At 41.6% G+C, this 143,236-nt stretch overlaps 9 protein-coding genes across 16 annotated transcripts in view; 2 read left to right on the forward strand and 7 right to left on the reverse strand.

Annotated features, from left to right (window-relative positions):
- Positions 1–417: 417 nt before the first annotated feature.
- LOC139666257 (MAP kinase-interacting serine/threonine-protein kinase 1-like) lies at positions 418–3,746 on the reverse strand (the record flags this gene model as incomplete). Its single annotated transcript, XM_071545397.1, has 10 exons — positions 3,670–3,746; positions 2,749–2,811; positions 2,077–2,179; positions 1,799–1,897; positions 1,578–1,675; positions 1,186–1,265; positions 1,019–1,092; positions 780–884; positions 638–693; positions 418–513 (listed from the first exon to the last, which is right to left on the reverse strand). Coding segments are annotated over exons 1-10 (825 nt in total), but the record flags the coding sequence as incomplete, so codon positions are not given.
- A 138-nt stretch (positions 3,747–3,884) lies between these two features.
- Positions 3,885–9,944, reverse strand: mob3c (MOB kinase activator 3C). Of its 2 annotated transcripts, XM_071545399.1 has the most exons (4): positions 9,657–9,943; positions 6,953–7,559; positions 5,705–5,907; positions 3,885–4,793 (listed from the first exon to the last, which is right to left on the reverse strand). In XM_071545399.1, the coding sequence occupies exons 2-4, from the start codon at positions 7,368–7,370 to the stop codon at positions 4,764–4,766; spliced, it is 651 nt and encodes a 216-aa protein (XP_071401500.1). In that variant the 5' UTR covers positions 7,371–7,559; positions 9,657–9,943; the 3' UTR covers positions 3,885–4,763. The 2 variants fall into 2 exon arrangements, with proteins under 2 accessions (XP_071401500.1, XP_071401501.1); XM_071545400.1 differs by lacking the exon at positions 3,885–4,793 and having other exon boundaries at positions 5,727–5,907; positions 6,957–7,559; positions 9,657–9,944.
- A 4,847-nt stretch (positions 9,945–14,791) lies between these two features.
- Positions 14,792–32,420, forward strand: elovl1b (ELOVL fatty acid elongase 1b). Of its 3 annotated transcripts, XM_071545387.1 has the most exons (10): positions 14,802–14,899; positions 24,715–24,809; positions 26,507–26,647; positions 29,085–29,174; positions 29,289–29,479; positions 29,624–29,704; positions 29,811–29,867; positions 29,981–30,086; positions 30,531–30,667; positions 31,566–32,420. In XM_071545387.1, exons 4-10 carry the CDS (start codon positions 29,114–29,116, stop codon positions 31,902–31,904), a joined length of 972 nt encoding a protein of 323 aa, XP_071401488.1. In that variant the 5' UTR covers positions 14,802–14,899; positions 24,715–24,809; positions 26,507–26,647; positions 29,085–29,113; the 3' UTR covers positions 31,905–32,420. The 3 variants fall into 3 exon arrangements, with proteins under 3 accessions (XP_071401486.1, XP_071401488.1, XP_071401487.1); XM_071545386.1 differs by lacking the exon at positions 26,507–26,647; XM_071545385.1 differs by lacking the exons at positions 24,715–24,809; positions 26,507–26,647 and having other exon boundaries at positions 14,792–14,899.
- Positions 32,421–33,241: 821 nt separating this feature from the next.
- Positions 33,242–43,883, reverse strand: zfyve9b (zinc finger, FYVE domain containing 9b). Its single transcript, XM_071545441.1, has 16 exons — positions 43,820–43,883; positions 40,913–41,763; positions 40,671–40,770; positions 40,378–40,580; positions 39,522–39,645; positions 38,612–38,734; positions 37,962–38,117; positions 37,102–37,326; positions 36,843–36,925; positions 36,650–36,754; positions 36,404–36,554; positions 35,962–36,042; positions 35,510–35,672; positions 34,894–34,999; positions 34,601–34,780; positions 33,242–33,855 (listed from the first exon to the last, which is right to left on the reverse strand). The coding sequence occupies exons 1-16, from the start codon at positions 43,881–43,883 to the stop codon at positions 33,694–33,696; spliced, it is 2,877 nt and encodes a 958-aa protein (XP_071401542.1). The 3' UTR covers positions 33,242–33,693.
- A 1,089-nt stretch (positions 43,884–44,972) lies between these two features.
- btf3l4 (basic transcription factor 3-like 4) lies at positions 44,973–50,319 on the reverse strand. Its single transcript, XM_071545394.1, has 6 exons — positions 50,246–50,319; positions 49,643–49,704; positions 48,799–48,912; positions 47,935–48,136; positions 45,967–46,026; positions 44,973–45,344 (listed from the first exon to the last, which is right to left on the reverse strand). Exons 2-6 carry the CDS (start codon positions 49,694–49,696, stop codon positions 45,298–45,300), a joined length of 477 nt encoding a protein of 158 aa, XP_071401495.1. The 5' UTR covers positions 49,697–49,704; positions 50,246–50,319; the 3' UTR covers positions 44,973–45,297.
- Positions 50,320–52,384: 2,065 nt separating this feature from the next.
- ptgfr (prostaglandin F receptor (FP)) lies at positions 52,385–55,968 on the reverse strand. The gene is made up of 3 exons (XM_071545440.1): positions 55,836–55,968; positions 54,431–55,239; positions 52,385–52,699 (listed from the first exon to the last, which is right to left on the reverse strand). Exons 2-3 carry the CDS (start codon positions 55,223–55,225, stop codon positions 52,385–52,387), a joined length of 1,110 nt encoding a protein of 369 aa, XP_071401541.1. The 5' UTR covers positions 55,226–55,239; positions 55,836–55,968.
- Positions 55,969–73,901: 17,933 nt separating this feature from the next.
- Positions 73,902–87,034, reverse strand: st6galnac5b (ST6 (alpha-N-acetyl-neuraminyl-2,3-beta-galactosyl-1,3)-N-acetylgalactosaminide alpha-2,6-sialyltransferase 5b). 2 transcript variants are annotated; one of them, XM_071545409.1, is made up of 5 exons: positions 87,020–87,034; positions 86,184–86,402; positions 78,174–78,583; positions 75,509–75,616; positions 73,902–74,142 (listed from the first exon to the last, which is right to left on the reverse strand). In XM_071545409.1, the coding sequence occupies exons 1-5, from the start codon at positions 87,032–87,034 to the stop codon at positions 73,902–73,904; spliced, it is 993 nt and encodes a 330-aa protein (XP_071401510.1). The 2 variants fall into 2 exon arrangements, with proteins under 2 accessions (XP_071401510.1, XP_071401509.1); XM_071545408.1 differs by having other exon boundaries at positions 86,184–86,408.
- An 8,256-nt stretch (positions 87,035–95,290) lies between these two features.
- On the forward strand, positions 95,291–138,976 carry slc44a5b (solute carrier family 44 member 5b). The gene is made up of 22 exons (XM_071545383.1): positions 95,291–95,412; positions 109,525–109,573; positions 115,661–115,734; positions 119,979–120,063; positions 120,336–120,420; positions 120,553–120,681; positions 122,568–122,628; positions 122,719–122,842; positions 125,313–125,396; positions 126,039–126,151; positions 127,349–127,480; positions 128,236–128,335; positions 128,448–128,540; positions 129,022–129,109; positions 129,811–130,073; positions 131,342–131,436; positions 131,551–131,654; positions 131,817–131,890; positions 132,351–132,421; positions 132,537–132,625; positions 134,107–134,191; positions 136,090–138,976. Exons 1-22 carry the CDS (start codon positions 95,376–95,378, stop codon positions 136,200–136,202), a joined length of 2,148 nt encoding a protein of 715 aa, XP_071401484.1. The 5' UTR covers positions 95,291–95,375; the 3' UTR covers positions 136,203–138,976.
- A 181-nt stretch (positions 138,977–139,157) lies between these two features.
- The window catches only part of LOC139666259 (LIM/homeobox protein Lhx8), a 7,003-nt gene continuing 2,924 nt past the window's right edge, over positions 139,158–143,236 (reverse strand). For all 4 annotated transcript variants that reach the window (XM_071545402.1, XM_071545401.1, XM_071545404.1 and 1 more), the window contains 4 exons: positions 142,215–142,318; positions 141,400–141,495; positions 140,450–140,639; positions 139,158–139,735 (listed from right to left, as the gene is read on the reverse strand). In XM_071545402.1, the coding sequence (XP_071401503.1) occupies positions 139,656–139,735; positions 140,450–140,639; positions 141,400–141,495; positions 142,215–142,318 (470 nt within the window). In that variant the 3' untranslated portion in view covers positions 139,158–139,655. The remainder of the gene's footprint in view (positions 139,736–140,449; positions 140,640–141,399; positions 141,496–142,214; positions 142,319–143,236) is intronic.

Below are 143,236 nucleotides of genomic sequence, written 5' to 3' on the forward strand. Positions count from 1 at the left end.
TAAATCTTTTACCTTTACTGTATTTTTATTACTCTGTAAAGCACTTTGAATTGCCCCAGTGTATGAAATGTGCTATACAAATAAAGCTTGCCTTCAGCATTAGCATCATAAATATAAAAAGTATGCCTTTATTTTGAAGGTAAACCCACTTTACTTACAGTCTTATTCTGTCCAGCTCTGGCTGGCGAGACACAGCTGATTATACATTAGCTATGCTACTTTGAAGCTTTGTTGAAGTTGGCTACTTGACAAATGTATTTACCAAACATACTGACATGTAGAAAATTTGGTTGGTGAGAGAGTGCCAGTAAAATTTTTGGTAAAATTTCTGGTATATCGCCCAGCCCTAATTCATATATATCTGTTTCCCATGTTGTGTCTCAGCTATAAGTTCAGAACTGGACTGTGGTGCTTTACCGGTGTTGTGAGCTCCGGAGTCGTTATGGGTGTACAGGCACTGCTGAGCTTCACTCCACTTCCCAGGTCAAAGTCACAGATCTTTACTGGAGACACCTGAGGAGGAAGGGGGAGGAAAAACAATTATCATACTATATTTATGCTCTATACCTTTAGGAATAACTAACTTCCTTCTGGGAGCTTTTGGTTCTTTAAAAAAAAAAAAAAAAACATTACTTACCCGATCAGTGTATTCACAAAGGATATTCTCTGGCTTGAGGTCTCTGTGGGCAATGCCTGTACAAAAGCACAGTGTCATGATGATGAAACAAAAAGTTTGTTATTATGCTTCAGTAGGGACGGCTCTTTGGATGGTGACCTACCTTTAGTGTGTAGGAAGTCAAGAGCTTGTGCGATGTCCCTGACCACCTTGCTGGCCTCCAGCTCATCAAAGTGCTTACGGTTCTGGATGTGAGTAAAAATTGAGCCTGAGGGAAGAGGAAAAGACAATCACTTTTAGCATTCAGTGGAGGTGTATATTCACAGTGATATTTTTCGGTTATCTGAGAGTGATATGTGGTAGTGCATGTCATATAACCAATATTTATTATCTGATACTTACCTCCACACAACTTCTCAAATACCAAGTAAAAGCAGGAGCTATCTTCAAAGAACTGGATCAGCTCCAAAATGTTCCTGGATAAAAGGTATTTCCCAAAGATTAAAATCTGTTCCTCATTCCATATTCATTATTAATTAACCTAAATGGCAGATTGCAAATGTGCTCACTTGTTTCCTTGACACTGGTAGAGTGTCTCCACTTCTCTGAAGACTCGGCTGCGACTGTGCCCCGCACTCTTCTCTATGATCTACGAACAAACAAGAACAGACAAAACACTATTAGTTGCCAAAACTAAAAAGTAAATGTTTTGATTTCACAGTGTTAAATCTACACAGTTGGGCTATTATATTAAGCACCTCTTCGTAGCTGTAGCTGTATTGTATGTATTTTTTTAGAACTTATATTAAAAAAAATCAGGTCATGTAGAGCCCCTTCTGGAATGTTTTTGGCATGTAAATCAAGATTACTTGCATGATTTCAATTATTACCTTTTACTTAGAGTATTGCCAATTTTGTATTATAGAACAGTATTGCCTGATGTCTCATCATCCTAACTTACCTTCACAGCAAACTCCTTTCCATTCTGCAGGCTTATGCACCCCTGGACTTTGGCGTACGCCCCCTGACCCAGCACCTCATCTGTCAGCTTGTACAGGTCTGGAAGAACAATGGAACCCATGAGACTGCAGCAGGTGTTTTTCAGGTTGGATGTGAAAACAAAAGATATAATTTTGCCTGTTGTTTTCTTCTTCACGTGTCTGATAATATGAGTTTCATTACCATCAAAAGCGCCTGTGAAGCTGTCTGTTGCCCTCGTTCTTTTCTTCTTCTTTCTTTTAGCTGCGTCTGGGATGCTCATTGGCTGGCTTTTCTCCATCTCTGTAGCAATGAGAGAATACATGTGCACGCAAAATAAGTACAAGCTGCACGTCGCACAAATGCATGCAAAATGAGTAATATCAGTGTGTACTTTGCTAGTTTATTACTTTATTTATTACTTTATGCATTTTAAGCTGTGCTAGCTCTAGAGCAGTTATAATTTATTAAAGCTGCTGTACCTGCTGGGCCTTGGGAGAGGCGCTGTCTCTCCTCCGCGGCGATCCCGTTCTGCTGAATTCCCCCACAGCTCTCCCCAACTTGGCCCACAGCCAGGGAGCTGCCCTGTAATAGAGAACAGGAGACCGTGTGGGTGGGGGAAAGAGGAAGGGAAAGTGCGAGAGAGATCAGGCAGTCGAAAGGTAGAGAAAGGACGAGAAGGAGAACATTATTCTCTCACTTTTGTTCACTGTGGGAACTGCAATATTACAGTATTATTTTTTCTGACCATCCAAACAACTTATACCTTACAGCCCCCACTAGGCTAACGGATATAATAACAGATATGACTATGTTTTGCATTAAATGGCGCTCTGAGTCATTTACTACTACAACTACCTAGCTTATTATCTTTCCTTGAGGCAAACTGCCAGAGTGGCCTGATATGTAAACGAGAATACAGGAAATGCTGTCACAGGCCTCATCTGACCCTGGATATTCCCAAAAGCATTCACACAGCCGGTGATAGTGCATGACTCATGGAGAGTGATGAAACCTCTATATTTCAATACAGATAAGCTCAGTTACTGAGAAGAGAAGCTTGGTTTCTGGCTCAAGCTTATCTGACGCAACAGCTTTCAGGAAGTTACAGGTTTGACACACAAACCTGGCAGTTTTACAGATCACTACTGTACCTGGAGAGAGTGCTGGAAGGCTTGCAGGTCTGTCATCATGCTGTGCCTCACCATATCTGCCAACTGAAAGCACATGACAATTTTTTGTTATCTAGAACAGTAACATAATGTGGGCTGGCAGGCATACAGATACAGAAGTTGTGGTAAAGAATCTGAGCAATGAAGAGCATGCAGGTCTAACGCCATCATTCAAGCTGAAAGGTACAAGTCCCCACTTGTAGGAATGTAACGTCAGCTAGACGAATTGCAAAGAGCAGTTTACATAAGCATTTCCTCCTTCTTGTGCTCTCTATGTATTGGATTATATTGGTGAAGTTGGGTTAGTCGGTGACTGAATGGTCGCAGAACATTCAAGTCCAGTCTGTTAGCTACAGCTCTCTGCCAAGTGAAAGTCATTCACTCCTGAAGTTCATGCTGTAGTCAGCAAATGCACTGTGCTATGTAGCAAGCAAATGTTACTGTACCTTTCAGCTGCCCATGCCAACTCCAAGTGATATTAGGCATTTGACTTACTGTTGATGTCATGTCATTATTATTAAATTCGTTAACTAATCCCAGCTTGTCTATAGTGACAGCCCAGTATGCTAACGCAGCTAACTAACGTTGCTTTTCGTTGCTTTTCAGTGGCAACACTGTTGCAAACATATATGTACCGTTAGCAAGATGGGAACAATGTAGTAAAGCTAACAAATGAAAAGATCGTAAGAGAAGTCAGTGTTGGTTTGCTAACTGACGTTACTAACTAGAATGTAGCCTACTGGCCAACGTTATCCTATACGTTAGCCTTAGCAAGCTAACTATAGCTAACGTTAACGTTAAACACTTCAGTTTGTCCCTCCTATTAACGTTCATTATATCGTTCTTAATTAGACGCCGCCTTGTTAATATTATAGCAAAAATGAAATAATACACGCATCTAACCTGGAATCTGTCTCCAAACTGGCCAAATCCCTCAGTCAAAGCCTCTGCCATCTGATGCAAGCATCCATGAAGAGCAACAGCGGAGCTAACCAGTGACGCACGGGGCGGGAAAATACGTAAACACACATTTCTCCCGCCCCCTTCTACACTCTCCTAACTCCCATTGGTCAAAAATTTGGGAACCGCTGCAACGTCATTTGGATTGACACCTCGCCACACCCCACTCCACGTAGTGGGGATTATTTGTGCATGATGATAACCTTTATTTACACATTCGTTCATAGAAGTCTGACAGGTTATCACTGGAGGAAATACCGCACACATCACATAGTATTTAAAAAAAAAAAAAAAAGGAGGCAGATCTTTACTGGTCCCTGTCTATTTTTAGGTTATTCTGGAAGCATCTGTCAGTCTTGAGTTTGGCCTGTAACAGTCACTTTGTGACTGATACAGGATCAAACCTAAGCAGCAGATATAAATAACTCAGTATCATCAGCATTCATCCTGTAAATATATTCATTTTTCACTGCTGTGAAAAAGAGTTTCCTTATAATGAAAAGAGAATCATGTCCCAATGTTTTTGTGTGGTAGGCCTACATTAAAGTATAAGGCTGCTTGTGCAATAATTTTCTGCATTATTAGCCTGCGTTTTTATGTCCTTAGTATAAGATCAAACTAGAAGAACACTGCTATCAAATAAAATGTTTCATTCATCACAATAAGGCTCAATATATCAAAAAGTATACAAAGGTCCAACATAAACAATGTTCAAAACATGCACAAGAGAAAAGACACACAAAGCCATGTAGAGGGCCAATCTAGTTATTACAGACTAAAACAAAGTCCTGGAATGCTGCTCATCAAAGCACCATAATTAACCAAAAAAAGTCCGTTAAGGTATGGGGCCACAATGTGAAGACGTGTGTCAAGTTTAAGTTAGTGAACATTCCTAGTTACACTTAAAAACCACTCTCACAGCTCAAATCCATAAAAAAATGTTCTTGGTTTTTGAGTGTTTCGGTTTGAAGCTGGTGATTTCTCGCAGGGCTCAGGGAATGTTGAAATGTAAACTCCATTGTCCAAGTGGTTTTCGTTTAATTACATATCTTCTCTGTCATCGCTTTCTGTGGGAAGAGAAGACAAAGGACACATTTAACACATCCTATTAATAACGTGCCATGAGATGAATGATAATTATGAAGTGCAATCTAAATCTTTAATATGAGGGACAGTAACAAGCACACACTTTTTTCTTATCATGAGAAGCAACACTGTTGTCACTCCCGCAACGATGACAATAAAAAAATTGCCTCGGGTGCTAAAAGTAGGACAATAAAATAGAGTCTGTTTACAAGATTTATCTTCCCTGCAGTGTGTTGACATAAATGTCTCATTACTATTTCACTTTGCAAGGGGAATTACATAGCCTTGGCTTCATAATGATGATTACTGAGGCCTTTTATTGATGCTGGGAGCGCCATTCTCCATCTGCTCACAACAAAAGGTAATATACAAATTCTGACTCGTTATATGCCTGAACAAAGCCGCCAATTTCTCCTATGATGGCTGTTACTTCAAACCAACCCAGTTTCTACAAAGCAGTTTAACAAGTTTCTTTTATGATGCAAACTTGGGGGAAAAAATAGTGCATTGTTGATTCCATTCGCCGTGCCAAATGGAGAATCAAAGATGCCATTTCATATAACTATCTTAACAAGAACACGGTTTAGTCTTGTGTTTTATGCCCACAGTTAGACTCAGTAATCATCCGGTTTATGTGGCTTCAGCAGACACACAAACAAATGTTTACTTTGTGTTGTGCACTAGCCGGGAAAACACACTGTTCTGTGATATGAAGACAAAACTACAGCCTCAGTAAAAATGCTGTACAACTAGGTTATAAGTGTCAGGATGATGTTTTTTTGCTAGACGGACAGTTATGCGAGTGATATAGACAACCTCCCACACAAAACATCCATCTAATCCTCTCTCTCCTGACCCCCGTCTTCACCCTTCACCCTCCCTAACTTCTCACCAGCGGCTCCAGTTCAGAGTGTTCAATGAGGCTGAACTCCGAGATGAAGTAGTAGTAGTGCTTGTAGCAGGTGTTGATGTGGGCCTCCGCTCCCATACTGCAGACGCTGTCAAAGTGATGGATGTAAACATGCACAAAGACCCTGAAGAGACGGCTCAGGATCTTCTTGCACACCTGCTGGAAGTTCTTGGGGAAGGGAACGCCTGTAGTGCAAAGAAGGGAAGAGCTGTAACCGAAATGAAGTTCTCCTCACCAGAGAAATGGTTTGATTAGATCTGAGACAAGAATGCCATCATTTTCAATAATTAAAGCCCAATATGGGCCATAATTGTAATTCAACTGATTAAAAAACTGTATGTGATTCCTCTTCTACAGTATTGTTCTTAGAGTACAAAGGATAGTCAGTGTCTTACATGGGATTTGATTCATATGGACAATGTATTTCAGCAAGTGGGAGTAATTATACACTGGTGCTGGGTCGAAAAAAGGGGGCAATAAAGAGGAAAGGTACCACTTTTCTCCACTGCACCTTTATTAAAAAACTTATAACACAGAATAAATGTAAAGCAGAAAAAGTGCTTCAGTGGGAATTAGCATTAAAAAATAAAGTGCTCTTTGGTAAGGGAATTTCAAAATTATACAAAAGAGAAGGAAAAGACCAAGGCAATTCTTCTTTAGTTGAAAAATGTTATTAAGCATTTATTGCATGGCTAATTCATACTGAATTATATACATCGCCAAAACATATTTTTAACAAATTCAATATGAATTAACCATGCAATAAAGGCTTTATAACTTGGTCCTTTCCTTCTTTTTTTACATAAAATATGTTTCAACCACATGAGGCCGTCATCCAGTCAAAGAAATGGTCTCTGGTGTCCTGACAAAGGCCTACTGTGGCTGAAATATTATATTTGATATATTTTTGAATACAGGTGAAGTGGAGCATAGTGTTGCGGGTCCTACTTTTTCTCTTCAGTGTGTCTCAGCCTACTCAATGTACAGATTATGCTTGTAAAAAATAAATTCTCTCCTCTAATAAATGTTGATTGTCAGCTCTAGTGTTGATGAGACACAATAGATCCAAAGTCACCCATCCAATCTCATCTAAATGTCACACTTGTAGTGTAATTAACCTCTGTCTGAACCTCTACCATCCCATTTGAGATCTTAATGAAGGAGAACGGCCCAGGACTCTAGACTGACACTGATGTGTTCTTTTGTACTTCATTTGGACTCCTCACACACCTACTCTGGTGGGGAAGATATCCTCATTATTGATAAGCGACTCTATCCAGTCCATCAGCAGGTTCATGTACTTGAGCGCCGGCAGCTTGGTGGGCTTCTTGTAGTCGTCCCCGTCCTGCCACCTGTACTCGTACCGCAGCCCCCCGGACATGATGGGACAGGTGCGCTCGGTGCAGAACTCGCTCACCGTGCCGTAGATCAGGTTGATCCGGTTGAAGAAGTCCACCACGTGCACGGCGATCCAGTCGTTGATGTTCTCCCCCTCTGGCAGCTGGACCACCTTCCTCAGGTCCAGGCCAGACTTCAGCGAGGCCTGGGCCTTCTTGTAGAGTTCGAAGCGCTGGGTGCCAGGCTCAAAACGTTTCCGCGGCCTGAACGTTTTGTCTTTGCTGAACACTTGTCCGAGGCACAGCGCCATTAACTCCGTCGTGGCCCCTGAGACGAGGGGTGAACAGGCTCTCCAGAATAATTAGCTTTGAGTGTGATAAAGTGTGACCTTCCTGAGAGGGGGACCAAGCCGGTTTCAGCGCTGAAATCCGGTCACATGGGGTCAGGGTCTGCCACCTGAAGAGCTGTGATTCAGATTGCAGGGAGCTCTGTATTTTCTCTGTGAAACAGAACAACACAAGAGGTCAGGAGAGGTCATGGGCTTGTTCCTTTCCTGTCAATCCATGGCTTCAGTACGGTCAGCAGACAAGGATCAGGCAGCATGACCAGAACGAGGAAACGATAGCTGGAAAACATAAACAACATTGTCAGATTGTTTATAAAGGGAACTTGCGTGAGCGGTTTGATAAGCAACATCTGTTGGATACGCACTGGGAAAATTCATTCACTAAGCTCTGTGAATAAAGAAACTGTATCCCCCAACTGAGGACAAACCAATGAGTTCATTGTGAATGTGCAGTTATTGAGTTATTGTGAAACCAGAATTGCTTCACCTATCACAAGACTTTCAACAGCCACCCAGTGATGAAAATAGCACCGGTGTGACTCAGTAGTGGTAAAATCAGATCAGAAGAGATAGTCAAGTGTAATTGAGGGAATGTATGGCATGCTGCGGCTCACTAAAGATTAAACTTCTCTCGAAAGAATTCCACATTATGATATTTTCAGTGCCCAGAAACAGCTCTTTGGCTCTCAATGAGCAATGAGGCATAAAACTACATGCTATGGACAGAAAAGCATTAAGTTCACTTCAATCTGACACTGTACTGGCATTTTTGTGGTGTAATAAAAACACATGCAGCATGGGAGCTGACAAAATAATAACAGACTGACGGCTCGTCATCTGGGATATGAGTCTTTGCCATGAAACACTGTCAATAGATGATTAGTAGAGGATTATTTTTATATACAGACTCTAGCTATTAACCATCTGGCAGGTAATGTACACTGATTAAGATCATGACCTGTCTGAATGGGTCTGACATTTTCATTCAGTGAATCAAATGTTAATCACAGTGAAGGGTGATCCAATGATGATCATGGAGGTGAATATTAGTGCTTGAATATTAACTGAAGAGGTCTGAATAAAGTTAATATAGAAAAGATATGATGTCCAGTTTAAAAGTCACAATTTCTAGTCCATGAGAAATAAATTCTTGGTATGTTGCAGATTCAGAAGAGATAATACATCTTGATGTTATACTGGGAACTCTCCACTGAATTGTGCGTTTCAATCTAGTACTTTGGAAGAATTATAGCACATGTGGTCTTCCGCAGATTCGATAACTACAGTCACATCTAAGCGGCTGTGTGGTTGTGACGTGAGACTATATATCCGCATTTGTGTCCTGTGTCCCATTTCACACAGCCGGCCTCAACATTTCCTGTGGTTGTTTTGCTGAAGCTCCCGTGACAGAAATCAGCAGAAGTTTCTGTTCCTGCACTGGAACGCCGATACAGGTGGCTCTCTGTGAAATTTTGTTAGGAATCATGTGATTATAGACAGAGAAATCACAGTCATTCAATTCTGAATTCTCCAAAACAACCCACAGACTCATCACATGTCTGTTATGCTGAGAGTTTTGTAGGGTTAGGTTCACCGTTTGGGTTAAATTGAGCTAAAGGCAATGATATAACCTGCAGACAACATTTGGTGTGTGAGAGAGCTACTTCCCCCTGTCAATAGTTTTCACATTCTGCTGGATCTTGGATCAAAACTCACCACTGGGGGAGCATGAATACGTGGTCATGAGATGGCTGTAAACAACAAAAGGGCTTATGAATAGGGAGCCTCCTCATGACTGATAGACACTTTCATTCACCCTTCAACTCAAGCAGTAACTTCAATCAAACATAAACCACACAGTAAACATGGACAATGACTGAACACCACTGGTTATTGAAGACAGTCACAGTTTACACAAAAGAAAAATACATGTGGGATAGAGTTACTTTCAGTTTGATTACTTTGCTTCTCCCTGCATGCCTCGACAGCCTCAGACTGAAGCGTGTCTGATCACGTACTGGGGCTGGCAGACCCTGCATGCATACTTTCATGAGTTTCCATGGAATTTGCCTCTGACACTGGAGAATAACAATAGTCCTTTCAAGATCCTACACAAAAATGTGTGAGAAAAAAAAACCAAGAGAAAGCAATGCAGCGCGCAGCACTGCAGAAAATGTACAACAAAGGAAGAGGTTGAGAGAGATTAAAAAAAAAGAGGTTACAGAATGGAAAAAGTTGTCTCCACTGTACCTGGCTGAAATCCCAGAGCGGAGGGTTAGGAATGTGGCAGAGAGTTGTGGGACGGCCAGGGAGGACTCGCCCGTCGGGCCCCTTGACTTTAAACTCCCTGTGGAGAACAAGACCAGCTCTGTCCCCTCTGGTTCCTCTGGTTCTGCTCCCTCCCTCCGGCCTCCAACAGACGCAGAGGCTCCAACTTCACTCAGCAGCACAGCACAGACGGAGCAGCAAAGGGGGGGGAAAAAAAAGTTGTTTGGCTTCTCTTCCTGTGGGTGATGTCACATCCTGACTTTGTCTACTAGGCCGGTCTGTCTATCTGTGTGTGTGTGTGTGTGTGTGTGTGTGTGTGTGTGTGCCTGTATGTGGGTGTGTGTATGGAGGACCTATAAATCGACAGAGGAGGTTCCAAAGTACAGGGGCGGGAAAAGGCCTTTCCAGACCCTCATTCTGCCCTCCCTCTCGTCCAAATGTTTTTTCTTTCTTTCCTCTTATCCTGTAGGGAAGAGCAGCCAGCCCACTTGTCCCACCAAAGCCCAGCCCCTCTGGTGAAAGAAAGCCCCGAGAAAACAACCCCTCTTCCTCAGCCACACAACAGGACACAGGGAGCAGATTGATCCCACAGGCATTTCTGGATGTTTGGCAGCCCCTGCCACTCTTTTTGTGAATTCTCAATAACATATCATTTAAATTCTTGGCCTTTTTAAGATATTGCCGTTGAGGTCATAGCTGCTCTTAAAGAGGAACAGCGGTATGTGCCACAACATCACTTTCAAGACAAGAATCTATGTTCAAATAGTGCGCAAACTGGCCATGTATGGATTGAAATAGTCTTTGTGTCCCAGGCTTTGTGTCCTTATATCAAAGGGACGACCTGTTTGTGCCCTTGAAAGTGAATGGATGCCATCAGGATCCAGAGGAAGCCTGTTTCTCTGCTGTAATGAGCAGGCTGACTTAATTGTTTGTGGATATGATTCCCTCCAGTACTGGGAGTGATAAAACTGTGTACTGTAGGCAGGGGGATGAGATAAAGTCAGGCATTTATAGTGAAAGCAGGCCTCGGATTCTAATGTTTAGGTTTGCAGGATCACATTGTTTGAGTGTGATAGTATAATTTCAGAGAAGAACGCAGTTGTAGGATACAGACATTAATACAAATATTTGGGTGTGGTAATGCAGTAATTATGGGTTTACAGAGTATACCTTTTGCCGGTTCAGGAGAAAATATGTATTGAAATCTGGAAGTGAAGACAATTGGAATCTGTCTCCATAAAGAAAGTTCGTTTTTGCCTCTCTCCTCTGATTAAAATATCACACCAGGGTCCAGGAATTATCCTGATCTGAATATTCCTAAGTGTTTCTTTGTAGTTTATACTGTATAACTGCAGTAACCAACTCAGTGGTTCGGAGTCTGCAGTGATCCAACATATCCACTTGGTGTCGCCATGACTATGTTATTATGAATGCCTTTTTACTATAGACTTTATATTCAGGGTTAGGATTATCAGTAAAGGGATTACCCTCTTTTCTGATTATCAAAAATGATCCAAAGGCCAGCAGGGGCACACAACATGTTTTTGAGGGAAAAATATTTTGGTTGTGACACTATATAAATATAACTTTACATTTCTTACATTAATGGTTGGTGCTGGTTGTAGATGCTTTGAACACTATTCAAATTACAGTGTGTAATTTGGAGGAAAATGTTGTTTAATTTATATGCCATCTATACCTTTTGGAAGCAAAGTAGCTCAAAGGTAACTGGAAGTAATCAGATTATAATTGAGTTTGAGTATTCAAACACATTGTTAATCATAATTGTTAGTACGTAATCAATAGTCTTCCTGACCCTGCTTATAATGACAAAAGAGTGTTGAGAGCTTATCAATGGCTTTCGCTTCCACATGAATATTTAAAAAAAATCTGAAAGGGCCAAATAGACAAGGTAAAATAAAAAAATATCCATATTCGAATAGTCACATAATATTTATATTACATAAATCTGATCAAATAAAAAAAAAATTACAGCATCTACAGTGGCCACATAAAGAGGAAGCAGTGGATTTTACTCTAACCACTTTAACCCACACTATGTAGGCTACACACTCAGTGGCAACTGAATGACAGCTAAATGATCTCTGCTGCTCTCTGCTCTAGTTTTGTTGTGAAAGCTGCTGTCACCACCAAACATGAGACACAGGAGGAAATGAAACCAGTCAGGCCTTCTCTCACCGTTGATCCTCAGTCAGCATCTTACTCACCCTTACTTACCCACGCTGATCTTCTGTTTGAGAGCTTAAACCTACAGCAAAAATTCCCAAACCATAAAGCCTCCGAAATAGCACAATGCTTGATAACAGCAGTTTGTGCCTGTGTTTGGAGAAGTGGTACATAAATTATATTTACCATCGTTAGGTCTCATTTAGGAAAAGTGAAAGTAAGTAGAAACAAGATATATATTATATCAATCCATGTGGGAACATATATGCATATCTGGTGGTTCCCCAGTATAATTAATCTCATTAACAAACATATAAACCCCATATGTTTCAGCGAGGAAAAGACACAATACAAACATATAGACACAGTTCAGATGTAAGTGTGACTCCCCACTGTCTGCTCTCTCTCTCTCTCTCTCTCTCTCTTTCTCTCTCTCTCTCTGAATATTGAAGACTGTATAGTAAGTATAGTGTGTATGCATTTCTATGTTGAAATCAGTGATCCTGCACCTAAACCAATTAAGTGGTCACACAGTAGCAGTGGTGGAAAAAGTACTCAAATCCTATATTTAAGTAAAATAGCAATACCAAAATGGAAAAATACTTCATTAAAAGTAAAAGTCCTGCATTAAAAAAATAACTTAAGTAAAAGTATAATGTATTAGCAGTAAAATGTACTTAAGTATCAAAAGTAAAAGTATTCATTCTGAAGAACGGTCACTTTCAGAGTGTTAAATTATTGATGCGTTAACCTGCTCCATATACTGTTGGGTCGTTAAAAGTAATAATGCATCATCTTTTTGAGCTTATTGTATGTTTTGCATGTAAAACCCTATTCTGCAAAGTAACTAGAGCGATCAGATAAATGTGGTGGAGTAAAAGTATAAAGTCTCACAAAACGGAAATACTCAAAGCGCCAGTACCTCAAAATTGTACTCAAGTACAGTACAATACTTGAGTAAATGTACTTAGTTACTTTCCACCTCTGCACACTGTAGTCATGGGTTTAGGTGGGGTAGACACCGTCCGGGGTTAAAAGTTCCCATGGTGCCTCTGGGTAAGGAGCCAGCTAGTGCAGTCCAGCAGGTGGACGATTTATAACCAAGCAAGCAGATGTCTGACACCTTCGCCTCAGGACGACCCCCCCCCCCCATCCCCAAAATACACACACACACACACACACACACACACACCCTATTGTGATGAAGAGCTTGACCCATCATGATTCACTAGTACCTCTCAAGCTAAGGATCCAGTCCACATAGACACATACCTGAGCTCAGGCAGTGGTTTATACACAGTGTATGGTGTATGTAAACCATCCGGTTGCTGTAATTTGACAGACGTGTAAAAGCAGCCACTTATCTCCTCTGGGGATCAGCTCCTGTCATTCAATGATTTGAAGCCTGAATAGACAAAGACTGACAACATTGTTGTGAAAATTGTGTCAGTTCTTTTTAAATCCCGGGGCCAGTTGCATGAAGATAGACCTGGTCTTAGACTTAAATGTGACCTTAAGTCAGACTTGCTGTGGACTCTTATATTGACCTGTTCCTACTACTTCCTACTACTGCTGTGTAGATCTCTAATGTTTCTCTCTCTAAAGACTCTCTCGCTTCTTCAGGTTCTTTCCAAAAACCAAAGATTTTCCATCTTGTATGAAACAGCTTCAGTATTTAAACTTCCCACTCTGACAGTTAGGCCGACTCGTTGCCACAGCAACAATGTTCTTAACTCAAGATTAGACGGGGGAAGGTGGCTTTCCTACCTCAAAATAAGTCAGTCTTAATATTTAATTAACAGACAAACAATTAGACTAGTCCAACCTGAGAATCTAAGACCAGTCTAAGGCTTAGACTAGTCTTAAACTAGCTTTATGCAACTGGCCCCTGGAGTGTGCCTGGTGGAACGTAAAAGCTATTAAAGCATATGGCAACGCTCTGAGTATAATCACATTATTATCCATTGATAAGATGTACACAGCAAAATCATCAGGGTTAATTTAACACTGAGGGTGTAATAATCAACGCTATGCCAGTGTTTATGTAACTCCACTCCCATCAGAGTTAATTTAAAACTTTTAGATAGATTTGAATAGCAGTCTCAGATCCATATCAGCTCTCAGTGAGTAAAACTCTTCAATCTACATTTGTCAACACCAAATAGCTTAATTGTAAATGAAAAATCAACACTTATTGACACTGGAGATGTTGCTGTGTACACTGGATTAAATGCTTCCTGGAATGTCAGTGCCCACAAGAGGGAGGGAGGAAGCAAAAAGAGAGAAAGAAAGAAAGAAAGAAAGACAGAAAGAAAAATCTTGTCTTCCCACCATGGCCACTCGAAGTATAACAACTTGAGAGTGCCAGTTACTTAGCATCTTCTAAGTTGTTATACTTCCTGTTGAGTCTGCTAGAAGGTACTGTAGGACTCATTGATTATTGATTGATGATAGCTAATTGTAAATGAAAAATCGACACTTATTGACACTGGAAATACACTTGCTTAAATGCTTCCTAGATCTAATGTCAGTGCCCACAAGAGGGAGGGAGGGAGGGAGGGAGGAAAGAAGGAAGGAAGGAAGGGATGAAGGAAGGGAGGGAGGGAGAAAGAAAGAAAGAAAGAAAGAAAGAAAGAAAGAAAAAGAAACCCCATCTTCCCACCACTGGCCACTTGTGTTACAGGAAATAGCCTATAACAACTTAGAAGATGCTAAGTAACGGTTATAACCGGCGTTCTGCTGAGTCTGTCTGCTAGAAGGTCCCGAAGCACTGATTGATTATGGATCGATGATGATGACCAAGGACGGAATCAGATGATGATGACCAAGGCGATCCTATCAGCTGATTACGTCCATATGAGGCAACCAGCTCGCGCACCGCAGCGCGGGGATGACTCCACCTTTTCCAGCCCCATCACAGGGCTGGGTCCGGGTCAGGAAGTCTTCACAACGCAAAGGAAGAGGAAGCTGAGTAACTTCAAACGCTCGCCAGGCCACACATCAACCTGCTTTCGAAAGTCTCCGCCAGTTCATTTCAAGTGAGTATCTTCTGAGACTGTTGGCATAAAAAAAAAAATATTGTTGACTTGTTGTTGCCATGGAGCATCTGGGGAACTTCAGGTGCGTTTTTTTCTGGACCGCGTTTGACAGTTTGCGGAAGGTGATGTGATTGCTGGGTTAACGGAGAGCTCGTTCAGCATCTTGGTTTCATTTTGATGCCTTTTCTGTTGTTACAGCTACTCAGACTTAAATAACAAGCTTCAGTGACCCTTGCCTGTGAATTTAGTGTAGTACAGTAGCTTCTTTTAATGTAGCCTACCGAAATTGAGAAGTGAGGCGTGCGTCACCGCTGGCTTGCTCCGGTGCCAAAATATGTATTCCCCCCCCCCCCCCCCAAAAAAAAGTGTTATTGCCGATATGATTTCCGTCTCTATCAGGCTTTTTCAGACTCACAGGCTGTTTTGCAGGACTGTTGGTTGTTGCTGGTAACTGTTGGTTGAGTTACTCTCACTGTATGTGACCGCCTCTCATCATTTTGCACCTGTGCTGCGGACAAAGGACGCATTGACAGACTCCCTCAGCATTGTACCTGCACTGTAGAGGCAGATGGTAGTTTGACTGTAAACTGTGGATTAATATCTTGTAGCCTAGTTGTGGTACATCTCCATAGAAGAGATGTGAGCAGAGATTGGTGTATGCGTGCAAAACAGCTGAACTGTGAAAGCTAACCCATTCCTTGCAAAGAACTATTGTAATCCTGTATCAAGTTTTAGAAGTATAGGCTATACACATAGGCCTACCACAGCAAAATAAAACAATAATACTAGTATCCATGACAATATACCATACTGGAGTTTAAAAAGTACAATAAGTATGATGTTATAGTTGTTTAGAGATAGTGATAACAGGTTTTGTAGTTACAGTCTCGCCCTTGTAGACTAACTGATGCCTATCTCAAAATTGAAACTTAGACAAGACCTATTAGCACAAATGTTGTAACTCTGCCCAAAAACCATAGAAAGCTGTGGAAGAGCTCATTGACTGCCAGCCAGAGTGGAGTCAGGTTCAACTCCTTGCTCCCATGTGAATTGCACTTGGACATCTGCCCTTTTTAGTTAATTTTGTCACTGAACACACTTTTAATTCATGCATGTTGAATGTCTTCTTCTAGCTGGCCCTCACTGATGCTTTTGTTCCCAACTGATGGTGCCCTAAGTTAGATTATGGATCGCTGAGTCTGTGTAGATATGTAAACATGGGCGGTTACTAGGAAACTGCTGCGGGACAGAGAGAGAGAGGGCCTCAAGGTCACCAGCCCAGTTTTATTTCTGATGCCAATGCAAACATTAAATCAGGCGGTGCAACTGTATCACAGGTTATCGCTTCATCAGCCCCCGATGTCAACAACCTTTCCGAAGGATGACTAACATTTGAGGCAGGAGGAGAACTGATGTTAGAAGTGTATAAAGTTGAACCCAATACACAAAATTGGTGTACAGGGTAATTTTTAATGCTCTTAAGATCACTTTTAATCTTATTTTCTCAGGGAAGCTTTAAATCTCCATCTTAACAAGTAATTTAGTCCATTATTGAGTCCTGAAATTGTAATTTTTTTAAACCAGTGAAGAAATATGCCAATGGGGTAGGGGGTTCTTGATAGTAGTGCAGTGATCTGCCTTATTCTGACAATAATAATAGAGATAATGACACTAATTTATAGAAAATTGAAACTGCATGGGAAACAAGTGGAATTATCTCACCTCATTGGCAGAATTCTTGTTTTTTTTTTATTCTTTGTTTAAGAAAAATAAGATTTGAAGGCTGAATATGAGACTAATTGATGTTAAGATGGATGTTTTTGAGCATGCATGGTCTTTGTACGCGATGCCCTGTTCTGCACCCACACTGCACATTCACCCCGTTCACCACAATCACAACCACAACTTCTTCTGTTAGTCACTGAGCGGCTCTAGTAGAGTTGTGTGGGGTGAAGTGCTTGGCTAGGTAGAGGAGACTGTTAGTCATTCACTTTCCCTGACCGCATTTTCCCAGCCGCTCTGGTGTTTCAGCGACTCGAGTCAAGAACCAGCTCCTGCCACATCGATTTAAATGAGTCAGTTTACTGAAGCACAAGCTGCAACAGTTTCATGGAGGAGCCAGTAAGGCCTAGATCTATATTTTGAACCTGCACACAGTGGCTTTATTCATCTTTTTTTTGTGACAACGCCAAACTTGCCTAATCCCACCGACTTTTATAAATGTTGTGGAAAGTTGTCTTTAAATATGTGCTATTAAAGTTTCATCATTCATCTAAAATATGTCATCAGGCAGAAATTGTAAACTAGACTTCTCTAGGTCTGCTCTACTTCAAGGTTCACCAGTATGTTTGCACATTGACAGATTTATTGGTGCTGTTTCGTTAGTCGTTTTAACTCACCCTAACTTCCCCTTACCACTTCCCCTTGGGGAATACCTGCCACCAACTTACCAGTTTCAGTACTCAAGTGAACTTTCTGAGATCGACCTTTCGAGGGCTGAGGGAGTGAGTCAACAACGATGTCGACAGGAGTGCATCTTGCCCACAATGCATTGCGATCATTTACAGGACCCACCGTGGCGGATCAAGCAATATACAAGTATAAATAAACAAACAATATTTAGAGGATTTATACTTATTGAAATTAAATTAAATTGATGAAATTAACTCATCTGTGGTATTGTATAACTCATTGCCCTGTGTAATATTATTACTGTTATTGCTGTTATTATTGATTAATATGCCTGCTTAAAGGCAAGTGCATTCCTTTTCAAACACCCTGCTCCCCACTCGGACTCCGCCCCCTGCTCTGCTCCCACTTGAGTGACGTACGGTGCTACGCATCACCAAGTACCAAGAGCAAGTCAAGGAAGGCCTGTTCAATGATTAGTGAAACAGGGCCATAGTGTGTAATGGAGATCAGTGGGTTCATGATGACGGCGTCAGGCTCAGAAACCGTTGAGCTCAACTTTGGATCTGAAAGTTGTGTGTTCACTTAATTCACTTGGGGCCATGATACCTTTGTTTATGAAAATGAATTAATCATTTAAATCTTATCAATCAATGAAAGCAAATTCTCGCAATTTTGGTTCCAAGAATTGTGTACTGAAAGCTTACAATAGCTCTGATCTTTTAGGATTAAAATATATCCATTCCCCTTATGATGGATGGAAGCTACTTAAGGCTGTACAAGGCAACTTTGCACATCATAAACCTTGTTCCTAGTTCTTCTCTTGGTGAGTCCACAGCTTTCTCTGGATGGAGCGCATGCTTGTTGCGGTTTAGGAGACAGTTTTTATTTTGCTCTTAACTTTCGATTCGTCAATTCCTGTGGGTGCTTTAAAGCAGCCGTACAATGGCTGGAAAAGGGAAATGACACTGAATTCAAGGATGCGACTCTGCCCTTATGGCCTAGTAGAGTCCAGTTAGTATTTATCGAAACGTACAACTCATAAAGCTAAAAACCAGAGAGGTGGGACTCATGTCATACAGATGTACAGCCTGGAGTTGCTCCATTGACCATGGATGGGAGACTAGCATATATTACTCATACACTGTTTAAAATTGTATAAACAAATGAATTTTTAGTTTTGGCTACAACTATACAGTAGTTCCAAACCAGAAAATCGTCCTGGGTAGTGAGCATTGTAATTCCTCTTCATCTCTGCAGAGTTATTCACCTGTAAATGGCAGGTGGTGTTGAATGTGCACTGTTACAGATCAGGCATAAAAACATGGTAAAAAGCTGAAACCTGGTGTTATTCCCCCTTTTAAACAAACGTAAACAATGTAAGGCCAGTTTCTTGAATGTAATACAGCAGTGAATGTATATGCAGTGGCATTAGATTGTCAACAATAACTTGAGGACGACTGCTTACTTTAATTCAGTGTTGTTTAATTTAGCCACGTGGGCTAGTGTTTAGGTTTAGTTGAGCGCCAGCCCTTGTATGACCTTAAGTGTCTCGTGATGAATCCAGTGAGATTGCTGTGTGTGTGGACCAGCATGCCTGGAAGAGTGGCAAAACAAGGTTGGGTGTGTAGTTAAGAATGGAAAAAGGTGTAAACACACACCAGCACTGGGGACAACCCCGAATGAACCCCATGAAGACTTCACCAGACTTCATCAATTGTTCTTATTTAACAGCTTGTAATAGGGTTGTCACGATACTAGAATTTCTAACTTTGATACAATACCCAGGAAAATATCGATATGCGATACCATTTTCGATACCACGGGAAAATATATATATAATATATGTTAAAATATATAATTTAACATGAAAACAATATTTTAAAGTTGTCTGAGATCAAACAACACATTTTTTGATTGACAGGTGTCGATCGCCGTCATGATTTGCTCTTTTTTTATTGAGGGGAGTGAACTTATACTGCTGGTATCGATACTGTTGCAGATGAGTATTGTATCCGTTTCAAATTTTTAGTATCGATACTTATCGAAATATCGATACTTTTGACAACCCTAGCTTGTAAACATTGCATAATTTAACGAACACATTGAAGTTCTTGACATACTCTGTAGACATTCCTAACAGACATTGAAATATCATTCCAATCATGGCAAAGTGTTGCATCATCCCAACCTGTCTACCAAGTCTGCTTTACTTGTCCCATATATCTAGTCTGCAGTTGGTTTGTTGATGGTTTGCCTATTTCATTTTGGTCGTTGGTGTGTGTATGTGTGTGTGTGGGGGGGGTATTAAGTGTTTGAAACTAATGGCTCATCCTAGGGTGGTTCCCTCCCTCCATTACACCTCAACATGTGGACACTGGCTGATGGATACTGGCATATGGATTAACTTTACCTGCCACTGCCCGCACTTGCTGAGCTGCAGTCGTTCCTCCATGTGCATTAGGCTGAGCTCATTCAAAAACATGCAGTCCATTGCTGCAAAATGCACCGTGTTGTCTGTGGAAAGTTCCAGAAATCGGAGACCTGTAGACGGGACGGGGAGGAGTGGGGAGGGGGTTGCAGAGAATGAGACCAGTGTTGGATATGCAGGGAGAGGTCGGCCTTGTCTGAATACCTGCAGGTAGGGGTTGTATTGCTGCCCCCCCCCTCCCCCCCCCGCCCCCGTTCCTCCACTGTCACCCAAATACAGCGAGGGGAAGGTGGTGTAAACATGTCAGTGCAAGTTCAGCCACATTCCTACGCTGAGGGGGGATGTTTATCAGGTACTGCCTCTTCAGCAGTTTGGGTTCTCAAGTTTGTTTTCTTAATCTGTTGCCTCATTTAATCGTTCATGGCCAAGTTTCACTATTGATTGGCATGATAAGGTCTAGTCATGATGAGGTGTTTTCAGGATACGCCATGCTCATGCTATCATACCAGACATTGGTGTTCATTTCTCATGCCACAAATATGCCAAAGGTCATACATGAGCATGAGATGGGGATGTCCGGTTGTGACTCTTTTTGTGTCTCAGATAACGATGCGGCGACACGAGTCCTGGAATGAGACATGCTTGTTTTTGAATAAAACCTGTTTTATCTTGGTTGTCATCTCACAGTTCTGTCAGAAGTATCTGGAGGAGGAGGAGAGAGGTGGTCGGCTGAGGATGGGTGATGGTGCTGTCACCGCAGCCCATCTATCTTGGAAATATACCGTGACTAACGCCTCTCTTTCTGCTGAGTGAATTTGTCATCCTGCTGGCTTGATTGGAATGTGGGTTATTGCCCTTTGGGACTAGTACTCATTTATGTAATGTATAGCCTATATGTGTATCCCAGACATTCATTATTCGTATTTGATGGTGTATGCAGATAGACGTTGTCATGCAAGATTTACAGTAAACTATGTCATGCTTGTTTTAAAGATTATGAATGCAAGGGACTAAAATAAACTCGGCTATGCTTTGTAAACTTGACCTGAGAAAACTCTTTTGTCCAGAATGGTGTTGGCTCTGAGCAGAAGCAAGAAAAAAAACTGTAAACTTTAATTGAAATACACCCTAGACCTTAGCTTCATCAGTACGTCACCCTGCACTTCTGAAGTCAGTGCTTCCCCCATGGGGTTTCTTACCATAATATATATAATCCTATTGCACTAGATATTTTTCACATTGCATAGCTTGAGCTGAGTGGATTTGCCTTCACAGCTGAGCCAGACTCCTCACACCAGAGTGTGGCATGCTGGGGGAAATTCTGGGAGACTTGTGCTTTACCGCACTTATGCATCTGCTGCATACACACTTTCTAACTTAACACTCTCCAGGTCAACAGGCCATACAACAGCGAAGTGGGTGTGATTCACTATGATTATCAATAATTCAGTATTAAGCCGTGTCAATAGATGTCAGACCCACTTTAAAGCCACAATGCCTGAGCCCTGTAGTATGCATTGCGAGGTGAACCTGAGGCTGTGGATGAGTGGTCGCATGTGTGATGCACTGAACTTTAGTCTGGAATGGGGAGTTGCATTTTGTTAAGCAGTGTACCTGGAAGCAACGGGGTATAACTAGAACAAGTCTCTTGTCTCTGGCAGTTTTGTTTTTATTGGCTTTTGTTATGAAGCACTTGTAACTCTTTTTTCTAATAGATTCTAGGTTGAATACTCTACTCATGCCTAGCTTAGTTTTGCTTTGTTGGATCCTTCTTGAGTCACTCATTGGCATTTTGATAATGATCAACTGAACCAATCTGACATTTCCTCATCCTTCCATCTTCACTTTGTCATGTTGCTTATTTTGCCAGATGGGACGGGGTGTTGGTCAGGATTACTATCATTTTTGAAATGGCACTGTCAGAGACTACAGCAGAGCAAGATGATCTATTTTCTAGCAAGACATGTTTTGGTATCTTGGAGGAGGGGCTAAGATGTGCTGGAGAGCTGCCATCACTATACCCCTACACACACACACACACACCACCCCCTCCCCCCTCCCACGTGGGGCAGGTAAAACCAGCTCAGTCCGGTCAGAGATACAGTGCAACAATAGGTTATTTACCATGACAAGATCACCTGGCAATGCTTTCAGTTGCTGCAGCAGAAGAAGAATGTCAAAGGTTAAAATGCCAAGTTGGGTCGCCAGCTTGGTCAAAACCTAATTTTGGTTTAACATCAGAGGAAGATACTTTTAATAGCAATGACAATTTGTACTAGACTTAATTTCTGTTTGTTTTTACTCATGTATTAGTCTGCCAGAGTGCACACTGCCTGACAGATTGCAGACTGCAGCATGATATGACTTGGATCTTGGAAATTTTGCATACTATTAAAACACTGTGTTGATGACTAATATGGAAGAAAACTCAGGATGAGAGAGTGGCAGTTTAACAAGTTTATTCAATCTGCAGGTTGGGAGCCAAGGAACTCAAAATCTGGATGGCTACACAGAGTTTTATAGTGTTGAATATTCATGATTATGTTAATACAGATAGAATATAGTAAAGCTATTGGTCAAAAAGTATAAGGCCATATGAACAAGACTGAACAACCAATGATAATTATAGTTCTAGCACTTTTAAGGAGGTGAGAATTTGCACACACCAAGCTCACAGTTCCGTGAGAAACACACAAGTTTAAAGGATAAGGCTGGTGTTTTTTAATGCATTGCTTACCGTCAACAAATCCTATGAAAATAACAAAATCAACAATGCGTTTGCTCTACTCCCGTTACTTTCTGACTTCCCACGTACCGTTTTTAGCCGTCAACCTGGAAGTCATTGGCTCCAACTGTAACCTAAAAACCTTGAAATACAGCTCACAAAGACATAGTTTCAATTTTAAAAATTGCTAACTGTTACCATGAAAAGTCAGGCTGTTGTAGTTATTACCAATTTAATTCAAATGGGAACAAATTCTTCATTACGCCAGGGACTATTTTCGGTGCTATGGAACTACTTTCCTGAGATCACAAACGTGTTTACAGCCGGCTTATTAAGTTGTTTGAGGAAAAAGTCGGCTGGTCCGGTGCATCACGATGATGAAATATGCTGCCCAGAGCAATGGCATGGCTCTTTGACGTGTTTTTAATCGTTTTTTGAATACAATGGAGTTCTGTGGCTGCTGGGACATGGCTGCATTGGGCACCGGCTACATGGACAAGACTTGTTGGCAAAACAAAATCCTTGCTGATTTTGTTATTTTCATAGGATTTGTTGATGGTAAGCGATGCATTAAAAAACACCAGCCTTATCCTTTAATCTTATAATGGTGAAGCAGATTCAGTATTCTTGAGTTTTAGGCACTTAAGGTCTAATTATAGGTCAAAGGTTACATATTAAGTGAGCGTATAGGAAAGTTGCTTAGTACAGGTACTTTTCCATTTCTTCCTCAACACTAATAACTAATCATATTAATAGATAAGAATAAGATTACTGGACTTCTCTGTATTGTTCTTTGTTATGGCCATGCACCAGCTGCCAAACAGCCAAATCCTTGTCAGGGGCAAATGTTACAACTGTAACTGTTCTCTCAATGTTTTGTTCCTCCTTGCACAGCTGGGTGTGTCAGTGAGATCAGAGGAAGTGATTTCCTATTAGGGGGAGGGAAACCTACTTGCACAATATACTCAGAAGAATCTTAAGCATTATATTGTGTGAGTCACTGCCTTCCCGCTGTAGCAACCGTGACTGCCTGCCATTAACTCTAGCACCCAGCCTTGAGTAAACATCAAGCTTTATGATGGTTTATCATGCTTTCTAGCTCCATAGCTCAAGCATATTTGATTCCCTTCAGGTAGGCTGGCAACATCATTTAATACCACTGTCTTGTGCTCATATTTGGTTAGCAGCTGGATATGTAGCCTATATTTGCTGTCTTTGGAGTATCTGAGGTAAGCATGGGCCAAATATTTATTTAATAGTAATTGGTATTTAATAGTAAATTGTTTTAAAATAGCTACTTAGGTGCCAGTTGGACAATGCAAGGCCCAGCAAGTTTCAAAAATCATAGGAAAGCATTTGAAAGGCATTTTAGTTTACTTTTCTGGCTTGTGGTTTTGGCTGATGCTGTCTACCTGCATGATCTCTGTGTGGTAAACCCCACCCTTCTGGCTCTCTTCACACAGTAAAAGAAACACTGAACAGGTTGAAACAAACACATAATTTGCAGCTGCTCCTTGACTTGTTTCTGCCGTTTTAGACATGACAGTGACTGTCCCAGTAGATGGGGAGAGAGAAATGGATGCTAGTTTTGCTTTATGGGTGTTGGCTGGGGTAGAGAGCTGGTCGAGGCATAACAATGGCCCCCTTCATGATAACAGAGTCGCCACTGATTTCTCGCCCGCTGCTGAATAATATTATCAGCCCGCCACTGTGAAGCCTACAGGGCAACTCCACAGTCGTGTGTATGTACGTGTGTGTGTGTGTGTGTGTGTGTGTGTGTGTGTGTGTGTGTGTGTGTGTGTTTCAGTGAGGTGGGTGGAGGGTGTGAGCGAGAGGGTCAAGGGGGAAATGCACTCTTGTTGGGATTAGGGCAGCAGTCACCAATTAGCCTGTCACCTACCATCTTTTTATTTTTTTATTTTTTTTGCAGCGCAAGTTGAAACGAGGGCCAGCTCTCTCCCTCTCTCTCTCGCTCGCCCTCGCTCACTCTCACCCTGCCTGCACTCGTCGGCGCTCGCTTACACACAGTACTCTCTCTCTCTCTTGCTCAACCTCTTTCCCTCCCTCTCTTTCTCTGAGCTAGTTATTCATCCACTGTGTGAGTCAGGGAGGGTGGGGACTTGGAGGACTGCAGTACCAGTCACACTTTGTCAGTTTACTCTCTCATTCCCTTTCCCCATCTCTCTCTCTCTCTCTCTCTCTCCTCGCTCTGCTTTTCCCTCTTTGCTGCTGCCGCTTCGGCCTGTTTAGTTTACGGAGAGGCTTTGCCCTGCTGTGAAACAGGAGTCCACCCTGGCACTCACTGGCTTTTGATGATTGAAGGGGACAAATCTAGTCACAACAAGGTAAGTCGTTCAATGTTTTATAGAGGGAAAACTTGGCAAACTAACTCGGGTCTCAAGTTGGCCCACTTGTTGAGCCTGTGGATTTTCAAGCACAGGTTTGGTGGTTTCAACTTCTTTCCTCAGGGAAGGTTTCTGTTCTTTTCTCAAGAGCTGGTGGTGTTTGACAGAAAATCCCGGGTCGTCCTGTTAAAGTGTCCTCCTGGCACTCCTTTTTATAACGGATGCTTTACTGTGTGTTTGACTAATGGGTTTATGGTCGCTGTTCTGTCCCGGTGGATGTTTTTTTTTGTCATCTCTGTTCCAGTTTGTTCATCATTAACTCCTACCGCGTGAGCTCCCTTTTTCCATCCCTATGATTCATTGACATGGCGCTCATAGCAAATGTTCCCCCTCCCTCTCCACTGTACTATATCTCCTCGGGAGTTATAAACCAGCCACCTTGTTGTCATGGTGCTACAGATGAATGGGTAGGGGTGGCCCGACTTGGTGTGTGGAAGGTGTTGGCTCAGTCAATTCTGTCAGTCACTCAATCCATTGTACCAACAGTAAAACATCAATAATGTATTTTCAGTACAGACTAGTGTGCACAAGTAGGACAGAGATAGCCAAGCCCTCTAAGTTGATGTAATTTTCTCCTGAGCAGGGATTGAAGTAGTTGTCTTATGATCGCACCGTGCTGAAGTGGTCATGTGTCTACAGCAATGTTGCTTTGTGCTGTGTGTCATGGAAATGGAGACGGCACAGTGACCCTTCTCACAGTAATGAGAAGTTCCTTGTATTCCACAGTCGTCTTGTGGAACTGTCACTGGTATTGCTGACTTTGCAGCCACTGCACAATGACGAATCCTCTCAAGGACATCTTTTACACGACTGGCCCAAATTTTGAGCCAATAACACTTAAGCCTTTAATGGGTGGAGATTAGAAGTAGCTATGTGGCGTCATGTGTTTGAGTTTGCAGCGATAACCAGATGCACAGAGAGATTGCACAGCAATGTCAGAACAGTGAGTGCAGTAAAGTCGGTGGTAAAACTGTTGCCGTGTGTTCGTGTGGCTCGGCCAGTCCATTGCAAGTTTTCTGGTTTCACCAAGCTGGATTAGAATGGGCTTCATTTTCATTTTCTTTTAACTGGTATTTTCTTTGGTGCCTTGGGATGTGGAAATATTGTTTCCTTTCTTGGTAGACTTGTCTTGGTCACAAGACTATTCCCCTAACTTGGACACTCACACTCTTGTCAGTGTTATTAGGGGACAATATTCTTTAATAGGAAAATCCACCTTAAAGTGAACAATTGAAGATTTAGATAGTCAAAATGTTCAACACCCAAATGAGCTTAATTTCATGGTGGAACTAACATCATATTACCACTCTGGACACTATTTTGGTGTCTGCAACATTTATTATCCAGTCAATTGAACAACTTCAACTCCAACTTGCTCACGGATACAAAACTAAACTGTCAAAGTTAAAATGGATAACCCATGTAATTTGTGATTTGGGGACGATTGTAGCTTTAAATACTCCCTTAACTCTCCATTCAATACAGATAATACCCTCAACATACAGCCAAAAATACATCCAATACCAATTTATTTTGAAGGTCACTGTATAACCTGATACTTCAGCCTTAGCTTGGTAACTCTTAACTAAAATAAAATTTCTCGCCTGATCAACTTAACTTCAGCCTCCTCTCCTCAGAACAAGACAGACGTGGTTGATATCAGACTCTGCACCTTGATGTTTGCTCTCACCAGAGACATGATGGTGCTCATGTTGAAATATGAGGCGCACCCGCCAGTACGCCTCATCATCGGTTCAAAAAGAACCACAGCTGTTTGTGTAAGAGTTTCCTGAAATGCCTTGTTTGGTCTGTCATGGAAACGACATGCTCATTTGCACTAGTGGTGAAACAGTGGGGCCTGTATATGCATGTAGACGGACTCCAATAAAAAAGTTGTGATGCAAATGCACATTAAGTTGAGAGTAGGTGAGGCAGACACCTATATACACATTGGGCTGGAATGCTGGAATGCCTCATCACAAGGACAACCGTGCAGGAGATATCTGCAAGGAGGAGGAATGTCCGGTTTGTGAGATATAATCTGTCTTCTCTTTTGTAGGTGTGTTCAGCCTGCCTTCAGGCATCAGTTTTGACTCCAGTATACAAGGAATGTACAAAATAGTACTGACACTTTATGAAATAGGCCGATGAGGTGAATCTAGGTAAAAGCCATTATCCCTTTTTGCAAAGAGAAGCAGACAAGTCGGAGAAGGATTTATAAGCTTTGAGAGAACTGAGTTGTGGATCGTGCAAAAGACGCTGCAACTCAGCATCAGGAAGATGTCCCGAATATTTGGTACATTCAGTGTAGGTTAGAGATTCTGTAATGACTTTATCATGTAGGGTAAGCTGCTGAAGTTTGCAGTTAGGTGGTTAGACACTGAATGAATGAATGAAGCATGTTAATGTCATTTCTATGACATTGTAAGCTAGCTGCCATGCAACACTCCTCTCCCCTCCCCCAGACACTTAATCCCATATCTGGTTTCCTACATTCCCAAGGAAACAATACCATTTGACATCTTTTGCCAACAGACAGCGTTTTGCGAAATTGTCGTGCTGCCACACAAGAATTGCCATTCTTAAGCTCAGATCAAGCAAAATTGATTTTAAAATGTATTATTGTCGATGACAGTTTATCCATTAAGATTTTGCTACACTGTCCTGTTTATGGAAAGGTTTCGTTCTGTACTTTTTGCCATTTTCTCAACAGCACCTGCCTAAGCTCTACTCTCCTGCGCCTCATTCCAGGACATGGTATTATTAGCTTTTAATTACGTTGGCTAAGGGAGGGTTGTTCTTTAGTCCTTGGGCAGTGAAAACTTGAGGATTATAGATTGCACATTGAACAATGAGTCCCTCTTGGTCCAGTGTGGTGAGAGGAGACCGCACCCTGCATGTCCCTTTACATTGTGGTTACGCTTTACATAGTGGACATCTGATATGGTGAGCCTTTGTGAAGACTAGAAATGCCCAAGCCTGAAAACCATAGCCACTGATGGAATATTTCTCACCATATTTGTAGCTGAACTAACTAATGCATCTTGCAGTCGTCCAATAAATTTGGCTGGAGCGTTACCTTTTTTTGTTAAGAACTTTGATTTCATGCATGCCAGGGTTTGTACGCTTGAATGTTTGTTAGGCAGGTTTCTCAATTCAAAGGTTCAAAGACCAGAAACGTCCCTTTTTGATCTGCCTTTTTGCTCGCTGTTGGGTTCATTTGGGGAGAAGAGCAGAGAGGGTATTGTGTCTTGCCGTGGCTCTGACTTTTGGCCTGGCTCCCGTACTTGGCAGTCCTTGGCAATGGAGTGCCGCCATCCTCTGTGGGATGAGGGATGCCCTCCCAGTTCGCTGTAGCACCTCCCCTCCAGTATCAGGCCATGTCTGATGAGTGGCTGCAGCTGAGGCAAAGCATCCTGGGATTTTGTTGAGGATGTTTGTCGGGACAGGGATGAGCTGCTCTGTCCCTTAGCCTCGCAATTCTGTATTACCCACTAATTACATTTCACTCCTGCTGAATCAGGAAACACCAGAAAATGCACCTCCTTCAAGGCATTCATTGGTCACTTGTGATCACTAGGAAGTCACAAGCCATGAAATAAAGATGTGATTCTATTTTAGTGAGAACTATTTCTGTAATTTGTGACTCTTAAAGGAGGAATGCTGCTGAATCTCTGAGTTTAATGTTGTTTTAAAGTCAAGACTGGCACGCAAATATAAGACTCCATGGAAAATTAATGGGGAGAAAAATGTGAAACAGGGAATGGCACATTTGAAGTTTCCTTTCCACACCCAATAAGACTACAATAGAGAAACGCCATCTGGATGGAGAAGACAACATATGTCCAAGAAGTCCATCCTCCATTTATTGTCATATTTTAATTTGAATTGAGTGGTATTTCCCTTCTTTTAATTACAGTTTAAAAATGTTGTTATGGGACTAGTGGAAACATTTCTCAAACATAAAATGTTTCCACTAGGAATATTTCTTACCATATTTGTAGCTGAACTAACTAATGCATCTTGCAGTCGTCCAATAAATTTGACTGGAGCATTACCTTTTTTTGTTAAGAACTTTGAACTTCTTTTAATTACAGTTTAAAAATGTTGTTATGGGACTAGTGGAAACATTTCTCAAACATAGAAATGTTTCCACTAGTCCCATAACTGGATCAAACTAACTGTGGGCTTTATTTCATGTTGCTTTCTCCACAGGTAATTGGTGACAATACCAGAAGGCCAAAATGCTTCAGGAAATTAGCTCACATGTCATGGATATCTATGACTATGTCTTGGCGGGAATTGGTAGGTGTTGTCTTGCCAACTGATATATCTGGCTAAATACAAAAAGCATACTTGTCACTGTGCAGTTTAATGTTTTTGTTATTTATCTAGAATTTGGTTGTTTTTTTCTCCTAGACCCACGGCTGAAGATATATCCACTGATGCAGAGTCCTGTTCCTATGACTGCAATATTGCTGTGCTACCTGTTCTTTGTACTGTACCTTGGGCCTTGCATCATGGCCAATCGCAAGCCCTTCCAGCTAAAGGAAGCCATGATCGTCTACAACTTTTCCCTTGTGGCACTGTCGACGCTCATCGTCTATGAGGTAGGAAACCAGAATGAACCAGACTGTCTAGGATCCAAGAAGGATTAGTGTTGGCATTTTCTTATCCTTAACGATGACTGCTAACTTGAATTCAGAGTACTGTACATCCCCCAAGTGGCTAAAGTTCATTGTCTTGTTACTTAGTTCCTGATGTCTGGTTGGACCACAACGTATACCTGGCAATGTGATGCCGTTGATACCTCTGACAGCCCTGAAGCACTACGAGTAAGTTCCCCCCCACTCATTTCTGCATCATTTAAATGACTCTGCACTGGTTAACTCTGCACTGTTACACGTTAACTCGCTCACAAGTCCGTATGGTCTTCTCTAGATGGTCCGGGTGGCTTGGCTGTTCTGGTTTTCCAAAATAATTGAACTTATGGACACGGTAAGGCCACTGGTTATTTTAAGATAAGATAAGATGGCACTTTATTGATCCCCTTGGGGAAATTCAGGTTAACAACCACTCTTTAATTCAAACATATCCTTTCTCTGGGTCAGATCTTCTTTGTGTTGAGGAAGAAGCACGGTCAGATCACCTTCCTACACATCTTCCACCATTCCCTCATGCCTTGGACTTGGTGGTGGGGAGTTGGCTATGCTCCTGGTGAGTGTACATTGATGACATCTTGAGTTGTCAAAGAGTTCTAAGAAAATTATTAATGGGGGGCAAAATCAGTACGAAGGTGTTGAATATAGCTGATCAAATCTTTAGGTGATATTTCATCCTGCCTATCTATCTTGTGTGTCTTGGAAAGTCTGCAGACCAAAACAGTCAACTACAACATCTTCCTTTTTTCCCTTTCTTTCCCCTTTCCTCTTATTTACGAGCCCTTCCGGGAACATTGCACAGAATTCAGTGCTTCACAGGTAGCCTGCACAGTCATGAGGAAATTATTAACCCAGAGTATTGGAGTAATTGAGTAGCAAAGAGGAACTCCATTATCAACCATTAACCTCTATGGCCTTTGCATTCTTGACTCCTTGTAAGGACAGGTGTTCTTTGGTTACACTGTGGTCAGGGTTTGTCTAATGTTTGTGAATCCCCCAGGCGGAATGGGATCTTTCCATGCCATGGTGAATTCCACCGTCCACATCATCATGTACTTCTACTATGGCCTTTCTGCTGCTGGACCACGCTTCCAGAAGTTCCTGTGGTGGAAGAAATACATGACTGCCATTCAGCTGGTACGTTTAGCCTTGTGCAGCTTCCTTTGTTGCTCATTTATCAGTACTGAGTTAGACTTCATCCTGTCTGATGGCTGATCTTAGAGCTGCCGCGGTATTGATTTTTTCCTTACCGCACAAATTAGCGAAGCCATTCAAACCGTCAACCGCCATAAAAAAAAAAACAACAACCTCAGAACAGTGTTACAGTTGTTGTAAGTGCTCACCACTTGTTGCTGTCCCGGTTGTATTTAGTCACTCTGGCAAATGCCTCGGAGACTCCTAACTGACGTAGTGCCGAGCCGGTACCTCCCGAGGTAGATGGGGTGCCTTTCATTGCATCGTATAACGGGCGATGAGTGGTCCTAAGATGCGATGCTAGATTTGTCGTGTTTCCTCACATGCCGTTGATTTTCTTGCTGCAAATGCAGCACACTGCCTCATCCAAATTCTTTGGCTTTCCCTCTTCATCGGGCTCAAAGCCAAAATGTTCCCAAACAGGAGAAGTAAGGTTGGGTCTCGCTACAAGATCCATGTTTTAAGCCTAATTTGAAGCGAAACAGCCAATAGTAGCAAAGCACGCTCTGGGTGGCACGTTCTCCGATCAGAACGTTAACTGTGAGTGGACACTTTCGAACACATGACATGAAAAAAATAGGCTACACAATTATAATAATAATAATTATTATTTAAAAAAGTAGTATTGCATATAACTTTTACAAGCAAAATTGGAACATAAACAATAGGCCTAAAATAAAAAAAATAAAAAAAAACAGCGGTGAAGCGGTGATCAGCTTACCGGTAATGCGATAACCGCGGCAGCTCTAGCTGATCTGCAAAGTATGTTGAGCGTATATATGTCACTCAGACAAATTCCTGTACATTTATAGTAAATACTTTACTGATTTCTACCCAACAGACCCAGTTTGTCTTGGTATCTCTTCACGCTACCCAGTATTATTTCATGGACAGCTGCGACTACCAGTTCCCCATCATCATCCACCTCATCTGGATGTACGGAACCTTCTTCTTTGTACTCTTCTCCAATTTCTGGGTCCAGGCTTACGTTAAGGGTAAGCGGTTGCCAAAGCAGGACATTAAGCCAAGCCTGAACGGCAACACGGTGTGCACCAACGGCAAGCACCATGAGACTGGCACCAGCAATGGTATCAAGCATGGGGCCACCAATGGCACCAGCAACGGCTCTACCCACCACGAGAACAGCAGCTCCCATATGGGCAAGATGAAGAAGGCCTAGGGTCTTTGGATGGAAACACCCAAGATGCATGACCGCGTGAGCCTGCAAAAACTACTATTGATTCCAAAGATTATTTTGGCTGTGTTTCTTTTCCAGTTTTTCATTTTCAAAACATGGGGAAATGACATGGTCAATGATTTCCACAGTTGGGGTCCCACATTCGGTTGTTTTGTTAATTTCTTGTTTGTTTGAATTGGGAAACCATCTATGGAACATGATGTATGAAGAGAAGATGTTTTGACATAATGTTATCTTCACTGATGTTGCCAACAACCTCATGAGTCAATATGCCCATGGTTGCATACCCATGTGAATACATACCCCACTTGCCTTAATACTTACCTGACCCCCATGTCCCCGCTGTGGACAGATGACTGTACAGTTTCTATCAAACTTGAATATGCCTTTTGTAAATAGTTTTACCACCAAAAAAACTAATTGTATTGGTATGCTTTAGACTTTCTAAATTTTGTTACATTGTGTATTTAAAATTAAAATGCCAATAAATTCAATTTTAAAGTACTTTGTCTTACCTTTTGCATCTGAGAGATATTTTCGGTAACTTGCAAAATGAATGATGCTTACATATGTACGCACACATTTGAGCAAATCAACTTTGCTCTGATCTGATGGATACTTTCAGTAAAAGTCGTCTTCATTTAAAGTCTTTGGGAAAGACTTGGCTGACAAAGTGCTCTATTGCAACTACGAATGAATGTATTTGCGCTGATTGCCTGTACTGTTTCTTGGCTATCTGAAGTATGTAGAGCATGTAGGAGGTAAACAAGAGACCCATTCTGCTTTGTTTAAAGAGATGCATCGGAAGAGGCACGGAGCAAGCGCCCTTCAGGCCGGATCTACACCCACCCCACACAGTCGGGGAAGAGGGGACTAGGTTCAGGGTTAATCTGTTAAAAATGTGTTATTGTTTCACTCAGAATGACGTCAAATTGTGTCTTTCACACCCATTCAATCTGATAATGGGTATAAGCCAAGTGATTACAGAATCACTGATATGTAAAATAGTCATAACCTCTCCTGACTCAAGTTACAGCCTTCTCTCCATTGCAACATCCCTTGACAGCAACTATAACTGTCCACCTTTCAAACATTGCTAAAGGATATGGATATTAAGGGCAGGAAATTAAATTCTCTTTTAGATGAGGAAATTGTAACTGACTTACAATGCTGAACGCGGAGTCCTGAATGATGGGGCAGCAACTCAGTTGTGTTCATATGTTTAATTCCGGGTTGACAATTATACATTTCATGAGCAATCGAGAAGAATTCAAATACATCCAATACGAAAACATTCTTTAGGCATTCATTCGGTGTGCATCAGATAGCTACGCATCTACATATAGTACTTCTTCAAGTCATTCTCTTTTCTCATTGCTTTAAGGTTGTGGTGCTGAATCCAGCTCCCACTTTAAAGGCATTCTCAAAATGTGGGCATTTGTATTGAAAATGATATCAAGCTATGAAATTGCCACTACAGTGCAGCGCTGCACCCTGATCTGATGGTCCATCATGGGTTTCATGTGTACACACAGATTGTCTGCTGCTGGGTAGGAGCCAGGGCAGGGTGATATAAGAGAACCACTTAGAGTTAGACCACTTGTTCTCTCTGCTGGAGAGTGGATGAGATGGATACAGACCTTGGATGCGGTCTGGTTTGCCCTTTGAATGAGCCGTTTCGCTGCTCTGAAACCCATGGTAGCACTGATGAGAAGTGCTGGAGAGAGAATGGTGGTCAGGGTTGAATAAATGAAATAATGGAGTGAGTGCCCTAAGTAATGTTCTCCAGGATGTAGAAGATAAGCTCCATCACTATGGGCTCGTCGCTCCTCTTGCGCCCCCTGCTGTGGATGACAGGGATCAGCACGCTGTCCAGGGCGTTGAGGTACTGGGCTGGGAGGGGCTGCCCATTGCTCCCAGCCACAAACCCCACCTGAAATAAGAAACACCCCACTAATTACTTGAAGATAATCATACCCACTTGAGCTATGCTATGGAATGGAATGCAATAATATTTAGAACTATGCCTTATATGATTCCAATGTGATATATTTTACATCATGGGGTTCGACCGATATGGGCTTTTGCAAAGAGCCTCTGAAACAGCTTTTAGACAATCATGGACACTAAAACTCTCCATGAATCTCATATTAATGACATTCTTCAAGGGTTAGCGGCTCTTTAACACAAGGAGAGCCACTCGACCTATTAAATGGCAAGGAAACTGCATAGATTACTATCTTTAAATTAGTAATAAACTGACAGAAAATATTATTGAAAATGTATTGAATAAATAAAACATGTAAAGTAAATAAGATTTCATTGCAGGTTTTACAGACCGTTTTTCAGGGAGGAACCTCTTTCATATGAGATGGATGACATGACTGACTGATATCTGATACTTAATAAAAGGCCAATATCGGCCCAGTATATTGGCAAACTAATACATCAGTCTAACCTTACTCACTGACATCCAATATTGCACATATTACATCTTCTTCCCCTTCTACTATAAAAAACAAAAATGCTACAAATGCTACTTATTCCTATTAAAGGCTTAGCTGATGAAAACTGTAATATACAGTTGCACTGCAATGCAATGCACTTATTGTAAGTCACTTTGGACAAAAGTGTCATATTATGTGTATTAATTAAGTGTAATATTATACCCGCCTGACCTCTTGAGAGTCAAAAGTGACACGCAGCCCCAGTTTGGCCATCCCATCCTCTTTCAGCAGTTTGAGGTGTGGGCACAGCGCCAAGCAAAAAGCCCGAGCAATCCGCTCCGTTAGCCGATTGTGTTCAGCAGAGTCGGTCACTCCTCCTTTAGGATGATCCGCCCTCTGCAGGAAGAACACCTGCGTAACACACACACACACACACACACACACACACACACACACAAATCTAAAGTAAGGAAATGGTTTCAGATGCACTTCTAGTGATATTTCCAGCGGATCATTAGGCCTGCCTCTGTCCAGCGGATGATCTTCCCGTTTTCCTTGTACTCCGACTTCTGGAACATCTTCGTACTGCTGATGGACTCCATGGATTTCCCATCGATGGGGCTGATGATGCTGAGGGACACAAAGTAGAGGTTAGATCTTGTGAAATTCAAAGTTATATGTCAACACAATTAAATGTACCAAAAATTTACTACATCAGTAAGAGAGAAGTCCCTGAATGAACTGAAGTAGTTTCCTTTAAACGAGTGATGTCCAGTCCTGGTTTGATGTCCAGTCGGTTTTCTGTCCAACCAAGCACTATTTCACTGATAAGGACCTCCAACCAGAGGTGAAGGAACTAATTAGTGAAATTAGATGGTGTAGTGTTTGGTTGGTATTAAAACCTGCATACTCTTCCACGGCACAGGACTGGACACCACTGGTTTAGAGGGAACATTGATCACTACCTACCCATTTTCTAATCATCATTATTTTTTTGAGTTATTCCATGTCTACTATGATTAGTCTTTTGGAATTCTTCATTACCCTACCTTTGCATATGACTGGTTGTTCAGTTTGTTTGAGCACAAACGCTTCACTCTAAAGCCGCCACATGTACTTCAAACAGGTGGACACACTCACCCCTTGTTCACAGTGCATTTCTCCTCCAGCCATTGTACATGAACATGCTCCTGGCTGTCTGATTGGTCAAGCCGTCCACAGGTGATGGTGTAGTCTTTCATCTCCCGTAGCGACCGGCGGAGCTCCGCCATGGTCTCCACGGTGATCTGCACCATTAGCCCATCTGGGGAGAGGGACAGCGATACAGGAGAAACACACACACAGACACCAACAGGGAGACATACACTCTCACATGCATAAACACGTACAGACGCCTACACAAACAGTCTGTTAAAATGTACACAGACACACACATACAAAGATCAACACATTCTAAATAAAGCAGCAGTGTTTAGGGAGGGATAATAACTTGCACTACATGAAGTAGTCATGTAAAGAATAAAATTCCTGCAAGTGAGCAGGCAAATGTCAACATCACCCTGACTTCACTCCTGGCGGTGTGGACATCCTACCTTCCACAATGCTGGACTTGGCTAGGTATCCTGCAGATGCCTTCAGTGCACTACTGAATACAAAAAAGCATGATCCAGTAACTGGAACAAAAAAGCAGAACATCATCAGAGATAAACACTGCAACTTAAAAGCTGGATCAGTATATTATCAAGAAAACAGTCAAACAGTGCCATACAGTGGCAAATAAGGGAAAGTGCACCACCTTGGTTCTAATAATTTCACATCATTCCTTTGGCTTGTAATTCAAACAAGCATCCACTGAAGGGCAAGATAAACAACTGGTAAATCAGGACTTCCACTCTTGTTTGTGATCAAAATTTCTGATTGCAGCGAGTCCACAGGTTTCTACCTTCAGAAATAACAATCCTTCACACTACTGCTTGATTACGTGACATCATGTCCAGACTCTGATGTCTTACGGTGGTTCCTGTTATGCCCCACCTTTGCGCGGCTGATTGTGGATGCTGATGGCTTGGGTCTGGTACTGGCCGTCGTCCCCTTGCACACAGATGAGGTGGGAGTCTGCGGCCTCGTTGAAGCACGCCCCCAAGGCCAGCACATTCTCATTGGACTTATTCAAAGCCTTCATCAGCTAAAGAGAGACAAGGGGGGAGGATGATGATTGATGAAAAAGACAGCTGACAGCCACGGCAGCAGCTCTGCAATCTTTCGAAGGCTGAGTCCTACCTCGTTGTAGCCGTTTGTTGGTATCTTTATGCAGGTCCTCTGAGCCTCCAGATCCACAGTGAGTCCCGGCACCATCGGTAGGCTGTAGCGGTAATTCCTAAAGTCCTGCAATCAGGGTGGGAGGAACAGGTCAGTGTTAACGAGGGAATGTTTGGTGTTGTTGAGACTGGAAGACATGTCATAGTCTACTCACCACCAGCAGTCTCATTATGGTGTGGCCTGTCTCTCCAAACAAGGCCTTCCTAAAGCGCACACTGTACAGAGGACATGGGTAGACTGGAGAGAGAGGGACAGAAAAAGAATAAGATTTTGAGTGTTTTATACATAATGTTTGATACTGCATATTCACACACACAAAATTAAGTCAAAAATAGACATTGAGAGCAATTAAGAAGGTAAGAAAAACGGCTAAAATGATAGTAATGACATCCCAAACGCGCTGCCTGGCTTACATCTGTACTCAGCCCCCAGTCGCAGCATGAGGCGCAGGGGGAAGGCTTTGGCCCAGGCCACCTCTGCTCTGTGGACCAGCAGGCCGAAGAGGTAGGGCTGGTTGGGCAGAGGTAGACCTTGCAGGGACTGGAGAGTGGAGCGCACATACAGGAAGCCTGCGTGCTCCTCGCTGCCCAGGAAGCTACTGCTGAAGAGGGACAGGGCCAGGTGGGTCACAACCTTCCCTACAGAAACACAGGGGAAAGAGGGTTGTAATCATATGGAAAGAGTTTGAAGGAGATGACAGTCAGTGCGCTAAAGTGGTGTTTCCCAATGGGTGGGTCAGGGTCCAAAAGTGGGAGACGTTTTGAAAAGGTTACAGAAAAGAGTTCAGGTAAGGTAGAAGGAACCCGCACACCTTAAATACAGGCACAAAATACAAATAATGAACAAAAACACGGCGATGCTGATAGGAAAAGATGATCTTATTTAATCATATTAAAAGGTTTACAAAAGAAAAGGTGCTCAAAGTGCAAGGCAAGCACTGATGATAGCCCAGATGGACTATCTTTGTGCACTTTGAGCACCTTTTCTTTTGTAAACCTTTAATATGATTATTAGCATTTTTTGTCTGTATTTAAGGTGTGCAGGTTCCTCCTACCTTATCTGACCTCTACAATTTTTGAGCCAACGCACCTTGAGTTAATGTTTGCTGTAGTATCAGATCTCTATTTTTTTACCAAAAAAAAAAAGAACAATGCAGATCGGGGTGTATCGTCTTACCTGATATATCAGGTCACTACTTCATGGCTTGATCCCAATGTAAAAACAGCTGAGAATCACGTCACTTAAAGCATCTTACTGTGTGTGTGGGCCTGACCTGTGAGGGCGTCCCTGTACAGCTGGATGAAGTGGCTGAAAATGTCTTTGGGGAAGCTCTTCTCTTCAGGCAGGCACTGCAGCAGCACCACCACCTCCACCTGGCCCACGGCATGCATTCCCTTCGACGTCACGCACCAGCACTTCCTGTTTACATCTGTCACACAGTCAAGGCACAACCTCAGGGTTCTATGGTGACAGTTTTTTTTTTTTGTACCATATGTACTCACACTTGTACTCCAAAATTGGAAAATGCAGGAGAACAGTGAAGAAATGTTGGAGTCTAGTCTAGTCTAGTTTTGTTTACTTATATAGCCCTTTATCACTGTCAAAGTCATATCACATGTCATATACCATACTACATCATACATATACATACTATATAAGATGGAGTGTGAGCTATTAAGAAATGTAAAATAACCCATCCCTATTTGAATCTCAAGTTTCACACAATTTTCTAGGTAGCATGAATTTATTTTCAGGATCACAGGTGAACCCTAAACCTCACTCTAAAACCGCTGCACTGCACAGTAAGATTTGAAACTTTGTATAGTATATTGGCAATATAATGTATAGCCATCTATATGTATGCTTGTTGATATTCACAATTAACTGTTACTGTGCAGAGTGAAGAAAAACACATAAACCTACAGTTGACCAGCTTGACCATAGCAAGTAGGTTGGCATTGAGGACAAAGACCAGCGGCTTGGGCCTGCCGCTCTCCAGCTCCTGAATAAGCAGCATCTCAGAGGGTTTCTCCTCCACAGTGTAATCTGAGGAAAGTACAGTCACACAGCTATTAGACTGGAGTATCTTCTTCGACCTGACGCTCTGAGCCAGCACTAGCCATTAAATACTTTGTCAGACATTGTACTTGTATCCGCTGTGGCCGAACACGAGAGCTAGCTTCATGAAAAATTCATGTCAGAAAATTAATTCAAGGTTGTGTAAGAATGAATAAGCTTTGTACAAGCCTGGCCTTAAATAAGATGCGAGGATAGGTCGTTTTCATTAACGTTATTATTTTTACACGCCCCTGTTTAACCAGGCAAGACAGGGACCACATTATTATTTACAGCAACAGCCCAGGGGAGCAGTTGCGGGGAGGAAGGAGGATTAAACACATACATGTATGCACACCTGGGAGTTCCCCAGCACAACTCAAACAAGTTCAAATGTCAAAGAATATAATGGGTGCTGACAGGCATTGATGATGGCTGAGGGCTGAAACGTGCTCATCTGTTGCTACTGCTGTTTTTAAAATAAGATACAGTATATTAGTCCATACATTTGCAGCGTTGGGCATTTCTTTCTTAAATTCAGCTGCCCAGTATTACCACATTCTTGCACTGTTGGCCAGTGAACATCCCTACTGTAGATGATGATGGTGGTTATTGAGGGAAGGGAGTGTGTCCTGTTCATTTCCTCTGCCCGTATTTTCCGGGTGTGGGAATTTGAACCAGTGACCTTCCAATAACAAACTCATTTTGTTAACTCTTTCACTTCAATAGACTTTCCCAAAATGATGTCCAGATATTGTATGAATGGTAGTAGCTCTACCTCCTTTGACTCCAGTGGAGGTGAGGATGGGCGGCAGGCCATCCAGAGGGATGAGGTTGGCAGAGCTGCTGATGTGGCTGCTCACTAGAGCTGCAGTGCCCCAGCCATAAGGACCACAGGCCTCCTGGAGGAGGTGGGAGGCAGGGAGGAGAGGGGAGGAGAGGTTAGGAGAAGGGAAGGAAAAAGGAAGGAGAAGGGAAGGATAGGGTAGGAGAGGGAAGGAGAAGGGAAGCAGTGCCCACAGTAGTCAGTATAGTCAAGAACAGACCTGGGCTAAATAGTATTTACAAATTAGAAAACGTAAATTTCCTTGAGAAAATGTGTGGACTATCTGTAAGCAACTGGAGAAGTAGTGGTAGTAGTAGTAATGGTATTGGTGTTAGTACTAGCAGTACAATAGTAGTAGCGGTGGAAGCAATAGTAGTAGTAGCAACTAAAGATTGTAATGCTTTAAATTCCAGATGGCTGGGGCTAATTGCATCAGGACACTTAGAAGAGTGTCAGGTAAGATGTCAATTGCAGAAAAGTGTGAAATGACTTTCACAGTACATACCTGTTAATGTCTTAATTTCCTACATTCTACATTCAAGGGCAATACTGTATTTCACTGTATTGCCCTTTGTCAGCAACCCCACCCAAGAGGCATCAAACCATAAAACAAACTGCAAACATTTTTGTTAAAAGTATTTGGCACAGGTCTGACTGAAAAAATAAAAAAAGGACTGAGGGCAATACTGAGTTCTTGAGGCCATTCTCTTTGAAAATATAGAACGACAGGATCATGTTCTACGTAATCCAAGGATCATATTCTACGTAATCTAATTTATCTCTAGCGTAATCTTTAGGATAATCTCACATTGATAGCCGTCTCCTGTGGCCGCGAGGCTCTCCTGAACTGCGGTGAACCCACAGGACTTCTGATTGGCCCTCCCAGCGCTCTCCTCATCAGCGGTGAGAAACTGGGCCCTCTGACTGGAGTGGTGGGGGCCGACTCGGACTGCTTAGTGGACAGGATGTCATCAGCAAACCACACCCTCCTCTTCCCTCTGGGAGGTGTCCCTGGGGGGGCAAATGTCAGAATCAATAAGTAGTAGTTTCAAAGAAGTTCTTTTTTTTTTTTTTTACAGTATTAAAGAAGTTAATGCTCACTTTTCACAAGGCTTGAGTGACAGGAAACACAAACCCGTCCCTCCTTGCCATCCAGATGTGTAAGTCTGAACTTCAGATTGGAGCAAACTGAACAAAAAACCTGACAACACACACACAAAACCACACAAGGATGCACATTAATTTCACACATCAACTACCAATTTACCCTTTTCCCTGAGGACATCCAATTATATTTCACTCTAAGCAGACGACATAAAAACTAAAGTCATGAATTCCCTCACCTTCCCACAGGCGCGGCAGTGGTGCCTCCTCTTGGTAAAGGTGAACTTGACCTCACACTTCATACAGACCTGCGCTTGAGCATCAGGGATCCACACTGGAGCGACCTCCCCCAGGACGCTGCCTCGCTCCTTGGACAGAATACCGGCGGGGCCTGGCTGGCGCTCATTGTCTGGATCCACAGGAGAGGGAGTGGAGTCGCCCGTCGCTCCCTCCCCACTGGCTGCCATGCTGGTGTTGGTCTCGTCTTGTCCGTTAGGTCCGGTGGTCTGGTGGGTTTTGGCCTGGCTCTGGAGCTCACTGGACCCCATGCTACCGTATGCCTCCTCCAGTGGGAGAGAGGAGGGGGCTGCAGGCGCCTCTGAGCCGCTGCACTGCTCCTGCTGCTCCAGCCCGCTCTCCTCCAGCTCCTTCTCCTCGATCACAGAGTCCTCCTTCGATGGGAGAGACTGGGGCTTCCTCCTCTCCTCGACCTCATCCTCCTGCGGCCACGCAGCCTCGGCGGGGCTCAGCACCAGTGGGCTGGAGGACTCCCCAAAACACCTCTCCCCCCATGTGGAGATGGCGGTCACAGTGCAGTTGCCTTCCTCCAGCTGTTTGAGGAGCTTCTGAGACTGGCTCTCCAGCTGGGAGGCTGAGCTCTTTTTGGCAGGATGCTCCGATGGTTTCTGGTCCACAGGCCCCCCAGGACAGCGGACCGTGCCGTCCGAAGGGGCTTTGGATGGGGATTCTGGTCCGATTTGTCCACAGCCAAGCCCTGGTTTAGTGACATCTCCATCCTTGAGCACCAGGAGACAGGGTCTGTTCAGCCAGTGGTGCTTGGTGTCCATTAGAGACGGAGTGTCCCCTTCATCTGTTTAGAGGGGAGTGTGGTGTGATCATAAACACTGAGGATGACTAATGTATTTTCATCACACAGGCGGGCACAGTCATGCTCACGGATACACTAAACCTAGACACACATTCTCTCAATCTCTCTTTCTCCCTCTCTGTCAAATATACACACACTTCCACAAATGCCATGCATGCACACTCATTAATAATGTTCCATTAGCTGGAGAAGCTGTGTTCGTATGTGTAATGGCCATTAAGCCATATGTGGGCATTTATCTCATCAGCCCTAACAGACCTAATAGCTTTCAATCATCACCAAAGCCAGCATTAGCACTCTGCCGCCCTTGAGAGGTGTCTGAGTCCGAGCTGACTCACTCTGTGGCAGAATATGACTGTAGTTAAACGAAACCGGCTACACTTGTAAAAAATATGGTTCTTCAGAGGTTATTTGTGGGTCAAGTTTATAAAGCCCTTCATCACAGCCCATCTCCAATTACTTCACAGAGAACAAGCCTAGATCTAACTAATCAACATTCAAGCACAAAACAAAAGTATGTAATTCAGTATGCAACAAAATGAAACACAAGGGAACAAAACAAAGTACAAGACACAAAACAACATGTTAGAAAGACATAACAGGCCTACCTAACCTACTTGACAAAATGGTGCTATAGAACCAATAGTACTTGAAGAACAACCTGAACCTCTAAGTGATGCCATACAGCTCCTATTGGTTCCCTAAAGAAGTTCCTCACTGGTTCTATGTGTTCATACAGATTTCTTATGGAGCCCCTAAAGAATCACAAATGGTTTTATGGTTTTGTGTAAAGGCTCTTCTTGGCTCTGCAGGGGTTCAGAGTAAAACCTTTGCTAGTTCACTATGTTGGCCCATTTGTTATGTTTTTACGTTATGTTATGGTGGTGGAACTGGTTTATTCATCCAAGTCATCCATTAATTGCCTGAATGTGAATTACGCATAAACACCCACTGGTTAATCCCCACTATTGGCGTAGTATCTGTATGGGGGAGGTGTGTGTTTTACATGAATAGGAATGAACCATTTGGTCGTGAAATGGTTCTCTTCAGCACCTCAAAACGAGGTTCTAGATAAGGCCAAATATACCTCCCTTATGATTATGGCCAATTACTGATTCAGCACTCTTCCTTCTTAAGAGTGTATAGGCCTAGGATATGGGATAATCAAGTAATAACCATTACTGTAAATGACCAACATACAGTACAACGCAACGAGAGTGAATAGTCTCTACCCTCGTCTAGTTACTCTATTCATTCCATTCAGCACTAACAGGCAGAGTGATTCATGAATAGTTATGACTCAGGGCCAGTTAATAGGACTGAAACTAGCGCCAAGGAAAACATTCAGCAGCCTGGGGATATTATATTTACACATAATTAAAATATTTGACTGCCTATACTACTATAGTTCAGCATACCATTGCAATGTTTGAGTGAACAGATTGAACCCAAGCATGTGCAACAATTTAGGTAAAATAAGTCATTTGGTTAAACTGCATTGCAGCTGCTTTGCAAAAATAACGCCGGCCGTGTCATCCCTGCCGCGGGCTACTGAGTGAAGATTTCCCGGTGCATTAAACGGCGGCGGGGCTGGACCATGGATGTCGAACCGATCCAGCTGACTGAGCGCTTGTTTCCCGGGACGGTGACGCATTCAGCGCACGTGCAAAAATGTTTAATCCGCTCGCCACCGCCGAGCACGGCAATGCGACACTCACTCCGCATCCCGTTACATCAATACGAGACAACACATTTCAACACGAGATAATGTCTTTCGTTAGAGCAGACGAGGAGCCCACGGACAGCGCGTGTATCCGCAGCCTATCGTTCACACGGGATGCGCGCGCTCTCTCTCCCTCTCTCACACACACACACATGCATGTTTCAAATGCGGACTATGCGCGCTGCCAAATGCTGGATCAGCGGTTTTTCCTGTGACATAAACACAGACGCGCAGTATCATCATCCTGTAACGCACCGGTACCCGACTGAAAAAAAAATCCCCCCCCTCCCCCCAATGAAATCAATGAATTCTTACCCTCAGTTATCGCACCTAAAAGGCTTTCATTCTCATCATCCCGGGCAGTGAAGAACTTCAGCATTTTTCAGCCTATTACATTTGCGGGCTGCTGAGGAAAACGGATTTAAGCAGCAGTGCCTTTGCTCACAAGCGGAGGATTGGATGATTTCGCCTCTCTGCCCCCCTCGGTGTGATCCCCCTCCTCCCCTGTGTCTCACTGCAGCTCTTTGAAGAAACTCAAGAGGTGTGCACTAATGTCCCTCCCCAGTGTACACAGCCTGCAAGACAGCCTACCGAGCCTCTAAACAGACCTCCAAAAGCCTGGCTGATGTTAAGACATATCATAGGAAATATTAACAGTTTGTTTACAGCATGCAGAAGGCACAACGAGGCAGCAGCATTCATTTCATCAGCCCTATACACGTCGGAATGACAGTTTCGTCTTTTAAATCCCTTCTAAAAAAAAAAAACACCTTTTATGTGAATTGGTCCTGAACAAAAATATGAATGCAACATGTAAAGTTTTGGTCCCATGTTTCCTGAGTTAAAATATCCCATTCATTTTCCATAAAAAGCTTATTTTTCTCCAATCTTCTGCAGGAGAAATGCTCAGTAACAGGGATGTAAACAAACTTTTACATCCGTGTTACTGAGCATTTCTCCTTTGCCCAGAATTTCTCTCAAATGATTTTCTATGAACTGTAACCAAGTAAAATGTTGAAATTTTATTTTTTTCATTTTGTAGCCTAATTGTGTTTCTCGTTTTATTACTCATTTTTACTTATTTATTACTGTCTCTTTAAGGGACAACTTCTATTATCTGGGCATTCATGTGTTTAGGCACACACGTTTATGTACAATTCTGTTTGTGGTTGATCTGTGTATCTCTTGTATTACCTTTTATTTATATTTTTTATTCAACTTTATTTTATTTAATTGTGGTAGTTTTACATCACTGTCTCTTTGGGTTTTTGTATGCAAAGCACTTTGTAAACATTGTTTTTAGAAAAGCGCTATACAAATAAAGATATTATTATTATTAAATGTTATTCAAAAATTAAATTACCATGCAAAAACATGCATGGTAAAAACCTTATTTCATGTTTTAAAACGAGTAATCGAAGCATCAGAGATTTTCAAAATTTCGACAATGACCACAGCACCATCTAGAAAATGTTTATCAGCTTTATTTTGTTTCATAAACAAAAAAAAATGTAAGACTAGCTTTAATGACCACTGTAATCCTGACCATGAGTGACAATGTGGTGAAGGGACTTAACCGTTGACCAATAGTAGGGGAGTATTTGTTTTTTTGTTTTTTTTTAAGTGCACAAGCCAGTCTGACAAGGACATCCTTGGGCCATCAGAAAATAGAAAAGTCTCTGGTTGACGGGGATAGTGTCTGATATGTCTGGATAACTAGAGTTAAAACACCGGAGAGGGTCGCTCGCTTCACTGCAGTCCAGTCCATGTTCTGTACATGAGCCTCACGTGCATCAGTTAGCCTCGTTCTTTGACGCTTCATCAAAGTTCTCCACCAGATCTGCAGAACAACGACAGAATGTGAGTTTTTAAGTTTGAAGAGTTTCGTTTTAGATTAAGATAACCACCATTTGAAAAAAGTGACTCTTTCTCTCCTACTCTCCCAAATGACTGATAGAAAATTAAATCAAATTATTTTCACTCTTGAAGGACTGCAGGTAACCCAAGTCCTTCACTGACAGATCTTCCGTATTTTACAGATACTGAATGTTGGACTTCAGGTAGTGATTTCCAAAATGTAAATGCAGCATTTTGGAAATTTACTCTCCATTTTTAAATGGTGCAATTTCTGAGATTACATTTGTTTAAATATGGTGTATTTAAACATATCTGTATTATGTTATGTTGATGACGGTGTTATGACCATCTTCTGATTGTCTTATTTGTCTTGTCTGCACACAGTACAATTGAAGTTCCTCATGGAAAATAAAGTAATTTCAATTGTATTGAGTAATGTGTGTATGTAAAGGCTTTGTAGCCCTGCAAGAGGCCAGAATTCACTTGTATATAAATAGTATATGTTGATTAGTAGTAAATGTGAATGTTGTTGTTATTGTAATTACCACTACATTATCTCATTGGACAACAATTGTCTTGACATTTATACATGTTACTGTCCATACCTGGAACATCGTCATCCTCTTCCTCGATGTCTTCTGCCTTTGGAGCCTTGCTGTCAAGAGCTGAAACACACAAGAAATTTGTTAGAGCTTTAGTTCTGACTATTAAACGACTGCAACCAAATAATGCTTAAGTGTTCTTTAATGGGCAAAGACATGGTTAAGCAATATGGGTCCTGAACGAGCAAATCCATGAGAAATGCATCTATGCTTCTCTAACATGGTTGATACTGTATGATGTAGGCCTTTGGAGTAAACACAGTTTTAAGCTGAAATACATTACTTGAGAATGATTATTTTCTAATGGTGCATCAGATAGACGGTGTGTATTCATGTTTTATGGTCTTCTTGTGCTGGTCATCATTTTATGTTATTTTTATGTTATGTTTTATGTTATTATTTTATGTTATTTAATTGTTATTTTGTCTGCCGTAGGTTAGCATCTCCGCCATTTGGTGTGTAGTCTAAAATCTCTATGGAAGATATGAATGGGCTTTTTAAAAAAAAATGGCAAATATATGGGCTGTGTTGAACAGATACCCACAAGATACACCACATTTTGTTCCAGGGGTTAAAATACATGAATCCATCCACTAGCATTACCTTTGTTAGTTTTGATCATTTAGTTACTTGTAATATTTGATTTTTGATAACGAAATGCTCAAGTAATGAGAAGCTTCCTTTACCTTTCGTCTTTATACATTCAAATTATTAAGATTTTCATAGCATTAAAAGTTATTACAGTTTCTATTGTTCATATATAGTTATAGTTGGTTTGTTCTAATTAGTTACTTAGTTCTATTTCAACCGTTGTGTTTCCCAGTTAAAAAAAAAAGCAATTAGAGGTGAAGTTAGTGCATGTATTTTAGAACAAAATGTAGTATAGCCACTAAGCCTCTGTACAGACTTTGTTTTTGTTGTTTCTTGCAAATCCCATTGATATTTTCCATGGGGATTTTGAACTATACTCCAAATGACAGAAATGCTAACTTTACAGCCTGCAAAATCACATCAGACTTTGCCTCTCTACTGGCCAATGATGATCAATTACAGCAGCGCTGTGACCTGAATAAATATCAGTCTTCTAAACTCACTGTACACACCACAGCAGCCCCTACTGAAGATACTCAAACCATATTATCTGGACCAACAGGCAGCACTATAACTGATGGTTGATCACTGGCCAGTTTCTTCATGTTTACATTTGTCCTTGGCCTGGCTACAAAAATCCCAACCATGATGCTCCTGAGAGCTGAACAATGTCTTACCCTTCTCCTTCAAAACGATCCATCTCATGAGATGAAGTATGGATATTTTTAGTTTGGCAGTGGCTTTAAACTGAGCTGCTACATAACATGGTGTCAACCAGGTTTCACTTCCAAAATGTTAAATTAAAGCTACACTAGGAAAGATTTGTATGTAAAAATACATGCATGTTATCATCCTGTATCACAAAGTGGAGCTGCATGCACACTAATTGGAATCATGTAGATTCGCCCCATTTGCCCATATTAAATTCTGGTATTAGGTATGGACACTTCTCCACCTACAGCATGTGACAAATCTAAACTTAATCTTTTAATATTTTTGATATAATAATAACAATAATAATAATAATAATAATTATTATTATTATTATTATTATTATTAATTATCTTCATCTTTTTCTTCCCTCATCCTATTGTTATAAAGTGATTCAAGACAAGCTGGGTTGGTAAACATGAGCATGCTGTGTCCAGTTTGCTGACATAACATGATTTCTGGGTATCCAAGTTCAAAATTTTCATACAGTTACCTCTAGCTATCATTTGGAGCCACCCACATGCAAAGTTGGCGAGTGTAACTTTAAATTAAGAAAGCTCCACTGCATACCTAGAACATGCCCACTGTGGGTCAGACCCCCTCCCCACCGCTCACATTCCCTTTTAAAGGAATCTTAAAATACCATAAGGGTCTAAGCGACACACCCACCTTGCCGAGGAAACTGTTCTGCCAGTTTGCGCAGGCTGGTGAGGCTGTCGGCTCCCAGCTGGCTCAGGATGCCGGGAAGCATCTCCGTCAGCTGCTTGGTCTCAGCGTGGCCAGTGATGGCAAAGGTGTTGGCGGACAGAGAAGCCTGCACTTTGGGGTTGTTGAAGTGGATCACAGTCCCGTCATCCTTGATCATGTTCACCTGAGAAGAAAAGGCCGGTTCATTCCCAAGGTTACGGCTAAACCCTTTGGTGCTGTAATGATTTGAGAAGTTATTCCATGTAGGGCTGCAACTAACGATTATTTTCGTTGTTGATTAATCTTTCGATTATTTTCTTGATTAATCGATTAGTTGTTTGATCTATAAAATGTCAGAAAATGGTGAAAAATGTCGATCAGTGTTTCCCAAAGCCCAAGATGACGTCCTCAAATGTCTTGTTTTGTCCACAACCCAAAGATATTCAGTTTACTGTCATAGAGGAGTAAAGAAACCAGAAAATATTCACATTTAAGAAGCTGGAATCAGAGAATTTTGACTTATTTTTCTTAAGTCAAAACTGATTAATCGATTATCAAAATAGTTGGTGATTAATTTAATAGTTGACAACTATTCGATTAATCGATTAATCATTGCAGCTCTAATCCCATGCTAAAGTAATGAATGTGATGTCTGAATATGAAGTTAAACACTATTTATCAACAAACAGAAATACATCAGAAAAACTTCAAAGCAATAAGATTTATATAACCTCACAAAAATAAATTTCTACTCAAATCAGAATAGACCTAGCAGAATCATGTTTATGTACAATAATGTATATTAAATTCTGTGTTTCCTTAAACTGTAGCTCCATGTCCATTTACCTCCTCAATTCCAGCAATATTGTTGACAGCCAGTTTCTTTAGCGAGCTCTGAAGTTTTTTGTCGTCAGCTGTTGCTGTTCTGTGCACCACCTTCTTCTTCCTACGTGCTGAGCCCTGCAACCAAAGCAGACATAAGACTCCCAAACCGCTCCAAAAGCCCTCAGGCTAGGTTTGATTCACAAGGATTGCAGCAGGTTAACAGAAAATGCTGGGAACACAATCAAAACATGTCAAAGATCACATTTATTTGCACAAATGACATTATATGGTGTTATCATGGATTCAATAGGAGGCAGAGGTAGGTTTAACAGTACCAACTAATCTATTTATACTGAAAAGTTATTACCGTTTATATTGTTCATATATAGTTATAGTTGGTTTGTTCTAATAAGTTAGTTAGTTCTATTTCAACCGTTGTGTTTCCCAGTTTTAAAAAAAGCAATTACAGGTGACGTTAGTACATGTATTTTAGAACAAAATGTAGTATAGCTACTAAGCCTCTGTACAGACTTTGTTTTTGTTGTTTCTTGCAAATTCCATTCATATTATCAATCATCAAAACATGTCAAAGATCACATTTATTTGCACAAATGACATTTTATGGTGTTATCATGGATTCAATAGGAGGCAGAGGTAGGTTTAACAGTACCAACTCATCTATTTATACTGAAAAGTTATTACAGTTTCTATTGTTCATTTATAGTTATAGCTGGTTTGTTCTAACAAGTTAGTTAGTTCTATTTCAACCGTTGTGTTTCTATCTGTGTTTCATCTATTTATACTGAAAATGTTGACAGGTATATTTTTTCTAAGGCAACATACCATTTCCTGGATGTCAACTTACCTTTCCACCTATCCGGACCTGGGCTTGAAGTTTCGCCAATTTTTCTTGATTCATGTTGACACCTAAAACATGAGAAAATACACATAACGTTAGTCAAATAAATCTATGTCTCACTAAACAGTTAGCATGCTAATGCTGGCCTCACTGTTGGCCCACAACATGCATAACTGGAGAAGCTATGAGCTACAGTATTAGCTGAAGTAACGGTAGCATACGAGCTAGCAAAGGGGCAGACTGAACCCAACCAAGCCTGATAAAAAACATAACAATAAACACTTTAGAAAAAATCAGATAGATGTAAGCAGCTATAGGAACCAATAAATGGCTTATAAAGAAACAAAAGAGACGCGATCGCGCTGATGCAATAGCTAGCAGTACAACTTCCCCGACGAAAATTAGCCAGGCAGCCAGACTGTCTGATCAACCTGCTGTTTCTTTCCTGGCTAGCCAGCTGTAGAAATGAAAACACAGGCCGTGTCGGCTCAAAGTACAGCCTGTCACCGCCCCGGGCCGTCTCACACGGCTATGTCGACCACACATCGATAACCACACACACAACAGTCACTATAATTTCCATACAAAATCGCATTTATCGTTCCAAACCTGATCAAATATCCACAGAAGCATGCGGTAGTGAAAGATGGAGGCTTTGAGGAAGAGATTACGTCACACACCATATGGCTGTTTCTTCTTCTTCTTCGTGAAAATGGCGTCGGCCAGCTGGGCGGTTTTGGGCTTCGTGCTGCCACCCACAGCTCACTTTCGGAATCGCATCCTATTGTAGGCCAGGGAAAGCTACAGTATACTTTCAATAATACAACACGTCCATGGTCCCACCACCATCTGAATAAAAAAACTCCCATCCACTATAACGCAGCATTTTTAAAGGAAAGGTTCAGAGATTCTAGAGGCTTGTATATCCTATTTATCATTAACCATGTCCACTGTTATAACTACTATTATAAGCTACTATTCAAAACATTTTTATGTCAGAGTTTTTGTCTCTGAGAAATCAGCACCAGCCCCCTGTTAGAATGTGTTAGCAATACTACTGCAAGTCAATAGGGTATGAAACCATTGCTTTCAAAATCCCGTTCAAGTGCTTTGAGCAAGTTCTGTACTATGGAAGTATATGGAATGGCTTGCAAGTGATTTTAAGAGTTATGGTTTCATACCACACTGACTTGTGCTAGCATTCAACGATAATAGGAGGTGGTTGCCGATTTCACAGAAACGCAAGCTCTAATGTAAAAACCTTTGGCACATTCTAAGCGGGGGTTTGATTAGTGATTAATAGGGTAGGCTTATAAAATCACTGAACCTTCCCTTTAATGGTCTGCATCTGCATCTTGTTCCTTTCTGATTTCTGTCTGACATTATTGGATGGAAATGCCTGCAATGTTTGAAACTAGAGTAAAATCTTGTGTTGAAAGATACTTGCATCAAAAAGACATTTTTAAAAAACAAGTTGGATCTGCCGGTGCCATATGTGTTCTCTCTGTTTAGTTTGCCAAGGTACAGAATATGGTAAATAAAGAAACACAAACATATAGTCCCACCTCATTGTTTTGTTGTTCTGGTTATGCACTGCTATTTTTCCTGACATGGTTTATTAACATAACTATTGTAGCCAAGTAATCACCCCCATCCCATGATGCTTCTTGTCCCGGAAATGTCCCTAGAAATGTCTTCCAGGATGCCGGTGTCTTTATCCATATACAGTCATCTAGTAGTTTAAGCAGCTTGATAATGATGTCAATAGCTTTTTTAAAAAAACAAAAAACAAATACGAACAGAGCATTTTAGTAAGATTCAGGAAACAGCATCTGCCATCTGCTATGGTGTTTTCCATCCCAAATTATAAGGTTGGGGGGTCCAGACAATGAATCATTACGTTAACAGAGATAAACACAGAACTTCATGCCAGAGAAAGCACATCATCTGTATGTCATTATTTCACCAATGAGAAATATTTATAATGCAAAAATGTACAAAGTGCCCTTCAATGGTGTGAGAACATATAGTGGTCCTTTTTGGAAAAGGGTTAACAAAGTATTCACAGAAAAAAACAAGACTTCCAAGAAACCAAAAACTTTTTGTGAGTGCAATGAAACCGGTGAGAACATCATGATGTAGCTGTTTTAATAAAGGTGTTTTAACTTTTTCTGTGAGTGCCTTGGTACTCTCTTTTATCTGTGAGAATTATTTATACGTGAATATCTCTGGATCCAAACCGGTGAAACCTTGACCACATATTATATTTACCTTCAACACATTAATCTGTCAGGCCCAAGTTAGAGGTGTCATGAACATGAATCCATACGAGTTCAAAACATGCAGCAGCTAATCTTCACATGGGATTCAGGACAGAGGTTTAAGCTGCCATACTGAAATTCCAGGAGTGTTAAAAAACAACAACAACACGGACAACAACATCTCCAGCAGAAAAAAAGCATGATGGAAGAAAGCCTGAAACAATCTAGCTGTGACTGTAATTCTGCATGTTGTCTGCTGTGAGCAGTTCTTATACGGAGACAACACAACATTGCCAGTTCATGCCTTCCAACTCCAAAGGCAAGACAAAAAGTGGCTCTGCATGACGATATTTTGAATTGTATACCACATAAACCTCTGATGATGACTGTGGTGACTTTGACTGCCTTGTGCAAGAGTCTCAAAGTTCAGCAAAGTTCTCCACAGCTTCTTCCCGTTTCTCTCGGATCAGAAGACTCGTCCCGGGCTTCAGGTGATAGACTTGACCGCGGCGTCCGGCAGAGGTATTCTCCCCCGGCAGTGGCAGTCAGACGGGCCGGTCCCCGAGCTGCTGATGTCCACCGAGCTCCGGAGCACGCTGCACCTCCAGCGGTGGAGGCTGTGGGACCTCGGGCCGCAGCAGCTGTGGGACAGCAGGAAGAGTTTCTGCAACACGGCCTTCCTCAGCAGGATGTAGACCCAGGGGTCCAGGATCTGGTTCCAGGTGGCCATGCGCACCACCACCAGCAGACTGAAGGATGAAGGCCGGTCCTCGGCTTGGGTGCTCAGCATGATGACATGGATCTGGAGGAGTGGTCAGAAAAAATAACGTTAATAGCTAATGAATTGAATAATGAGGTAACATTAAACTGTGTATTATTTAATGTAATTCGTTTGTCTTTCATTAAGTGTAGATTGAATTAATAATGCAGTTTTTTTATAGATTCACTGAGTGACTGAAAGTGTTGCTTTGCATTGCTCAGTGTTTGATCTCTCCATGGCAGGCAAATGCTTCATTGTTATAAGTTTTTGTTATTGCTAAGATTAATAGCCACCTATTTTCTCAGATGCTCTTTTGGAGAGTGATGGTGTCTGTTGCTTCTGGCGCCCCCAAGAGGAGTGACACATTAATTATCTTTGACAAATGTACCATGCATCAATGAATACACACGTTCATTTTTTACATGATGCTTAAGATGCTCAGAAATTAATTGTTATTTTGAAACTGAAAATCAAACTATACCTGAAAAACAAAACTATGACTATAGAGGCAACAGTTTCTTACACAACTTGGATAATCACTAACTTGATTGTTGCTACTAAGCGACATTTTTTTAAATGTGTGAATTGCATAGCATATATCTCTCTGTCTCTCTCTTTCTCTCTCTGGTCTCTCTCTCTGGTGTCTTTCTCTCTCTCTCCTCTCTCTCTCTCTGGTGTATGTAATACTCTTTTCTTTTTAATACTTTTTCTGTTAAAAAGCTTTGACAGAACAATGGTTAATTATTTAATGTCCACTCACAAGAAACTTGCTACATTAAACAAGCCCATTAACCTGTTATTTCTTATGTTAACATTAAAGTTTTGGGGATTGCAAATGAAAAGCAGCAATATGAAAATCTTAAAAGCAAGCTGTTCCCTTGAATAATCTTTTCATCACACACCATAGATAATGAAGCCTGCCAGCTTTGTGTCTTATTTCAAAACCCATTTTTTAATGTCGTTAAAAGAGGTGTGTTAGCTATTCTATTCATCACAGCGACAATACTGGGAAACAGGAGAAGTGGTTTAAAAATCGATGACATGTGAGAATGTAAGTAAAATGTTAGAGGAGATAACAACTGACGCGTTCGATTGATTTACAAGCCTGGAACATTAATCTTTACAAAGGCTTTCAACTCCTAAGTATTTGCATGGCTTCAAGCAATAAGGAATTGTTACATCTTACTTTGTGACTCTTGGCTGACCCAGCACATCTGAAAAACTCTGAGTAGCTGTATTTCAAAGTCACTAATTTTACTTTTACTCAAGTAAGTTTTCACTGAAGTATTGTGCTTAGCTACATTTTAAATCACATCTATTTCAGAGTACAGACTTTGTCGCTCTCCATAAGCAACAGAAACTGGGCCATCGAAAATTGGCCAATTGCGGAGCCGTTCACAGTGAACGGGAAGTCAGCAGAGAAGAGAAGAGTAATCTGGCTTTACTTTGTCTGTGCACTTTATTTTGTAATTTCCAAATTTTCCAGTTAAAAGAATCAAGTTTGAATGTTGTCCTCTCGTCCTTTTAGAATTTCTGGGAAAGATAGCATCTAACCATGTTCTCGTTTCTAAAAAGTAATTCTAACTTTTACTCTGAATACATTTTAAATGAGCTACTTTTTTACTATTTACTTAAGTAGATTTTTACACCAGTACTTTTACTTTTTTATTTAAGTAAAATATCAGCGAAGTAATGATACTTCTACTTGAGTGGGACATTCTAGTACTCTTTCCACTACTGCTTAAGGGTGTGCTGATGTAAAGGAGGTCTTACCAGTAAAGGGCCCCAGCACACGCAGGACACCAACATTATGGCCAGGAGCTGGCAGATCATCTCCAAGTGGTATGCAGTGCCTCTGCAGTGATGCTTGCGGCGGAGTCTGGACTGCAGCAGAGTGCAGCAGGTCAGAGTGTTGCACACAATAGAGAGCAGTAGACCCAGTAGACCCAGCATGGAGAACAGCAGAGGCAGGAGCACATCCAGCCAGTCTCTAGGCTCCTCCATGTGGAAGAAGCACCAGCTCCTGGAGCTCTGAACCTGGTAGGGCCTCCACAGCAGCACGGGCAGGACGGCCACCATGGCCGCCAGCAGCCAGGTGAGGCCCAGCAGCCTCCTCATGTGGCGGGTCGCCACAGCGGTGGAGTGGAAGAGCGGCCTGGTGATGCCGAGGCAGCGTTCCACCGCCATGGCGCTTCCCAGGAACAGGGGGCTCAGGCCGAAGAACACCATGCACGTCCCGAAGAGGCTGCACACGATGTGGTGGGGATCGAAGGTCTCCCATTTCATGCGGGAGCTGTAGACAAAAAGCACCAGGGAGCCGTTGATGAGGTGGCCCAGCAGGTCTGTGACCACCAGGCCGCTGGCGAACAGCAGGAAGGAGGCCTTGGACTTGAGGCGGATGCGGCGGTAAGACTTGACCAGGATGAAGAGGGCCAGGCTGTTGGAGAGGATGCCCACGGTCATGGAGATGGCGGAGGCTGTGATAGACAGCTCCTTCTGGCTGCAGGTGGTGTTGGTGGCCCTGACCTCTGACGGGCAGCCCGGCTCTGAGCTCCCATTGGCTGACATAGTGAAAGTGAAATCTGAGGAAGTGTGTGAAGGGAAAATATGATGGGTGTTTCGCTTGTAAATATGTTGATTCTGAACAAACTTTGATCTTAAGCTATAGTAATTGCTTCCATTGGCTTAGTAAAGTCTGGATATCCATTCTTGTAAATTTCACTTGTAAATGTGTTCACTTTCATATAAATGCTCAAATAAATGCTCTATTTGTCTGCCCTTATCCAGTGGACTCAGCTTACTCAGGCACTCTTACAAAATACTTTATCACAGACTACATGTTTACACCATCAGCAAGGACAGCTTTGCATTTTTGAGTATAGATTCCCTTTATCGTGGTATTTATCATCCTCCTACATTTATAAGAATTGTTTTCGAGCATCAGGTCTACTAGTAAAGAAAGATGAACGCTGTTTAACAACGGTGAGTCACGGGAAAAACCGTATCCAAATATGGAAGAACATGGTTGGATAGGATGACCAACAGATTTGGTCATCAAGTAAGCCTGCATCATATATCAACTTACTTTTCCCAATTACTTTTTTTTTATTCATAGTGAACAATTAAAAATATCTATCCTTCTATATCTAAAAGTATCTCTCTATCCACAGTTCCTTACCTCAGGTTTGCTCCTCTCTCAAACAGCTCGCCTTAAGTCAGCAGCCTCTTCCCTCTCCGGATTGTATTATTTCCATTAAAATACAGCGACATCTTATCAACCCGGCAGTAAATGTCACTCACTGTCCCACAACTGCTCTCCTCAATGTTCCTGTCAGCAGCAGCACCGTGTGCCACTTCTCCTGCCTAAAGTCTAATGTGAGCGCGCCGCCGAGCTTCAGCCTGTTGCTCCGCTCCAGTCACTCCAGCATCAGTCCTACCTTCGAAGAGGCTGCGCACGCTGCTGAAGTCATGTTGCATGAGGTAAAAAGCAGCAACAAGTAGGCAGGTCTGTTTTCTTTATTTGGTCTCGGCAGGCATCTTGGCATCAAAAGGGGATGGAATGGAAAACAACGGTGATAAGCTGTTGCCAAAATTTGCATGCACTTAATTTTTGGAATAATTACCCCGGTCGCCCTACCGCTGACATAGCCTACTCTTACTTTCATGGGAAAATTACTCAAAAAGGTTACCTATCCACTGAGCGATTTTACATTGATTAGCCGTTCAAAAGAAGTCTAAATATAGACGTCTAGGCTAAAAAATAGGCAACACAGGTAAAAGTGAAAGTTTAGATGTCATTTCAGACTATGTCTTCTGGGGTGTATGGCAGAAATAAAGCATTATCTTTTATCTTGTAATGGACTTCTCTATTTACAGATGCTACAGCTGTTTATGCATTGTTTTTATGTATTTACTGCTTGGTCTAACATTGGCTGTAGCCAAAAAAGATCCTGTGCTATATGAGAGCCAAAAAGCATATAGTGCTCAGTGGGATATTTCCACATGTGAATGGCTTATGGAATATAAAGGTTAGGTTTTATTCTGATGATCTTTTGATAAATTCTGCTCTAAAAACCTTGAAGGAAAACATCTGGTGTCATTATTGTGATGCTCTCCACATATTTGTTTATCTATGGATAATGAGACTCCCATTCCCCTTTACCCTTGTCTGTCAGGCAAACTGCTGGCTTTGTTACTGAATAGTGACCGTCCTGCTGTTTGGATCTGCATGAGAGAAACAGGCATCAGCTCTCCATGAGACATCAGTGCTGGAAACACAAGTGTGTGTCAACTGTGATTCAACTGTTTATTATAGATGTGTCAGTTTGTTTTAGCCATGCTGAATGATGCACTTTTTCTTTTTCAAAAGATTATGCAGCGAAATAAGCGAAACACACATTATATATCCATTTTAGAAATAATATCATTAAAGTTCATCATTCAATATCTGTAAAACATGGAGGGTCCAGTTTGTAAAAGTGATATTTTGCCATCCAAGGACTTAAGTTGCCTGCTACTTAAGTCCCACAACTGCTGTCCTCAATGTCCTAATACTTAAGTATTATAATTTGATGCTATCAATCACAATGTGACAATTCTATCAAATGTTGGATATTTCATTTTGGAACAAACTCTTAAAATTAAAAAAGGTGGAAAAGGTGATTATTAAATGCTTATCTTCAACTACCAAAGAACTTGAAATGAAAATATAACATTAATACTTCTTTTGAGTCCCAGCACAAGACCTTGTTGATGATTACAAGGATTGTGCTGTTGATATCGAAATCTTACCAGACCAATTGAAACTGTTGTCCAATTCTGAGAATCTCATAATATGTAATGGGACATGAGTAAAATATATGTGACATTGGTCTGCACACACTTCCCAGATACACGATGACCAGCTAGAACAGTTAGCCAGTTATATAAACCTTCATAACACCAAGACAATGTTATGTTCACAAGATGGATTGGGCTTGACAGATTGCTGGACTGTGGTCAAAGCAATTTCCTTTTATTTGATACATTTTGACAGTTTGGCTTATAAGTTACAGTTATGTTTACTTCTGACAGCAGACTGTTGCCACTGTACGCTACATTCATTTTGAACACAATAGATTGAAAAATTCAACATGAAATGATAAAAAAAAAACGAAAAAAAAAAAAAAAACATAGGGGCATTGTTATCAGGTAATCGGCTAAAAGGATGTGGGCAGAACACTTCATTTCCATAACAGATGCTGGTTTATCAGTCCATTAGTTGTAAATGGTTATTCATTTCCTTCCTAAATGAGAGTTTGCCCGTGGCTGTTGATCCCTTATCAACGATTCTGTCTGTTTTTCTGCTGCAAGGACTTCCAATTAAGAGAAGAGAGAGAGTTCTCAGTTTCAACTGTAAGGAACAATTTGCTCCTTGGCGGTCAGTAGGTATGAATTTCCAATGGTCTTACAGAGTCAGCTCTTTTTACTGAGGTGATAAAGGCAGTTTACACCATTCAGACAGCAGTGTTTTGGAAGCAAAGGGCTTCCAGCTCCTGTGAGGAAGGATAATATAGTCAATGTCTGAACTGTAATAAGACTATTTTCAGATGTTAACCAAGATACTGAACCTCCAAAAAACAACAACAATCACAACATCCACTGCATTGTTTATTATAGTGCCATGGCGGGACACATTTGACCCAAACCACCAAAGTTGTAGAATATTTCAAGGAACACTCAAACTTCAGTGAAGGGACTGACCACTACTTGTTTGTGTTTTGAGGATTTCATGAAGCCTTATGCCAGTCAGATGAAAGAAACATTATTTATGACAAAATAAGGAGGGAAATGGGTCAAATTTGATCCAAACACAACGGATGGATTAAGTGCTTGGTTATAAAAGTGCACTGACTATGGGAACAACTTATTTTTCTTACTTTTATGTCTGAGCGTCGCTGTGTCTGAGCAGAGAGAACAGATAAGAGTTTGGGTGAGCTTTTGGTGATGTTTCATGGTTGTACATCATACAGTAAGTTGCTCTGACAAGGAAGCCAGATCACCTCCATACTCCACAGGTCTTTCCAGAGATGAGTGGAGCCTCTTCTTTCACCAAAATAATCAATTGTAAAAAAAAAAAAATAGGAATGAAAAAGGGCTGGATGTAGAAAGTAGCAGACAGAAGCAGCAAGTTGGGCATTACAGAGCGTTTTAGCTTCCCAAGAGGGGAGAATCAGAAACCAGGTCAGCCTTATTACGCCCAATCTAGTCACTGAGGTCAACATAATAATGATTGATATTGTCTCTGACGTCAGCCTGATGCTTGGAGCAGCCTAACAAAATAGTTTCTAAATTTTAGCCCTGGCGCCAGCCTGGATCTCGCTGAATCAAACAACCTGAAGGGTCAAGTTAAGTGAATATCACTCAAATCTAAGACTCTATGCATGTTATTTTTAGAGCAGATCGGTATTTCGTGAGCTTAGAATTATAAGGTTCTATCTGCCTTCAGGATAGTTCTGAGATATTGAGCTTCAAATTTTTCAGCATCCATTGAGTTAAATGGAGATGGGTCCTTTTTTTTTTTTTTTTTTTTAGAAATTACAGACTCAAAAATCATTATTTAAAAAAATAACACACATGTCAACAGGCACTCATAGAATAGGTTCATGCAACTAACTCAGTTTTGACCAAAAGGTCAGATAGCACCTTATAATACCAAGGTCACGATTTATGAACATAAACAAATCTCTCCCAAAGCTAGACACCAGATAATGGTTGAAAAGCCTTAAACTATTTCACTGATAATGAACGGCAAACTGACTTTGTGGACTCATACAATTCATCCATCCATAAATCCAAATGAGCTTCATGTAGTCGTAGTATTTTTCAGTCAGTTGCACACTAGAAAGTGTATTTTTCTTAAGCCCAGAAACTCACAGTCACCCTTTCTATCTTTTCCATTTCATACTCCATGTTGCTGCACATTAGTGTGATATCACACATGAAGAGGTGTTACAAACTCCTCATCTCCTGTTTCTTGTTATATGGGACAGTAGAGTGAATGGCCATTATAACTGGATATTCCCTAAAAGTTGGGACGGACCTGTGCTTGATAACACACACAGACAGTAATCTCTTTGTAATTAAATGATCCACATCCTAATTATCACTGCACCCTGAAGCACGAATTGCAGAGACTCACAGGTTTTGAACATCTCATCATGCCGGAATCTCTCAGAACCGCTGACATATATTCATCCTCTAAAACTTAATTTATTTTACAATGCCTTGTTCAACAGCAGACAGTGTCAAACTTTCTCCTCACTCTCTGTTTCTGTGAGCAATCACAGCTAAGTGGTAGCAGATGTAAGATTCAGATCATCATTAAGGTCATTAGTCAGAACCAGGGTCAAACCAGAGCCAAACCTCAGAATATGCAACTGGAAATGTAAACTAGAAAAAAAGATTGCACATGCTGTATGTATTTCATGACTTGTTTACTCTGGTATTAATACATATTACATATTTTATTAGGTATGGGAAAAGTTTGATTTAGCCTAATATGTTAGTAATAGTTACCAGTAACAGTCATTGAACTATCCATTACTTACTATCCAACACTCTGTTGTTTTTTTCATTTGATCAAGAAAGTCACAATGAATACTAAACACTTTCAAATGAGCTTTAATTTTAAATTTTGGGACATAATGTGAAATAATTAATAAATACATTTACTTTATTAAAAATTCACATGGCCAATTCATATAGACTAATGGCCTTTCTTAATGATTACCTAATAATCTCCACAATACTCTTATTTGTTTGTTTCTGTCCCTTTTCTCCATGTTTGTTGCATGTTAATGAATATAAATTCCACCGATTTCACCAATCACCAGTAGACGACTCAGCCCCTTTGCCAATAACACCGTAAATATTTATTTGGGTAAATTCCAGTCAGAGAGTTGGGACTTTGTAGCTTGATTAAAATTCCCTGTATGTTACCCTTCAGACGTTCCTGATCACTTCCAAATGCAATTTGACCCTGTTATTCTGGCTCCACACACTCATCAGACAGTTGATTGGATACAAAACCACAAGATGTTTGTTTCCATGGAGACAGCATGCTCAGGAAGAGTTGTTAATAATGTGACCTAACAGGTATTTTGTGTCATTGAGAGGTCTATAAGGTCTTTAGCTAACGTAAGACAAGCCAAAACAGATTGCCCATCATTTAATGTGATAAACCAATAGGGAAAAGATTATTTACTATTTATTTGTACCACCTTCCCTTTATTCTTAATTATATTGTTTTATTGCTCTTTTATCACTAGTTGCACCCCTTGTTTTGTTATTCCATTTTTAAACTTTTTTATTTATTTTATCTGTAATTTTTATTTTTACACTATCTCTCTTTTTGTTTTTAATTAACTGCTAAATTGTGAAGCACTTTGAGCTGCATTTTATGCATGAAAGGTGCAATACAAATAAAGTGTATTATTATAGATTGCACAGCAAAACACGTCGGACTGAATAGTTTTAATTCATGATGAACTGTTTTAAAAGAATGCCTGGAAACACTGAATTCATGGAGTGATCGCTCTCATCGTAAAAGCAGAACATCTTGCCGTCCCAAACCTGTAATGGAGTTCTCTTCTAAGGTACAGGTTTCTTAAGAGGCCTAATAGTAGCTACTTCTCATGGAAACTTCTAATAGGTGACATTACACCTGAAAGAGGGGTGCTGTCTCTGGCGTGCGCTGTGATGATGGGCAGGGAACTGGTGGGTGACAACGTAAAGTAAGCACAGGCATGGGAGCGTAATCACATTCTCTTGTCGCCTGCGTGAAACGGAGCTGCTCTAATAGACCGGCTGCCTCAGCGGGGCTCGGATGGGAGACTGGAGTAGATTGAGCGAGATGGGAAAATGGCTCATAATGCTGCCACTCATGCCAGCAGCAGTCTCACCTTCCTTCACATCTCTAATCACAAAAAAACAGCCCTATCTCCAGATTCACAGGTAGCAAACGTACTCTCCTCTGTCCTCCCTCATCTTGTCTCTGCCATCATTTCTTTCCCCCTCTCCCTCTTTCCCTCTCAGCTGCTGTCACATGCTGCAAAATGTGTCAAAGCTATTTATCAAGCCAAGATGGCACAATGGATGAAAGGGGACAGTTCAGAGAGGAGGAAGTCCTCTAAGGTTTTGGGGGCAGGCTTGGTTAGCCATAACCTCAAATTCTTACTCTTGGCTGGGCAAAGAACCCACATCTCCCTTTTGTTCAGACGCAGCAAGAATCAGATCTATCTTATGTGGATGCAAAGTGAGTCCATCCTAAGGTCAATACACTTGAGCACCCAATTATCTGGCAGTAACAACTGAGAATAAGTGGACAGTGACTATCAATTCCTCGTCTCCCTGAAGTGAATCCCATGCTCTAATCTGCCTTTGTCCATGAAATAGAGCAAAGTGAGGAAGACATATCAGAATAGAAGTTAGGGAAGCTAGGTGAGGCCAGGGGTTTGTGAGCAAAAATGTGAGCAGATGTGGTTGAATAATTTCTCACCAGAATAATGTCTCACCAGAGATCGTCAGCACTAACCTAACGTCTGACCCGCTGCTTTGCTCCTAAATTTATCAGGTTGTTTACTTCGCAGAATGTACTGTGCTGTGGAGAAATATGCTAGACAATGAATATGAATGGACAGGATGAAATAGGGCCTTAGATCGTTCAAGAACCTGAAAACTGTTTTTCATGCTTTCGTCACATCTTGCTTTGATTACTGCAATTCATTGTACACTTGTTCAAGCCAACAGAGTATTTCTAGACTGTAGTTAGTACAGAATGCTGCAGCCAGACTCCTCACTCCGTCCAAGAAGAGAGAACATATTACTCCTGTCTTAGCTGCCCTTCATTGGCTTCCAGAACGTTTTGGGATTGATTTTAAGATTTTACTAACATTTAAGGCACTTGCTGGCCTTATTTGCTGGATATATTACAGAGCTTTTGATCCTCTATGAGCCCAATATCCTCAGGCAGGACGCGCCTGGTCGGTCCACAGTCAAGATTAGAAACTATGTGCGACCGTGCTTTCGCCATAAAGACCTGCCACCTCTGTGGCATCTTCCAAACTTATTTTCAAAACTCACTTTTTCAGATTTGCTTTTACTTGAACTACTTGATTTTACACTGTCCATGTTTTTAAATTGTTTTGAATGTTTCATTTTTTCTGCTACAGGTTGATTGTGTTGTTTTACGGCTAATAGGCTGCAGCGTTTTATTCCATGTATCTTTTTTAAGTGTTATCTCTTTTATGTCTATTCCAGCTGTCTTTTCTCTTCTGAAGCACTATGTAACTCGTGCTATATAAAGTTACTATTATGAAGGGATGTAGCTTAGATATATAGAGTTAGAGGCTGCAGCTGGGCAGCAAGGCTGGGATTTGTGGTGTCATCAATTACCTGGTTATTGAGGGAATTAGGGATTCATGGTGTTGGCTTCTATTAGAAACAGCTGGAAACTCAGTGTTGTCAGAGAAAGGACATCTGCTGAGGTCCAATGAAGGAATAAACATCTCATAAACACTATTATTGTCTTATGGTGGCTTGTGGTGTCTAATCAGTGAATTGGGTTGCACAGCCTAAAGGCTTGTTGCTACTGTGGGGTTTCTGATCTGATCTCACCCATTAGCCCTTTTTTGTTCATATTTCAGGATGTTTGAAGCCGTATATACTTTATGTCTGCTTACCATCAGACATCTGTGATGGAAAGTGTCCACTTTCCATACCCCAGATAACCCCAGTGATAATGCTCATTCCTTTCCTTTAAAGTCACAATGAAACTATATTTTGAGAACATCTTGCCTCCTTAAAGGCCCCATATTATGCTCTTTTTAGCAATTTAAAACATTTCCCAGTGGTCTTTAAAACAAAGTTTTGAATTTTGTTGCAAAAAAACACACCAATCCAGCCTCTGTGGTGCCTCACCAGCCTCTCAGTTTCTCCCGTGCGCTGTTCTGAGTGGGTGGGATGCTACGATAATGAGGCACTGCTCTGATTGGCCGCCTGATTGGCTGGGCGAGGGGATAGGGTGCAGACGCAGAAAACTCCAACACCAACATGGCAGCTGCAGCAAAACAATACTCTGTGACAGAACATGTAAGACCGTACACGTTTGGGCCGGAATCTGACAACCGAACAAGAGGAGGCAGCTGCCGAAGTTTTACAGACACGGTTACAGCAGGATGTCTCTGACTGGTAGGTTGAAATTTTATTGTGTTGTTGGTGCTTTCTCACTGTGCGTGTGTATGTGGTTGTGTCGGCTATGCTGTCTTGCTGGCTAGCCATAGCGGACAAATTTGGATCCTGTAAAAATGATATCTAATGTTACCTGCCAGAGTGTCTCGCTTTGTGAGTATGTGTTATTGTTTTGTCATTATACGGTAACTATACTGTATGGTGTATTTTTAGCCTGACGTTCACCGACGCCGGTGGTTTGAGGTCATCTAGTAAGTTCATCAACACAGTAGGTATAGGTCTGGCTACTTTGATAACTACTGTAATGTTATTCTATGAAATGTCTTACAATTGCCGTTGTACTGGCCGGCAATAGGAGACAAATCCACACCAGATATTATGTAGTTATTACATTCAATGACATCAAATTGATGTGAAGAAAAATCATCTTCAGGAGATACAAATATTGTCACGACACCGGCAAACCATATGGTTATGTCCCATGCTATCTACCGTCTTGGACATATGACTGTCTCAACTTATGCCAGTGTTATTCAGCTATAGCTCAACAATTTGAGATCTAACATTATGTACAACTATAGCCGAAATATTCAAACATTGCATCTCATGGATGCCCATGGTCCCATGGTCATTCTCTCTGTACATAACACTGAACATCTTACCAGTTTTGGAGTTGACACCTTCATTGTTTATGTCCTAAGTTACATTTGTTTGTACAGTACTCACATCTACTCTAAATTGTCTGTGCTAAATAATAAACACAATATAAACGTAATTGTCAGTGTAATGTTTTTATAAACCTCGCAAAATTCAATAACAGTTACCCTTTCTCATTCCTTAGGTTAAGCTTAGGCTTCAGGATCCACCTACATGCATGTTGATCATCCTAGCCTGTTTGTTTGAATGTGTTCTCGCTACAGAATGCAATGAACATTTATAAAGCAGACTATAGGCCCTTACGGCTTAGAGGCATATAGCAGTAAGTATATTTTATGCATTCAGTGTATTAATTGCCAAATAATAATATGGCCAGTGATTTTGGATAATACTGTGCATACAGATCCATGTAGAAAAACAACTTTAGCACAACTAAAAGTCTTTTATTGACAGGTGCGTAGGACAAAAACGTTAGTGAATAAGTAAACATTTCAGTGAAATGTAATAAAGCACCATGCAAGTGTAGACAGTGTGTGGGATTATATATTTTTTTTCCTTCACACGCCCATGTAAATTACATGTGAAACCAATAAGTAACCACAACACTGACTGTTCATACAGAATAAAATTATATTATAGAAAAGGCATAAAAAGTAAAATGTAAAAACATAATATACTGCTTATGCAGGACCATCATGGGGTGCTGTTATGTTACAAAATCTACATCTGTGAGTGTACACAGGGGAGTGTTCCACTGTAGAAATTACTGCAGTATAGCAAAGTAGTGCAGTATCAATCACAAAAATGATTTATAATTTGATGTTTTTAGTTATCTGTTATGTATTCTTGGAACACACCCAACTACAACCTGAGCTCATGCCAGTTAACCAAAACAAAGGAAGAAGAGACTAAGTATTCAAATCAAATGTATTCACAGTCTGTGTTTGTGTCTGTCAGAGTAGTGATACCAGTGTGTGGTGCTGTGCACACGCTGTGACTTCCCTGATGCTGCCAGCTACATCGGGTTCAGACTGCCTCGACTGAACAGAGACACGTCCTCCTTGGCTGGCCTGTCAGACTGAGCGCACAGGTCTTCAGGGATGAGGATCTTCAAAACCTCGCTCACATATGGTGCAGAGTCCTGGAGGACGTGATCAAAGATCAGGTCCATCAACTCATCAGCGTATAATCTGTGGAGTAACAAACACAGAGCACTGGCAAATAGCATAATGTGCCATTTTGATTTATAGATTATTATATACGATAGTTTATACTTTGTTATATCATTTGTATATGCATTTATTTTTTATATTTACAAAGTTTTTTGTGTGCAATAAAAATGTGTGTTGGTAAACATACTGAAAGTTTTCTCAGGCAGTCGGCTCAGCTGACCCAGGGTCCTCATCCTCCTCATCCTCCTCCGTTAGGTCAAAACGGCGTCTCTTGGATGGTCTCTTGATCGGTGGGGAGGTCAGGCTAGTTTGTAGAGTAACAAAGCGGACAGTCGACGTGCCAACTCCGAAATCTCTGCAGGATGCTGTTGCTTGGGTACCTTGTATGCACATAAGCAGATTTTGAAAATCCTGTCGGTGATGTCAGATTGTGCAATATGAAGTAATGAAAAATTAACTGACTTTTCATGTCTGAGCTGCAATAACTAATTCCTGTAAAACATTCTGAAGACAATAACTGGTGTATTCAACTTATGATCTTGTCTGCCAGACCACTAACCTGTACTTCTGATGTGATGCCGCAGAGTTTTCAGTGATAGCTGTGTGCCAACCGTCACTGTCGCTGGGGGGTCAGTCTGGCAGCCAACATGTTGTACCATTGGGAATGGCTGAGATGTGCTGGCCTAACAGCAGGGAATAGAAATGTTTAATGCAACCAATTATCTCAAATATTTTATACAATATTGCATCATGAGTAATACGTTGGCTGTGGACAAAATCAAAAGTAACACCTAACAATGTACTGCAGTCCAATACTACCTACAGCCTCAATAATTACCATGTAGTTGAGTCAAAATATCTCCAACACAAGTCTCAAGAAACAGAGGACATTATAACCTCCAGAAAGGTAGTATTTGTTGTTGTATCTGTGTTCATGTATTCTAGTTATGTTTTGCCACAAGCCCAGCTGATTACAAGACTACAGTCTTTCATTTGGCGTTACAAGAGTCCCAATGAACAAAGTACTTTTTGAGTTTTGCCACGTTACAGGTGCGGTTGTCTCGTTTAAGGAGATGTGTCCGCAAAGTGAGCCAGAGGAGCTAACCTTAGCTAACGCTAACGCTAGATTAGCTAGCTACTAGCGACAGTAGCCCCTAACCTTGATGATAGTAGGTTTGTCCTGTCGGCGCCGGAACACCGGGTTAAGGAGACACGGTGCTTGTTTTGTCCAATCGATGGCTGCACATGTTTTTGTCTCAATTGCTAATTGTTGTCGTTGTGGCCAACACAACAGGCTTCCTCGTATTCACAAGCCCACATCAATCTCCTTCTCATCGGGACTGGAGCTAAATCGCTACCTGATGCTAGTTGGACTGAAATACCATAAACTACCGTATCCATTTCTCATTTTCAAGATATGTTAGCGGACACGTCTCTCCACACAAGGCAACTGATTTAGCAACAGAGCACCATAGAAAATAAAACAAACAAGAAAAACATGTCGCTATCAAGCTAATGTAACATAACTTTACACATGTTAGCAAACCGCGACATGATATCAAGCCCAGCGGACTGTCCTGTAACGTTAAATATTATCACAAAACGGCGACACTTACCGATGGCACGTTTGCTGTTGGGCCACATGCAGTTGGGATAGATCCATCTTTCAGGAGCAGTTTTGATGCAAAGCCTGCGTTGTACTGACCCTCGTTTACGAAGCAGTCCGAGACAAAGTGATTAGCACAAACATACAAATTTGGACTAACTGTAGTCGGAACGTTATTGTCAAAAATAAATTTCAACCACTCTTTCCTTTTATCCTCCGATGCTGGGAGGGAATGTAGAGCTTTGTGTTCAGACTTGCAGCCAACAACGGAACATTTAGCGTGCTTTGCTCTCGCTTTCCACATCTTCCAAGCTGTAGTAGCGAAGCAAAACAATGGCGGCCGACACGGCGTAGAGAGCGGCAGAGGGGAGTGGGCGTGGTTATCCACTTTGGAGGTCTGTCTGCGTATGCAAATCGCTCCCCTTGTGATGACGCAAGGGGAGCCAAATCAAAACGGCTCACAGAGGCAGTGGTGGAAGAAGGAGCCTACTCAGATCTTTTACTTAAGTAAAAGTAGAAATACCACAGTATAAAAATACTCTGTTACAAATGTTACTTAAGTAAAAGTACAAAAGTATTAGCATCAAAATGTACTTAAAGCAACAAAAGTAAAAGTACTCATTATTTCCACTATATACTGCTGGGTAGCTTACAGTAATCTATAATAATACATCACAATTTATTAGTTGATTATATTTTGTATTAATAATCTGAATCTGCAAAGTAAATAGTAACTTAAGTTATCAAATAAAGGTAGTGCAGTAAAAAGTACAATATTTCCCTCTGAAATGTAGTGGAGTAGAAGTATAAAGTAGCATAAAATGGTAATACTCAAGTAAAGTACAAGTACCTCAAAATTGTACTTAAGAACAGTATTCGAGTAAATGTACTTAGTTACTTTCCACCACTGCCTAGAAGCACATGTTTTCCCAGGAAGGAGGCTACGGCAACAACGCAGAGGCATTCTCTTGTCACATTCTCCAGGTTGTTAGGTTGAAGGATGACTTAAGTAGATATGTGTATGGGCAAAGAAAAACGTGTTTTTCACAATATGGGACCTTTATTAATGTGATGTACTTCCTGTTGAAACAGGATGTTGGGGTGGGACATAATGCAGGGAGGGATCATTCGAAAGTGTAAACCAAGGAAGTGTAAACCAATGGGATACTGCAGTTTTATTTGATGGGAGGTGCGGAGGGGCGGGATCGTTCAATTTTTTATATATGCCTCCTGTCACCAATAAATATTTCTGTTTTCCAGGAAGTAAAAGTAATGAGATTTTACATATTCAGCTAGAGATTTACATCTAACAGTGGTGATATGTTAATTCAGACATAGATGTATCCAACATTAAAATACTTGTTATTGTCACTGATATTCTGTGGCTAATGATAAAAAAGAAAAAAGAAAATTTTGTCGATAATACACCAGAATTCACCAGATGAAAATAGATGATGATAACATTTGTTTTGGCAGCAATCGGCTCACAGTGCATCATACAATCGGAATGCAAACAGAATCAGTGTGTTATTTTTTAGGGTTTTTCTGGTAAATCATAAATCATCATAATTTTCCCCCCAAAACTGTCACCAATAAATATTTCTGTTTTCCAGGAAGTAAAAGTAATGAGATTTTAATATGCAAGTACAATAAAATATTTTTCGGGTCTTTTTTTTTTGGCATAAATTGTCAAACAGGTGTTTGTATTGATTGATAGAATGAGGCAAAAAAAAAGGCAAAAAAGTCATTTCATTGTGACTTTAACATCTGAACAACTTTTCTACTTTCTCATCAGAGATTGTGACAAAAGACACGATTTACATTCATTCCCCTTCAGTCCCACTGACTTCAATAACTCTTCTTCTGCTTCCCTCAAACTTTCATCTGCTGTTTTACTCCTTATTAGAAACTCTCAGGCCAGCTGTTTATTTGCAGCGGCTGTTGCTTCTACGGGAAAACCTTATCTTGATCTGAAAGATGAAATCTACAAGCATCACATGAACTGGCAAACATTCAGATCCTAGACGTTTGGCCCTGTTCGACCACACATACTATTAGAAGACTAGTAAAACACACACAATCATAGCTGCTTTTTCCCCCAATTTATTGTGACACATCAAAAAGCAAATGTGTGAATGCAATATGGATCTTTGTTAATAGTGTGTGAATTTTACCTTTATCTTCTCCTAGTTCACACTCAACTCAGCACCTAGACTGGATGGGTGTACATGTCTCTGCTCACCACACACTGTTTTTTAGAAAGAGCAAGGGAGCAGAATGATTTTAAAAAGTGTAAATAAAAGATTTCATGACCTTGGCCTCGAAAAATTATCTTTATCTTATCTTATCGTTTTATCAAAATTTTGCCTCATTTATCTTTGATAAGTTTCAAGCTGTGTCTATCACCTTGATGTATGATGGTGTAATAGTGATTTAAGAGGCAGGTTTTTTTGTCTTAAGTAAAGACAATGACGATATTAAAGGGACGCAGAGAGCTTCACTTCTATGAACATTAAGCTGTCAGGACAGTCAGTCATTTACTATAAAGTGTTCACAGGGAACAGAGCGATCCTCCCAGAAAAGCAAACATGCTGATCCATCATGGGACACACAGCTATAATTAGTGACGAGCATTATGGGTACACACACACACACACACACACACACACACACAAACACACACACACAAGCTGTCTCACCGGGTTAAAGAGAGCAATCACATCTGGTGGCAGATTTGATTACTTACCTCAGCCTGGGGAAGAACTGGAAAACTGAAGCTGTTGAATTTTTGACAGTTCTGCAGCTAGTGCAAGATCTGGAGTTGGACTGTGTGTTAAAAACTAAGTAGGTCTTTCACACTACAGGAAAAGTTAGCAGATTTCTCCTGCAAGCTTGAGATTCTGTCTCCATCTGCTGGGGTAAAGGCAAAAAGGCTCAAAACGTCTCACCGTCCAATACAATTCTTACAATTCCACAGATTACATTAAAAATGATCAGACACCAAGATTGGGATTGTAATTTGTGATTTAATAAATGCAGAGTATTTCTGAAAGCCATTTGTTTGAACACATTATATATACATATTTTTGATGTTGGATGAAGAGCTTGTAAAGTTTTTGGAATAAAAAAAAACTGTTTGACTCCTTCTGACTCTCATCAAACCTTGTTTTATTAAATTACACAAATAGATTTGAAGCCTAAGAGTCATGAAATTTACACAACACACAAAATAAAATGCAAATCTTAAATTCAAGTACAAAACCACTTCAGCTAGAGATTTACATCTAACAGTGGTGATATGTTAATTCAGACATAGTTGTATCCAACATTAAAATACTTGTTATTGTCACTGATATTCTGTGGCTAATGATAAAAAAGAAAAAAGAAAATTTTGTTGATAATACACCAGAATTCACCAGAGGAAAATAGATGATGATAACATCTGGTTTGGCAGCATTCGGCTCACAGTGCATCATACAATCAGAATGCAAACAGAATCAGTGTGTTAGTTTTTAGGGTTTTTCTGGTCTGGTTGCAAAGACATAAATCATCATAATTTTCCCCCAATAACTTGATTATACTGTAACTCTAACTTTAACCTTAATGGAAACCTTACACCTAACCCGTGACTTAACTAGAGAACAATATCTTTGTGATCAGAGATATATTTTTTACTGTGGAGCTTGACCAGAAAATAAAAACCAATGAAAACATCGATGAGGTTTCTGTTACATTTCTCAGATCCCAGAGCTGCTGAAGCACTTTTGTCCAGCAGGTGTCAGAGCAGACTAACAGCACTCACTCTATAATTTTCTTGAAGTAAAAAAAACAGACATCTATAACACTGAGGGACTTAGCTCATTTACAGTAAACCACTATTTTTTTTTATTTGTAGAAATGGATTCTGACTGTGTAATAGACCTGCTTTGTAAAACCCGGAGATTATAACACTTGGTGGCACGTTATGAATCAAGATAAAACTAATCCATTAATTCTTATCTCAAAAACATTTTGGGTCCATAGGATGATGGTATTTTGCAGGCTTGCTGATAAAGCTCCACACATTACTTCACATGCCCCGCAACCACAGGCGAGGGAGATCTGTAATTCAGGCAGCTTCAGCGACTGTACTTATCGATAGCAGGTACGGGGAAATGTGCCACAATGGAAATTTCTGCCGAGGAGATGAAAGTCTGCGTTTATCCTCCCGCTCCATTTACAGAGGTGTCACAGCCAGACACACAGGGGGGGCGAACAGTAATACACTTTTTGCTTTGGGCACACAGATTGTAGGATTTCTCAGGCCACAAAGATGAGGAAAGCAGGTGATGGAAATTAAGAATTTTAGAGCTTGCTTACACAGAGTTTTATTCTTTAAGGAAAATACAGTACAAGGATTTATAAAGTCTCTCACTGTTACTGGGGGGGAGGAATCATCCCAACACTGGTGGACTGTAAACCTGCATCATAAATTCACCATCTACAAGCCAAATAGTTTCCAATTAATGAGACTGAGTTGTGTATTCTGAACAATAACACACTCTACCAGGACATACAGTGTACACTGCATTTTATATATCAAGGGTTTGGAGCCAGAGGGGTGTGAGTAGGTTTTGGCAAACTTTATAGGACAGCCAAAACAAAAAAGTGGGCCGATCTTTTTTATTTAGGGCATTTTCACCTTTATTTGACAGTTGAAAGTAGAGACAGAGAGGAAAGATTGGTGTATGACATGCGACAAAGGTCCTGGGATGTTGCATTTATATGGTACACACCGTAGCCCATTGAACCACCAGGACCTATCTGTGATCACATGTTGTAAATATATTTTGATAATGATAATATCATCACACAAATACACAAATAAAGACTTACTGACACTACTAAAAAGCTATCCTAAAGAGCTCTGACTAGATACATAGAACTCATTTCCGCCCAAAATGCCAGTTCTGGCTCCAAGCCCTACATATCATTCCTCCTCTCTTTAACTCGCCAAGGTCAAACAAAATCATCATGTCGCCTTGAGCATGTGATTAAGGTATTGGCAGCAGGCTCATTTGCAGCCAGCTTGTCCTTTGAAGCCTTTAAAATCCACCCCTTCTACCTCAAGGGCCAGTAATTGGTTTGCAAGGCACACAGTCGAGGTCTCAGGAGGGGCCGGTGCACTTAGCATGACATCCCAGCATCGCGTGAGCTTTTCTCATGGCTTCAGAGCGCCGGAGAGGGTTACAGCATTAAGATTCCACCTGAGTGGAATCTCATGGTAAAATCTGAACGAACACAAGAACAGGCAGCAAGTCAATATCCCTTTTTGCAGCCTGCATATAGGACACCGCAGGAGGGCCGATCTGGACTCGTATACTCGTCATGCTGCTTCTCCACCCGGGAGCATAAACCGCAGCATAATCCCTCACCAATAACCACCGCTCCTCTGTGTGCCGAAGAGGCTGAAACAGAGGCCTGTGGGTCAGGGCTGAAGAGGCTGCTGAGTGTACTTTCATGTAACCATTTGTATCACTATCAGCCGAGCTGCTCTGTAGTCACAGTGAAAGGCTTTGAGGGCTTGTTCTGACATTTGGCTCTAATAACGGGACAAATCGTGGCCTAGAGTATCAGCCACATGGGCTGGCTGGGACTTTCTGAAGGGCCATCTGTTGTAGAAGTGTGGAACACAAATATATGGAAAACAAAAAGCCCCGTTAACACGCCTCTCCTATCTGCACTGTGTCTAGATATGGTTTAGCTGGATTACATTCACACCTGACTTTGAAATGCATCTCCGGTACGCAGATTGAAATCAGACTTCTCTTCAGATTGCTGCACACATCATTGCCTCCTGTAATAATTATGTCCCACTGTCTAACCTACCTGCCACCTGCTTGAGTCTTGAGTGCTTCCTGGCTTCCCTGTGTGGGAATTTTCTGTTTACATAGTTTGTATATGTGGATTGGAGACAAATTGGATCTACACTGTTTTGTTAATGTCACAAAATGTGTCTCTGACCACATCTGGAGTGGTTTGTGTTTTGTCCAGTAGCAGACAGGCCTTTTAACCCGTGACAGGTGCATTTACACCTGGAGTTTTTTTGCTCTATCCAAATATGATCTGATCAGTCAGGATGCATATTAAAGCCAGGTGTAAAGGGGGGCAAACTGTATTCAGAATTTATTTATGAACCTAAAAGAGAGTCACACTGTGATTCCTGCGGCATACTTCCTCATTGTCTCCCCTCTTTGATAGCACTGATGTTGCTGAACAATGTAGCTGCTCTACACAGAGTCACAAATAACCATACTGGAACCATTCTTTACGGCTTTGGTTCTAGTATGCCGTTCATCATTATAATTACACTCCCAAAAAACATTGTTCAAGCTGTGTGCTGCTATTATATAATGGTCCAATTCTGTCAATCTGCTTATGCAGCAGGCTAACAGCCACAAAAGCAGCTTGTACTGTCCCAACCGACTCTCTCACGCAGTCACATCGGCCAGAATGGGATTCTGCACATTGGAAAGCGTCCACTCCACATAACATAAACTAGTACTTCCACATTTCTGGGGGATCTTCTCCAGAGCGAGTCTCAGGAACCGGCTGGAACTGGAGTGTATGAGCTGTTCCTGCTAACCACGGCGGAGGGCTTCCAGTCCGGCTGGTAAAAATGGACGTCGAGGGTTCGAGCCCAGTTCGCAAACACCGTCTTCTCTGTGATGAAGCGGTGGTGGCTCCCGCGTCGGCTCCGCTCATGAGACAGATACATGGAGCACTCGTCAGGCCCAGAGGGCTCGTAGTAATGATACGGCACTGAGGGATGGGAGGAGGATCTACAAGGGAGCGCAGGAGGGGGAGCACAGAGGGGAGCGAGAATGAAAAGGGGGTGAAAGTAGATGTGAGACGGGAGGTATGTGGAGAAAAAAAAAAAGCATGGGAGTAATTATGAGAAGAAAAGAGGAGAGGGAGAGGAAGCGAGTCACAGCGGGGAACGAAATAGAGACACGAACAAAGAAAAACACGAGATAAAGATCAGAGGAATCTGAGCATGCAGATGTGTTCATTATAGAGCGTCCTGTTCCTCTGATACTGACAAACTCACACCAAGCTCAGTGGAAACCTGAGCCGCATGAGAGCCACTCTCAATCTGTCCTGCATTTCTCTAGGAATATCATATCCGAATCTATTGAATTCATGTGAAAAGAATGTAGTCAGGTTATTATTTTCCTGTCCCCAGTCAACTTGAATGTGCGTTAGGCGTATTTTGTCTTGTCTACCTGTTTTGTTTATGTTCAGTGTTGCAGTGAAGTTTGTTATGTGTTGTAAATGCCGGAGCGATTTTTCATCCGTACTGAAATTACGATAGTTCCCCCGGCAATGAAAGACTCTTCAAATTGTCGCTACAGGAAGTAATCATTATATTGCCATTATCAGTTGAAGACATCATTGAAGCTGCACTAGGCAAGATTTTTTTAATATAAAATGCATCCGTCTTATCAGCCTAAATCACAAAGTAGATAATAGAGAATAGAGAAGAGCATCCTGTCCCCTCTAACTGAGACACTGTAGATGAATCAAAAGTGACAAATCAAAACTTAAAGTCAGAGGGAAAAAGGGGCATTTCAATGGTGTCTTGCTTCTGTTTGGTCAAAAATCTGTGATGGTGTTATTTGGTTGGAGTTTTAAAACATGCCTACTGGTGTGCCATGAAGTCACCACTAAAAATATGCCATTTTCCAGGAAGTAAAAGTAATGGGATTTTGATATAAATAGTATAAGAAAATAAAGTTTAGAATTTTTGTTTTGCCATTTATTGAAAATAAGTATGTTATGAAATGGAGAATTAGCTAACAAGGTGTAAAAGTCACTTGTTATTTCATTGTGACTTTCAAAGCAAAACACAAAGCAGCAGTGAGTGAGCAATCTGTTCAGAGAAAGCTGGACTCACCAACTTTTATAAATTTAAATTTTTTGCATCTCAAGTCCCTTTGGTATAAAGTGATCACAGACTTCATGAACAATGAGCGTGCTGTGTGCTGTTTACTGACACCACCTTACATGATTTCTGGATACTGGAGTAGTTTGTTCTTTGCCTTTTGTAGCCGCCAAAACGTGTGCAACGTTGCCTATAGTGCAGCTTTAGCAAAAGTAATATCTCACTAAACAATTGAAACTCTTGGAAAAGAAGTTGGATTGTACCTGCAGAAATCAGGAGGCACCATGCCGTACACGTTGATCCTGTCGCACAGCTCCAGGGCAATGGCCATGGTGAACCAGCCGGTGCTCAGCCAGGAGTTGGAGCTCTTCCTGGAAGACAAGAGGGAATGATCATAAACATCCATACTCACAGTGTAAAACAATACTGGGAACACTTTGCTCTTTCCATGAGACAGACTGACCAAATGAATCAAGATGAAAGCTGCGACTCCTTACTTTCAGATTTCACCTGATAAATCCCCTTGGAGGAGTGGAGGAGATAGATTAAAGAAGGATTATAAAACTGTGAAACAACTGAGATGTGAGTTGTGGAAAAGAGACAGTTTCTTAAAGTGTTCTTGATGTTTTCTACACCAAGTACACAACAGACAAGGAAATATCCATGAATAAGATGAAAACTGTCTTTTCTGAAACGTTTATGTTGCCACTGACTATGGACGCTCCCTATTGGAGTGGGCTAACTGTTTGCATGCAGATGAGTTTATATGAATAGCTGTCTTCAAGTCTACGTGTCTTCATGTAATTGGGTCTAATGTTGTATGTTCATGTTAAATCACAGCGATTATGCCACACTAGAGGCATCTGTATCATATAAACCTGTAGAGCGGTTTTGTTTGACGGGAAAAAGTCTCAGTAAATCAGAACCATGTTTATTCGCACAGACATCTGCATGCAGGAATTTGACTTGAATGGTTGGTGCAATACTTAGATATAGACAGAAACAATTAAAATTAAAGTGGTAATCCGCAACATCTGCATTCTGTTTTGTTTTGTTTTTGTTTAGGTTTTTTTGGAGATATCGTTGGCGCTAAGCACTCATTACTGTGTTTTTTTACACTGCACTTCGCAGACATCACCTGTCAATCAAACAGTGTGTCCAGTACTGTGATTCTTTTTCCTTGGAGTTTCTGTAGTTGGCGCTCTTTTCTTTGTCTGTTCAGCCATGGTGGCTCAAATCAGATCATCTACTCCAGTGGTTCTCAACCTTTTTGGCTCGTGACGCCATAAAACAAAGTGATGCCTACTCACGACCGCCTTCACAGGCTGCATGTGTAGAGTGGTTTATTCCACAATACTCCACTCTACACTCTCACCAGTATTTCAAAAGAAAAAAAACAAACATTAGAGAAAAATCAGAGAAAACATAGACATGATAACAAATTTGTATGGTAGAAATATGTTTTTTTCCCCATCAATATCCTATCAATCATCTTGTAACCCCCCAATTTATCTTGTAACCCCCTGGGAGGTCCCAGCCCCCAGGTTGAGCCCCTCTGATCTACTCTATAGTGGTGAAAAGATTTCTATCATGTAGTTTCTATTATGTATTATTCTTGAGTGGTGCCAGCCACCACAACAACATAATGTCCTATATACCATGTGGGAGGACATAACAAGGTCACTTTAAATGTACAGACCTAAAATAACAGTAAGGTACAGCTTGAATGTGCAGCATTTGAACCAAAAGGATGTATGTGAGGTCTGTTTGTCCTTGCACCATGTCTACAGTATATACTGTGTATGTACTGTGTTAGCTGTGACTAAGTTGATGATGTCTCTGCTTCAAGACCACAAAGAAAATTCCCTCTGCATTTATTGTATTTGGCAGATAAAGTGATTCTTACTCTTATTCTGAAAGCAAAACCGGACGCATTTGTGCAAATCTGTGCACTGAAATTGAATTCCCGTCATAGAGGAAGACAATAAGCTGTAATGTTAATAAAAGGCTGTCCAGGTCAGCGCTCTCACTGGGGACTGGGGCGAAGCTGGCAGCTGCGGCGCTCCTGTCGGTGAGGATCCTGTTAGCTGGAGCCTCGCCTGCCAGGAGGCTCTGACGCTGCCAAGCAGAGCGCTGCAGGCGGAGGGCAGCGGAGGCGGTCGGGACCCGCCATCCTGTCTGCCGTCCAAGGGCTGCCACTCCCCATCATCACCGGTTAATGAGGTAAGATCAATTACAACACAGCATCTGTAACTGCCATGTAAGCGTTAGGTATCTGTGTTCTGTCTGCCTGATATGAAGACCTACAGTACTTATCAATCTGTCATTTTCAGTAAATGATTAGGGAGTTCACCCGCCATGACATTGATTTCTACTCACTTAACATGGAGCTGATTCTGTTTCTGCTTCTAGTGGGAAAATGTAATTCCTCTGGAGGAACACAAACAGCATCAAAATAGAACACATGTTCTATTTATGATGCTGAGCCAGTCAAGTAAATGTCTTACTACAGGTTTGCGCTACATAAGGAAAGACTTTGAATCCCTCATCCTGGCATTAGTGGGACAACTGTGAGATCGTGTTATAAAGCAAATCCCCTCAAATCCATAAACAGATACTGGACTAGCTTGCATTAAATCCCATTAATGACACTGTGAGTGCTTTCATTGTTTGGGGCTCCTACATAGTCTTTTGTTGTGAACAAGTATGTCACAAACATATGAGGCCTTTCAAAAATAGTGTAATCTGTGTAGCGCCTGCTTCAAGTGGCTCAAGCTCAAATGTCTCTTTTGTCTTTTAGTTTCCTCTTTTTTTCTTTTTTTTTTACATTTCTTTGGATGGGGGAGCAGATTTTGAAGTGTGCCTCAATCAGCCCTTGCCTCAACAAACAAACCCCCTAATGACAGGATTAACTTTTTGAACATTCACCTATCTATTCCTGTTTCCTTTTTGAAGAGTTCGTCGAATCTCAGCATCTTGATCCGGGAAATAATGTAGACTTTGAGTTTGGGCAGCAGCTGGTTCACCAGCCTCAGGTTGTTGTAGACCTGGCCTTTTCCGTCCCGTCTCATGCAGCTGCTCGGCCCCCAGAAGATGAACACCGTGTCTTGGCTCGCGTTGAGCAGCTGCTGGCGGCTCCGCAGCACCCTCTGCAGGCTGGAGTGGGCTATGACACGCAGGCCGGTGCGCCGGCCGACGTCCTGCTGGTAGCCGGCGCTGGGGGCGTCGTTCATACGGATGACGCACTCGGACCGGTCGATTTCTGCACCCCGCTTGCTCCCTGTCAGCTGGCCGGAGCTGGTCACCAGAGCGCAGGTGCTACAGTGCATCTTCAGAGGCTGTGGAGGTGAAAGGTCAAAAGTCAAAAACCACTGTAGTTTCATTCAGAAAACTCAAATAGATCTACCTATTCATAGTATTCTGTTACATCACCACACAACTTGCTAGAAAAAAACAGGTGATTGTAAAAAATTAACAGGTGATTCTAATCAAATGGCAGCCACAGCCAATGAGTTGTATATATTGTAAAGCACCATGTTGGTAGGAAATGCATGTGACATAGTTGACATCATCAACTATGAATAGAAGACAAGGTGTGAAACAGGAATTTTGAAGCCCAGTATCATCCTATAGAGTCACTGCATGTTTTCTATGAGTTCATTCTGTAAACGTTGACAGGATTGGATCTATTGCTACAGCACAGTCTAACCAAATCGAGCAACAGAAAATACAACATATTCTCAAAGGCGATCAAAAATTCAGTGTGCCCAAAAAACACGATGAATAAAGTATCAACAGTCAAAAGGGATGAATCTGTAACCTCCAGCCACCAAGGTCAGTCTGACTGGCAGAGAGAGATCCTTGGGTTGACATTCAAATCTGGCTGCCAGGAGGAAAACAACAGTAACCCTGAAATGGTTCAGCACAGTCAGTACAGCAGCTCATGCAAAAGGTCACTCTGCATAAGCTTGCTATACTGCGTCTCTCTGATAAAACTGCCAAAAAATGTGGAATGTAATGCCAGGCTTCTTACATGTTAATATAGTTTTTGCCAAACACACACACTGGATTTTCAACTGGAAATTCCCTCAAAGTAAAGCGGACAATCTGCCCTTCAATGTCAAGACCACTGTGTCATACTGTACCAAATCCAAAATGAAAAAGAACATGAGGCCAAAACATCACACAATGCATTGCTGTGCAAAAACCTCTAGTCTATCCAACAGAGAACTAAACTGCTGAGAATAATTGGTTTTGGAAATCAGGTTTTCAAAGTGGGAAACGGCGAGCTTAGATAGAATGATCCAACGGCAAAAACACAGAGACCCTTCACATGAATTATTCCCAGCCTTAATAGAGAGCCACATTGGCATTCTGAACTGTGTGCCGGGCTTCACACTCCATCAGGGCCGGAGGTGGGAATGTGTGTGTGCGCACACATACATGCAGGTGATATTACCAGCGTCACAGGCTCTGCTCCCACCGCTCTATTTACAATGCTCTCCCGCTATCTCTGTGACCCCACGCTGAATGAATACCTAGTGTGTGTTTCTGTGTGTGTGTGTGTGTGTGTGTGTGTTTGGAGGTGTCCTCAAACCATTGTGTAGAGTTTGATGTGGCTCCAGATCTGTAATACAATCACGTCTAAAATGTGCCCAGATCCAGACCAGTTGCGTTCAAACCAACACACACACACACACACACACACACACATACACACTCTCTCCCTATCATCTCTATGCATTGAAGAACAGGTATTTCCATTCCCCCCCCAACACAGTCAAAAGAAACCATTTCCTCTGGTAGTCTGTCTGCACTCCCTGAACCCAGACCACCAACAACCAGTAGAGCCAGAGCGAATTACACACTTCACTGCACAAACACACCCTCTCTGCCTCGGCTGCGGGAATCACAATCGTTTTAGTTGTTTCTTCTTTTTTATCTACAACAGATAGGGTCCGCTTTCCCGTCGGCGCTATCAAAACAGCGAGTCCAAAACAACTTTTTTAATTATTTTAATACTCGGCGAAAGGAATTGAACTAGTAAAAGGCGATTGAAGGTTGCATGCCCAGTGGTCTAGTTTAAAGCGCCTGTGAAATAATAAAAGTGTCCTTGACAGTGATGCTGAAGCTCCAGTGTCGGAGCTCCTGACAGCTCGATGGGTCTAGGAAATAGGCACTTACAGACGCCGAATCACTGAGAGAGGCTTTCACAATCTGATGAAGAGTATTTCAGTGGGGAGGACGGAGACGGCTGAAGATGTGACCTGTGGACGTTGGAATAAATGAATGAATAAATCACCGATCTATTGTGTAACGTACTGGTGGGAGTGATTGAATTAGATATTTAGATACAGTGAATACAGTGGTCCTTTAATTTATGAACCAACTAGCAACTAGAACACTCACTCACTCATTCACAGACACACAGACACACAAACACACACACTCACTCGTTCATTTACTCTCTCTCACACACACACTCACTCACTCATTCTCTCTCTCTCTTTCTCACACACACACTTACTCTCTCACTCACTCATTCACTCTCACTCATTCACTCACTCACTCTCACTCACTCACTCATTCACTCACTCACTCACTCTCTCACTCACTCTCACTCACTCACTCTCACTCACTCACTCACTCTCTCTCACTCATTCACTCACTCACTCACTCACTCACTCATTCACTCACTCACTCACTCTCTCACTCACTCACTCACTCACTCATTCATTCACTCACTCATTCACTCTCTCACTGACTCACTGACTCACTTACTCATTCACTCTCTCTCACTCACTCATTCACTCTCTCTCACTCACTCACTCACTCACTCATTCACTCTCTCTCACTGACTCACTCACTCACTCATTCACTCTCTCTCTCTCACTCACTCACTCATTCACTCTCTCGCTTACTCACTCACTCACTCACTCACTCACTCACTCATTCTCTCTCTCACTCTCTCTCTCTCACACACACACACACACACACACACACACACACATACACACACATTCTGCACTACATCATGTGAAGAGAGGATGCTCTATCCAGATCAATAATACATAACCATAAGCAACACAGTCTCCTGGATTAAGATGATCTAAGAAGTGAAGAGGTTCAACCTTAAGAGGCTGCACCATGAACTCTGACATGAAGCAGATTAGATTTTCCTAAGACATGCGGGTATGTTTCTTATAAACAGAAAAACAGCAGCAGTTCGGAGTACGGCTCTGGTTCCAGTCCCAGTCAATTACCGCCCACACACCGACTCCAGACTCATCAGTATCATCCTGTTTATACACTTCCCGGGGGAACTCGGGATCATAATTGCTTTCAGAGCGAACCCCATCAGTCAGCCTCTAATATCGTACCGGAGCTTCCTCTGTGCCTCCAATCCTCCAGCCTCTCCCTGAGAACTCGGGCACATCCCATCCAATTTTATGAAGGGCAGATACTGGTACAAACTTGGATTTAATATCAAACATCCCGCTATATGAGTAATGTTGGGTACAGTTTGAAAACTTGAAGATTCAACAGTATTTGCTTCTAGTTGCACAAATAATCTGGATCTCGCTCATCATCATAATAGTAACTACGCACTTTCTAAAGTGTAAAGAAATAGACTAATGGAAATCAACTGAGAGCAGAGACAGATTAGTGGCACCTGTGCTGTGGCGTGAAGCTTTAATGATCAGAGCTGCTTTCTTCTCTGAGAGCCCAATTAATTACACCGGAATCCTCCTGACAGTTGAAATCTCATTAATCTCCTCCTGGTGACACACATTCAAGACGCAATCCCGAACTTGCTCTGTTCTCAATTTGAGAGAATAAAAGGCGAGATAATCAAGGCGCCTCTCTTCTTCATCCCGCCAAACCTCAGACAGAGGGAAGGGGAAGAGTGAGTCTCCGAGGACGTACCCTTGTTAGCGGCAAATTGATGGAGGGAGCGAAATAATGTATCTGCCGGTTTCCACTACGACTGGCGTGTAATGGAGAATCCACAGCTGGCCCTTAGTGAAGATGATATTCATGGCTCCCTGTCAGATCGTCCCATTCACCTCATCCATCTACCGGATTACAGGACTCTTGGATTAATGAGGAAACACATCCTATTTAAGGAGGTGTGTCAGAACGGAGGATGGATAGGGGCATGACTATATAATGAGCCACTTAACATCAACCTGAAGATGACACCTGATAATGTAAGGTTAACCGTTCTGCCAGCAGTGCCCCCTTTACCTTGAGTGGAATTAAAATGTGCATGTCCTGGGAATTCAAGCAGTAAGCAAGCTAAGCACAAGGCTGCTTTTTTGTGTTTTATAAGAAAGGAGTTGTCTGTTGTTATTATGAACTGCCTCTATGCAGTAGCGCACCTCTGAGACTTCTTCGCAATTAAGTCTGTGAAAGGGCTTGTCGCCTAACTGACTTCCTAATGGCACCTTTTTCTCCAAGACTGACTGTATTAAAATGCTTTCAGGACAGACGCAGGCCTTGCAAATAATAAGTAGGTGCACGCATACATTGGCACACGCACACACATTCATGCTCACACACACAGGCTTTGTGATTAGAGTGCATAAAGGCCAATGTAGATTGATGCTGCTGACAATTCTTCAAAGGTCAACATCTCTTAAACTGGAATCGGCAAAACATCAGAGAATAGCGGGAGGGAGGGAGGGAGGGAGAGCAGATGAGGAGGGAAGGAGAAGAATGGGGAGGCTGTCTCCTTAGGTGTGTGAAATCAACTGTGTGTGTGTGTGTGTGTGTGTGTGTGTGTGTGTGTGTGTGTGTGTGTGTGTGCGTGTGTGTGTGTGTGTGTTTGAGAGAGAGAGAAAGTCTATTCAACTCCGCAGCTCTAATTAGCTTGTCAAAGAAAAGAAATCCATACTAGAGGAGGACATCTCACAAAAGAAACTTGCAGAAACTGCAGAAGGCGGATAGATATAGAGAAATAATGAACACCACAACTTCTAGCTGGTTGCTCAAAATATCCCACATTAATGCACACAATATCTTTGAGGTCTGATCTGATATAGACTGCTGGGCATTAATACTGGTATTTTCATGTCATCATTAAAAAACAAAAGGATTGAAAGCAGTAGCACAGATGTTTAGCCTTTAAACTTCAGCTTCATGTAAGATGCCACCCTTTGCAAAACAGTCTAGGTGATTAATGTGTCTGGTGTCTCTTGGATAAGACATAAACCAGCGAAGCAGTCGCAGACCCACCACCCACCTCAGTGAAATCACAGCCCATGCAAACAAGTTATGCACATAAGTTAATATGGGCCATAAACAGACTCCTGCAGGCATATTAAACAGAGCTCTCCTCACATCTTCAAGCATCCCCGGCTCTGATGAGGGCATAAAATTTTGAATAAGTGTATGTACGCATGCATGAGTTTTTGTCTGCATCTGTGTGTTTGTGTGTGTACCGGTGGTGTGTGTGTGTGTATCTGTGTGTGTGTGAGTCAAAGCCTAGATTCCCTCCAGCAGAGGCAGACCTCAGATGACCCTGAAGGAAGCCGTAGAGACCGATCCGCCCACTCCACGGCTCCTACAGCAGGTCGTCTCCGGTTAGTAATTCCCTCGCTCTGTCGGAGGTTGCGGCGGCAGAGCTGGGAGCCCCCCACGGGACGGGGCAGAGTGACACTAAGCAGTGTGAAAATGACGCAGTACTGAATCCATCAAGAAGCCCCTGTCAGGTGTGAGCTGGAGGAGGTGGACGGTCAGGAGTGACTGTGAATAATAAAACACCGACACCGCTGAAAACACGGACACAAAACTAAGAAGCTGCCTCTGCCGTTTCTCCTGGAGGGCTTGGAGAGCACCTGCAATACCTGCAGATTAATGTTTCCTTTTGATTTGATTTAAAATGATCTGACGAGGGTTATAATGTTTCGTGCTGGAACTTGGCTGAGTCAAGAAAGACGGGCATGTCCAGCAAACCTCAGCTGAAATCAAACCTCTCTCCAAATCATCAATCAGTGAAAGGTGAACTGCAACCAACACCGTGTTCGGATCTAATTTTATTTTTCAGGAAATATTCTCCTGTCCAGTGCTACCTGAGCAGCGCAGTGTCCTCTCCACACCGCCGAAACCTCGCTGCGCTCATATCTTTCTCACTGAGGGGAGCCGGTGGGAGCAGCGGTGCTATCTTTCCACCCAGATAACTCGCCCCGAACAAACCCCACCAAGAGCAGCAAGAAATCTGCGGGGGAACTGCCTCGCTCTCTGTCCTCAGTCAAAAATAAAATAAAATGAAATAAAAAAACAAAAAAAAACTACTGACTTCCTGAGGCACGCATGCCCAGCCCTGCTCTGTTTACACTGACAGTCTGATTAATGTTTAAAGGTCATGTGGCAATGTAATCAAAAATGTCTTGCTGGATTCACATACATATGCACACGCACACACACACACACACACACACACACACATTAAATATTCTTGAACATTATGGCATCTTTTTCTACTGTTTGATTGTTCCTCAGGCTATGGGAGCATCGATAGTTAGAAATAGGATAGTATTTGTATTTATTTCTTAAGGGAATTTTAATTGCAGCACATCAACAGCGACTGAATCTACATTCAGCAAGCACTTAACACTATGTATTACAGTAACACACACTGTGGAGCTATATGAAAAAAAAGGGAAATAGCAGTGGTGTCTTTAGAAACCATTCTTTGTAGAAATCTATCCCCTTTTAAGTACTTTTGTCATTAAATATTTCATGGTAGACACATGAATTATGAATTGAGAAATGGAGTAAACTACAGAGAGAATTTAGAGATGGTACTTCCATGGCGAGACAAGCACTTCGGCTCAGTATGCAAGAGATTATTACAGCCCTATAGGAGACAATAGGGCTGTAATAATCTCTTAGTCCACACCGCACAATTTAAATTACTAAATTTAGGGGATGTCTACAATAGTCAATTTCATTTACAGAGCTCGACTGCCCTATGCAGTATATCACCACAAAAAGATAACAATGAAACAGTGAAATTTGAACTTTTGAGATAATAACGGCATGGATAAAACAGGTTGGTTGCTTGACAAGTTGTATGCCAAAAATCTAGGACCTGTTATATGCTGTAGCTGAAAAACCTGGGCATCAAATTGAACTGCGAGGACAACTGACAACATGATTCGGCACATGACTCAAACACGCAGCAGAGCATCCTTGAAAGGCTCATTCTGTCTGGAACAGGGGAGAAACCCAAAGCTTCAAAAAGCTGTTTTAAGTGCATACCTGAAACCTCCATTTACATGCTAGTCTCCGTGTTTTACCTGGATGACAGCGGAATACAGATAAGGTGCAGGTTATATTACATATGCACAACTGCACCACAGCAATCAATGTGGCTTTCAAGGGCTAGGTGCTCGACACATAAGCCCAACTGATTACAACTATATTCAAACGCAATGAGTGGATTCAAATCGCTCCAGGGTATAAAATTGACTGCAGAGAGAGTGAGGGCACTGCCATTATATTGAGGAATAGTTAGCGACTGTGTGTAATGCGGTGAATGACAAATTAGTATGTCAAGGCAATCAACCATCTCACAGAATGTGAAGAAATGTAAAGTGCGACTTCGGGTTGGCACCATGCCTGGCAGCCACAGTGAATTGGTGCTCAGTTTATGTTTCTGCACCAATATAACCAAGATGAATTCCTGCACATTTATTCTACTTGTCAACTGAAGAGAGATTCTTATTCTAATTCTCAAAAGAAGAAGACATCCAGTTATAGTTTGGGCATATGCACTGAAATCACATGCAAGTCATAGCTTATTTTATGGTTTTTAAGTGTTTAGCGTTTGTAGATAAAGAAGGAACCACCTGCGGCAACATCTACCTCTTGGAAAATACATAACGAGATAGATCAGCGTACAGTGTGTAAGTGTAGTCAGTGCATGTTTACCTTGTGATCCATAACACCTGTGTAACCATCAAGGGTTAATGTCGGGGGTTTCTGTGGTTTCTTTGGCTGCTTCATCTGTGGACCAGGACCATCTGAATGGGAGGATGATGATGATGAGGATGATGAGGAGGATGATGATGATGATGTGTCACCAGAACTGCTGTTGTACAGCAACATAAAACTGGTAACCATGGTGATGATGATGACGCCAATAATCCCCTGGCACTGGGGAAACAAACAGCACAAAACACATAACACAAGAAACACATATAAGTAGAATAGGGGACCATAAAGAAAACATAAAGAGCAGAGCATTTGATTTAGAAAATAGATTCCATACAACCAGAAGACTGTCAATAAGCTTTGGGACAAGAGCTGAATTTCTAAAGAGCCAAGAAATCACTGTTAATTAAATGTCAACTTTCAAAGCGAAGGCAACACAATAATAACAGCTGCGCTTTCTTCACGCTACAAATTAAATGTCAGCTGTGCCACTCAGATGCACTAAACACGCTCTGTCAACGGGGCGATATGTTTTCAAAGAGAAATAACTGCGTTAGGCTGCTGAATTCAAACATGCAACAGAATTATTTGCGAGAAAGTAATCCTACAATACATTTCGGACGGGTGCTACTGCCTACAGACATCACAGCAAAACCAGAGGAATATTACAAGAGACTAAAACAAAAAATACCACAAAGTACAATGAGGTCACTATTAAACTGCATAGTGAGGCAGATCCGCCTACAAACTCACTGTTGAGACCCACAGAAACACTAAAGGTCCATACAGGATTATTACAGTGATATTTCCTAAAGGTCTAAATCTATAGTTACCACTCGTATCTTCATCTTCACTTCCCCTTATTTCCAAGCACAGGTCCCTCTTCTTCTCATCATGACAGGGCCAAAGCTGTCACATAACGTCGGGGCTCCTCTTCTGCAGCCCAACAACTATCGGGCTACATGCAACACCTGAGCGGCGGCAGCATCACCGGGATCATCGCGCAGCAAATGACGCTCCACTACACTACTCTTTTTCCCATGCTCTTTCTCAGGGACGCCCTCAATCAGCGGACCACTCCTCATGGTCCTAAGGAACTCGTCGTTTTCCACTCACCTCAGTTTCAGGGTTCACGGGGGGTTCACGAGATGGTAAAATACGCCCATCCCAACGGAAAAATCACTATAATATTCCTATAGTATTCCTCTAGGGACTGATGGTGTGTCTGTGGTGCTCAATAGTGGGTTTATACTGACTTTATCGTACATTTTTGTACTTTTTTATCTGAGTTTTGCTGAGTTTATAGTTGTATCTCCTTCAAATCTTATCGTTTTGCCTTCTATAATATCACTATAATATTCCTATAATATTCTTCACAAGCTGTATTGTTTTGTTTTGAAATTTATTATAGGATTAGGCTACTATAGTTCTTTTTCACAAAGGATGGTGGGATTATCAGTGATAATATGCCTATTGAACACATTGTTATTCTATGCATACATGATATTAACACAGTACATAAACCTTTATACCATATTATATCACATCATTATGGTTTTTTTGTCATTCATCCAGATTTTGGGACATCCCATGTAAGGACAAGAAACTATTTTGCTCATTTGTCACAGCAACCCGAGCAGCTAAAGCTCCTCACGGGAGACAGATTTGCTGGAAGCTGTAATCTAGTCAGGAGGTGCTGGGAAATGGGAATCGGTCTTTTTATAGACGCCCTCTGAGCTGAGCGTCATTGCGCTCATTTTCTAATATGTCTTTCATGTTCCAATCATTCCTCAGCGAGTCTCACTTACAGAAACTGAAATGTATCTGCTGGCTTTGAGGGAGTTGATAAGCAATTTATCTCAAAACAACACAGAATATCACAGGCAGACAGCTGCTGTGTGAGAAATCAGGGTAGCCTACTTAAGATGTGGAAAGGCTGTTGGGAACAATCAGGTCGTCCCTTTTATGTTTTTGGCCCAGATATACAGTAGTGCTTAACAATTGCCCTTGTAGACCAATTAGCAAGGGGTTAGAATAACTGAGCATGATCTACTGTATCTGGAAGCCTGATAAACTAAATATACGACACAATACAATACCATATGATATGATAAAGACAATGCAATGTGAGAAAAGACATGACAATACAATGGGGATACGACACGATACGCGATGAGATACAAGAAAATACGAGAAATACGAGCGCGATGCTAGATTGGACGATAGTGTGCGATACGATATGATACAATACCATACAATACAATACCATACGACATGATACAATATGATACAATGTGAGAAGCGATACAATTGGATACGATACGGTACGATGCAATGTGATGCGATGTGATGCGATAGGATGCAATACGATACAAGACGATGCGATATGCTATGATACGATACGATATGCGATGAGCTGCGAAGACAAGAAAATACAAGAAATACAAGATGAGGCGATGCAATGCAATGCAAAGCGATGCAAGGCGAGGTGATACAAGGTCATGCTGGACAAGACAAGAAAAGACGAAACGAGAGGATAGCATGCAATACGATACAAGATGAGATGAAATTACATTTGATTATGATAGATTACATTACATCTTGATCTTCAGCCAAACAGTAATGCCCAAAGGACACAAACACATCAGAAATGACATTCCCTTCCCCCAGTTATTTGAACACATACACATACAAGACATACATTGGGAAAGTTACACGAAGCAGCAATACAAACATACAGAATGACGTCCACCTAATTTGGAATGGAAAACGATACAACAAAACGATCATAACATAAAACAAGATATTCGGCCTCATAAGTTGTAATAGTGGCGCCACATCTCCGCTCTGACATTAATGGCTTGTTGTTTTTTTGTGTTAGATTCAGCTTTTCTGGATGAATCACGGAGAAACTTAGCAGCTTAGCTTAGCTTAGCTGTGGCTGAAACGTTGCTCCGGTCCGGTGGTCACTTCCTCTTCCAGACTCTGTTGTGTCTGATTCAACAGCGCGATATTTAGCCTCATATCATGAAACTAGTTTTCTTCCAAATATACTGATATTTTAAAGTATTTTGTAGTATGATATTTTAGTGTCTGCTTTTCCCTATCGCTAGTGTAGCATGGGACGGGAGTGTTTTGGGAGACCCACATTTTATCGTCCTTGAAGGCACCACTACAGAAAATGCGGAAACGTAGTTTGTAGTCTAAGGCCGATCTCCAAAGTTTTGCCGGCAAATGAGCGGGGAGCTCTGGGTGCAGGCAACATGGAGGGAAGTTAAACATTGTTCATTTGCATATACTACCCATATTGTAATGATACAATGCTGGTTGAAAATCAGCGAAGTTTCCCTTTAATTGAATCTAAGTCTATAAAAAGTGCATTTTCACCTCTTTAAAGAGGATACAGTTAGATGAATGTATTGCCTCAGGCAAATTGTTCTAAAGTTTAGGCTCCCAGGCTGCAAAGACTTGATCCCCTTCAGTCTTTAATCTGGTCTTTGGAACAGTCAAAAGAGTTCAGTCTGCCGATCTGAGACTAGGCTTCTGCACATCAGGAGATAACAGCTCTGAAATGAAAGTTGGAGCAAGGCCATTTATTGCTTTGAAAGTAATCAATAACACTTTAAAATCAATCCCAAAATTAACTGGAAGCCAGTGTAAAGTGGCTAAAATGGGACTGATATCATCTCTTTGTTCTAGTTAAAAGCTTGGTTGCAGCATTCAGATCAAGTTGAAAGAAAAAAACAGGGAATAGTCAATGAGAGATGAGATGAAGACATACATGACTCTCTCCATGTCAGTAGTGTAAAGAAATTATGTAATTTCTAATGAATTACTGCTCTCAATTGTGGTGTCAAGGTCTCAAGTTCAAATAAAAAAGTATCATGCGTGGAAACAATAACAGGCTGTGGGAACATTGATTATCTCCAAAGGATAAACCGTTCCCCCTTTTGTTTATCTAATGACTCCCATTTTTCTATCTCTCTGCTCTTTTCTGTGACACAACGTCGGTAGAATTATTATCATCACAAAATTATCTGTACCACCGAGGAGCAGTTCCTCATAATGCTATTCGTCATTGTGAATTTGGAGGAATAGGGGGCTGTTTTTCACTGATTTCTACTGGCAGCCTGTGTGTTTTGATTAGAGGTTTTCCCCCGAGGTACATGCATCTCAAAACAGAGCTCTGGGGAGCAAACATCGTCAGGAGGGGAAGAAAATGTTGTCTATGAAACAAAAGCTTTTTTTTAATTAACTACAATCTTCTATCCAGTGAGGCGACAGACGGCTGCCTGCCTATGCGGTGCCAAAAACAATACAAGTGAGAAATAATCAGCTCTGTTTGCACCTGTGTTGTGTGCCAAAATATGATGTTTTTTCACTTGTTATGTTGTCCACAACTTAAACTGCCATCAAAGCGTAGATTTTCTTCGTAGAAGTGTCCTGACCTTTATTTCTGCCCTAAAAGTAAAATGACTTCCAGTAACCTTCCTACTTCAAGGACAGTTTCTCTGTGTTGCTCTGCTGCTGCAGTGCAATGCTGTCAGATGTTGTCTGATGTGAGTATTCCTATGCCTGGCTATTTTTAACCCATGCATGTCTTGATGTTTAGTTTTTATTTATTTATACATTTTTTTGGTATACAAATTAGGGTTTGACCTATATGGATTTTTGAAAGTTGATACCTATACCAGTATTTTTGGATTGAAAAAAAAATCTAACATATTACAAACATTTGCTGTTTCCCCTCATACTTTTTTTATTGGTTGAAAAGCCTCTGAAATTTAGGCCATCATGTGACACTAAAACTCCCCATTGAAATCCAGACTAATGAAATTGTTTTAGGTGGGTTAGCAGCTCTTTAAGGTAGGATGAGACAGATTTTATTTCAGGTTTTACAGACTGCCACCCCATATCAATGGGGGACAACACACACTGATTGGCCAATATTTGGTTTTTATTAAAAAGACAATATCGACCTATCAATATATCGGTCTAATCTACACAAATACAAATCCTTATTATGCCTAGGGAAAACAAGGGTGGGGGTGGCAGTGTGGTGACTGAAATATTTAAATGTTACTGTATTCTCTGGACAGATCCTGCACACATTAGTTTTGACTCAGGGAAAAAAAGAAGGAGCATCTGGAAGCAGAAACAGCCTTTATGTACTACATTTTTTATGCCCAAGAGATAAAGCATCTTCATGCACTTTGTAAATTGTCTCTGCTCATGGACAGACTGCTGACTCATCAGTGGCATCCATACCAACCACAGATGCAATCTCCTCTTACCCAATGTCCAATATATTTTTTCTCTGGGTCGTTGTGTTTATCCAGTTGGGGGAAAAAAAGACTTACAATCAGCTAGTGCGCTCTCTAGCTCTGTTTCCTGTTTGTGTAGCGATGCTATTTCTGTATAACTCCACTGAATCACTTTCCTCCTCATGACGGGACTTGATTTCAATTTTTGGGAGTCAGCAGGGTCGATTGCAAGAGCAGTCCTAACCACTAAAGGGAAAAAGGGAGATTGAGGCGAGAGTATCTCCTCCTGCCTGTGATTATAAACTCACTCACTACTCAAACTCCAAATGGAAAACTGCATTAGAGACAGAAATGACCTATTGTTTCAGTAAGTGGAGAAGGCTGCAAACCAAATGGGAAGAGAACAGCGTTGAATCCGACTGCATCTGTCATGCACCATCTCGATTATGTAATTAGCAAGCTGTTGCCATTCCTCATTTTCACTGTTTGACAAGCAGATGGGCTGGCAACTTTTACTCTGGGAAAAACAATGACTCTTTAGGACAACAGTTACAGAGTTTCAGCTATGATATATGTCATTCACACATCCATGGTCAGTCCTTGTTGTATTAGAACTTTCTCACATCTAGCAATGAGAGACGACTTTGCTAGACCTTCTAATATATGATAACATAATGCTGTTTAGCTTGGCATAGTCAAAATAGTATAAATGACTTGGGGCGAAAAGGTGGAAAAGATGGCAGTGACCATACCGAGGATGATTTTCTGCACATTTTCTTGTTGATACGATGACACCAAGCACATTTGGATGTAAAATATTAGACAACTATGCCATGAGCCCACAAAGCCAGCCTCCCATTCATTGTCAATGAAGGCAACTCTTGGCTGTCTGCACATGCAGGTATTTGTACAGGTTTGGGAGAGAGTTGATTATGTTCACAAATACTGGTGGTTTGTCTCATTTTTGGGGCTCACAGGGGGATGATAGGGTTGTAGGATGATAAGATATACACAACATGACCAAACAATACATTCCAATAACATTTCTATAGGTCCTTATTGTGTGCCTGTAGTCCCCAATACTGAATTTACAGCTACTTTACAGTGGGATGTCTAAGGCTAGAACCTAGAAATAGCAAGTTCCTAAATTGAGCAGCATCCCTCTTCTATCTGCCTGTGTTCTCATTCAGCTTATCAATTCTGACCAAAATGATTAAGTAAAGCATCTTATATAAAGACAAAATAAACCTTACAGTTCTACTCAGGATATGGGCCTACTGTAAATAGCACATTAATAACGGTGGAATACACACACATGAGCGTATGGTGACCTTTTTTTCTCTTCGGCACAGTAATCTACAGTATGTTTCCAACTGGGCTATAAAAATGTAGGGTCCATCTGGTTGTGATATCAATCTATTTATAGCATCAAAACCCGACTGTGTCAGGCATGCAGCCTACCTGGTTGATGATTTGATGAACATAAAACGTCAAAAGATACAGTATAAATTCCCAGAAAACATATGACTGAGAAACAACTGCTCCCATTCTTCTCTTTAGAATGACCATAGATGGTTTTTGCAGCGTCTCTTTTCCTTTTCACCATACAGCGCTGCTGTCCTTCTACCTTGTGTTTCAGTCTGTGCTGTTGTTCCACACCGGTGGTTCTCAACCTGGGGGTCAGGACCTCCCAGGAGGTCAGGAGATAATTTATGGGATAAGAAAAAACATATTTCTACTATACAAATTTATAATCATGTCTATTTATTCAGATTTTTCCTCTCATTTTTCCTTTTTTCTTGTGAAATAGTGAGTTGTTTTCAGCCTGTAGGCCTCATCTGATAATCAAATGAAACAACCTGAAAGGGGAAAATCATTATTTGGTTGAACTGTTCACCACTCTGTGTATGCACGCTTGTTTTGGGGGGCTGTGAGAAGGCGTTGCTTCATTTTAAGGAGTCACAAGCCACAAAAAGGTTGAGAATCACTGTGCTACACCGGTGTCACCAAGACCAATTCCTGTACATTTACTGGATTGCACTTAGCCATAATGTGATTCTGATTCCCCCCATGTGCTGCTGGCAGCAAGCCCGCCGTATTCAAGCCACATCGACATATGATCCGCCCCAGGGAAGTCAATCCCTTCTTAATGATTGGCCTTTGGCAACCTGAGCTCTCATTACTTTCATTGACAGAGCAGTAAGAGAGACATCACTTTTTGATGTCAGTGTTTAATACACAGGACTCGGCCTATTTCTAATGGAGTGATACGTTAAAGGAATGAAATACTGACTTGACTTTGATTTTCTGTAGGGGTTTCATTTGGTGGAGCCACACTTAAAATTCAGGTAACATCCCAGACGTTACTGACAATTTTTTGAACCCCTTAGACTGCAGCTCCCACAGAGAAAACATCTTTCTTACTTGATCTTACTTTATTAATATCTTAGGCCTAATTCACCCAACCAACTCTTAGATCTCACAGTTAAATGGTTTCCAGCCTGTGCTGCCACTTCCTGGTCATAAAGCAACTGTAGTGGACTTCAACTCTCTCCCTCCCCCAGCTTATCTTAATGTGAGCTGATGTGTCCACACTCAGTGGAAACCCAATGCTTGGTGTGTGTCTGCTGTGCTATGTATACCTTCATTTCTACACTTGTGAGGACTAAAATGTCCCAAATGTCCTCACAAAGACAGAAAGATGACAAAAACCCTCCAAAGTGAGGACATTTTGGTTCTCACTTTTCCAAGGAGCTAATTTAGGGTTTGGGTTTAGGGTTAAGGTTAACATTAGGTTTAGGTTAGGACAGGGGTTCCCAAACCTTTTCATATCAAGGACGCCCCAAACAGATCCACATTAGACCATGGACCCATTGAAGAAGATACAAAATGTTGTCCTATAGAACCTGAGAAGATATGTTTGATATGACTCAGAATTATATAACTGTATATACTGTAGGTGAGATTATATGCTTATAAATACTCTCATTGTGCTAATCTCTAGGAAGTGAAATATTAATGAAATTTGAACTATTTCAAATTTTTCTGTGGATTCCCTGGAAGTCCCACAAGGACCCCTGAGGGTCCCTGGACCCCACTTGGGGAATCACTGGGTTAGAGTAATGGTTAAGGTTAGGCATGTAGTTGAGAGGATTAAGGTTAGGGTTAGAGGATAGGGAATGAGAATAGTATAGTATAGTTATACAAACCTGAGAGAAGGGTTAGGGTTAGGGTTAGAGAGAGAGAGAGAGAGAGAGAGAGAGAGAGAGAGAGAGAGAGAGAGAGAGAGAGAGAGAGACTGCAGCTGATACCTGCACTGTCCCAGAGACCCCAGCAGGGGGCAGTGTGTCTCCACACAGCCTCAGTGTGAAGGTTTTGAGTGTGAATTCACTGTCGCTGTTTAAAACATTGCCTCCATATTACGTGCGACTCCCAACAGCGACATTACATAATTACAACACAATTAATCAACTACAACTCGGAAATCACGAGTTTAACTACAATCACAATTGTAGTTAGACAATTTAACAAACCCGCTGTTTTGCTGCATCATAAACACAAAGTCTAAAGTAGATTTCAACTGTCAACTAAACTGCGGATTTGCACTAAAATTAGATCGGTTCTGGCTAGTAAAACACCTTAACAAAAGGAAACCAATGCACACAATAACAGCTACCGTGCACGGGATTTAGCAGCGTCCCCTTTAAGAGCGTGTTTTCTCCCCCTCTGGCATAATTAATGACGTTGTGCTGTAAACACGACTGACGCTCAGCTGCGTGGCCGAAGCAGCTCAGACCCCAAGAAAGACCTCCAGGTTACTGTGTTTATTTTTGACAGGACCACTAAAAAAACCCCGCGGTTCACCTCGACTCTCATATGCAATCTCCAAAACCAAGACGGTGCTGCATCTCCCCGGCGAAGTGCGATGGCTAGAAAGACGGACATCCCCTCCTCGTACTATGGTGAGTCGGTCCGTCTTTGTTATAAACGCCAAGATCTTTCCTGCCACACAATATGTGACAAAGGGATATCTGTGGCCCGATTGATGTTTTGACCCCTCGCTGTGATTTACATGCTTAACAACTGTCACATTTGACGCTCGCAGTCAAATAAGCAATATTTATCATGTTTTTTTTTTGACGTTATGTGGCATGACATAAGTAGCTTACACCGTTTTTTCTGAAGTGTTTCTTATCTTTTACCCTCCCCAAACATAAACCCATAACAGGATATGTCATAAAAATAATCTATATCTATATTTGACTCAAGTGAAAGGCATCTGGAAGGGTTTTTTTTATGCCTTGTATTGTTTACCATACGCACACAGGAGAGTATCAGTACTGTAAAAGTGCACACAATAGAGCACTCAAAACAACAATGAAGCTTATTTTTACTTTCCATCTTCACTCCTCGCCCACAGAATAGGATAATTACAATAATACAACAACTGCAATTCAAGTGGTGCTGTTGGTCATCAGGGATAAAAGGAACAATGTCCTCTGTTGGGTTCATGACAAAGGAATTTTTGTCTCCCAAGTGACATTTTTGCTGCTCCAGGCGTTGTGGACGTTTAATCTGTGGGCAGATTTGCTGTCCATTAGCCCGTCTTAATAATAATCATGTTGTTTATCAAAGCAATATAATCCTTTTATTACCGCTAGATGCCACGCAGAGAGCAATGTCTTCTCATGGCAGTAAAGACAAAGACAAACGAGTCATTTACTGTATGTTGGTGATTTTGTAGGGTTTGGATTGATATGGGGTTTTGAAAGCCGATACTAACATCAATATTTTCATCTGAAGTCGATGATAGTCAATATTCTGTGTGTATATTCAATATCCTTAAATTTGACAATGGCAAAACATTTGCAAGTATTCCCTGTTTTTGGCAGGGTAGAAAACACATCTGACACAGCATTTAGACTCTCATGGGACACTAAAACTCTCCATTGAAACCCAGACTAGTGAAATTATTTCAGTGTTAGCAGCTACTGTATTCAATAGCAGGGGAACTCTGGGATACATTAGGCCTTTAAATGAAAAATTATTTTCAAAAACCATAATTGAAACAATGAAATAAAATAAAATTCACAAAGAAAATGGAGTTACATTGCAGGTTTGACAGGCTGTTTTTCTGTATCTGTGGTCAGGAAGGAACCTCCATCACATGCAGCAGTGGATGACATTGACTGGCTGATATCCGATATTAAACTAAAGGCGAATATCGGCCCGATATATCAGCAAACCGATATCGGTCTAGCCCCAATGGCCTTTACATGAATATATCTACAATCTGTTACTTCATTTCTCCCATTTTACAAATCAATTTTGACATTGCATGACGACAAACTGCCACCACATGTCACATTTCTCAGTTGCTGTGCGGGTGTCAGGTCTCCCACATCGTTATCGGCCGCAAACGCATCATATCACTCGGCTCCCTCCTAGCTGGATACCGCTGATAATTTGACCTGAGATGACTGCCAGGGAGGGTTTGAGCCGTAGCCGTGCTGTCGCAGAGTGACTTGGGTAATGCCGAGTCTATTCTCGATGGCTCTTGATGGGGGAACGCTACAGTTTCTGCCTGTCGTTTCCCTACACACTGACCCTGCGTGTCACTCAGATCTCATGACTCCAGCACTCTGCCAATCAGGACTACGACTTGTCAGCTGCAGTCGATTCTCACTGTTCTCCAGAGACACACAGCTGTCCATGGGGCTTTTTAAAACCCCTCACTCCCTATTCACCAGCCAGAGCCAGATCTGATGCTTTACAGTGTACCATAAACCTGCCATGTAGCCTCCATACATTAGAGAAACCTGCTGTGTACGTACATTAGAGGTTATGTTAAGTGTGGTAAATGCAGAGCTTAGTGCAGCTTCAGAGTGAAATGCGACATAAAGCCTGTGTGTCATTACAGTTATAAGTGATTAGAGAGGCTAATGTGTGCATTTATTGGCATTTTCTCCCCAGTGCACCAATTCAAGTGCCACTCTTCAGAGAATTACATAGAACATAGTGAGACACTTTCATCAAGGAACATAATTTAGCCTTTGTGGGCTGGTTGAAGACCAAGCTAGTGGAGCATGGGATGGAGTTATGGTGACTCCCTGTGTTCAGGTCAGCTGCTTTGTGTTATTGGCTCTCTGCTGCTTTTGTTCAGTCAGCTAGCTTGGCCAAATGGCAATTCACAGAAACTCCTGTGGGCTCCCAAGTGAGCAGAGGATGACAAGGCAAATTCTACATCATCATCTTCTACCAGGTAGTGTTTTAAAATCAGGCAGTTTTCTCACTCAATGCGTCTGTTTTAATGTGGACTTGGAATGCTTAGAGACTAAATGGAAAAATCCACTCTAAAACACTTTAACACTGGTGATGTATCTTGCATTTCTTATTTGGTGGTGTATTTTTCTTATTGCTGCAGCTGTGCATACCTGACCACACGTAGACATCATGTTGAAATATTTCCAGCACAGCTACAATGGAACGCGTTGGTGCGTTTTTTTTTAAAACATCAACAGTAAACATCAGGTTTTGGTGTGGTCAAAGAGCAAGGGCTTCTTTCTAGAGCCGCCATTTTGCACCGACGTTCAACAATCATACAGGGAGAAATCCTTTGTAGAAGAAGCAGCGATACCAATTTCTCCGCTGACAGAAGCCTCAATAGACCAGAATGTAATGCAGCCAAAAGACATGTTTTGAGTAAGAGGCGTGACTCCGGCTTTTTCTCAACTGGAAAAACTCTCACTCTCTTGCTCTTACTGTGCTATCACTATTCTCCACTTAGCATGTCCTGAATGCAACAAGTTCAGGCACGTTCACGTGATTTTGTACAATTTTAGGAAATGTAGGAAATCACTAGGTTGAGGCAAAGTGGGTACACCAAAAAAAAAAATTACAACACTTTACTACACTTCACTCACTTCACACATCACAAAATGACTCCTTGAATGCATTGAACAACACAGACTGATGATATCTAACAGTGTAAAAGCATCTAAGGGTGGAATTGCATATTCCTTCATCAAAAATCAGCAAAATACATTTGTGAAAGCATAAGTGAGGCACATTTTTGCAGTTGGTCAGTCTACCTACAGTGCCATCCCATCATTCACATTCAACAGTTATCTACTGGCTCTACATCCAAGATTCAAGTACACTCTCTATACTAATATTATACAACGTCCCTAAATATGTACAGTGGGCCTGTACTGCTGTAATGTTCAGTCAGTCAGAAAAGTAGAAAAACACCTCATAATCATTCTGTGACAGGTTCATAAGTAACAATTTAGATATGAGTTCCATTCACCAAAGAAAGTGTTGAGTCGGGCACACTGTTAATTAACAAATTTCTCGCATGGGCAGCTTCCCTAAACGCTGCATTTTTATACTGAGGCAATGCAGAGGCTTGACAGAAAGCTGAGAGCTTTGGTTCAGAATCAAAGACTCACAGCCTCTCCCTGTGAAATTGCAGTCAGAGAAGGTTGTGGTTCAAATGGCTCATTTTGCGACCAAGAATAGGTGCCATGATGGGCTTTTTAAGTGTCACTGTCCTCTGCAACTACTCATTTCAAATGAAGACTGATGCTTGCTCCTAGCCGCTCCTACATGTTACACTATAAATGTCTTTATGACATTTATGCTCATTATTTTTAACAAGGTTATGTTCTTCAGCGGCTAAATTCCGTATATCTTTTCTCAGGAGGTAGCTATGCCAATGCCTGGCTGGAAGTTTGAATAGGTATATGATTCACACTAATGATAGGGTGAGTCAGTAAATAATTTCAGAGATTCATTTTTTCGTAGAGGAAAACACCGGATTGTCTTTTGTTCGACCCCGTGAAAATTGGACAGTTAGCTGCGAAGGGGCTTCGTGGGCGACAGCAAGGAGACTTTAAATTTCCAATTTGCGGCACGAATATAGTCAGTGTTTGTGTGTGACTAGAGGGCTAACTGTCATTGACAGTGATTTATTAAACCCAACCCAAAGATACACTGGAGAAGGAGCGAGAGATGCAGCTACACTCATGCAAGACACGTAGGTTTGTTTGACTCTCAGCTGCACTGTGAGACTTGAAATGACGTCTGATGGGCCTAATGCACTAAATGATGCAGCTAGCTTTATCAAAACAAGTGAATCATTATCCTAAGAAGAAAAGGGGACATGGTTTTCCGGTGTTGTACACATGCTTTGTCGCCCAGGTGAGGGCCTTGCATTACACCTTGGAGATGTGCTTAACTGCACCGGAGTTTCAGCAGCCTGACGCTGATCTGAGTTTGATGTGTGCAGACTGCAGAGTGGCAGAGGTTAAGAGGATCCCCTGTTGGAGGACGCAGCCAGTAAGGCGATATTAACATTGACCGAATCAGGACGCTGGCCTTCCCTCAGGGTGTAGAGACAAATTGCACCGTTAAGTCTCTAAAGGGGAATATCACTCAATTTAAGAACTCACGCTGTGTTAAACCAGTAGCTAAGGGTCATTAAATCATATTTGTGCACATGAACATTTCTTGCCGCAACCAGAGAACCAAGACCCTAAATCTGTGATGCACTATGATGCATGTCTGCACTGATGTCAAGCCTGAAACCACACTACTGATAGTCAGTGGGAGAATGACCTTGTGGACTTAAACGTTTGTGTGAGCTTTTACATCCAGACAACCTTCATTTTATAGTAGCTTCTTGTCAGTTAAGTGCAGTTCTGAACCTGAAAATGTAACTTTTCTTGTTATACCCAAAGTCAATATCTATGATATTACCACAGTCACGTAATATGTCTTTCATCCAACCTGGAGGCAATGGTGAATGATCACAACACAGACAAAACCATCCTGGGTCATAGAAGCAGCATAGTTCAGCTGAAATACCGTGGGGTTTTCATTTAATCAATGAAGTTACTAAACTTTGATTGCTTTGGGTCTTCTAACTACCCCTTTGAGCCTCCATTAGATTGCCAATAGAGTGACTTAATAGTACATTACTGTACCTGAGAGTCTGAGGGTATATTCTGGTAATGTGCTGCTTTACATTGTTTCTCTTTTTTTCTGTCAGAGCTTTCCACTTATGTGACAACAATCAGATCAATTGTAGCCTGTGGCATGATCAATGCATCTCACCTTTTCTAGAAAAATCTATTTTCTGCTTATAACTGAAGTCTAAGAAGTATAAAAATGATCAAAGAACAGGGTTGTGTGTTGAAGTTAAATGTTGAAGTGTGAGAACCAAGTTGCATCCTGCCTGACATTAGTCACTAGTTAAACTTTAGTGTGTAAAGTAAGGTGAGGATTGCTGTGCCTGGGTTTTTTTGCATATATGCAAGCAAAGTTTTTCCTCTGAAGATAGCATGAGTCTCATAAGAATACAAATGATCTCCTAGAGCGTGTGTGTGTGTGTGTTTGTAGGTGTATGTGTTCACCTTTGCATATGCATATTGCATGTCCAGGGATTAAAACAAAGTTGCCTTCCCCTCCACTCCTTGAAGTCTATATAAATCCGAGCCAGTTGAGCCTGTCACTGTTCTAGCAGGAGTGAGTCTCGTTTCACAGGAACACAGACTCCCACTGACATGCCTGGAGGCCCCCACAGAAGTAACCAAGGTCACAAAGCCCCAGCCGCACTACCGCTACTTCTCCGCTTACAGCAGCAGCAGGCTAGCTGTCAGTGTCTGACACTCTGAGATGCTAACTCCCCTCCCGGGGGCGAATCCCACCCTGGATCCCGCTATTCTCAGCTTCGGAGGGGATGTCAGCTAGCGCCATGTCTCTGCTACCCTCTGAATATACGTGCTGTAAATACTGCTCATGTGTTGATGGGAGTTACCCGGTGGGATACCAAACGAGACATGCCAAGCACAGAGTCCTAGACCATCTGCTAATAGTAGAGACGATCCCAAGGGACTCTGCCAAGTAAACCTAAACCAAATATCTGGATGTTTGGAGGTTGTTGTCTTGTCTCAATAAGGAGACAAGTACTTTAAAGGTTGTAGTGTTTTCCAGAGAGGGAAAACAAGAACAGAAGGCGGAGAAAGGCTAGGGAAAAGAGAGAGTGAAAAAGAGGGTGATGGTGCTACATTGAGAGTGTTTGTGTGTATTATCTGTCCACATCTTCAATAGTATGAAAAAAGTGAGCCATCTGGAGCTTCTTAACTGCTTTGATTCCATTTGAGATGGACTCCAAATCTCATCTGTTTTTTGGCCAGGCTGGGTGTGTGGGAGAATAGTCTGATCATCATGCTGCTACCAATGCACTGTGTGTGTGTGTGTGTGTGTGTGTGTGTGTGTCGGGGGGGGGGGGGGGGGGGTTGCTGTTTGACTCAACTGTGAAGCCTTGCCAGTAAATCTCTGCCCTAAAGTCCCGCCCCCATGACCTTCTCTCTTTATCTCCGTGGCAATGATCCACCCCAAGCAGCTTTGTTACCAACGTGCCAACACTAAAACGTTACAGGAGAAACCTGAACACCGCTAGGTTTTTAAATACAGACCAGAGCAAAAGAGATGAGCCCCAAAGCCACGTACACTGATTTTCTTGCTTTCCTCTATGGATTGGCAGAAGCCAACGCTTCATTAAATATGAATGAATATACACCAGCTTTCAAACTTACAGACTGTGCCGCCTTGCTAAGCCAGGAACATCATTATGCTGAATTTTTAAGATGTCTCTTTTCTCTTGTTGTGTTCTGTGGTTGGATCTTTGCCCCTTATGTCTTTCCCACCCATCTTACCTTATGGTATGTAGGTATGTATGTATGTGTGTGTCTGAGTGTCTGTATGTGTGTATGTACCAACTAGGGCTGGGCAATATATTGATATTATATCGATATCGTGATATGACTAGATATCGTCTTAGATTTTGGATATCGTAATATGGCATAAGTGTTGTCTTTTCCTGGTTTTAAAGGCTGCATTACAGTAAAGTCATGTAATTTTCTGAACTTACGAGACTGTTCTAGCTGTTCTATTATTTGCCTTTACCCACTTGGTCATTATATCCACATTACTGATGATTATTTATCAAAAATCTCACCAATAGTCATCCCTACAATATTGTCGCAATATCGATATCAAGGTATTTGGTTAAAAATATTGTGATATTTGATTTTATCCATATCGCCCAGCCCTACTTACAACTGAACATTTAGCCCACTTCGTAGAAAATACCGAGATATATATCGTGTATCGCCATTCAGCCTAAAAATACAGAGATATGATTTTTGGTCCATATCGCCAGTCCTAGTACCAACATGTGTGAATGTATGTATTTCTATGTCTTGATGTATGAATGGATGTCATGTTCTATTATTTTAGTCCAACGCCTTCTGATTGGGATTGTGCAATATGTCTATCAGTATCGTATCGTATCGTATCGTATCGTATCGTATCGTATCGTATTGTATCCTTCTCAATCCACTATAGCTTTGACAGGAGAAGTGCAAAGTCACAGCCCTTCCCTCACTCCAGCTCTTAAAGTGTTTATGAATCGGCAGAGTGAAAAGGGGGAAAAAAGTCCCTTCCAAATGGCCTCTCTGACCCAGCCCATGTAGTGCACCTGCAGTGTTCGAGCTGTTTGCCTGACCATGGTATGAAAGAGGCCTGTGTTGGACAGTGGAGCCTGGGGACACTGGTGCCTGTGTCCGCCCGTGTTGATGTGTCTGTATACTGGATGTGTTTACGGAGACGAGATGAGGAAGGCGAGTAAGGGAGGAGGGGGGGGGGGGAGTGGGGGGCGGGGGGAGTGGAAACGGGAGAGAGAAAGTGAGGAAACAATTTCGATACTGGCACGCGTGCTGACAATACTGTGTACTGTATGCCGGATTCCTACACATTTTCCATTTGATGATTCCACGCTTCTAGCAGACCTTAATTTCTTGCCTTGGATTTGAAGATTTTCAATATGCTCCATACTCACGGCGGCAATATAACTGTCAGCAAGGCCATTTCACTTGCTGGAGATATTTCACAACAATAAATCTCACAGTATGTGAAGTGACAGTAGCTAAATGAAATGTGTAGTCATTTGTTTTTTTGTTTTTTACCAGGATTGCACTTGTTTTTTCTATACTTTTCAGACTTTTTGTGCAGCTCACAAACTTTTGAACACCTGGAAATGATCAAATTAATTTTCCATGCATATCCAGTGTTTCTAGATTTGCATAGAAATCCCATATAGCTGCAAGGGCAAGCAAGGGAAATTGTTTTATTTGAATTTCTGAACAAGGAAGGACTAATCACTGTTTTGCGCTTTTCATTCATCCTAAATGATATTATTGTTCCATTTTTATTTGAGATGCAGACTCTCGGTACAGTCTAATCACTGCATCAGCCCTATCATAGCCTTGCCTGGATCCAGCCCACTGAATCACTCATTCTCATTTACACTCAATATTCGCTCATTAACCGTGTAATAAAGTCAAAATGAGGGAAGTAAGTGAAAATGCAAACAAGTGATTCATGGGGCTGGATGTGGGCTAATCACAGCCATTTAGCCCCAGTCTTTCAGTTAATTATGGAAGACTGGAGGTACTGTACGGTGTTGTTAGTGGTGCAGTAGCAGTTCTAGTCTTTGTTGTAGCCTCAGCTTCACTTTCTTTTTTTTTCCCCCTGTGGAGCCAGACCAAGAGCTGGCGAAATGAACTGATATACAGCCCTGAATGATCCAGATTATTTGCCAGGTTGCAGTGAATCAGTTTCGGCAGTAAATGTGCCCATAATTCCTGAGAAGTCTATGCTACGATAGAGTGAGCCACATCAGGAGGGCTATGGCAAGGAGATAAGTGCACAATTTCCTCTCTCCCCAAATTGTGAAATACAAGGCGACTAACACCTTCTGTGACTTTCCCCCTGAAGCGTTGAGCTTTATCACGCCATGCCGGGTTGTTACATCTGGCTCTCTTCCAGCACCGGCACTCTGAAGTTGATTCTCAGTACTCAATCTCAGCACGTAGCTCCAAATCTGTCTGACTGGAAGCATCGACTTCAAATTGAGGCATTGTCACACTGCCTTTCAACCTTTTTAGATTGCTTTTATGAAAGACCCATTGGTATGTAGGCATTTTAGCACATCATTGGACCATCTTTTACTAGACTGTCACAGATTTAGTTTACGCGTTAAGGTCGTCACTCTACAGTAAGTTGATCCATAGTCACGGTTGCTATGGCAGACTAACTGCAGATGCAAATAGGATTGGAGAGTGAAGATTACTGCCAAAGCCTTTGTCTGAGCCTGATGTGTAATTCCCCACCCCATCCAGCCTCATTGCCTTAGAGGCCAGCTTTGATTACCACCATGATTGTTGTGTTATGCGTAAATCCATCTGTCACAGGAGGACACAGTGACATTAGCCAGCACCGTGTCAATAGAGGAGACTAGCGGTTAGTAGAGCTAACAGTGGCTCTAGCTGTCTCAGTGTAGCATGCCTGCCAGGCTTTTTCCGAATGTTGTTGACTACAGACCCTCATTCAGCCGGACCACAGCCAGCAGCACACATCCAGTCCACCACCCTCATCTCCTGCACTGGCAGACTGCAGTGCAGTCTAAACAGCCGTCATGTAATGCAGAGCCTGCCGGTGGCCCAGCATCACTGATGATTTTCAAACACCCTCCCCTCCCCTCTGCCCCAGAGTGAAATCTGTTTTGTGAGGCTGAGGAAAGTACATTAAGCCTGGTGGAAGTAGTCAGGCTGATGTAGTGGGGTATAGGAGCAGCAGTTAAAGCCAAATTTACTCATTCACATCTCGGCTTTTGCTGAATTGGCACATTCTCTGTCACTGGATATCATTTTGTTAGAATCAAGAGGTTTTCAATCCTTCAGAATTATTGTAGTCTGCTTTACACCACATTGTGAAATGCTTTTGCAAATGGAGAAGTGCCCCTGTACAATCACATATTGTGTTTTTGAATCCCCTCTGTCATATTGTATTGACAGTCTCTTATTCTGGGCTTTGAGCGGCGTAATGACTGGCCTCATTTTTACCCAGTTGGCAGGGGGCCGTGCTTGCTGTCGGTCCTCTTGTCGGACATATTGGCCGGCCCCTCGGCCCCAAGCAGTAGGCAGATCAAGAGACCACTGCCACGGCCCTGAAACAACCTCCGCTCCCTGCCACTCAACGCAGCACAATCTGTCCTCTCACCACTGGCTCCCCTTGATCTCAGTGTGGTTCAGCTCTCACCCACCATATGGACCAACCTGTTTTTACCACAATGGCTCCCGCACTGTGGAGACCTGCGAGTGCTTTGAATATTCACACACCCCAAGAAGATCAATGAAAGGATTTTTTTTGTCTATTTATATTCAGCTTGCATGAGGCCCGGTCCAATAGCTAGCTACCCGGCTCACCCCCGGCAGCTGTAGCTCTAATTAGCTCTGATGTGAGTTAATGTGATGCAACCTGCTGGCCATGGAGCTGTAGCAACATCCACTGGGATATAAAAGCAACTTGAGGCAACTAATGGTGAAACACAGAGGAATAGCGCATATCTATTAGCACATAGCGCACAATCACTGACATGAGAGGCCCAACTTCCGCTCCCACTGGTCTGGAACGGCCCGCAGTTCACATGTTGAAGCTGCACTGCAAGTTGGGATATTAACTCCCTTGTTTTTGGCATTTGACTGACTTAAAGTGTTCACACCAGCCCCAAGTTTCCACAGTGGTAGTGGGCCAAGTAGCAGCATGATTCATAGAGTTTATCAAAGAGGGTTCCCACAGGCCTTGAAAATCTGTGAATGTTTGTGGATTTGAGGAAAATAAATGCCTTGGAAGTTTTTGAAAATGAATAGATGCCCTTGAAAATACTTTCTTTATTAAATTATAGCCCCTAAATTCATCAATATGCCTCAGCTCTCTCAGCTCTAGGATCAACACTTCACATCTTGAAGAAAACCCTGTGATGGGGATTTGTGTTCATACAGCAGCAGTTTTAAATTATTAATGATTTCACCAGGATTTCTTGACTTGACAAGATCATGAGTAAAAAATGATGCCTCTATGATTTTGACCAATGTCATCTCCAAAACATGCCAATTTTGAGTTCTTGCAACGAAACCTTGAAAGCCATTGAAAACTCGGCCATGAATATCTCAGTCTGTATCATTACACAGGGTTATTATGCCTATGATGCATACAGTATGTATTTGTGTTTGATCTGTGTTTTCATCATTACAGGCTACTTAGTTGAATAGCAGAGCAGTGTGGACGATTATTGCTTATCTTCATAGGTTCTTTGAATGATGACAAACTTTGTTCTTCCGTCTATAAAGGTTTATTCATGCAGCATGGAGAAAAGTTCACAGCACACCAGTGGTACAGGTAGTTCTCAGGAGAATAGAGATAGTATAAAGCCTATATACAGTCAAACAAGTCAACCTTGAGAAATAGCCACAAAGTCCCATCTTTCCCGACCAGTTTGTTCTTCTTCACCAGAAAAGTGACTGAAATAAATGTGATCATTATATAAGACTAATAAAAGCAGATATAGGTTAGCTCTTTCAGTGCCAAATGGAGAATTGTTCCTCAGTAGCATCCCCCTTATCTTCAATACTACGGCTGAGACGGCGCTTTCTCCCTCCAAATGCTGCAGTGAGCACCTGGTCCTGTGACACTGTGTCCTTGGCTGAGGAATTCACACACTTAACCCAGAACATCTCCCATTTTTAGAACTGAAACACAACTGCAGTGACTGACTTTCAGTGACAACCAAACAGATGGCTGTAAACTAAGATTTTTAATGCCAAGGACATAACAGAATGGGGCATTGAGGCTCTCGCATCAGATGCCTCGAATTAAAGGCGAGCAATCATTAAGTCTAATTCAGCTCCCACTGCATCAATGACAATGAAATTGAAGTCACATCTAAGCAGTGTCCTCATGACTCAGCAGGCTAAGGTGCACACCATGTACTCATGACACCATGAAGTTCGAAGCTGAATCTTAATCTGCCTTGCATGTTGTCTTCTATCTCCAATATTTCTTGTCCCTCTCCACTGCACACTTTCTAATATAGCAGAAATACCGTAATAATACACTAATTGGCAGTTCCAGCTCTCTAACTCTCATTTTCTCCCACCTCACCTAGTAAACTTACTCTTGTCACTCACTCTTGTGCATAAACTGTGCTTACAGAAGTAGCATAATTCAGCAGCATCTTCTACATGCTAACCTTTCTGTTTTAGTATTTTATTCACGTATGTAAAGAACCCAGCAACTGCCACTTCAATTTTCAATCCATTCTGAAGCAAAACACTGACACGCAGCGTGTATTATGTTGTTTTTTTATTGTGTTTGTTAATTTCTCCCTCATGCACGGTTGCAAGGTATCATTAACAACAACAACAAGTTATAATATGAAGTTTTAAAAAAGTGCCTTTCAATAGCTATGGAGAGGGAAGAGGAATGAGTTCTGGGGCAGCAGAAGCACTGAAGGCCCTCTGGTGCGGAGGCTTGTGCTGGGAATGTTGTTTTTTTAAACCTTTTTCTATCCGGGGAAATGTTTGGTGAGCATGCATGCTCTTTTTCTGCACCGCTTCACATTCACGCACAGTTTCCTATACTGCTGACCACTGGGCTGAAGGGCAGCTCAGTGGTCATTGTTGACGGAGAGTCACTTTCCCTGCCCTTATTTTGCTGTTGTGCTCAGGGATTTTAACCGGTGACCCCTCAGTCCCAAGCCGGCTTCTCTATCCTTCAGGTCACTGCTGCCCCTATATACAGTATATAGTATGTTGAGGAACCTGTGGTCAGCACAGCAGGGGGAATGGAGGGGAGTTAGTGAGGTTAGAGCATTTCAGAGATGAAAGGGCTTCATTGTGGAAGGACTTGAAGGGGAAGAGCAGGATTTTGAAAGTAATTTTACAGGTAACCAGTTGAATCAGTGGAGTAAAAGTCCGCCATGGCTCTGAGCGTCTGTGAGAACCTTTTTTAATGCCCTACTAACCGAGAAGTATTTTCCCCATGAATACTCATTCATTCATGAAAATCGCTGTATATCATCCTGGCATTTCAGTATATCTTCTTGGAGAAATACTCGCTTTACAATCCATTTTTAAATTCACGACTAATCTAGGGTTATACGATTTTTTGCAGTACAATCGGAACAGGCCCCCCAGATTTGCAAGAGCTTAGTGAGAAAGTAAAGCGTGTAGTGCGGTGCGCTCATTCCTCACATTTTTTATAAGCAAGGCTAGCTCCAAGTCTGTGAACAGGATCAGTATGGAAAATGGGCAGATGGGAGATAGGCCCACTCATGCTGCCCCTAAGTCTGCCCCAGCTGCTCGGCGATATTACACTCCATGTGCGATGATTAATATGTCCTCAGGAACGCGTCATACTTTGTCTCAACTGGGGTACAGACGAACATACATGCATGGAGGCACTCGGGCGCCCAAGCGGCAGCTACTCATGAACAGCCCACAGATAGACTTAGCCCCCTTGGGTGACGGAGATGCTTGCAACTGTGGTTCAGTATTTACTCCGCTGGGTCAAGTGGGGATTCCTTACTGTGACCCATATAAGTTGTTTCCTTTTAGAGCTGTTAAAATGATTTATTACCAGTCTGTATCCGCTGCATTGTTTTGCTTCTCACCACTGTAGCTTAGTATGCTCATCCCTCTTTGGCCCGGTGCTGCTAGGGAGACCTGTGCTGTGAAATGGCCTAGTTAGTTTGTCCTGGACAGTTAAATGCCGCAGCGGGTAAAGGTGTGAGCCATGTACTTGTGGAGTCATGGGCTGAAATGTTGCTCATGACCTTTTCCACATGTCAGCCTCCCTCTCACTTCCATGTTCACTTTTGCTCTAAACTCCTCTGTCCAAGAAAGCAGAAAAGCCTTAAATACAATGTATTATCTAGTGTTATTAGTGGACCAGACACTGTTATGTCTGGCAGCACAATTATTTGATTTTCTCTCATTGATCTTTGTTAGTCAGCAGAGAAGTACAACTCGCCACAGTTTTCAACTATGTACTGTACATGCACTCTGGTTTGCAAAAAGGAATCAATTGATTTTAATTCTGTTGCTGTTTGTTGACGGTTCCACACTCTTTACATAAACTAACCACACCATGATCTGCTTGTCTTACAGGTGAGCCACGCAAGTTTGACCCAACCTTCAGAGGACCTGTTCATAACAGGTACTGCACACATTTAACACCACCAGCCTTACTTTTACATGTAATGATATGGCGCTGTATGGGGAAACATCCAAAATACAGATATTTTATAAGATATTTTTTTACATACAATACATACAATGCACAATGAAAGTCCAGTGCATCACCAAAATATTTTATAAACACATCACTGGAGATATGCATGGCATTCTTTTATGCTAACTGTTAAAACATAAAAAAATCAATTTCCCACTTCTTCTTGTTTGTGGATGGCAGAGAAAGCAATTTCTGTTGGTGTAATTGCATTAGAGGAGCAAATAAGTTTTCAAGCAGTGATGCTTACAAAGTTGCAAATAGAATGTTAGTGGTGTCTCCAGCTGTAAGCAGTCTACAATTTTTGTTAATATTAAAATGTTAAGTAAGTAAGACTTTATTTATATAGCACTTTTCAAAACCATGGGGTACAAAGTGCTTCACAAAAAGAGAGCAGGATAATCACAAATGTACAAGAGCAACAACAATTTGTTAAAAGAACACAATATAAAAGAACAGAAAATATACAGAAAGAAGTTAAACAGAGATGATAAAATCAATGGAAAGCCAGTATTTGAAAGTGGTTTATGCACTGCCATTGTGTGTAACAAAAGTCTAGCCTTCATACCTTTCCGTTATTTAGCACTCAGGTGTATCACCAAAATACAGCAAGAGAGGTGCCTTAACCATAACACTGTCATCTGATTCTGTCTCTCTCTTTTTCATAGAATAGTATTGATTTTGCCTGTTGTGTAAGCTTTTTGGCACACACCCCTCTCTGAGCGCTGATAGATTGATCATTTGTTATGCAGCGTTAATAAAGATCGAGGCAGAGTGCTGGCAGCTCTCTCCACTCCACCACCCAGATCAATGGCCATTAGTCAAGCTGGTGGCTGGAGTTAGCCCAATGACACACATTATTAACCAGCCAGATACACCCAAAACAGATGTAGTCCACACACCACTGGGAGATGTTACAGGGAGATAGTGTAGTGAAATGTCTCCTGTTTTATCAGGCAGCAGCAAGGTAGCTCATCTCCTGCTTCACTGGAGTCTGATATTTGCCTGTTGAGGGCTGCAACTCAGTACATATCACAGTTAGTTACTCTCTGCATGGGTTTGTTACTCTTTGCATTGATTTGTAACTCTTTGCATTTGTTTAATTTGAAGAGTTGTTACAAAATCGTGTTCAAAAAGTCTCTCACTCTTACAGAGTGACTGATAGAACAAAATGAAAACACATTATTTTACTTTTTAAAGGATAAGAGGTAACTTAAGTCATTGACTGACAAAATGATAACACTGTAACAGACTTGATCCTCTACATTTAGAGATACTGAATTATAAGCTTTACAGTAGGTAGTGAGTAGTACTGAGATCCTTTACTTAAGTAAAAGTAGCAATACAACAATGTAAAGATACATTACAAGTAAAAGTCCTGCATTCAAAATCTTACTTAAGTAAAAGTACATAAGTATTGGCAGCAAAATGTACTTAGAGTATCAAAGTAAACATACTCATTATGCAAACTGTCCCCATTTAGAGAGTTATATTTTTTCATAAATTATTGGAATATTAATACTGATTTACTGACATACATGTACATGTAAGCAGCATTTTAAAGTTGTCAACGTGAAGCTAATCTTAACAATTTAGCTATACTTTTGGGTAGTCTAATCTATAACATTGCTATTTTATAGTTATTTTATAAAGATGATCAAATGTTTTAAATATAAAATATTGATCTGAAAAGTAACTAGTAACTATAGCTGTGAAATAAATGTAAAAAGTACAATATTTCCCTCTAAAATGTAGTGGAGTATAAGTACAAAGTAGCATAAAATGGAAATACTCAAGTAAAGTATAAGTACCTCAAACTTGAGTAAATGTACTTAGTTACTTTCCACCACTGATAGTGTTTTAGAAATGAACTCTACATTTTAAGATAGCCTGTCTTCTTCAAGACAATGAAGAACCACATCAGTATGCTGCAATAAAGCAGAAACCCCTTTAGGGTGTCACCACAGGCCTTCCTTGATGATTTAGTCATTTTCAGAGATAATGCAGGTTCTTATCTCTTTTACATTCAGTGTCAGTGTGGCAGGCTGCTGTGAAGGCATGTTTCGGTCCTCCCGTGTCTCTTTATCCCACTCTCTCCAGCCCATTTCACTCCTACAGCTGGGTGAAGGCACCAAGGATACTTTGATGTTTCTGTGGCTCAGAGGCTTTTTCTTAATGAGAAGAGGGAGAGAACCGGCTCTGCGGTCGTCTTGTTTTTGTACAAGCCCGACGCCTAAATGAAGTAACCGTATCTGCGGTTATTGAGCAGTCCTCTGAAGGCCAGACAGAAGTGGACATGGTGTAGAGCTAATTCAACCTGGCTCCTGCTATAAATAATATAATGCATTGGCAGTCGCTGATGCCGTGGGAGTAAAAATATATGTGGATGAAGCGCAAGTGCACAGCCGCGCTGCAATGTAATAATGTTCTGTGGTGTTCTGTCACAGTGTTATGCATTATAAATCTGCAATCGCTACGCTGATTCAACTACAGATCGAGTTCCCTCTCTTGCCACAACACACGCATGGAAAAGGAGTCTTGTGTTCATCAGGAAAGCTAAACGGATTCAAACTAATATCCGTCTTGACCGTGAGAAATGAGCCTGTGTGTGTGTGTGTGTGTGTGTGTGAGAAACCGTCCCTCCGAAGATCTCTTCCTATTAATGCCTGTTACAATGTGGGGACAGTCTGGCGGATTCACAGCAGAATGACACCTACGCTATTCTGTGGCACCCGTTGTCATCTGTGTCACCTTGGCTCCCACAGTGCTATCAGCCCTGCAAATATAACACTGTGACACAAAGTTTCTCATGGCACTGACAGGGCTGCCAGCACTCGTTTTTTTTGTGTTTTTTTTTTATTTTTTTGCTCCCCACAACACTTAACTATTCAAAGCAGCACTGCCTGCCACCACAGTACACAAGCAGGGCAGCGCTTTTGGTCCATGTTTAAGTGACATCTGAGGAGATTTGAAGTTTTGGAGACGAGGCCAGGTAGGAATCGCGAAAGGGGGCTTTGCAGTCTGGCTATATTTCGGATCGCATTTGCAGTCGATGCGGCCTGCTTTTCCGAGATAAGCGAAGGAAGCATGCTTGTTTTCCCCCTTCCCCCTCACTTTGTCAGCATCCCCCCTTTAGCGCTCACCTTTGCCTCGTGCCCCGGAGACGACTCTGCGTTAGCGCCGCGGTGCTGCGCTTGCACTTTGCCTCGGCGATGCGGCCGTGTGTCGGATACGAGACGGACCTCACAGCCGCTCGTAAGGTGGAGGAGAGGGAAGGTCGGCGTTCGGATCCCCCCCACCCCTCAGATCTCCTCCACGAATCGCCCATGACGCTCGGCTGACTGCTCGCTAACTCGACTCCCAGCTGAAGGATGCGGAGGGATTCAAAGACAAGGAATCCAGCCATCGCCATGGCAACCCAGACAGCTCTTCCCCCTTGTTCTTTTTTGAATGAGTGAGATAGTACTCCCTTGTCTCCCTTTTGTTAATAATATGCATAATATTAGAGACGGCTTTGCTGGTGGTGCTTCAGGTCCTGGCTCATACTCTCACTTCATATAAACCATCCACACAAAACTATGGCCTTCTTTACCAGGTAGAGCCGTGTCCTCCTCTGCTTCCTTTGTTCCTTGGTTTGCTCTGAAATAATAATTGCGGTGCCCACAGAAAAGTGGCTTTCACCAAGATGTGTGTCACAAGTCTCTAATGCTTATTTCATTCGTTGAGCCTGTGTCGTCAAATGTGATGTATTAGAGGTTTTGGCTGATAATGGTTTGGCTGAAAGACGCAGAGCAGATGGTCTATGGGCCGGCTATTATCAGCTCAAAGGGATGTGTGGCCGCAGTAACGTGTGGAGATATCACATATTGGACTCGCAGATAAAGTATTGGTATCTGCAGGCTTAATGTAATTCAGATAAGATTGGTGATAATGGACTCATCTTACTCTGCCAAGAGGAAAGAGGCCTATTACAGGTACTGTTGGGACAGGGAGGAATCTCAATCCTCTATAATGCTAAGTTCAACAAGCCCAACCTCCCACAGCAGCTCATTACCATGGACTGCAAGCGTTGGCGCAATTACCTACAGTATTAATGCAGGACCATAAACATTTGTGCCTAATTGCAACTGCACTTCCAAACATTTCGGGATAATTTGCGATGCAGAGCTTAAACTGCACAATGGCCCCTAAATCTGTCTAAGAGGCTGCGCTTGGCAAACAGTTTAAATGAGCATGTTTGTATCTTAATAGAAGTGCATTAAACCAACGTGTTTGTATCTTAATTCAAGTGCTTTGCTGTCTGTGTTTCTCCGTGTTTAAGCAGTTTTATCCCGCCTAATATGGGTTGCTCTTCAATTGATATTCTCTGTGTGCATCAGTGGTTCTAGTTTCTCATGACCATCTGCTATTTAATCATGAAATGGTATTTGGAGGCTGAAAAGCAGCGCGCATATGTGGCGTCTGGATGGAACGGTGTCACCATGCCGCATACAAAACAAGGACAAGCCGCTCTTCAAAGAATTGCACAGAGGAAATGCCATCGTGTCTCTAAGCCCGGGCCTCCTCTTGACATTGGCTTTGCTCTTCCGGATGAAAGAGGAGAAGGGTTGATAGCTGGAGGGGATGAGGGTCTCAAGTCAATTTGTGTAGCGTATGGTGTTAGGAGTATGTCCTTTGTGTGGTACTGTGCACAGTGGATTGAACTTGCCTTTGTTTCAGGGCTGGGCTCAGTAGTCAGAGTGTGAAAGGTTTTGAAAGAGGGCTGCGAAGGGGCCGGGCTGACAGCTCCTCTCCTCCCGGGGCGGAGAGGAGGGGAAGAAAGCTGGGAGGGAGGGAGAGACTGAGCAAGAGAGAGAGAGAGAGAGAGAGAGAGAGAGTCACTGCTCTAAACCAGCAGGCTGAGGCCACTGTACAGAGAGAGACAATCTTCAAACTAGCTGTCAGTGTGCCTATAGGGACAGTTAACTCTGGGGGGGATTCAGAGTCTCATTAGAAAGTCAATGGAGCTCTGCTGCACTTTCTCTGAGAACTGAGTCTACAGATGGCACCTTGTCTTGCCTGGTAGCAAATACTGCTGCACCCAGATTTAGAGCTCAAACTCACTTGCCATGCAGTCGCTATGTCATGGCTTTGGATTCCCAACAAACTAAGGAAATAATATGCGACTTTTCACCTTGAGGCAGGAAGTGTATTGTTAGTCCCGCTCTCCTCCCCCTCAGTCGGTCAAATTCACGACACTTGCCATTCACCTTGATTAGCTGTCCACCTTGAAACAGCATCTAGCCTGAAGCTGAGGTAAACGGCATCCATAAAGCCAAGTAGAGGGCAAATGTAAGCAATCTGCAATTAAAAAAAAACAAGCCTTCCTTCATACGGCTTTCCAAAATACCCGGACACTGGAAAGAGGCTCTGTTGGTGTTTAATTGCAGCAGTGTTTCGACCTCTATTGGTGTTACTGCTTTCTCCCACTGTTGCTGTCTCTCACTCTTGCTGTCTCTCACTCTTGCTGTCTGACAGTGTCGTCTGAAGAAGAGCATCAGGCTAGAAACGTTACTTGTGATGTGGTTATTAACGTATCGTCATAAAGGGAGTTTATAGTGTGCAGACTCATCTGTCCAGCACCTTTATTTGCATTTGGATGTGCGTGTTTTGTGTGGACTGTTTCACAGACAGATAATGTATAATATATCTTATCTTATCTTATTGTTTAATGTCAGAAAGTTGCATATTGTAGCTTTAAATATGCCCAAAAACAAACCCACTACTTATTACTCTGAGTTATACCCCCTGTCTTCTATCTAATTCTCTCTACCTCTTTGCCAGGATGGATGGTCCAGTTCCCTCTGTGGTCGCCCATATTAAAAATGTATCTGTTCATGATATTGTAAACTGGGTTTCGCTGATGTTGTGCTGTGTTACGATCATCCACCATATTTTCTATGCATATTTCTTTTTATCTCCATTTCCCCATGCCACCTATCTTTATTTGTTGAACTTTTTTTTTTTTTCCTGCAGGAGCTGCACTGATGTGGTGTGCTGTGTTATCTTCATCATTGTCATCCTCGGCTACATCGCTCTGGGTACCGTGGGTGAGTTTGACACATTGCTGCTGATTTCATCAGTTGAAGTTTCAAAACAACAAACACACATCACAGGCACGTACACACACACACACACACACACACACACACACACAGTATGGTGGTGATATGTTCTCTGGTCTGGAAGTGTGAGTTGCTCACTCTTCATCCTGTTCTGCCATAATTATAAAGGGTGGGAAGAGTCAGTGCGCAAGATTTAGACTAATACTGAATGTGTGGTAGGTGGGTGGAAAGTGTTTGCTCTGTCTGTGTCGTTTCCTAGAGTTTTTTTTGTTCCTGGCTAACTTTTATCTCGACAAAACCTCTGCTTCCTACAAACAAAATGGACCCGCTCCCCTCCACAGGATGTACCGGCACTCCAAGGGGCAACGAGCCATTTTATTTGTTTCATTTTCATCATTTCATGGTGGGTTATGCAACAAAATGTCTGATTGTGAAAAATGCGGGGGAGTTGAGAAATGCAGTTCCCCAGAGAACGGCCCATTATTTTAATAAGTGGGAGTTTACAGTGCAGCTGAAGTTTGTGCGGCTCTCTCTCTCTGTTTGTGTCCTGACTGGAGGTGATCATGGTCGTTAACCTGCTTTGATCTCCCTGTTGAGTTCTGCCCGGTGTTCAGCAGCCGCTCCCTCCGCGGCCCTCCTCCAAATCTCCTCGTCCAAATTTCCTCGAAGCCACTTAGTTCGCTCATGTGTGAAGAGAATCCATGTTCTCTGCAACTGACCGAGGCTGCGGCAGTCATGTGGATCGCCCCGCCACCTCTCTGGTCTCTCTCTCTCTGGTCTCTCTCTCCCTCTCTCTCTCTCTCTCTCTCTCTTGCTCTGTCTCGCTCGCTCTCTCTCTCTCTCTCTTTCTATCTGCTTTCTTTCCCTCTATTTCTCGCTTCTCTCTTTCTCTCTTTCTATATATCTATTCTATATATCTTTCCTTTGACTCTCTCCCTTTCTGTCTCTTCCCCCTTCTCTCTCTATTTCTCTCTTTCTCTCTGTCTTTCTCTTTATCTCTCTCCCATTCCCCCTTTCTCTCTCTTTCTCTATTCCCCCCTTCCCTTTTCTCCTTCTTGCTCTCTCCCTTTGTTTCTCTCTCTTTCTCTATTCCTCTCTCTCTCTCTCTCTCTGGTCTCTCTTTCTCTCTCTCTTTGTCCCTTTCTTTTTCTCTCTCCCTCTGCTTTTCTTTTTCTATTCCTCCCTTCTTTTTCCTTTCTTTCCCTCTATTTCCCGCTTCTCTCTCTTTGTTCTCTTTCTATATATCTATTCTATTCTATATCTATTTCCTTTGACTCTCTCCCTTTCTTTCCCTCTGTCTTTCTCTTTCCCCTTCTCTCTCTATTTCTCCCTTTCTCTCTGTCTTTCTCTTTATCTTTTTTCCCTCTTTCTTTCTTTCTTTCTTTCTTTCTTTCTTTCTTCTCTATTACTGCTTTTCTTTTTCTCTTTCTCCCTTCCTTTCTTTCTCTTTCTCTCTCTCCCATTCCCCCTTTCTCCCTCTTTCTCTATTTCCCCCTTTCCCTTTCTCCTTCTTGCTCTCTCCCATTCCCCCTTTCTCCCTTGTTTCTCTCTCTTTCTCTATTCCTCTCTCTCTCTCTCTCTCTCTCTCTCTCTCTCTCTCTCTCTCTCTCTCTCTCTCTCTCTCTCTCTCTCTCTCTCTCTCTCTCTGTGTGTGTCCCTCTCTCACACACCTTGTAACACAGCCAAACACCCCTGAGCACACGTATCTTTCCTCCCTCTTTCACACACACATATGTACATCCTAAATTAGGGAAATGCAATCCCGATGCCGTCGCCAGAGCGCTGTCCCCTGCCAGCTCGTTGTCAGTGGAGTCACGTCTCAATCTGGGCATGGGAAGGATTTACTGTTGCCCAATTACTTTAAAAGAGCCGCAGCCACGACAATGAATGTGACTTCAAATAGACACTGGCATGTCCGCAACCCGCTGAAGAACTTTTCGGTCTCTCCCCGCTCGTCCTCTGCCCTGTGCATAACTTTTCTGCTTCATCATCTGGGTTTTGTGTTGGAGAGGCACACACTGCTTTTATTACGCGGTCCCATGTTCAGCACAATGCTTCATTGACTGGCAAGGAGGTGGAAGGCTGGGCCGGATTATCCATATATGGCATCGGGCAAGTGCCCGGGGCATCACAGCATTCAAACCACAATTATACCTTTTAAAAGTTTCGTCATATTTTCTTTATATATTCATCTCTGGCGGGAATGCATACACGGCCAAAATTAACCTTTGATACTAAAAAAGAATAGGCTATAAAGAGAAAGAATCATGGTTGGTGTGTAGGTGCCCCCCCCCCGCCATTTGAATTTGTTCAGTTAAAGCATTTTATGCGGTAAGAGAAAAGCCGTTCACCGAAAAAGCTGCTGTGAAAAAGTAGGCTGAAAACTACTTTCCCAAGTGTGTTTGCCGCAGTCAGGCTTTTCTTAACCTGCCTGATACTAACTGTAAGGGTGAGAGATCATTTTCACAACTTAAAAGAGTGAAGAACGAACTGGTCGAGTTGATGCTTGTGGAAAGGTTTTCTCTTTGAACTGGATGCGCAGTTTGTGATGCTTATAGCAACCATAATTTCTAATAGCCTACGCATTGCAGTACATTCAGGGATGGACTGGCCATCGGACTACCAGGAGAATTCCCGGTGGGTCGCTCTATCTACTCTATAAACAGAGTGAGAGGGTGTCATGGGGCCAGAACGCACTGGAACGGCAATCCAGGAGTGAATCTGACGACGGAATGCGCGTTCCGGTTCTGGAAAAATAAATACGGAGCAGTACCGGTTGTTATACAAGTTTTGGTGGCTTAAACAACTGGTTTGGTTAGTTTTTACACCAAGTTTGCCGGCTGGGCGGTGTTTGGACCTTCGGGCCAATCACAGTGCTTAAAAACGCAAACTCCACCCAACCGAGAAGCTGGACCACGTTAAACAAACTCACATCAAATGACAGGCACAGTTTAGTCTGAGCCGCAGAGCTGACAGGTTGTGTTGTGAAATCACCAGGATGGTTGGTGTCCGGCAGATTGCGGTGTGCTGGTCTGGACTAACGTCCCAGTCCAGCCCTGAATGTGCTGCTCCCTTCACCTCCTGCAGTTCCCTCTGTCACATCACATCACCTTAAGTGACTGCTTGCTACAGTCATTGAGCTTGCTTTATTTGGTGGTATGTGGGGCCTTGTCCGTGGTGCTGAAGTTACCTTAGATGTCTGTAATGATTTTTTTTTTCTTTTTTGTTTTATGATTTTTTTAGTCATGCTCTGTAATTGTTTGGCATTTAGTCTTCATTCAGGCCTTTGAAAATTTGTGTTGGAAACAATGATTTTTAACATGATGTATTTGATGTGAGTTGCATTCATATTTGATACAGTATAGCTCTGTGTGTAAAGCCTAAAATGGCATTTGTAGTCAATCTATGGTGTAAAGTAATTTGTTGATTAGTACATTGTCTTGCATTTGTCTGCAGTATGTGTGTTGAGCCTGTATAGTTTAAGTAAATGTAAATTTAACTTTTTTGCGTGTAAAGTGGAAGGAGGGGGGCACGTCAAGTGAGGTCACCCTAGGGCACCACACTGTGTTAATCTGGGCCTGGTGGAAGGTCTTTGCACAGTCGTGTTCAGGTTAGGCAAACAAATGATACACAAAGGCTCGCTCGGTAAATTGAATTTCTGGGTAACTCCGGCTGCTCTATAGAGAAGCAGTGACAGTACAGAACAAATTAAATTGGATTACCAAGACTTAAAATTGATTTTTTTTTTGTGTGTGTAGATGTTCCTTCTCAATCAATATGCGTGTGCACAGTGTTCCAACTTAAATAAGTTTCCATAGTAGTCTTTTGTTAGTTTTGTTGGTTATTTGTTATCCGCATACAGACACACTTTCCCTTCCTGGCTGCACTCACAGCACTAAACTATTGATTTTACACAACCTGCTTTAATCTTAAGGATCCAGCTATGGCTGATGTCATTAGGTGATGCTCTATTACACAGAAAGCTGTGTGATTCATACACACTCGGAGTGATAGCATGCGTCATTTAGGACCATGAAGGGGCTGGAAAGGAGGCTAATGAGTCGGTCTGTTTAGCTCAGTCGGTGGAACATGGCAGTAACACTGCCAGGATTAGGAATTTGAGTCCCATGGTGCCACCCATGCTAAAAATGCATGCACTCACAGCACTGTAAGGTGCTTTGGAAAAAAGAAGCGCCCACTAAATGAAACGTGTTGTGGTGTGTTTTCAGCCTGGATCCATGGCGACCCCAGGAAGGTGGTCTATCCCACCGACAGCCACGGCCAGTTCTGTGGCCAGCAGGGGACTCCCAATGCGTGAGTCGAAAAATATCTGCTATCCAATTCATACCGAAATAATTATGCCCAGCAATTTTTCTGTCTGCTTGCTATTGTTAACGGCTGTGACGACGATGTATGGAAATGGTTTGTGGTTAATTATTAGAAGCTTTGCTGTGCGTGTGAATACTTGCTGATAAAACATTACAGAGTAATACTCATTAATGGACAGATTTCTCAATCTTTCGAATCCAGTGAGTGCAGCCTTCTAATCTGGCTCCTCTCTTTGCCTTCCTCATTTGTCTCCACAGAAACAAAGCCATATTATTCTACTTCAACATATTGCAATGTGCCAATCCTGCAGTTCTAATTAACCTCCAGTGCCCTACAACCCAGGTAAGAGACTGACTGAAGCCCTTTCAAGCAGCAGACATTTCGATGCTTTATGCTCCTGTTCAACTTTTCCTCCATGCTTGATTATGCAAGACTGATGGACTTTCTCATTAAGAGAGCATGTTGTTTCCCCAGCTCTGTGTCTCCAAGTGCCCTGACAGATTTGCCACATACCTGGACATGCAGTACAACTACAGGTACAACAAAAGCTACTGGGAATATTACAAGCAATTCTGCAAGCCGGGCTTCGACAATCCCAAAAAGGTGAGAGCCACGTTAGCGGTCATTGTGTCTTACTTGCCAACTGAGTGAGTATTATAAACAGTATGTATCTATTGCACACCATGCATGCATACTGAATAAACAAAGACTGGCTGTGTACTTTTGTGGCAATCCATAGAGGAATACATTACAGCTTGCTGCCATAAATAAAGCATTCCAAGGAAGGACCATACAAGTTGGACAGCCCATGTTCTTGCAGTTGTATATGCAATCCAGATTGTTTGGAGACTGAATATTAAACTCTGCCTCTGCTGCCTGTAACTCTGAATGTAAACAACACCAACTTAGTCTCTAGAATAGATAATGTCACTGAAAACTTCATCTGAAAATTTAATGTTGCACCAGGCAATTTCACACACTGGCGACTCCAAATGGCAGTGAGAGATAACTTATTGAAAATTTTGAACTTAAATACCCAGAAATCATGTAACGTTACAACAGTAAACTGCACACAGCCCGCTCATGCTGGCCAAACGGCTGGTCTGTGATCAGATTATATCAAAGGATACCAACGGGACAATAGAGGCAAAAGGTCATTGGTGAGTTCAGCTTTCTCTGGACAGAGTGCTCACCTGCTGCTGTTTAGGTCAGGAGACACTTTGTATTTCACTCTCAAGTTTCGATTAGTCACTTATTGTGGGCAGAGAAGTGTCCCATACCTGCCACCAGAATTTCATTTTGGCAAAAAGAGCGAATCTCCTGGGTCTTAATTAGAGGGAATGGGGCACTCTTCTTTATTGGAGCCCCACTGTGTGATTTAGGCTGAGAAGACGGGGGTATTTTCTTACAAGAAAACCATGCCTAGTGTAACTTTAAAATATATATACTGTGTGTATATATATATATATATAGACGATATAGTGCATCAGGCGTCACATTTTGTCAGTATTTTATCGGAACAGTCTGGTAATGGCAGGGTCGTTTGTCATGCTGCGAGAGTGAGATGGATCCGCTGATGTAGATCACAGCTCCGCTCTGACGTTGGCTGATATTCGTCAGCTGTGTTGGTGTGATGTGATGGTGTGTAAGAATCAGAAAGTGAGATGGGGGGGGGGGGGGTGTGTGTGTGTGTGTGTGTGTGTGTGTGTGTGTGTGTGTGGGAGCACATAACACCATGGTCATACCGTTTGAACTGAATTGACGTAGCCTCCCACATTATAAAGTCTGGCAGTGTTACATCAGACAGGATTCACCACCAGCGCGTCTTGTTCAGCGATGTCGGTCTTTATTTAGCTCTGTTGCCACTGCTGACTTCTTGGTCCTGTTAAATAATAATAATACCAACACTGTAGATCTGTATTACTCTACTTACTTTTCATTTTTAGTGATTACAGTGTTTTAACAACCACAAATATATACTAAAGATTATATTTTCAGAATAGAATCAACTTATTTATTATTTTCCTGAAGCCATATTGTTAACCTACATGAGACTGGTGCTATTTACGACTCTCTAGTCTACACTGTGAATTTATGTTAAGGTTTATATAAGGCATCAAAGGTGGCTTTATTGTTAAAAAGATAAGTAAACTGAATTTAAGTGAGGTTCAAGTTCAAATCGTTATTGTCCCTAACTGGAATTATATATGGCAGCGACACTATACATAATCACAAGAAATCAAATACAGAAACATACAGGACATTAAAATAGAACGGTGGAAAAAGCAATTAATTGAATGGAAAGGAAAGGAAATAAAAACGGGGGCATGGGTCGGTGAGTACACAGTATGTTACAGTTTAGCAGGTTTATGGCAGTTTAGTCCCTGACTCCCTGACTATAATGACGCCTGTAATGAATGAATAGTAAATGATAAATCTCTTATTGTTTCCCATTGTTTGCTTTAATGCGTCCCTTTTTCCCCTTTCAGCCAGTTGCACAAGTCTTACGAGATGAAGACTGCCCCTCCATGATTGTGCCAAGCAGACCTTGTAAGTGAATCTGTAACACCACAGATGGTACCTCCATTATTTGTTGAACAAGCCACTAAAGACAAAAAAAAAAAAATTGTTGTGTTTCAGTCCTTCAGCGGTGCTTCCCTGATTTCATAACAAGGAACGGGACTTTAACTGTAGCCAATCAGACCAACTTCAAAGACGGTGTAGGTAAAACCAGGAGCGTCATCGACCTCCGAGATGCAGCCAAGTAAGTCCTGCTACAATAAATCCATATCCGTGTTGAACAAATGAAGTTATGCCAGTCGGAAAGTCACATATTAGAAATTGTGGAATGACATGCTTGAACGAGGCCTGTAGTTCTAAGAGAATATATGCACATCAGTATATATTTGGCCTTTAAAACTGTTATAATATTGTCAATAGGGCTCCCACCTCTGCACCCAGAGAGAGCTGGACAGATATTTTGGGGTAGGACAAATGGGCATGTCACTAATGCCCAGTAATGTGTCCAAGCACATTGAAAGCCATTTGCATGTTTATTGCATGAAAATGCAGCTTACCTTCCCTACGAGCTTAAGACCAGAACCTCAAGGATACTTACAAGCTTATACATGTTGCTTGCACTATCAACATGTGGATGGGCTGAGACAGCAAACCGGTTGATAGACTGATAAATCTTGTATTTATACCCATGGGCTGACGTTATAAGCACACATGATTCCATCTTTGCCGTGATCTAATTTTGTTTGCCTTGTGTTATGCAGAAAAATAACGTGCCTCAATGCTTTTCCTTTGTAGCCAAGTAACCGCCATGCAGCAAGGAGTGGAAAGGTCTTAAAAACGATTATTTCAAACTTTTTTTTTTAACTGTGCCTCCTCTGTAGCCAAGAGCTTTGTGCAGACTAACCTTCCCACTTGTGCTGTTCATCATGAGAAATCTGCTCCTGCTGCTCTCCATCTGTAACTGTGGAGAGGGAAAAAAGGGCAGATTATCTCATAAAATTGTTCTGTGGCGTGGATCTGCTTAATAACATCACTGTCAAACCACAACTTTGTGAATCACTGTTACACAGTCTCAGTCTAATAGAGTAGAGAGTGAAATGTCGCCCCCTGGCGTTTATTAATTCAGCTCCCCCTGGATATGAATTTGGGTTTCTTTAACAAGGCTGGATAGGACTCCAGCCGGGTCCCACTGACCTTAAGACAGATGAATTGAAGCCCTTTTATAATAAGGTTGTTTTCAGGACGGCCTTCAGCGCTGTATTGTTCACATGGGAATGTCAGCTCGCCTTCTCTCCCTCCTTTTGTCTGAGTCATAGGGCAGCGTGTCTGCAACCTTGGTGAGCGGTGAAATCTTTGTCTGCAGTCCTTGTGCTCTCATATTGCTACCAGTATTGTAGTAGCTTTTTTCTTTTGACTGGTACAACAATAAAATATTGGTATTGTAACTAGTGTAGCTTTATACTTCAAAAAACTGAACTTTACCCATCCTGTGCCACTTAAAATGACCTTGGGTATTCAGCAACACAGTTCAGCAACATGTAATTTTTCAGTTTAAATGGCCACCATTTAGTTTTGTTTGATATAATTACAGATGTTTTTATGCCTGGCTAAACTGAGCTCATGTCTCTGGCACATCAGTGCCCTTTACAGCAGGTATTTTCTCCTGAATCCCAAACGCTTTGACAAATCCCCCGAGAACAGAGCGTTTTAGGCCGGTTATCCTCTCCAGCTAACACTTAAACACGGCATCCATTTTAGTCCTGAGGGAGACTGACTAAATTCCAAATAAATCTCTGTGAACCATCTATGAATTGTATTAGCAGAGCACTTAATATTTATGCATTAAATTCAACAGCAGTAGAAGTTTTTTCAGAAATTATGAATAAATTGGCCTTCAACTGAGATAAATTTTCCTATATATGTACAACTTATGTATATTTATTCAACCATTACATATAAATGCAGTATATTTATTGTGTAGATTGCATGATGTAGCACCAGGTGAAGGTTGGGTCTAGATTCCTCTCACAGCCGCCTATAGGGAGTCCTTTGAGACCTAGAATGTAGTGAGCTAAAAAACAAACAACAATACATCGGTTCAGCTACTTTAACGTGTAAATTAAAAAGGCAACAAGAAAACATATTGATAGGAAACAATGATGTCATTATCTAATGTGGGGTAACTGAACCAAGTATTTTGTTTTCTTTGGTCATTGAACAATGTGCTGTTACCTGTTCCGTGAACAGAAATAACTGCTGTCTGGAGCTAACATCAATATTCATTAGTATGTGCTTTTCCAGTAAATGCTCCTCTGTAGCACATTTAGTAACATGCTGCCATACCATTTACCATAGGCTTCGTAGTGCTTCAATAACACTAATGCTGTATCGTGGCTCATTGATATGAAAGTCCTGCTCTCAACATGTAGATCTAGTGTTCCTCCAGACCTTCATAATCTCATAACTTGCTCTGCGGGCTGAGATTACCAAAAGCATTTTGAAACTATGTTCATCTTTGTTTCATTGTAAGTGACAGGATCAAAGATAAATTTAGTGTCAAAATGCCTTTGAGAAACCCGTAGTAACCTCTGAGAGCCAGTAACACAAACCTGGACTAATGCCAAGGTCCCTCCAAGTGTTCTCATTAAATCTCTTCTCTCTCACCTCTTGTCTTTCCCCCTCTTCTTCCATCTCACCCTGTCATCCTGTCACAGCGGTATCACCAGTCTGCTGGATGCCAAAGAAGTTGGCATGAAGATCTTTGAAGATTATGCCAGTTCCTGGTACTGGATCCTGATGTAAGGATGGCTGTAGGACAGAGTGCATGATGAGACACACATGTATTTGAGTGTAGAGCAGCATAGGTACCAGACCTGAATCAAATGGCATATCGCTCTTGTCTTGTGAAAACCTCGTAACTCCAGATTTTTTTTTTTTATGTTTACATCTAGTTGAAGGATGACATATTTCCTGTATGGGTTGAGAAAATTCCCTGACCTCTTGGTCTGATGAAACTCTGTCAAATCCCAGTGGATGATGTCAAAAATATTTGCCGTCAATCTAAAAACAAGCCTGTTTTTCCCAGTTCCTGAAAAGTTGCCATTTTGGCAAGTTTTCATCCGACATGCAAATCCGATATGCAAATAATTCTTAGTGTTTGTTTTAACCTACTTGGAGCACCAAATGGGTGGGGCTTACAACATCAGGACAATTCAAATAGCATCAGATAAGCTGCAAATCAAAGGAAATTTTACAAAATTGATTTTCAAATAGCCAAAACCTTCTGGCACTCACTGTATTCTCCTTTGTAGCAAAACCCATCCATGTGCTACTGCAAGCAGGTTCAAACAAACACAAAGATTAATTATTTGCAAATACTGTTGGCGATCCAGGTCTTGTATCCCCAGTGGTCATTTCCCAGTGTGTTTGTGTTGTTGCAGTGGCCTGGTGATAACCATGGTGGTCAGCCTGCTCTTTATCCTGCTGCTCCGCTTCACCGCTGGCGTTCTCCTGTGGCTCATTATCTTTGGTGTCATCACTGCGGTGGGTTATGGTGAGTATACAGATAGAAGCCGCACACTCGTAACTCTGATGCATTAGTTTTATTTTATATTATGGATTGACGTTTCGGCACATATTGCCTTCTTCAGGATAAAATATCACATCATCTCAGTGACATACAGTCTACAAAACAGGTGTTCCAAATCAGTGACATCACGGGGCGATCATGAGCCTAGAAATAGAGTGTCTAGAAAGGCCATTCATCACCAAGAAATGCCATTCACATCCATATGTCTACAATATTCAAGGAACCACCAGATTCAATGTAAAGATTCCCAGAATAGAAAAAATGTTAGAAAAACATTAGAATACATATACGATTAAGTAGATATAAATAGAATACAGTAGTAGGTCTGCAATAGTAGAGAATTCGATAATGCACCCCAATAAGGAATGTATTAAATCCTACATCGAGGTCAGAGTAGAAAAAGCGCAAACATATCAAAATTCTTCATCAATAATGTCCATTAAGGCGGTGTTAACATATAAGGACATGCATTTAAAAAGTATAGGAAACAAATCTATAACAATCTATCAGGAATAAGCCTACAAGAAAACTAAAGGAAATACACTACAGGAGTTCACAGCCTTTCTGTTCAACCAGAGAGTGATTTTCCCCTTTCAGGTTGTTTAATTTGTTGAATTATCAGAGGAGGTCTATTCAGTATTTCACGAGAAAAAAAGCAAAAACAAGAGAAAAATCAGAAAAAATAGACATGGTAATTTGTACATTTGTATAGTTTTTCATATTCCATAAATTATCTTGCGACCCCCTGAAGGGTCCCGACACCCAGGTTGAGAACCGCTGCGATAGACAGTTCCTCGCACTGCCAGTGGCTACTGCATACTTAGCACATACTGTACACAAAGCAATCTTTTTAAAAATCTTTATATAGAAACATGTGGGAGATGTTGCCCACAACTTTTCTCATTTAACTCTTTCTCTTTCGGGTGACTTGCTCAACTCTCTGATCAGCTCTGTTGTCATGGCAAACTGTTGGAGATACACACTTGTCTCACCTTTTTGCGTCTTTGCTCTGGTTTCATTTCTCTCTTATTCTTTCTTTTGTTCATTCGTTCTTTCTATCTTTCTCTCTGTTCTCTGTCGCTGTCTGTCTCTCTCTCTCTCTCTCTCTCTCTCTCTCTCTCTCTCTCTCTCTCTCTCTCTCTCTCCCCCTCCCTCTCTCAGGTATCTGGCACTGCTACTGGGAGTTCAGCACCCTGAGGGGGAAGCCGGATGCTGATGTCACCATCTCTGATATCGGTTTCCAGACGGACTTCAGGGTTTACCTGCAGCTCAGTCAGACCTGGCTGGTCTTCAGTATGTCGCCATACTTTTCCTCCCCGTTTAGAAAATACTACATTCTCTCTTTGTATTTTGTGAGCTTTCAGTTACATAACACATTTGGTGGATGCTTCTATCCAAAGTGCCTCGCCGTACCATGAGTGCATACATTTTTAGCATTGGTAGTTCCAGTGGGAATTGAACCCCTAACCCCGGCAGTGATGGTGCCACGCTCAACCCGCTGAACTATACAGAACCACAGTTATAGGAACCTCATATTTCCATCTCTGTAGTTTTGAGATATTGAAACTTAAAGCTTCCAAAAAATGAGCACATTGATTGTAATTAGCATTTTTAACAACTTGGATAAATATTATCAAATGCCAAACTTAAGTCACATGTGAAACATATATTTGTTTTTGTATGAATAACTTCATTTTCGACCTAAATGTCAGTGGAACCTTATAATTCTAAGGTGCCAATTTACTTAATAATAATAATAATAATAATAATACATGACATTTATATAGCGCTTTTCTCGGTGCTCAAAGACGCTTTACAAACACAGGATAAAACAAATTTAATAGAGATATATACAAAAGATAGAAATAGATGAGAAAAGGACATATACATAGGGAGGAACGGGGGAGGGGGGAGGAGAAGAAGATTAGAGGTCAAAAGCAAGAGTGAATATAGTATGTCCATGCTTCAAGAAAAATATATAAAAATGAGGTTGTTTCAGGTCAGCAGTATCCATTTCCTAATATTAACATGTTTCATTTGTTTTGTAGTGATCTCACTGTCTGTAATTGAGGCCATCATTCTGATTATGCTGATATTCCTGAGGAGGAGGGTGCGCATCGCCATCGCATTACTGAAGGAGGGAAGCAAGTAAGTGTGGATGAAAGTTCTGCGGAGTCCCTGCAAATTTATGGGGTGTTTGGGGCTCCATTCCCGATGCAAAAGCACAATTCAAAAAGATCTTTCGTCTCTCTCGTTTCAGGGCCATCGGCTACATCATGTCCACTCTCTTCTATCCGATCATCACCTTTTTCCTTCTGGCCATCTGCATCGCTTACTGGGCCGTCACAGCAGTGTATCCTCCTAACTACCGGTGCAGTGCTGAACAAGTTCATCTGGAGAAATAATGTCACTTCCTTGCCTTCCTCCTATGGTAGTTTTATTATAGAAACCAGACTATAAGGTCATTCACAAGATCATGTATAAGATCATTCATAAGAGAGACACAATGCTACCTTCTTCTGGTCTATTGTTGTTATAGAAAACAGAAAGTGATCCTTACATTGTTGAACGGTGGGAGCTTTTACTTTACAATTTAAAGCAATGGCTCTCTGTGCCGCTTGTCTGTGAAAGCAAGGACGACAGTGGAAACAAGTCAGCGCCTTTCTTGTGTCAGTCTTGATAAAGATTTACAAATTTTGTATAAATAGCATATGAGTGTATCCAAGTAGTATCCAAACTGACTATTAGTTTTGTCTGTAGTCAGTGTTTGTGGTGATCTATTAGAATTCCCTCTTCCTCTGTGTGTGTTTTGCCCTTAACTGATTTCCCTGCAGCTTCTTGGCATCATCTGGTGATGCAGTCTACAAGGTCATGTCTACTCAGCCCAAATGCATGTATGCCAACCTCACCTGCAAGCCTGAGGTGAGCCCTGCTCTGCTACACAGCTCTCTGCAGGTTTTATTTGCTAAAGGAATATCCTTTTGGAATTTGTGTGTTTTGATTTTTGTTGTTTCGTTTCAGGAAAATACTGGTGTTACTGTTTTTTATTTTTAATTCCTCTGGCACTTCTTGCACGATCTGTGAAATATTCAGCGGTCAGATGTCTTCATCCCCAAAGCTGCAATCAATCAATGCAAATGAAATAGCTGCTTTATTGCCTACAAGTAATATCTGATAACTGGCAGTGATTTCCCCGGTGGGAAGTGTGTGAATCAATGTGCTCTCATGTAAATATAGTTCACATTGGAGTTGACAGCTATGAACGCTTATTTGACAGATGTTATTTATCAGCTGCAACCCTTTCAACTAGGCTGCCCTCCCTGCTTTTTAGAAGGTTATGTGACTGTCTAGAAGGATTATGTGCTCGGTGGTCACATGAACTTTTAATAAATGAAACATTACCCCAAAGCCATACAATGGGAAATGGCTTATTAATAATGCAAAACGGAGATGCAATAAAGGAAATGAGCCAAAAAGTGAAAGTGACACCAGTATTTTCCTGTGATAGAGCGGTTTGGCACATTATTGAAACTGAGTGTATCATAAATATCTCAGCAGATGTTACACAGCACTTGATTACACTATGGAATGTAAACAACATCAAATCCATCGTTTTCCTCCAGACCTTCAGCCAGACGAATGTCACCAAAGTGTGTCCCGGTTCTCAGTGCACGTTCGCCTTCTACGGCGGCGAGAGTCTGTACCACCGCTACATCTTCGTCCTGCAGCTGTGCAACCTGCTGGTGTTCCTGTGGCTGGTCAACTTCACCATCGCCCTGGGCCAGTGCACGCTGGCCGGGGCCTTCGCCTCCTACTACTGGGCCCTGAAGAAGCCCAACGACATCCCCGCCTGCCCGCTCTTCTCCTCCTTCAGCAGAGCCATACGGTGGGTAGCTGCATGGATGGGGACATGTAGCTTATCAGAGGTGAAAGAGTGTTATAGTGCAGTGATTCTCCACCTTTTTCATATCAAGGACACCTAATTTAGTCCACATTAGGGCCACAGACCTCCATGTGATGAGATTTTGTCTCTTGGACCCAAATCTGAGAATATTTTTATTGTAGATGTGATTTTGTCCAGAATTCCATGACTATCTGTATTGTAGGTAGAGAGATAACAGAGAAACTATGATCAAAATAGTCATTCTTCTACATTCTCTAATTGTGTTAATTTCTTGTAAATGAAATAATGGTGGAATTTAACAATTCATCAATTTGCTGGGGACCCCCTGGAACCCCCTCAAGGACCCCTTGTGGTCCTCGGGCCCCACGTTGAGAACCACTGTTATAGTGTGAAAAATAACAGGATGGATGAACACGCAGTTTGGTAATGGGATATTCTCAAAACCAAACCTGTGTGGTTTAGACTTGTTTTGTCTTGTGTTGCATTCTGTAATATGCCAGATTTGTGTTAGTTGTTATAGTAAATGGTTCAGTTGCTCCAAGTTGTTTTATATTCTGTTACGCGGCTTTGTTGAATCCTCTGAGATATTCTGAGGTCTGTTATTTCTGCATAACAGACTGCTGTTTCACAACTAATCATGACTTGAAAAGGAACGCCAGCACTCTCACTGACTAATCTTTAACAATTTATTTGGAAAGTGTGTCAACAGACGTTTCACATCTAATCATATCACTCCACAGTCAAAAAGTCTGGTCCATTTTGGTGATTTCTAAGGAAATTAACTGCAGACAGTTAAAAAGACATTAGCTTGTTACTCTTTGGTTGCTGCAGACAGACACTTGACTAAGCTAGGTTAGAAACATTTGATTTTTCCAATATTCATTTTAATTTATTCAGAGAGCACAAAACTTTTCATTGCTGAACAGCAATCTTCCAGATTTGTTTACATGGCTTTGGTTGGAGTTCTGCAGTAAAGCCATGGATGTTATCTGAAGGCTACAGATGTTTCTATGGTTACAGTCCTGCTGAACTATTTTTTGGCGGAAGCTTGTAAATTAGTTGAGCTTGTAATAAAATTATTTTAAATCAATATTTCATGTCAAATGATTAATGTATTTGCTAAGTAGCTGTGTAATAAGCGGCATAAAGTACAGAGAGCCGGAGTGGAGTGAATCAGGACCCCAACAGAAGAGCTCACTACATTTTCCCTTATGTATTTCACTGTATTCACTTGGTTTCTTGTGCCACAGGTATCACACAGGCTCCCTGGCCTTTGGCTCTCTGATCCTCGCTGTGGTGCAGATGTTCCGAATCGTTCTCGAGTATCTGGACCACAAACTCAAAGGTAAGCTACAACTCTTCAAGATACTGACTTTACTGCCCTTTTACACAATTTACTGAATCCAATGATCATTTCAAACGGGGTGTTTACACTGCATGATTGATGATATTTTCCCAGGTGCTCACAATGCATTCGCGCGATTCCTGATTTGCTGCCTCAAATGCTGCTTCTGGTGCCTGGAGCATTTCATCAAGTTCATGAACAGGAATGCGTACATCATGGTGAGTTATGGAACATCTGCTTTGCCAATAGTTTGGTCTGATTTATTGCCAGTATGCTGTTAGGAATTCAGCTGTTGATAGTCCCGGCTTGCGGTCAGACATTGAATCACCCACTTCTGAGCGCTGTATGTTAGAACTGTCAACCTGTTTTCTCACCAACAGATAGCAATATATGGGAAGAACTTCTGCACCTCCGCCAAGGATGCTTTCTTCCTCTTGATGAGGAATGTTATTAGGTAAGGCTTTTGTGCCTTGGAGGCCCCCCAGTAGATCCACATGTCTGAGGAGGTGCGGGATACAGATGACTCACCAGCTGCTACCACACTCTCTCTTAGCATTGCAAAGTTATTAATTTTTTACCATTTTGCCTGCTGACAGTGGACACATTGGATTATGTAAGGGGTTTGTCACCAGCCAACATGGCAGGCTAACAAAAATAAAAGAGATGTTTGAATTTGGTTCCAAGACGATCTAAAAATGTGGTCCTGTGTAAGATTGTCAGTGACCCAAACCACAAGACGAGTGTGTGAAACAGTAGCATGTTTTTCCCGCTTAGTTTCCTCGCCTTCTGTATGTCTGTGGTGTCTGCACTTCCCTAGATCCCTCTTAAGGTCTGTCTGTCGGTGCATGACAGTGCTTCCTGCCTCTCTCTGGGTGCCTGAGCTTCTCCTCCACTCTGGGTTTTTCTTTCTGCAGGGTGGCTGTCCTGGACAAGGTGACAGACTTTCTGCTCTTCTTGGGAAAACTGCTTATTTCAGGGAGTGTTGGTGAGTTTCATTTCACTCACACTCAGTGAAGTGAGTGTCGTCGACAGTGGTGTGTTTTTGTTTTGTATTTTTTTATCTGAAGTGTAACGTTGTCACTATCAATTGTGTTTTCCAGGTGTTCTTGCATTTTTCTTCTTCACACGTAAGATACCAGTTATTCAAGAGGAGGTGCCATCCCTAAATTACTACTGGGTCCCCCTTCTGGTAAGGAACAGGAATGTAGGTTAAGTAATTGTGACAGCCATAGTAAGGCCGATTCAGACTGAGCTGCGTGGGTCTAATGCAGATTGAGATATACACATTTGGCCTGTTACTATTCAGACTTGGACTATTCACTGTGCACACTGGGGATTTTGTTTCGTACTTTATTCAAAACCTCGGTTTCTTTTTCCTTCCCATTGAAAAATCAGTCCATGGACTCTTTTCCTTTTACCAAACATGATCTTTCAGCTGAGGCATTGCCTTTTAAACACTGTGCACCTTTAAATCAAACACTGTGCACCTTTAAATCAGTTTTGCACAGGAAGATTAAAATAACAACATAAATAAATAAAATAAAAATATAGTAAAGTAGACTTCACAAAATATGAAATGGTTTGTGCTTGTCTGCATTTTTTCCTATAAGAGATTTTTTCTGTCAAAAACAAGTATTTCTAAGAATTTCTTAATGACAACTGCTTTCTACTCAACTCACCAACAAGCCACTTTACATTTGCATTGCTCATTGCATTGAAACTTTTGCAAAAAAAAAGATATGGCCACATCTGCATCACATACTAGTTGTCTTTTCCTACGCCTATACATTTGTTTTTCTTCACTCTGCACTTGGATGGTCAGATGTGTGCAGTTGATGTCACCAGTGAAGTTTGGAAAGTATTAATACAGATAATGTAAAGGTAATTCAGCATCTAGCCGGAGACGGGAGAACTGATAAATTCCCACAACATCCACAACACCCCGTCTGACACAGCAGCTGTCACCAGGAAGGAAGAGGCACATGCTACCTGAAGTAACATGTGAGCGATGTCAGCTGTGCAATCTGGATCCGCAAAGCAACAGCATCGCTCAATGATCAAAGGCTTATCCATGTTCAAACTTCTGGGCACACTGGGCATCTGTTAAAGTCAGCACATCTAAATGATTTCTTGGCGCCCTGGCAGCGCCGTCTCCTTTGATGATCCCATAAAAACTCGAGCACATAAATAGCGGGGTGCATCTTGTTTGCCTAGTTGTGGAGAGTCATCAAATTGCTTTAAACACCATTCCAATTATTCAGAGACCAATTGACAGTGTTGCACAAGCTAATTAGTTTTCTTCAAGTTTTTGTGACTCAGCATTTTGTATCCTGTTTGATGTCTTAGGCGTTTATTAGTATGCAGATTTTTTGTTTTGCATAATGAAACTGATGGGTGCGCTGGACATATTGCAGGGTTTTGGGTGTGTGAGAAAAGGCACGTACAAATCGTCTTAAGATAATCAGAATCCGCATATTATAATGTGAAGGTGGACATGCCTCGATTTACATATTCATCTCCTCCAAGTGTGCATCTTGAGGCTTGAGGCTGCAAATCCCCACTTATAACTCCAGGGTTGGAATTGGTGCAGTGGGAAAAGTCTGAATCTATAATAAATAGAATAATCACCAGTTATATAGAGTACTGATCCTGACCTGTTCATCCTGACAGACGGTGATATTCGGATCCTACCTGGTCGCACATGGATTTTTTAACGTCTACGCCATGTGTGTGGACACGTTGTTCCTTTGCTTCTGTAAGTATGCTGTTCTTTCAGTACTTCACATTACACACTGTGAGAACACAAGACTAATTGGACATAGAGCTGCTGTGTTGGGTAAAGATTCCCATTATATGTCAAGTAACATGTCGGCACTTGACTTCAACACTTTTCCTCCTCCAAACTGTCTGTAAATTAATCACTTAAATTGATTCCTGTTCATTCACTGTTTTGGCAGTTTTCCCTCTTCTTTAATTCCTGCTTGACTCTCTGAAGTATGTATCTCTACTAACTCTTTCCCTTTCTATCTCTTTCTGACTGCTGCTGTGTGCACTGCTCTCTTCCTCCTCCTCTTCCTCCTTGGCTGTGCTTCCCCTGCTGGGACCCGGGCCAGGTGAAGACCTGGAGAGGAATGATGGTTCTTCCTCCAGGCCCTACTACATGTCTCCCGGCCTGCACAAGATCCTGCGCAAAGGAGAGCAGGGTGCCAAGTTGTGTTCTGGCTCCTGAGCCGCGTACCACACACACTTAAACTGAACTGAACTGCTGACTCTCTCACTCACTTCTCCATATATGTACGTGTGTGGGGGTCTGGACGTCCCGGAGCGAGTACTGTAGGGCTAGACACTGAAAAATGGAGCTAGCCTGGCCTGGGACGGCCTGGGACATGACAGGACATGTTTTTGGTTCCTCACAGAAGGGGCATGGGGGCCGAGAAAAGAGGCTCTACTCACTTCCTCTCTTGAGCCAACTCTGATACTTGCCTTTTTTCCACCATGCATCTGTTCTTTTTCCCTCTCTCTCTCTCTCTCTCTCTCTCTCTCTCTCTCTCTCTCTCTCTCTCTCTCTCTCTCTCTCTCTCTCTCTCTCTCTCTCTCTCTCTCTCTCTCTGTTGATTCTCTGTCTTACTGAGAAGGTACATGTCAACACACAGGAAGCATGATATAAGCATTTGACCCAAACAAACATGAGGACCTAAAATGTACAGATGCCGCTGATGGACTATGGCACACTACATGATCATAATGAAGTTGTGGACTGGAGGGTGGCAGAGTGGCGCCCTCTTGTGGCACTTTGGTCTTCTAGTGTAAAATCATGTTTTGTAGGCACTTTCAAGTATGGGAAAAGAACCATGTGATGTTTTTTCTGTCTGGCATGATTATTTTATTGGCTGTGTATGTTTATCATTGGTTTTATAGGTTGTTTTTTGACCCACCATATTTATACTAACACACACACACACACACACACACACACACACACACACACACAAATCCAAAAATGATGTGCAATTTTACACATAGGGAAACTGGTTTCACTTATTTTCCATCAGTTACACACATCTAGGAAGTTTCCATTCTAGTCATTGATGTACTGTAAAAGAGAGATTGAGATTTTGTGGGAGGTTAAGACTTCGAAACACGTTTTATGCTTTTTTGCTAAGGATAAGATTTGAATAGAACCTGACAGTTTTCAGGAAATTTCTGAATGCAGCCACTAGTTTATGTGCCTAGTTGTGAAAAAAAAAAAAGAGAAAATGTTCCTCTTATTCTGTGGTTTTTGACCTAACACCAGGAACCTTTGAGATACAGTTTATAAAAGGATGTCAAAGCCATTTTTGGTAAATTTTTTATTGGATGGTTCAGATGTAGTGCTGTTTTAATACCAAGTATAAAACACATCTCTCTGGAGGTTATTCAGTGTTCTTTTTGTATAGGAGGATTCTTTTTTATCAATGAAATCCAATGAAAATGTGAATCCTTTTTTGGAATAAATATAAATGGTTAAAGTATTGTGGAGTGCATTTTGCAGGTGACATTATTTTGCTTCTGGTTTTAATTTGAACATTCATGATGGTCAGACAATGGTCTCTGTGACTTTCTCAGCTATTATCTCAATTGCATTTTTAACATGCCACTGCTACTGCCCCCTAGTGGTGGATCTGGAGACGAACAGCGGCTCTGCTGCCCGGCCGTACTACATGAGCAGCACCCTGAGGAGCATCCTCAACAAGAAGAACAGCAAGAAGAAGAAGAGGAGGAGATAGAGATGAAGACAGGTGAGGGGAAGAAACGGACAGAAGATCATTTACCAAAGCATGGTACAAGCCCATGTGGCTATAAGCATTTGCCAAATATAATTTATGTGTATTGACACACATTGCAACAAACCTTAATACTTTGAGTAGCTGTACAGCATATTAGTGGTCAAATTGTATATAAACAACTAATGACTCTCTTGGCTCACCCACACACTCACAACTTTAGGATTTGCCAGTTCTTTGGTGTTTCCAACTAATTTCAGCCAGTCTGTCTAAAAGCATACATCCTCTTAATATGTAAAAGAACTATAGTAATCCTTTGTATAAGACACTATACAAATATCGCAGGAACACTGTAACTCCTATAGAAATATTATAGAAATGGTATAGTGATACAAGAATAAAAACACTATCATAACATACAATAAGACTCAGTATATACTCACTATTGAACACCACAGACACACTGTCCTGTAAGTCCTTATATATTACAGTGATTTTTCATCAGGGTTGTTATTACAGAGACCAGAAATGGCAGCAAAACCAGCAGGCCTTTTTGTTCTGAATTGTAGGTGCAACACTTTGCCACATGGTGGTGCGAGTCGTTAGCAGAAGTCTTTTGTGTACTGTTGTCAAGACATGAATGCACTGTTGATTGAATGAGTTTTACCATGAAATGGTCAAAGAGCAGCTCATTTGTGTATTGTGTGATTGTGGCTCTTGACCTCACATTGTCTCACATTGAGAAACATATTTGCCACACAGTGTCCACTGTTCTAATTTCATATTTAACTGTCAAGGACTTAATAACACAGCAATTAAAGTGCTTCACTCTAAAGTGCCTGCTGCTTAGAAAAGCCACGTTGAGTGTCTAAGTGCATCTTGCAGCTACATAGTTTATATTTACGTTGAATTTATTATGGAATTCAATAAAGGGATAGTCAGCGGTCAGTGATGGAAGTCTGGCCTTCCATGTTCTTTACCTTTTCCATATGTAAGGTGCAGGAATGAAAAGTAAAGTGAAGAGTTATTCAGCCTTTTGGGAGTCCCAAGAGCCTTGTGGTAGCAGCCAGTGTGTCCAACCAAGTGTCCTGGAGCAATTAAGACACTGAACCCCTACCTAATAGTATGTGCCTAATTACTCCTTCGGGATAAATGAAGTTTATTGAACTGAATTGGTGCAGCTCCTGGCTGCTGCTTTGCTCTGAACCCTCTGGTGAAATGTGTACTCAGAGGGCAATGCAAAGAAACCAATTCCTAATTACTTATTAATGTGTGTTTACTATGGTGACTGACATGTCTAAATTCCTTAAATCTGAAAATCCATAGAATCCATCTTGTATTGATAACAAAGTGTAAGGCCAGAATTTACCAGATTGATCTCTTGTGATCAGCTATGAACCTTTGAATCTGTCACCATGCTCCTCTTGTTTATTCAAAGTGGGCTGGTCCCTCTTAGCATTATTGGGTTTATCAGGGTTTTTACTCAACCAAACCTTTTAGTTGATCAGTCAGATTTTGTAATGATTACTGTATTGGATGAGTTGCTTCCTGAAGTATAAGAACTCCTCTGGCATCAGAACAATTTTAACAAATCTGTATTGGTCTTCTTTGATAAACAACAGATCTAAAGGTCAGTTTGCATGATTGTTTGAACTGGCAGTGGGCCAGTAATGAGGGAGAAGCAATTTTGTATATTTGACTTTAGAGAATTTATTTCAGGAAACACTTGAAGAGTGTCATTCCAAAATGAAATATAAACCACTTGGAAAAAAAGTGACACCTACTCTTACGATGATTGACAGCCTAAAATTACAACAAATGATGGTACTTTTTGAAAGGATATTGTGTAACCTTAATCCTTGGGCGACAAAAACCTAACTGGAGCCTCTTGATTTTAGAGACCTTGAATTTCAGGTAAGGTTGTTTTTTTTTTTTTTTTGTCCTTTCCCAAAATGGACGTATTGCATTTGGAATGAACTCTTCACTTGCTTACTGTACCTTGTGGTCTGTGACTCATGTTTTCGGCTCCCTTGTGCCAGCCAAGTCTTGTGTCAGTCTTTGTCCCATGTTTGTCAAACCTGAGAAAGTACCCCCAGAGTGACATCATCACTGCCAGGCTTACACACCTTCTGCCCCTGTGAGAGCCGAAACACGCTCAAACACGCTCCAGCTGTTACACCTTCACCGTTCAATCAAATCTGCATACTGAATGTGCAAGAATTTAAAAAGAGAGAAATGATGCATGCACTATACAGGGCAACATGTAATGTGTGTATCATGTTTTTATTCCTATTGTCCTATAGCTAAATGTATTGCTATACTCCCCAATGGACAGGAAGAGATTTGTAACTTCACATGCATCCAGCTTTGATTTATTTTCATTCCCATGAGGCTGAAAGATCTGATAAGTGAAGTAAAAACAGTGTTTTTATATGCCTTCCCCTCCCTCCCATGTCTGGAAATTAGATTCTTTTGGTCAACCACAGTCAACAAGTAGACACAAGTAGAAACCGCTCGCTTGCTTAGACTGTGTGTCTGTTTCCTTACCACGACTCTGAAAGTCAAACATTTGAGATGCAATGCGCTAACCTGTAGATAAAGGACTGATACTCTGAACGGTTTGTTGTGAGCTGTGTTGTCCTTTCCAAACACATTCCTTTGTGCACTGTTTCAAAATGTTAGTGTAAACAGCTTTGTCATATTTTTTTATCCATACAGTACAAGCTGCATGTATTCCATAACAATGAGAATGACTGTCTGTACTGTGTTTCATGTACTGTGTTGCTATTTTTCTTAATAAATGGTTGTATTTCTATTATATTCACCTCGCTCAGTTGTTTTATACCCAGTTTATAAATAGGGTAAGTCAGTGGATGTAATTTGATGTGTAACATGTTTTAATTCTCATTTAAATCTCCCACTTTTCTTAAATTAGACATTTATTTTCAAAACAGACATCTCAAATACATACAATAAATAAATTAAACTGCAATATTCAAACACTGCTATACAAACAATTCTCATTTCAAGTTCATCTTCATAATCAGTTGACATTATTTTCAAATGGTTTTAGGTCTGTCGGCTTTCACTTACAGTAGCACTGTCAAAGTGTGGCACTTTGCAACAAGTACACAAAGAAACATTGGTCTACAATGCCATATCTCAGGATCCTATGAGGTACACAGAAATCTTTCCATTTCCACATAATACAGTACATTTAGGATTGTAAATTATAGTCATCCATAATGTTTACAGTGAATGAAATGTTTGCAAAGAATATAAACATGGAATGAATGTACCAGGAGTTCGAGAGAAGAAAAGGTTTTATGGTTCTTTGAAAATGTCTGTCGTGTCGTTAAATGAAAATGTCTATCATGGAATTCTCTGGTGATGTCTGAGGCTGCTGTGTGTGTGTGTGTGTGTGTGTGTGTGTGTGTGTGTGTGTGTACAAGCAGCTCAGGCATGGGACACGGGCAGGGAGGTCATGGCGTGGGCTGGCAGCAGCGGTTGGAACAGCATGGATGGAGGGGAGTGAACTGTGGGCAGAGAGCAGCAGTCTAATTAATTCACACGTTATACAGAAACAGCCTGGCTCTTTTTGTTGAAACTCTAATAATCAATTAAAAATCATCCATGTCCAATTTTCCTTAAACTACAAAAAGTGTTATTTTTAATTAAGACATTTCAAAACCCTTCCTAGTGTCTCAAAATAATTTACATAAATCATTCGATGATAAAACTATGTGAAAGGGGCAGCTGGATTATGAAGTGTTATTTGCAGCAATATTTTGTAATTATGATTATTTATAAAAAGGCTGCCTTATTAAAATGATCTTCCGTGAGATTTTCATGTAAATAAATTATGGTTTTGCTCCTCTCCATCACCGATTGATATAAGATAATAGTGATTCAACCCAGTTCATGAAAGCTTTTATGTTTCCAGCAGCTTTTATGTTTCCAGCATTCCGGTTTCAACAACAACAACACCATGGCTGAACAGACACAGAAAAGAGCGCCAACTACAGGAACTCAAACTGCATCAACAGGAAATCCAAGCTCCACCCACACTGTTTGATTGACAGGTGATCTCTGGGAAGTGCAGTGCAGAAACACAACACAGCAATGAGCGCTTAGAACCAAAGATGTCACCAAAACGTAAACAAAAGATGAAAAAAAAGTAGCCTATACCACTTTTAAGCATTACTCAGACCAATACATCAAATGGTAATTCATAAAAGGCTGGTGCTTGCCGTCTATGAAGGAGTGCAGCGCGGACAGCATGGATCCCTCCGGCCCGCCGTAGGCCGTGTACTGCAGCTCCTCGGGGGTCGGGGTCGGCTGGGACAGGCGGCTGGGCTGCAGGGAGGTCAGGGGCGCGCTGGAGGTGTGGTTGGGGCTCACGTGCTTCTTGTGGCGCGCTCTGCAGTTCTGGAACCAGACCTGGGTTAACAGGACAGACTGCTTTTGTAGTGCTGCAGTGAATGTAAATGACTGGCACTTGAAAGAAGCATTGAATCGCTGGTGTCGTTTCTTTCAGTGATTATCATTTAGCTTAGCTAGGGGAAAGATGGGAGAAAGAGAGGGGATGACGTGACAAAGGTCATGAGTCAGATTTCATCCTGTCGTTAAACAAATACATGATGTGCATCTTGGCATCAGGATAGTACAGCTTTATATCCTGAGCTTTATATCTTTAGATCAGTGGTTCTCAAACTTTTTCACGTCAAGGACCCCTAAACTGGACCCCCATGTGATAAGATTTTGTCCCAGGGTCTCCCATCTGATAAGATTTTTGCAGAAAGTGTATGAAACCCATGACCAACCATAGTCATATATTCTGTCATTGTGTTACTTATGGATGGAATTATAGTGAAAATAAATTATTCTCCTTTTTGCTGGGGACCCCCTGGAACCCCCTCAAGGACCCCTGGGGGTCCCCGGACCCCACTTTGAGAACCACTGCTTTAGATGATATATTCCATTATGTGCATTTAGTGTGTGGAAAATCAGGTCCGCCATATTGTTTTAACAGTGTGCAAAATTAAACAATATCTTAAAAAAATGTGTAGAGGTTTTTTAAGCTTTATCCCTCATAGATATCAAACAATATACAGGTGTCAATCAATACCGACACCTTCCATTTCCCATCATGCATCATAGTGTATTTTAACACTGAATAGAGCACCACGCCTTCACTGACCTGTATGACTCTCCTGCTGAGGCCCGTCTGCTCTGCCAGCTTCTGCAGCGTCTGGGCGTCTGGGTTGTTGTCCTGGGCAAACTGGGCCTGCATCACCTGGATGGACAGAGGAGGTATATCGGGATCAGTTAAATAATCAGGAGGTAATACATGATTCACCTGCAGGACGTGAATAAACTGCTGGGGATTCGAGCAGCATTCTGGATTTGTCTGTGTCAAACGCAGTATTGCATAAATAAATACAGTTACGCTCTACCAGCGCACTGTAAACAAATCCTTATGAAAACAAAGTCAATGCAGTGCAGGATGTCTGTATTTGTTGTGTCTATTGCAGTTTAATTTGGCAATGTGGAAATATCACTTTCAACAGTAATAGAGGCTGTCAAATAGGACAAAATCACACATCCAAATTATAATACCCTTATCCATGTATAAATGCTATTACTAAGAGCAACAAACATTATAAAAGTGTCACTTAAAAACCAGCATCCATTTTTAGATTTATTCTATCTAGCATTTGTTTTCTTCAAATAAATGCTTTAGTAATGTAGTTTATTAAAACCAACACCTAATTTTAAGGTTCATCCTACCTAGCATGTCACTTGTTTTCTTCAAGAAAATGCTTTAGTGCTGTAGTTAATCTCTCAGGAGTGTGATATGAGAAGGCCCCTGCTATTAAATATAGTAATGATCTATCTATCTATCTATCTATCTATCTATCTGTCTATCTATCTATCTATCTATCTGTCTATCTATCTATCTATCTATCTATCTATCTATCTATCTATCTATCGATCTAAGTGCTGGAGGTTAACCTGTAGCTGGTCGGCAGTGAAGCTGGTGCGCGCTCTCTTGGAGGGTTTGGGCTGGTTAATCTCCTGTTCGGTGGGCATGGCCCCCTCCATGTTAACACTGTTTCCTGCAACAAAAGCAGTTTCACATATGAAAACATATCGCAGAATATCAGTTAAATATATTTACATTTAGGCCTACATGCTAATGTGAAGCATTCTTATCTTCTTCGTGCCCTTCACCCATGGGGTATTCTTATATCATGATAATGTATTACACAGCAGGTCCTTTATACAACTTTCAAATATATATTAAAAAAGTATATAATAAAAAAGCAGCATGAAATAACCATATAGTGGAAGTAATAGGTGATATAGCCAACACACACACTTTGCACCCACAGAGAAAAGGTCACTTTGATTTCAAATATATCTGAATTCTCAGGACATAAAATAAATGTTAATAAACGTTTGAATCTTTTTTAAATGTAATAATTGGCCCTGCATTTCCCTTGAATTTATTTTAGCTCTACATATTGAATTTAATCAAAATTTGTCCTTTTAATAATGATCTAATAGGCTATATCACTCAAATGTGTGGCAAACGAATTTGTGATTAACGACTCCCAGTAACGTTATTAGGCTACTCATAGAGTAACGAGTAGTGTAACGATTTCAGTAAAGACATTAGTTACCACTTAAAAAATAAGTTACTTTTGTTATCATCTCCTCTAAATGTCAGATTGAAGTTGCATTATCCAAATCCTCCAATTCTTTTTTTTTTACTTGAAGTAAGAAACAGCAGAAAGGTTTACTTTTTCTGGGTGTAAGTAGCCCTTTCCCACTGCTGTGATTTGCCACTGTGATTATTGAGCAACTGAGTTACCGCGATTTTTGAAGAGAAGAGAGGACACAACGTCAACGACCATTTTTGGAGATGTAATGGAAAAGTAATGTAACGCATAGCCTGGTGTAACGAATTACTGCTCCCAGGTAATAATTAATAAGGTAATAACAACACCCTAATACATTTGAAATGAGTAACG

Source organism: Centroberyx affinis, unplaced genomic scaffold (assembly GCF_046629955.1).
Source record: "Centroberyx affinis isolate AG114_WGS23_722 - 3 ecotype Tasmania unplaced genomic scaffold, CSIRO-AGI_Caff_v1 ptg004902l_1, whole genome shotgun sequence".
Taxonomy (NCBI): Eukaryota; Metazoa; Chordata; class Actinopteri; order Beryciformes; family Berycidae; genus Centroberyx; species Centroberyx affinis.

Excerpts from the sequence above, each read along its gene's own strand:
- ptgfr (XM_071545440.1), bottom strand. The coding sequence starts at position 55,225 with ATGTCAGCCAATGGGAGCTCAGAGCCGGGCTGCCCGTCAGAGGTCAGG. Across the intron at positions 52,700-54,430 it reads TGTGCTGGGGCCCTTTACTG|ATCCATGTCATCATGCTGAG; the intron begins GTAAGACCTCCT and ends CCACTCCTCCAG.
- slc44a5b (XM_071545383.1), top strand. The coding sequence starts at position 95,376 with ATGGCTAGAAAGACGGACATCCCCTCCTCGTACTATG. Across the intron at positions 125,397-126,038 it reads TCCTGGTACTGGATCCTGAT|TGGCCTGGTGATAACCATGG; the intron begins GTAAGGATGGCT and ends GTGTTGTTGCAG. Across the intron at positions 128,541-129,021 it reads TACTGGGCCGTCACAGCAGT|CTTCTTGGCATCATCTGGTG; the intron begins GTATCCTCCTAA and ends ATTTCCCTGCAG.
- mob3c (XM_071545399.1), bottom strand. The coding sequence starts at position 7,370 with ATGGCGCTGTGCCTCGGACAAGTGTTCAGCAAAGACAAAACGTTCAGG. Across the intron at positions 5,908-6,952 it reads TATCTTCCCCACCAGAGTAG|GCGTTCCCTTCCCCAAGAAC; the intron begins GTGTGTGAGGAG and ends TTTGCACTACAG. Across the intron at positions 4,794-5,704 it reads ACTCTGAACTGGAGCCGCTG|AAAGCGATGACAGAGAAGAT; the intron begins GTGAGAAGTTAG and ends CTCTTCCCACAG.
- zfyve9b (XM_071545441.1), bottom strand. The coding sequence starts at position 43,883 with ATGCTGAAGTTCTTCACTGCCCGGGATGATGAGAATGAAAGCCTTTTA. Across the intron at positions 38,735-39,521 it reads CTCCACTGGAGTCAAAGGAG|ATTACACTGTGGAGGAGAAA; the intron begins GTAGAGCTACTA and ends TACTTTCCTCAG. Across the intron at positions 37,327-37,961 it reads GTACAGGGACGCCCTCACAG|GGAAGGTTGTGACCCACCTG; the intron begins GTCAGGCCCACA and ends GTGTTTCTGTAG.
- btf3l4 (XM_071545394.1), bottom strand. The coding sequence starts at position 49,696 with ATGAATCAAGAAAAATTGGCGAAACTTCAAGCCCAGGTCCGGATAGGT. Across the intron at positions 48,137-48,798 it reads ATATTGCTGGAATTGAGGAG|GTGAACATGATCAAGGATGA; the intron begins GTAAATGGACAT and ends TTTTCTTCTCAG. Across the intron at positions 45,345-45,966 it reads AGAGGATGACGATGTTCCAG|ATCTGGTGGAGAACTTTGAT; the intron begins GTATGGACAGTA and ends GTTGTTCTGCAG.
- elovl1b (XM_071545385.1), top strand. The coding sequence starts at position 29,114 with ATGCTTCAGGAAATTAGCTCACATGTCATGGATATCTATGACTATGTC. Across the intron at positions 29,175-29,288 it reads CTATGTCTTGGCGGGAATTG|ACCCACGGCTGAAGATATAT; the intron begins GTAGGTGTTGTC and ends TTTTTCTCCTAG. Across the intron at positions 30,087-30,530 it reads GGGAGTTGGCTATGCTCCTG|GCGGAATGGGATCTTTCCAT; the intron begins GTGAGTGTACAT and ends TGAATCCCCCAG.
- st6galnac5b (XM_071545408.1), bottom strand. Across the intron at positions 78,584-86,183 it reads CAGGTGTTATGGATCACAAG|CCTCTGAAGATGCACTGTAG; the intron begins GTAAACATGCAC and ends TCACCTCCACAG. Across the intron at positions 74,143-75,508 it reads GTGCCTCCTGATTTCTGCAG|ATCCTCCTCCCATCCCTCAG; the intron begins GTACAATCCAAC and ends GCTCCCTTGTAG.